We start from the raw sequence: 140,480 nt of genomic DNA, 5'->3' as shown, positions 1-140,480 counted from the left end.
TGTTCAAAAAACACTGGTGGGCAACAAACTGTTCCTCTGTCTCCAGATCTTGACATTTCGGTGCTTATTTCCTGCCAAACTGTTCCTCACACAAAAATGCAAGGCATTTTTTCGTAGTTAGGTTGCTGTCCAAGTAACATGCCTATCTCCTTATAGTCAGCACAGACCAAGTAACCATGTTGGTTATATTCAATATTTGTCAACAACTTTTTCAAGTACTCGTATGTTTTATTCCAAAAGCACAGGATGAGCCACTGAAATTGACCGATATTTACAGTATTTCCATTATAGAGCAACACACTTTCGAGACTCCTCTTTGATGAGTCAATAAAAAATCTCCACTGTATAGGACTGTAACTAATTTTTAAATAGTTCATTAAGTTATTTATATTACTGCAAAACACCATAGAATCATCCTCTGAAAAGTAGGTGAGTAGTTCTCGTTCTCTATGTCTGCACCATGATATAAACATCCGATGTGCTAAAAGATTTTTTGACTTAAATCTAGAACCAAGGATTTGTGCAGATTCCTTTGGTAAATTTAAATCATTTACCAGATCATTTATTTCATGCTGTGAAAACAGTTGAAGTAGGATTCAATGTGTTCAGGCGTGTTGACTTCAATTTCATCTTCAGAAGTGTCACTTTCATCACCCTCTGTTGCTCTTTCCAACGTAAGTGGAGGGCATGGAATCGGCAGATTATCTTCATGTGGGACTGCTTTTGACGGGATTCGAACTCAGGTCCTTTCCACCAGGGGTGGAAAAGACCTGAGTTCGAATCCCGTCAAAAGCGGGAGGATTTTTTATCAGTCTTTTTCATAGAAATTGCAAATGGCATAGCCTTATTTTTACCATTTTCCCACACCGTAATCTCAATGCTTCAACACAGGTTCAGCAAACTTTATGTGGAGTTCATTGTTTATCTTGGTCAGCGAGTTTCATTCCAAAATAAAAACAATACACATTTTTTTACCAATTCTGTACTATCTTGTCGCCCTCGTGGGTAGCACGTTTGGTAGAATCGCCGTCCTCCACACACCGGGTGGAAAAGACCTGAGTTCGAGTAGTGTCAGTAACGGGACGAATATTTTTATTGGCCTTTTTCACAATGTGGCTGAGTTAATCGATCTCAGGCGAGGAAAGCGTGGTTTTTGCTCCCAGAAGCTCCGTTTTCTTGTACAGCAAACACAAAATCGACCATAGCAATATCGCCTTAGTCGCTGATGCTCCTAAAACCCCAGAACAACAACTAGCTGCTTGACGATATCTTTTCTAAACAAGGGCGATGATGTGGTTCGTGCACGATAATAATCCTTTGTGACCCGACATATTCAAACCCATCTTGAATGACGGCAGATAGAAACGTCGGTCTCATAGCACGTCCACCTGTCTTAATCCCATTAGATGCCTTCTTATGAGGGTATTTAAAACAACTGGTATGCATCATATCCCGGTGAACAATATAGTAACCTGCTGTGGCTTGTCATATAATCTTCTGAGACAATTTAGATTCGGCCAACGATGTTTGACAGATAGAGAGAATTGATGCTGAGACTTATCCACTGCTGTATAGAAATGAACGAACAACCTTGCGAACATTTTTTGTGCCCAATAACTTATTCAATTTCAACTCTATTTGTATCTTGTCTTTAGTTATTTGTATGCTCCTCTTCTGAAATTAAAAAATATGGGCCGTTGTTCAAAACCGAATAGTTGGTGTACATTTTCGTACGTCTTGTACTATTTTGCTGTGTAGAGTCCTCGAGTCAGTTTTAGTCTTATAATCTAAGATCACCTTGAAAAAATGGGAATCTGTCTGGACCAGATGCGGATTTTGTAGATTTTTTTTTTTGCTGTTTCAGGCTTCGAGTATAATATTTATTAAATTCAAGTTAGTTAGGCGGTGGTTCTTTGTCTCCAACATTATTATTTTATTTCATATTTCTGGTCATACTTATCCTTTTTGGTTATATTTGAAAATTACATTTAGCTTACAGCTAAATTACACGTTAAAACCAATGGAGGTGAGTTGGGGAATTTGAAAATGTTCGTTGTAGAGAGATGTCCATTAACGACAGGTGTCCGTTAGGAGAAGTTTCACTGTATATATAGTGCTATAACTGCATTGGGACCAGAGCAGGAAAGCAAAATTCTCAAACTAATGGGAGCGCTCTGGCTCAGGGGAGAACTGAGGGGGGATGGTTGTCCTCTGAATCACAGCCTTTTGAAATGCACTGCTTGTTTCACGTTTGTGGATCAACAGGAACGGGACGTGATTTTGCCAAGGGGAATGCCTTTATGGGAGCGGGTTGTAAGAAGTGTGAGGAAAGCAGGCGCCAAGTCAGCATTGTTATGGGCCTATATGAGAGCTTCAAGGACAGGGTGGATGCCCTCGGAGGATTTAAAATGAGGGGCCCATCAAGCTCTCAGTTGCCGATATCAACACCAGAGCTTGCACTTGAACATCACGCAATACAGCGGCAACCCCCAAGGCAGAATGCGCTGGTCCCAAAGGAACTAGATGTTGTTGGTGACTCTATTGTAAGGGAAACGGGGAATATATTGTGCAAAAAGGATTGGTGGAACAGGATCAGAGTAGTCTGCCAGGCGCAAAGGTTGATGCCGTTGTAGAGCAGATATCATCTTTTAATGGCACAAAGGGTGATATTCTGCGACAGTGTCTGCAATTCTGCCTAGACAAGATAGGAAAGAGTATATCATGAGAGCCTTGTCGATCGATTCATGCCTGGAAAGATTGTGCAAGGCTCAAGGGGTAGAATCTTTTTCAGCCTGGTCTGTACTTGTTAACAGGGATGGGACACCCTTAAATAGAAAGGTTGCAAGAATATTTGCTGATGCTTCCAGGCAGTGTTAGGGGGGTCGGAAAACTGCTAGCTTGGGGGGGGATACAAGGACTAATAGATTAACGGTAGCCACTGGCAGAGGTGAAAGTGATTCTTTCACTGCTTCTATTGGAATGAGCAGCAGCCTGGAAAACAAGATGCAGGGTATTTCAGAGACTGCTGGGAGTCATTGCGGTACAAGTAAACACATGGGTTGTGTTAGGGTAGCTAAGAATAGGAACAGGGTGCATGTATACTTGCGTGTAGACCAATGCTAGGAGTTTAGTAAATAAATTTGATGAATTTGAGGTATTGCTAAAAACATCAAAGGCAAATATTGTTGGGCCAGCAGAGACGTGGTGTCACACAGATATAAGGAATGCCGAACTGAAATTTGGGGAGTACAATGTGTACAGAAAGGATAGACAGGATACGAAGGGAGGAGGGGTTATGCTATTAGTTAAAAAACACATAAAATCCAAGGAAGTGAAGCCAGTCGACATCGCTGGACAGTGCAGTGTCGAGTCAGTTTGGTGTCACATAAGCATAGGGAAATCAAAATTGAGTAGGAGTGTGCTATAGGCCTAATGACTCTGATGAGTATAATAAGAAACTATTTAAATTCTATACAGTGGGACCAACTGATGATGTTACCAACAGTAAATTCAAAATGGGAAGCATTCAAAGAATTAATCTTGGAAGCTACTAGGCTTTACATACCAACTAAAAAATATTGTTCAAGATTGTTCAATAAAAGTTCAATAATTGTTCAAGATTGTTCAATAAAAAATATTGTTCATTTAGGCCTAAATGGATGTCGGATGAACTAATGAGACCTGTGGCAGAGAAGAAAAATGCATTTGATACATACAAATTAATGGATGACACAGAAGCCTATGATAGATACAAGTTGGTCTGTTACCAAATCACAAAGGAGATTAGGCAGGCAAAGGCAGATTATGAGAAATCCTTGGCAAAGGATGCAAAGAAAAATAACAAAGAGTTCTTTACCTATGTAAACTGTAGCAGGAAAGGGATGAATCAGATTAGTTCACTGGATATCGATGATTCAACTGTTGCTGATCCTGCTCAGGTGACTAACAAACTAAATGAGTATTTTGCATCTATATTCGCCTTTGAGGAAGGGGAATGCAGAGGAACGTTAAACCCTGGCAGTGAGCTAGATGATTTTTAATAACTGAGAGGAAAGTGGAGGAGAAATTGTTGATTATAAACATAAAAAAGACACCCAGGGTGGAAGGGATTTATCCAGTTATATTAAAGGATGCAGCAAAGGAAGTAAGCAAACCCTTAGCCATAATTATGAGAGCTTCCTTGGACTCAGGGGAAGTACCCATGGACTGGAGATGTGCAAATGTGACCCCAATTCACAAAGGAAGATCAAAGGGCGACACAAGTAATTACAGACCTGTTAGTTTAACTTGTATTCCAGGGAAATTAATGGAGGCATTGGTTAAAGAAGCACTGCATGATCATCTAGACAAGACTTCAGTTATATCTGGGACAGAGCATTTGTTTGTTAAGGGAAAGTCTTGCCTGACCAATTTGATTGGATACTATGATGCAGTCACAAAAGACCGGATGCAGGGAATAGCTTTGATATTATATATTTGGATCTTAGAAAGGCTTTTGATACTGTTTCACATGGAAGACTGTTGAACAAATTGGAGCATTGTGGCACTAGAGGCTGACTGCTGCTGTGGATAAAGGGATGGTTTGAGTGAGAGAAGACAGAGAGTGGTAATCAATGGACACTGCTCATCGTGGAATAATGCTATTAGTGGAGTCCTTCAGGGTTCAGCGTTGGGTCCATTGTTGTTTTGTGTATTGATAAATGATATTGATGATGGTATATCAAGCTTAATGTCCAAGTTTGCAGACGAAACGATGGTTGGCAGGGTTGTTAAGTACACTAACGACAGTATGCTGCTGCAGCAGGATCTAGAAAAGTTGAGCAGATGGGCTGAGAGGTGGCAAACGAAGTTTATCATTGAGAAATGTAAAGTACTACATATAGGAAGCAGTAACCACAGAGTGACGTATCAACTCTGTGGTACTACACTGACAGTGGTAGAGAACGAAAAGGACCTGGGGATAATTGTACAGGCAGATATGAAATTTTCTGAGCAGTGCAGACCGTCTGCAAGAGTAGTTCGTAGTGTCTTGTCAATGATATACAGGAATATTTTTTAGCAGGGATGAGGATGTGATTATCCCCTTGTATAAGGGGATGGTCAGGCCACATCGTGAGTACTGTATACATCCCTGGAGGCCTCATTTTAAGAAGGATGTAGAGCTGTGGAACGAGTACAGAGAAGGGCAACAAGATTAGTGAATGGAACAAAGAGTTGCTCTTACGAAGAAAGGCTTATGTTTTGCAGACTACAATATCTGGAGACTACGCACCTGCGATGTTATCTGATTGAGGTGTATAAAGCCTTGAATGGTTTGAGCATGCTCATTGCTGATGGGATTCTTCCTCTTGCTTATAATAATCACCTTAGAGGGCATAGATTCAAATTTAGGGAAGACAGATGTAGGATAGATGTGCGGAAATTTGCCTTTAGCCAGCGGGTAGTTGGTTGGTGGAACAGACTTCCATCCTTTGTTGTGGAAGTTGATGGCCTGAATAAGTTTAAGACTGAGCTGGACAGATATTTGTAACGAATGGAGGGGTGAAATGGGAGCATTTTGTTTGTTCTTTTGGCTGATGCTGCAAAAGCTTGCTTTCTTGCATCATATGCCTCTACTAATGCTCATTGTTGTACACGTTGGCACTAATGATATTAAGAATAGGAGACCGGCTGAATTACTTAAAAAGTACAAGTAAATGTTGAAAAAAAAGTCGCGAATTAGGGTTGGATGTGAAAGTGTCTGCAATTCTGCCCAGACACGATAGGAGGGAGTATATGATGAGAGCCTTGTCGATCAATTAGGCCCTGGATAGATTGTGCAAGGCTCAAGGGGTAGAATTTTTCTCAGCCTACTCTGTGTTTGTTATCAGGAGAGTATGCTTCTACAGGGATGGAAAGAGGTATGGGAAAGAAAGAGTGCAAGAATATTTACTGATGCTATCGCAACAGAGTTAGGTGGGTCGGAAAGCTGCTAGCTTGGGAGGGATTAACTAATAGATTAAGAGAAGCCGCTGGCAAAGGTGAAAGTGTTTCTTGCATGTGCTTCTATTGAAATGCAATCGAGCACCAGCCTGGAAAGCAAGTAAATGGGGATTTCCAGGACTGCTGGGTGTCATAGTGAAACAAGTAAATACATGGGCTGTGTTAGCCTAACTAAGAGTAGAAACAGGTGCATGTATACTTGTATGTACACCGATGCTAGGAGTATAATTAATAAATTTGATGAGCTTGAAGTGCTAGTCAAGATGTCAAAGGCAGATATTGTTGGCCCATCAGAGACGTGGTGTCAAACAGACATAAGCAGTGCAAATTGGACTTTGGGGAGTACAATGTGTGCAGAAAGGATAGACAGGACAGGAACGGAGGGTACGTTATGCTGTTAGTTAAGGAACACATGAAATCTAAGGACGTGCATCCAATTGATGTTGGTCGACAATGCAATGTTGAGTCTGTTTGGTGTGGCATAAGCACTAGGAAAGTTAAAATGAGAGTAAGAGTGTGTTATAGGCCTAATGAATCTGATGAGTACAATAAGTAATTGTGCAGAGAAATAGAGTGGGCCAGTAAATCAAAGTATCTTATAATGGGGGAATTTAATTTCCCAGAGATTGACTGGAATTTGTGGTTTGGTCACTCACACACTAGCAAGGCTTTTGTGGATTTATTGGATGATTGTTTTCTACATCAGCATGTTCGGGAGGTAACTAGAGGAAGTAATACTCTTGATTTGATTATCAGTAGTGATTCTTCATGCATTAAGAATCTGCAGGTAAATGAACCACTAGGTGGCAGTGATCACAGTGTACTGAAGTGGGATTTACTCAAAGAGGTAACTACCATTAGGGGTAAAGGGAAGGGTTATTGCTTTCGTAAAGGCGACTACGATGGACTGAGACAGTATTTAAATTCTATACAGTGGGATCAACTGATGATGTTACCCACAGAAAATTCAAAATGGGAAGAATTCAAAGAATTTATCTTGGAAGCTACTAGGCTTTTCATACCAACTAAGACATATTGTTCAAGATTTAGCCTAAATGGATGTCAGATGAACTAATGAGACATATGGCAGAGAAGAAAAATTCATGGGATACATATAAATTAACATGTGACACAGAAGCCTATGATAGATATAAGCTGGTCTGCAACCAAGTCACAAGGAAGGTTAGGCAGACAATGGCAGACTACGAGTTTAGTGGAGTCCACCAGGCTTCAGTGTTGGGTCCATTGTTGTTTTATGTATTCATTAATGATATTGATGATTGTATATCAATCTTAATGTCCAAGTTTGCAGACGATACGAAGGTCGGCAGGGTTGTTAAAAACACCAATGGCAGTACTCTGCTGCAACAGCATCTAGAAAAGTTGTGCAGATGGGCTGAGAGGTGGCAACTGAAGTTTAACAGTGACAAATGTAAAATACTGCATATGGGAAGCAGTAACCCCAGAATAACTTATCAGCTGTGTGGTACTACACTGACAGTGGTAGAGAATGAAAAGGACCTGGGAGTAATTGTGCAGGCAGATATGAACTTTTCTGAGCAGTGCAGACGATCTACAAGGGTAGCTCATGGTGTCTTGTCAATGATATACAGGAATGTTTTTAGCAGGGATGAGGATGTGATTATCCCCTTGTATAAGGCTATGGTCAGGCCACATCTTGAGTACTGTATACAGGTCTGTAGGCCTCATTTTAAGAAGGATGTAGAGCTGTTGAAACGAGCACAGCAAGGGCAACAAGATTAATGAATGGAACAAAGGGTTGCTCTTACGAAGAAAGGCTTATATTTTGCAGATTACAGTGTTTGGAGACTAGGCACCAGCGAGGTGATCTGATAGAGGTGTATAAAGCCTTGAATGGTTTGAACATGTTCAGTGCTGATGGAATTCTTCCTCTTGCTCAGAATAGTCGCCTGAGAGGGCATAAATTCAAATTGAGGAAATACAGTTGTAGGAAAGATGTGCCTTTAGCCAGCGGGTGGTTTTTTGCTGGAACAAATTTCCATCTGTCGTTGTAGAGGTTGATAGCTTAAACAGATTCAAAGCAGAACTAGACAAACATTTTGGAGCGAGTGGATGGGTGAAATGAGAAGGGTGTGTGTGTGTGTGTGTGTGTGTTTTTTTGGCTGATGCTATATAAGCTTGCTTTCTTGCATCATGTGCCCTTGCTAATGCGTATGCTAATATTTATGATAGTTATTACGAGAAAGAAAAAAATTATCAGATTTTTCTTTTCTTTTTTTTTTTGGAGAAATTTAAGAAAGTGAATCAACCGCTGCATATAAATTTTTACTGAAATCTTCATCTTCTATAGTATTGGTTGTCATTAATTATTCATATCTGGAAATATCCCAAGGTCCCCTCTATTTACGTTAAACGTGTACATTTTTAGTCACGCTAGTTGACCAAGGAATGTTATTTAATATGTTTACCTTATGCTGCTTCAAGGTATACAGATTTATGAAATTATTTCCAGGGATTTTATATTCAGAGTTCTTTGAAGTTGTCTTCGTGTGTAGGAATTTCAAATGAAAAACTTAGGGTGTGTATTAAAAGAAACACTTTAATAAAAGGTCCACTTCATTAACCTGTATTCTTTCTGCCTTCGTCCTTTATTTCTGTTCTAAAATTCCACTGAGAGTATCATCTAAGCAATCGCATGCGGCTACCGTTTGGATGTCCGATCATTGGTTTACTAGCAGAGTTTTGAGGTGAAAAAAAGATATATCTGCTTTTTTAGACAATAAAAATTCCGTCCCCTCTTTCTTAATCAGTTTCAGTGAGATTTTAAGACTGGCAATATTTCAAAATTTAACTCTTTTCAAGCTGCGCGATAATTCCTTGAAGGTAGATAAAACTTCAAGTAATTACTGCGAGGAATCTTCAAGGACAAGAGATCAATCCGAGGCGTGACCAAGTTGACTTTCCACAATTCTAATACTATTCTAAACTGCCCATCGCTTTTTTCTTTTACCCTCCGCAAGGTTATTCCATTTGTTAGTGAACGCTCAATAAGGCCTTTATGATTTCAGAAATTTCATTATTTTTAATTTTTAGCAATGACTGGGGAATTCTTGTTGCAGTTGTAGGCTTTTAGTAGTATCAACGACTAAGGCCATATTGCTCCATGTGTACTGTCTGTAACTGGAGTGTGTCTAAGGTAGATTTTCTGTTTGCAGGATGAAAAATGTTTCCGAGAGAAGCCGCAAAATACATTTCGAAAAAGGCCCATAAAAATTCCTCACATCATCGACTAGAATCGAAATTGGATCTTTTCCACCCAGTGTATTGGAGGACGGCGATTCTACTAGCCGTACTACCCGCGAAGGCTGGAGAATCTTGTATTGGGTTTAAACTGAAATTACTTGTGTGACATATACTTCACGCTTAATAGGGTATATTCTACAACAACATTTCGATTAAGTTGTATTGCGTAAGTGAAGTCCGAGGAAGAATAATACACCATCTATATTCAATGTGTTATGTCATCATCCGTGTTCGTTAATTGTCGAACGCACAGGGATATATTTCTTTGAGTAATGTTTAGAGAAAACATCACCAAAATATATACTCTACTTGCATGTACTGGTTCCGTATTGTCCACAGCATAGCTGCCTGTCACCTGGATGTTTTCCACGCAGGTAACACAGTAGTTATAATCACTGTCCATCCCATTCTACACCAATATGAATTCCGTCAATGACGAGAGGAACATTTATGGGCTTTTTTTCACTCCATGGTTGTATTAGTCGGTCCATCTGCAGCAAGAAACCTCCCACGGCGGGTTTTTCATCCAAAAACAGACAAATCCACCAAAGAATACAGAATAATTCATGAAGATACTACACATAGCAGATGACTTGGTTTGAGGTGGCCCTAATATGACATTTTTTGTCACTCGGATGAATTCTGTGACCAGAGTTAGTTGGTGTCAGGCGTGGACAGTAAGGAGGATTTTTCACGTGGAAACTCCAGTTTTTCGTTTTCAGAAAAACAGGCAAATCGACCAGAGAACACATGCTTTTATGGGTATAATGAACATAGTCAGATGAGATCATCCTCGAGTGGTCCTAATATGACAGTTTTTTTGTCATCTGGGTCAAATGCATTCCTAGTCTCTACATTCAGAGGGAATGGGAAAGCCAGTGTGACCATCTTAATTTGGGAGCTATATATAGTTATTTATATATGAGGATTATACAACTGCGCTATATATGGAAGCAGTTTCAGGAGACAGGAACCATTACAAGAAGAGTTGGTCAAAGTCGCCCGAGAGCTACGTCAACCCTAACAGACCTTGATCAGCTCTTCTTGTAAAGGTTGCTCTGTTCTGAAACTGCATTCATAGTGCTGAGACATTACCGCGTGATACATTAAGCCAAAATGCCATCTCTGCCTGTTACTGTCTGACTTCAAGTCGTCCAACGGCGCGCCATCTCAAAAAATCATCTCTACGACGATGAGTTGCCATCCTGAGTACTGAAGATGTGGCTGTTCTACCCAGTAAACCGATAAAGGGGAATGAAGTGCTTTAGTTGCAACAAGTTTTTTGTTATTTTTTTATTTTTATAGGCATGAAGAATTTGCGTAATGTGCGGCCCTGTAAGGTGGTTGATGGATTTATATTGGATACTCGGAATTTTCATGCCAGGATGCCTATTATATCAATTACTCGCTTTGAGGACAATGTTCGCAATAAAATATTCGTGAAAAACATTTTATTCTGTTAATTTTGTCAGAAGTGTATTTATTGGGCGGACTTCAGAGGTAGGGCGAATACATTAAAATCGTGGAATACCATGAAAAAAATAATCACGGAAGCCATGGTTACATATTTAGCCTTAAGAAAATATAGCACGAGGATGACGAAATGGATGAACAAGGAGCTGGGAGGTCTAATAGAGCAGAAGAAGACAGCATGGGAAAGGTATTGAAGTCTGCTACTGCTACGAATTGATCTGTAATAGTACTACAGAACTAAGAGAGCAAAGAATGGGGACAAGGAGTTTTTGAGTTTTCTTGTATGAGAACACGATGAAGTAGAAAACGAATTGGATGAGAACCTTGTGTACTGGTGTGAAAAAGACTTAGATAAACTAAGTGATATTGCCGATGAATTGAATGGGTACTTGGCATCGATATTTACTGAAGAAAGACCCTTCATACCATGGAGAGGCTGTGCGAATGAAGCTGAGCCTATAGAATTAGTGATTTCGAAATTATGGATGATTGTTTATTAGAAAAACTTTCGAACTTAAAAGCAAGTAAGGCTCCAGGGGTTGATAGGATATCAACCCAGTAATTTTGAGGAAGTCGAGCAGACAGTGAACTATTGCGGTTAATTATATGTGTATCATTGGACCCAATGATACCCATATAATTAGATTCTTCTGAATTGACGAAGTGTCAACGTATCGCCAATTCATAAAGAGCGAAGTCGGTAACTACAGACCTGTTAATCTGACTTCGGTGGCAGGAAAAATCTTAGAGACAAAGATTAAGAGTGCAATCCAGGGACATTTAGATATGACATTCTGAATAGCACACAGCATAGCTTTGTTATGGGAAAATCATGTTTAACTAAGTTAGTGCATTATTTTTACGCAGTTGAGCTGAATATTGGGAACAATTTCGACATAGGTTATTTGGATTTTACCAAGGCATTCGACTCAGTCTCGAATGAGAGATTTCTGTATAAACTGGAACATGTTGGGATTACTGGAAAGATTTTAAGATGGATTGCAGGATTGAAGGCGGAGGGTTCTGATTAATGGACATTATTCAGATTGGTGTTACGTCAGGAGTAGGGTCTTCAAGGATCGATTCTCGGACAACTATTGTTTCTGATTTTCATAAACCACACCGACAAAAGGATAAAAGGCGTGATGTCAAAATTTGAAATTTTGATGATGTAAAGTTTGAGAGAGTCATTCAGGATGACTTGAAAAGGTCTCAAAAATGGTCAGAAAAGTGGCAGTTATGTTTTAATGCAGCAAAATGCATGCATGGGTTTTATACTTGGAGAGCATATAAAATCTATTAAAATGCATACAATCCAACCCTGGCAAAATCTTGTCTCCTCTAGAGAAAATAATGACCGTTGGAGTGTAATCTCTCGGCTGAACCGAACGAAAAAATCATTCTCTAATTGTATGCAATTGTCTTCCTTCAAATGACTCCGAAATCCTAACCTGGCAAGATAGAGTTAACTGCATTCTGCACTCTTGATCACTTGCGGACTCACCAGATGACGATCTACCTACCTATCAGGAAATCGAACGTGGCAAAAAAAATTTCAAACTCCACCCCCTTTTGTCTCACCTTTTTCCCAAGCTGAAGTTGACATTGCTGTATCTAAGGTCAAGGAATTAAGCTGTCCTGGAATTACTCGAGGGCATCTTCTTAAAAAAATTATTAACTTCTTCCTTCTTACTTGAATCTTTACAATAAATGTCTCAATGAAGGAGTCTTTCCTGCCACCTAGAAAAAAGCACGCCTTAAGCTGATACCCAAAACTTCAAAACTTCAATGGAAAGGTTAACTGGCATTTTCGCTGATACGTTCTTTACTTCCAAAGATCTTGGTTTCCGTGCTGGATGAGGCCCTAATTAAATTATTCTCTCGTGTTCAAGTCTGTACATCTAAATATCTTTTGGTTATTTTGGTAGGTTTTCAGGAGCTTTCCGCCTGCTCTGGTGGCCAAGTCTATTCCCACGATTCCGACTTGTAGGCTGTACTCTGTCCCCATATACCTTTATTCAGAGTTATTTCGACAATCGCACTTCTGTTGTTTTCTCCGACTCAAATTATTCTGTCACTCGAACCGTCTGTCGTGGATGTCCACCAGGATATCCACGAGAGCGATGGATGTCCCTTGTTTTAGGTCCACTCGTCTGGAACCTTGTCCTGCACAACTGCCTCCTTAAATCCTTTGCGAACTCTACACAACAGGCTCATTCCGATGAATATATCCTTCTAATTCACGGGCATGTCGTATCTATCTCTCTCTCTCTAGGGGTCTCTGAAAATCTTAGTGTTAATCTTAGGGCAAATTTTAGAGCTCAATTGATAGAATCGTTCTCCCATTATTAAAATACAAGAAAAATCTCTTCTCACGCTCACTTTACGTAAGTTCTTGGGTCTTAATTGAGTCTAAAATGATTTTACGAAACAATTTTTGATCATATTTTAGTTAAGGTCACGGCCTATATATCGTTACTTCTCCGTCCCTCCAAACAGTTCTCGGGATTAACTCATTGCATTTTACAGCTATTCTAAAATGCTGCTTCTGTCAATCTGTACTTATGGTGTTGCGCCTGGATTGGGAAAGTTAAAAAGAGCACCGTCAAACCAAACTTAAATAAATTAGCGGTCTGTGCGTCCAGAAGTGAGCCGGCCCTGCATGACTGTACCTACTTCTGCCCTGTATGTTCTAAATGGTTGCCTAACTCTTGACCTCGTTTTGTTATATAGAGGAATGTGTTATCACATTCGGCAAGGGATCCAGCCCCCTTGAATTCGTTAATATATATCCTTAAGCGTTACATCCGATCCAAAGGCAAAAAAGAGCCTCTGCTAAAACATCTTTTTGCAGCGCTGGCAAGAGAGGTAGGACGTTTCCACTAAAGTACGGGTCACGTACAAATTTATTCCACAGATATCTTTCACCACCATCCGTGAATCCACAGTGAAATGGATTCATCGTTCATCCAAGCCCATATACTCTCTACCTTCGGCTCTCTTAATGCAAAACTAGCCTCACTTTCTAATGTGGTCATCCCGAGGATGGGGAGCATGTTCTATTTCATTATGAATTACTTCTCTACTGAGCTCCAGTTAAAACTTTCAGCTCTTCCAGGATTATTCTCGCCAAGTCTTCGTTCGCCGACGACATCTTCTGGCTTCTCCAGTGACTGCTACTTTGCGTCTCCACCGAACGATTCTCTTTTTCCACCTTTCCCTTTAATTCTATCGGTCTCAGGCGTAGAGTCTGCGTGGGTAGCACAGTGGTATTGTCACCATCGTCCCCACACCGGGTGGAAAAGGCCCGGGTTCGAATCCCGTCGATGACACCAGGAACTTTAATGGGCTTTTTTCACTCCGTGGCTGAGTTAGTCGGTCTGAGGTGTTGAAAACCTGGGATTTTTAAAACTGGATTTTTCTTCCAGTAAAGCAGAAAAATCTACCAGAGAACACACGAAATTTACATATACAATACATCATGGGTGGTTGAAAGTAACTTTCCACTGCCCCCCTTAATATGATAGTTTAGTTTTATCCCTTTAACTATCCCTACAACCCCCGCCTATTTTAACATTTTATTTTGTATTTTAATTTAATTTATTTATTTTTATTATTTATTTCTTTTATTGTTTCTTTTTTGTCTTTCAGTGGAGGCGGGATTTTACTGGTGCCTGGGTTTGGGCTCCCTGGGGTACAGGATCACCGGCGTCCACTTATCTCTTTTCACCCCACCAGTTGAAGGGATTTTTTTTTTTTTTCCTGTGATGTGTCCATCGACATCTCCTCGTGGGGTCGATGGACACACGACAGGCTTTCCAAATGACCGGCTTCCTGTTGGCGAAGTGCCCAGAAACAATTAAACAACAAAACACAGAATCAACTTTTCTTCTTTCTCATTTATTCATTCAACCACCGTTTTCTGGAACAAACTTCTTCATAGAAAGTTTGATTTGACAGTATTATCTTCAGACACGAACCCCTTGTGAGAGAGAGAGAAATCTTTATTGCAACAGCGAGATAGTGATGTTCATAGTAGTGCAGTTGCAACTGCCGGTCAGGGCATAGTGGCCAGGGCAATACAATGTAAAGGCAGTTGCCTGAATAAACCAAAAAGATAAAAGAGTACAATAATAATAAAAAAGTTAAATAAAGTATTAGAAAAATTGAGAAATGAATTGGGTGAACTAAACATTAAATGAGTGTACAGAACATTAGTCACGAAATACATACCATAAGAATATACTGTACATCGAATAGCTTAATTATATACATAGTAAGAGAATATATTGATCGGGACTCAGGTTATAATATTGGTGGCCTTGGCCAGTACACCCACTACAGACTATTCTTTTTCTATAATGTTGATCCTGACTAAACTTGTTGAAATCGACATCTAGATCATGGACGCATGATAACATCTGCTGAGGAAGGAACCGGTCTGACAGGAGAAGACGTGTTTGAAGAGGGAATAGCTGGGGATTTGCTAAAGATCTTTAACAAATTTAACATGTCTGTCACGTGTTAAATTTGTCTGCTTGTATAACCATCTTAGTCTAGCGGCTTTTGCGAGAAGCATATCTACATGTTGGCTGAACAGAAGCTTTGGTTCGAATCTGATCCCTAGATCAGTGTGATTTTGAACAACCGGGATAGAAGGTCCATTGAGGGCTGGATAGATTTTTGTTATGTTTTGTTTTAGCGAGAAAACCATAGTTTTTGATTTCTCTGGGTTGATGCGTAGACCAAATTGCTTGAGGTACGTAGCTATTGCTGAGAGAGTGGATATTAGCTCTTCCGACATTTGGTGATGGTCTTGATTGGCCTTAATTGGAGTGAGGATTTTTAGGTCGTCTGCGTATATATGGATATTCATCTCTCAGATTACCATTGGAGCAATGAGAGCGGTGAAGAGGAGGTTGGACAGTGCTGTCCCTTGCGGAACTCCAACCGAGATAACTTTGCGGTATTGGGAGTTATCTGCAGACAGTTTCACTATGCAGTTATGCAGCATAGATGTCACCACCTATTTGATCGCGGTACTCTAGCAGGTTCTCTAGTAGATGGGATGTGCACGGCATCGAATGCAGATTCGATGCCTACATAGGTGGCTGCTAGTTCTCTATTCTTAACGGCTGTGATGATTCTGTTGGTAGTTTCTAGAAGGTTGGTCACAGCTGATTGTGAAAGTGGACAGTGAGTTTGTGTGGGGTTATTTAATAGGATCTCCTTGGTGAGGATTGGCAGCAGTATTTTTTCTAGCAGCTTCAACAGCAGGGTGAGTTTGAGATTGGCGTGTGCTTTTTCACCTGTGATGGAGTTAGAATTTTTGGCCTTGGCTTGACTAGTCATTTCTTCCATTGGTATGGGAAGCAGCGGTTAGAGAGTACCTAGTTAAAAATATGTAATGCAGCTTGTAGTATGTAAGGACTTAGGCTCTTAAGCATAAATTGCGGGATCCCATCAAGTCCAGTAATAGCAGTTGCTGGCAGTGAATTTATAGCAGTAATCAGCTCTTGTCTTGATATTAATATGGTGATCAGATGTTGGTAATCGCAGCTGATCATCTTGGTTGACAATGGCGCGAAACCTGGTGATGTACTTAAGTTGGAGGGGTGCGGAATCCTGGAGGAGTATACTTATAAGGCACTCTCCCGGTGCGTATGGTTCTGTCAAGGTACGTTGTCTGCGCTGTAGCAGTGGTATCGTCACTGTCTTCCCCACACCGGGTGGAAAAGGCCCGGGTTCGAACCTCGTCGGTGACGGGAGGATCTTTAATGGGCTTTTTTCACTCCGTGGCTGAGTTAGTTGGGCTCATGCGTAGATAGCAAGAAAATTTCCCCCCCCCACCAGAAACGGGTTTTTCGTCCAGAAAAACAGGCAAATTGACCCGAGAGTATACGCAATTTACAGACACAAAAACGGGTTTATGTAATCAATTATGGAGAACCGTAATATAATAATTTTTTTTTTGTCAAGGTACGATTTGATCGCTTTGGAATTCTGGCGGTTAAACTCTGCTTGAGCTCTCGAGTAGGCAGTTCTGTCTGTATCACTCTGAGACCGCTTCTACTTGTTTGTTTGTTTGTTTCGGGATTTATTGGGCGCATCGGCAACTATGACCATAGTGCGCCAACCGCTTCTACAATTTGTGCGGGTGTTGATTAAGGTCGAAGTGCTTCTTCAGGTCATGGGATCATCATGCTTTAGAGTGTGCAGAGATTGTTGCCTTCCTTGTTGCTGCATAGCTTGTCATAGAGACAATCCATTAGGTAAGCAGGGTAACAGCTAGCTTGAAAACGCATGGCTCTAGGATCGACCAAGGAACAAGCGAGGCTGCCTCGCTGCATCTTGGAATGTCCTGGAATGCTGGACTGACGGGGATATGGTTTCGGTCGCCGATTAAGAGGATGGCGATCGGTCGGGAGTTCAGATAGCAACAGGAGTGGATCATGTTCACAGTTGAGCATCGTCTTTGCGGTTTGATTGATGGTGCAGGGTGTGGTAGCCAGGATTAGGTCAAGTTGATTGGATCCACGAGTTGGGAGTTCCCTGAGAAGGCAGAGGTCTGTGGTAGAAAAGTGGGAAAGGAGCTGCTTTAGGTGGTTAAGTTGAGGAGGCGGATTGAAGTCGCCACATACAACGTTCATGTTGGTAAGTTGAAGCTGGTCCACTTTCCAATTAGCTACTTCAAGGATGAGGTCTCGACATGGTTACGGGGGCACTTAAATTACAACTACTTGAAGTATGGTAGATTGGTTCTTGAGTTTGACAGAGATGGCTTCAAAATCTTTCGATTCACTTCAAATCTAGAGATCGGTGTAAAGGAGGACCCATATCCTGCTGGGACAGTGATTGCAATACATTTCTGGCCGCCTTCCAACACGTTTCCGTGATGCAGAGAAAATCTAAGTGTGCAGGTAGAAGTAACTGCTCTAAGGTGTCAATTTTATTCCTATTGCTGTGCGCCTTTTGGTAGAGTAGCTAAAGCCTGATGGTAGCAGGTATTTTTACCAAGGTTGTTGGCCTGTTATTTTTTGTTTTTCGCCGGCTGATGGTAAGAGTGCTTCGTGATTCTCGTTGGGTTAATCATGTCCTTTTGGTACAGAGGTGGCATCAGTGCAGGAGATGGCAAAGATTGGTTACTAGGTGGTACGAGATATGTGAGACAACGTCAGGATTATTATAGTCCCCTCCTGGCATTTGGTTATCAGGGTCGTTTATGGGTCAGCTAGTTGGCATCCAGCGATTCGTTGCTGTGACTGAGTGGGCTTTATCTCTTTATCTTTTTAGCAGCCTCAAAAATGGTCGGGTTATTGCTCTAATTGACCATATAGATGGGTGGGAGATGTTATCAAAATCTTTTGGGTTGCAATCCAGTTTGAAAGCTGCGTAGTTATTACTTCTGACTGGCAGTTGCTTTACAGAAACCCATAGTCGTAGTTCTTCTTTAACGAAGGCTGCGATTTGGGTGGGGGTTGCATGGGGGTAAAATTTTGAGACGAAAATGCTTGTTCTTACATTAGTAGGCTGTCTTATTTCACGTAGCTATGATGTAGCAGAGGTACCCAGGGCTCTTTGGGTTTTAATGGCACATCAGCAACTAGGGGCCCAGGGAAATAGGGCGCTTCTGTATTGGTTGAGTGCATCGTGTAGGTTTGGGACGAATAGCTGGAGGAGTTTTCTTGCTCACGTTGTGAGACCCAGCTGCGATTTTGGTTGAAGAATTATTAGAATGGGTATGATTACCGATTAGTTGGTTGGTGTAGAAAGTGCTAGCAGAAAAACTGTGGACCTCATTATCGGGAGAGTATATGCTGATGTCTACAGGTTTTGAGTGAGTACTTGCAAATATGGGGTAGTCTGGGTTGGGAAAACTTTTTGTGTAATGTCGTGATGCAATAAGTGGTCGGGAGAATAATGGATGACGTCGGCGCTGTTGAGTTGTCATGTGATCAGTATTTTCACTTAGCTTGGTTAGCTGTTTGCTGTGTAGACTTATTGGGTCCATGGGTGCTGGCTGCCTGCTTTTGAGGACTGATCCGGTCTGACTGGTCTGCAAAGTGCTTTTTTCAGATTGCACAGTGTCACGATCTTCTGTTTGTCTAAAGGCTTATTGGGACCGCAATCTGTTTGCCCTGAAGTTCTCAATTCCGCCTGACTTACCAAACACTTCACTATATTGTGAATTTGGCATCAGGTTAAGCTGTGAGATAGGCGAGCTGGTCTGATGCCTGGTCGAATGGTTAGAGCTTGAAGAATGGGGATTGGGTGTAACTAATCAGCTAGATCTTTGTTTCCCTTTTGATTGCGTCTAGGAGGGCTTATTGTGATTTTAGGCCTTGCAACTGGTGATGCATTAGTAAGCCTTGATTAGTGATCTTGGGCTCTAGTTTGTTCTGCAAGGATGACAGCTGTTTTTGAAAGTACATAGTATTGTCACTCATCCCATTTTTGATTGTTATCTGCTCCGCATAAACTGAGTTGATGCCTCGTTTTGTGCACCACTCTACTCTGATGAACAACAGATGAACAGATGAAAGAACCCTGGCTCCTTTTCAACAAGATTGGGGAGGTTGAGGTAGATTTTCTTTCCATTTTGCTTCTGTTCTTCAGCATTATTTTCATGTGCTATTTTCGCCCAAATATTTTGCATGCTCTGTTGAAATGTAATGCACGACTCGGAACTCATGTTCAGCTCACTGCATCAATCTTAAGATCGAAATTCGATCACACTGTAAGATGTAGATCTTACAAATTTAATAGAAATATTTGTTTTGCTAAAATAAATCCAGGAAGGGCGATGGAAGGGAGTATTAAATTAAAGATTGTAAGTATTACGATTGTATATTTATTTTTAATGTAAATAAAGTTAAAGTTTGAAGAAACACTGGATTTGGGGATGGGAAAGTTATAGACGTATATGTTAAATAGCCGCTAAATGGAAACGAGCAATTTCAAGTAATATAAGAGAGCAGACAGGGACAGCGATCAGCACTACAGAAGTGGTGCCATTTGCAGCCAGGCGTGAAAGGGTTGCTGAAGGCAAGAACAATAGGACTATGAAACTGGAATACGAAGCGTCCTTCCTAACGGTGGCTAAGATAGATCTAAGCCACCGTTAGGAAGTAAACAGGAAATGAGTGGACGTCCAGTTCTCGTCAAAAGAAAACGGCGTCAGAGCGACTGGATTTTGGAAACGTTAGCTATATGTAGAGAGAAAGTGTGAGCAAATATGAAAAGGTCAAACTTCCGTGTGAAAAAATAATAAATTTCTAGAGAACGGTTGGTTTGTGCTCTAGGAAGACAGCTGGAGTGAGTTGTTTTAGCAAATAGGAAGGAATGAAAAATTAAACAGTATGGGGATTGGTTGGAGTCCTTGGGGGAGGCGTTCCAAAGCTTGAGGGAAAAAGAAAAGTTTGGGGGGAGTAATTGACCAAGTGTCAACTCTGTATCTGGCTTCTCTGTGGTCTAAGAGGAAAGAGTCGTGAGTTGCAGGTTGAAGTAGATAACATACCAGATGAGGTGTAAAGAGAAACCTCATGAGTAAAGAGGGATGACTAAGATGGTAAAATGAGGGATTTATAATGAACATTTTTGGGTCAGAGGATACCAGTTATAATACATTTCATGTGTTAAAGGTTAGAAAAAAATGTAAAAAGAGTAATAAGAGTTGAAATGAGTTTTGCTGATGTAAGTGATAAAAATTGGTAATGTAAGGGAATGAAGTAGTAATCATCGATGATTCATAATAAGTAAGATACAACTGATGTTAATAATTTGTAATTTTTGTTTCTTTTATGTAATTGCTGTATATAATGTTCATTAAAGGTTTGTAAATTTTTATTGTAAATAAATATGTCTTTAATATTCTGCTAACACCCGCTTTACACATCCTACAATCTAGAATTTTCTGTGAATTGCAGTCAGATTTGCATTTTGTAGGGGTGGGCTCGAGACTTCATTAGGGTGGAAATCCAAATAAAATCAAACGAAATTATTTTTTATTTCCTTTCCCCCGCCCACAACTCAAAATGAGAGCCCTCGTCTTATCCACATTCTCCTTTCTTGTTGCCGAGACAGGCCTCTCTGCGCGTGGCTCATCTTAGACGGTTTTTATGTACAGTACTTCCAAATAAGGTCTTGTGGCACCGGAAAAATTGGGCTTTCGTGATAAATCCGATTTGTACACGCTGTTTCTAATTTTTCGTACGTTTCTATCGAGGTTTCCTCTAGTTTGACCCAAACTTTGGTGAAGTGAGGTAACAGTGAGGTAATTTTCCTTGGTGATATTAATGTTCACAACTCCAGCTGGCTTCCGTTTTCTAGTCACACGGACCCAGCAGGGCGAGATGCTGAGGCTTTTACAATTACTAATGACCTAGCACAGATTGTTCATTTACCTACAAGAATACCGGACAATATTAATCATACAGCCAATACGCTTGATCTTTTTCTCACAAACAACCCTTCCAAGTACACGGTCGAAGTGAGAGGTCCTTTAGGCACTTCAGATCACAACTTGGTGATTGTCTCTTCTCCAATGGAACCTTTATCTCATGGCTGTTCCCAACCTTGTGTTGTTTGGCATTACAAGAATGCAAAATGGGATGACCTGCGAGACTTCTTTTCTTCTTTTCCTTGGTCGGATTACTGTTTCAAAACTTGTGATGTCAACGTTTGCTCAGATCGTGTCAGTGAAATTATTCTTGAAGGAATGGAATCCTTTATCCCACACTCCACTTTAAAATCTCGTCCTTTATCTAAACCTTGGTTTTCCAATAAATGTGCTAATGCTGTCCAAGAGAAGAACGTTGCATATCATAATTGGCTTGTTTCTAATTCTTCAGGTTCATTTTCTGCCTACACCAAAGCTCGCAACAATTGTAAAGCAGTTATTAATCAGTCCAAACTAGAGTTTGAACAGGCTAAGAGTAGAAAACTTGCTTCTTGCCCTAATGGTAGCCAAGCATTCTGGTCTCTTGCCAAAGCTATTGGCCGCAACTTTTGCCCATCTCTGTTCCCACCTCTGTCCAAACCAGATTGTTCTGTTGTCACTTCAGACAAGGATAAAGCTGACCTGCTAGCATCCCATTTTTCTTCCAGCTCATGTATTAATGATCTTGGTAAAACACCTCCCACCATTCCCAACACGCTCCATTCAATACCTCCTGTAGCCTTCCGTCAAAAGGATATTAGAAGGATTTTGATGAATCTTGATGCTAAGAAAGCTCTAGGTCCCGATGGTATTTCTCCACTTATTCTCAAAACCTGTGCTCCTGAACTTACTCCTATTCTTTGCCGCCTTTTTTCACTTTCTTATTCCAAAGGTGTTTTTCCTTCTGCTTGGAAATTTGCTCACATCCAGCAAGTTCCTAAAAAGGGTGACAAATCCCTCCCATCCAATTATCGTCCCATTGCAATTACTTCTACTCTTTCTAAAGTAATGGAGAAATCAATTAACCGCCAACTCTTAAACCACCTAGAAACCTTCCGTATGATCAACGATCGCCAGTATGGATTCCATCAGTGTCGATCCACTGGTGATATTCTGGCTTATGTTACCCATTTATGGACTAATTCAATGGAAAGGTTCGGTGAAACACAAGAAGTTCCTCTTGACATCTCAAAGGCTTTTGATCCTGTTTGGCATAAAGGTGTTCTAAACAAGTTTCCACCTTATGGTTTGCCAACTGTTTTTAGTAACTGGTTATCCAGTTTTCTCACTGGTCGCTCACTGAGGGTGATGGTAGATGGCTCTCTGTCTTCTAACTTCTCCACTAATGCCGGTGTTCCCCAAGGTTCAGTTCTTTCCCCCACTCTTTTCCTCTTGTATATCAATGACCTTCTTCCATTGACTGGAAATCCTATCCATAGTTTTGCCGATGATAGCACAACTTTCTGATAGCACGACTGATAGCATTCAACTTTCTATTTTGAGAAACCTTGTCCTGCTCAATCAGCTTTAACTTCTCGAAAATCTGCTACCAATTCCTTAAATGCGGATCTTCTGGTATTTCTCCAGTGGGGAAAAGACAACTTAGTTGATTGCAACCCTTCTAAAGCTCAGTCTTGTCTTATCTCGCAAAAAGGATTCTTCTGCTCCTATGCTTATCTTTGGTGACACTCCGATTTCTAGGCAAAATGATATATCTCTTTTGGGGATTACCCTGACTTCTAATCTCTCTTGGCACAAGCACATTACAAATGTTGCTTCCTCTGCATCTAAAAAACTTGGTTTTCTCTTTCGCTCTCGGCGTTACTTTTCTTCCAAACAGCTGCTCACTCTGTATAAATCGCAAATCTGCTCAGCCATGGTATATTTTTCCCACATCTGGGGTGGTGCCCCCAAAACCTCTCTCAGGCTTCTTGATTCCATTCAGAAGAGGGCAGTTATGTTAATTAATGATTCATCTCTAACAGAGTCTTTCCACTCGCTGTCTCATCGACGTACTGTTTCTGCTGCATGCCTCTTCTACAGATACTTCCATGGGCACTGTTCTTCTGAATTGGCTTCTATAATTACCGCTCTCTCTTTCAAAACAGTCCGAACACGTGCCGCCACCACCAGCCAACATCCATTTACTGTCCAACTTCAAACCCACAGAACCAACTTTTCATCTTTCTCATTTATTCATTCAACTGCCGTTTCCTGGAACAGCCTTCCTTCATACGTATTTCCTGAAAATTACAGTCTACAGAAGTTCAAGTCCAATGTCAACAAATATCTTCTTTCGTCTTCTCAACCTTCAACCCAAGCATGGTACTAAGTACTATAGGTTGTAATACCTCTCGTGTTTGGGGTTCACATATAGAAAAAAAAAAAAAAAAAAAAAGTAACGTTGTTCGATAATCTCCCGCTCACACGATTCACAATGACTCTGGACACGCACTGAAAGCAGCGAGACGTGACTAATCTCGTTGTGTACAGGGTTGAACTACACGCTGATATGCTGTATGCGTGCGCAATGCAACCATGTGACGTTTTATAAAATCAGTCTCATTAATTTCGAAAGGGCGTTTGTTTATCCGAAAAGATTCCGTCTTTTCTGATTTTACTGTGGGTGAGCTGTCCTTGTGGGGGTCGATATAAGTTTGCAAATAAAATCCACGAACGGTAGAAAGTGCAGTCCGAAGAATGTTAGAGGCTAGTCACACTTCTGCAACACGGTAATCTGAAGAAAGCAGAGTCGAGAATAACAGATGAGCCTGAAATATAAGAAAACAAAAAAAAAAGAACTTATTAATGTTTGTACTTATTTGGAAAAATTTATTCACTCAAGAAAATCATATTTTCAAGTTTTGTTTGAAAAATATGTACAATTAAAAATGTAATTGACGTAATCTTCAATTTTAATACATCATTTTAATCAGTATAAGTAAAATTATCTAAGTAAATAAATGAAATCTTAAATTTTAATTTAAAACTATGTGGCGCCATCCAGTGGCACATAAGCTTAATGATAAATAAATGATACTCTCGAGCAGCAGGAAAATTACTGTAGCCAATACCGCAAAGGATCACGGGAGCCAAAAATATGGGTGATGTGTTCCTATAACGACGTATATCGAAATACGTTAATCGAAACATCGTAAATCGGAGATTTTTTTTAGATTTATTTATTTAGGTCTCTTATTGAAATGTTTTAAAATATTCAGAAGTGAATGAAACTGTCTGGTTGTTGGGAAGGGGTGGATAACTAATATCATTTTATGTAAATTTAACATGTGGTGATAAAAGGTGGTCAAAATATCATCAGGCACAAAGGAGTTATATAAAATGTTATCCACTTAACCTCTCCCTTCTGATTTAGCAATACTGCTTAATTTTAGGCTCTTCTTTCTCAAAAATATTTTCCCTTTTTCATTTTAGCGAAAATATTACTGTGACATGGAGTTCTCATTCTCCATTCTTTTTTTCAATTGTCCCGGAATTTAATGTCAAGAATATACACAACGGCTTTCTGAACAAAAATAAAATCTTCATAGTTATTTATAAATTTAAAAAATATATAAACCATAAAAATATTTACGATTTATTAAACAATGGGCTTAATTAAAAAAAATATATTACCTAATTTTCTTAAGTTTAATTAAATAAATAATTTTTCTGTTTATACTCAGAGACGATCAACGAAGTTTAGAAGACATTCAAGAATCATTACTGAGTTATTATGAAAGGTATATTTATTTAGACAATTTTTACTAATACATGTATATATAATTTATGAAAATAAATAAATTAATTAAATTAATGTTGTCTGGTATTTTTGTCGATTGACATTGTTTCTAAATTATTTTAAGAGTGAATTCCTTCTGCAATATCCCCTTTCATATTTTGTTGTTTTAGTTAAGAACTGATGGAGTTTTTCCTTGGCTTGCCACACGACTGGCATAGTCTTCATTTATATTTAACTCAAATATACTTTTAAGATTGTTACACTTCTTGAAACGTTCTATCCATTTCTCAACCACACCCTTTTTTCGAGACCAATCGTTTATCGACATGCAGCTCGGAGAAACGCCTTCACTATTCTGTTATCATTCAAGGACTTAAAACATCCCCGGGACGTATTAATGACCTGCCTGGGAGTGCTCATGACCATAAGTGCATTGTATCTGAAGAAGTTTATGTTGCCGGGCCGATTTGCATGTTGGGGGTGAAAAGCTAAAATAATTGAGTAATAACTAAAATAAAAGCTAAAATAACGTATAGAGAGGTGTCTGACCGTTAGGTTTGGACCACTCAGAGTTTTAACTATCAACTGGACGGGACATAAGTTCTATGAATGCCCGCGCAGTATATGGACACACCTGGAACTCTATCTGATACTGCAACGATCTGACATTTCCAAAGGATAATGGATCTGACATCGATTATGACCAAACGGATGCCTGACCTGATACCTCCCAAGAACACTTGAAGTGACAACCGGACAAGACCACCTGAAGTGACAGCGGCAGCGGGACAAGACCACTTGAAGTGACAACCCGACAAGACAACTGCACGTTACAACCTGATATGACAAACTGATGTGACCTTAGCCGAACTGACGAACTTTTATGAATGTGACGGCAGCATATACTGCCTTCTCGCCGACTGGCGATCCGGGCTGGCTGTCTTGCCCGATCCGCTTTCTTCCCTCTTCCCTTGGCGGGGTGGGGGAGATAACCGATTCTCTGTCTCCTCCCCTCCTCGCCATCCCCACTCTTCCTCCTGGTGGGGCATGGGCATGCTCCACTGATATTAACTTCAGGTCCTCTTCCCTATTGACCTCATTCTTCTGCCTTTCAACCCCCAGTCTTCAGTCTTCCCTCTCTCTCTCTCTTATCGCAAGCGAATACCCCACACACCTAAATTTAAATGCGTTCAAATTAACTTTCGCCCATATTCTAGGCCTTTTTTTATTCAAGCGACATCACCCTTTACAATTGAAATGAAACTAATTTTTTTTTTAGGTCCTAGCCACTGAAATCTCAGGAAGTTAGGTGGCAGGACCTGCCAGAGTAAATAATTATAATACTGGTGTATCTGGTCTGCCTCCACGTTGCGAAAGTGGGGCAAAGTTGGGCCTCAGTAGGGGTCCAGCGGCTAAATGACCAGATGAACAACGGTACACATCACTACACATGTACAATATCCATACACTTTTAAATCTCTGGCATTTCCAGCAAACTGGCACACCCACCACAATGTAAACTACGCGGAGATGGGGGGAACCCCTGGTGCCGTCTGACCCTAAATACACTTTACAATTTATTCAGAGCTACAAAAGTTGGATGCTTCGTAACTTTAGATAGGATTTTATTAGTTTGTTGGAGTTGAGCCTTGGTGGCTTTCAGCTGTTCATTTTTTTAATAACTTCTTTAAGGAGCTTCAGCAGCGAGAAATTGGTATTGATGCGGCCCTTGTGACCTTGATATTTTTCCTACGGAGGCAGTATTCCATTCTGTACCTCAGTTTCTGTATAATTTTAAGATTGGGAATATCTTTTGTGAAGAAATTCGTTCCTCTTCATCCTCACAATATTTAAGGGGAGTAAACCAGACTCGTCGTCTTTTGAGAACCCTTTTCTTGAGGGGAAGGATCTTCGTGGATGCTGGGGGGGGAAGAGCACATGTAATCAAGAAATATAAATACCACCTCGATACTTATTTTTAGCTTTAAAAAATCCTGCTGCTTCTTTTATACTCACCCGCAAGCGCCATTTAAAGGAGAGTCTTTAAAGAGTTTCTGTTAAATTAAGTGTAGGCGAGACAAACTTAAAAGATTACAAAAATCATTAAAATCTTAAAGGATTTTGCACTCAGTTTGTTCCTTAATGGTCTGGTTGTAAAGTTCTCGCTCCACTTAGTAAAAAAAAAATCGACGTAGTAAACATTGCATGGTAGCTGTAGTTTATGTAAGAAAGATGGAACGGACCCATAAAAGTAATCTCGAAGAAAAGACCCTGCCTTACATCGAAAGATTCATGGTGCACAGAGTTTTACTCCAAGTGACGGATAGATTGGACGTTAGGAAAAAAATGTCAGTTCATGTATTGAGTATTAGCTTGGAGAGATAATTCGCTGATCGGACTACCTAATACCATGTTGGGCCACCGTTCCCACGGATAACATTCACTATTCTCCCAGGCCCTGACTTCACTAGATGTCTGAAGACGTAGGAGGGTAGCAGGTGAATTTGGAATCCAATCAAGATGGGCGATGTCTTCACTGCGTTCCGCGAACAACTTGTGCCCAGTGCTGGTCTAATGACAAGGTGTATCATAGTCTTGGAAGATCCCTTTTCTCTCTGGAAAAAAATTCAACATGGCAGGGATCACATGATCTCCTGAGAATTGTCGGTAGACCTCAGCAGTGAAATGGTGGTTTTTAGGCACTAGAGTTTATAGTTCTTGCCAGAACAAAATGCCCCATGTTAAGGAACAACCGCTACCTATCTAGATAGTGAGCACCATGCACGATAGCTCCATAGACTCATGTTGATTGCAACACACACACACAGGCGTCGGCTGGCGTGTTGCACCAGGTATTTGGATTCATCTGACCGGCACACTCATTTGCAGTTCCCAAGCGTCCAGCCAGTAGGTTGTTGACAGCACAGCATTCACCTTCAAGATGATCAGTGGTAGGTGTCTCTTGGGTTGTGTGCTGTGGAACTCCATGCGTCTGAGTATGTGACGCATCATCACTTGGGATATTGTTCTTGCATTCTCCAAATTGTATTGCGATGTCAACTGTCGCATAGTGACTTGCAGTTGAGCCCATACAACGCGCTGCATCCTTCGCTTATCACAAACATCCATCTTGGGTAATATTTTACAGTTCTGTCGGCGGCAAGTAGTTTTACTCATTCGAAACCATTCTTTGTGCATCATCTTTACCACAGTAGGTCATGAGAAACCGAGAAGTGACGTTTCTGATATGAAAGTTTATTTTGTTAAGTCAACACACTGCTTTGATTTTCATTCTCAATCACTTCCAGAACCGATTATATTTTCTCTCAGAAAAATTAATTGGACAAATTTTGAAGACTCCGTTAATCTGGATTTTCTTAATCCATCGGATTTATTTGAATATAAAACTGCTGCTGAACAGAAAAATTACATTCAGGAATTTTTAATAAAAGCGTCATACAAGTCAACAAACAAGAAAAGAACTGTAGATAGACCTTGTTCTTGGTGGTCTAATGAGCTGTCTAATTTAAGAAGACAAGTACATGAGGCTCGGCGAAGATACCAGCACCATCGACATTGGCTTTCTGCTGAGGTTGAGCAGTTAAATACTACATACATTGATATTAAGAATACTTATACAAAAGCAATCACAAATAGCAAGCGCACTAATTGGATGAAATTAATTCAGTCATCTGATCATAATAATCCTTGGGGACTTCTGTAAAAACTGACGAGAGATCGGCTACATTCACCTGAAATTTTTGGGACAGTACAGGCAAATGGGAATGAAACTTTGGATTGGCATGGAACAATTAATGTAATACTAGACAGACTTTTTCCTGTTGAGGATGAAGGATTGGATACAGATTTTTAATTATCTATCCGTTCATCTAATGATAACTACTTCACCAATGAAAACTCAGAGCTATTCAGTATTGATGAGATCGACTCGTTAATTAAGAAAACAAAATCTTCTAAATGTCCTGGTTTGGATCTTTTAGAAAATATCTTTATATTAAGATTTTACAAGATGAGACCAAGGATTTTGCTTGTACTATACAATAAGTGCTTGTTTATTTCGTACTAGTTGGAAAACAGCGTTAATAAAACTTATTAATAAGCCTGGAAAACCAAGAAATGATGCTAGGTCTTATAGGCCAATTGCTCTGTTGGCGAATATGGGGAAGATTCTGGAACACCTTATGAGTTCCAGAATAACTATTCTTCTTCACGAGGCTAATTTAATTTTCCCTCAGCAATGTGGATTTTGTCCTGGAAGATCCAGGGAAGAAGCGCTAGTGGACGTTTTGAGTCACATAAAAAATTCTTCTTATTAATATGTACTTGCTATTCTCGTGGATTTCCTTCGACTTCCTTTGGTGGGAGACCTTCTTCGAAGGCTACGTCAAGCTAATTTCCCTCAGCTGTTATATAATTTAGTACGAAGCTATTTTTCACAAAGGAAAATACTGGTGAAATCAGAATAGAATTTTTGTCTGTAGAACGAAAGGTTACTCGAGGGGACCGCTAATGTGAAATATGGTACTACAGGAATGGTTAGCACCAACTTTTGACAAGACTAGACTTATTGTATATGCCGATGATTTAACTATTTTAATTGAAGGTAATTCCCGAAGGGCTTTAGAGTCTTCTGCCAACCATGTATTAAAGGATCTATATACGTGGACATTCCAGAACAAGATCACCATTAGTTCTTCTAAAACTAAGATTTTTAAGACTGAATTAGATCTAAACATACCTCCTAAAATTTAAATTAATGGGACTGAACTTCCTCTTGAAACTGAAGTAAAATATTTAGGAGTGACTATTGATTCCAAGCTAAATTTCTCTGCACGTTTTTCTTATTTATCTAGTAAAGTTAAGAAGTTCACTGCAGATATTTGTAGGACATCGAGAACAGAGTGGGGATTGTCGAGAAAAACTTTGAAGTTATACTATTTTGCAGTCTTCCTCCCTGTGGTTACCTATGCTGCTGGTGCATGGTACCATAGGGCAGTAATTGTTAGATTTCGACTAAAACTCATATCATTTCAAAGGACATTGCTGTTGGTCATTCTACCGCCGGGGTGTTACAATTGGACTTTTATTTAGTATTTCGATAGCGATGCTTTGATATCCGTAAACAAATTTCAACTGCATCCAAATGCGGATTGAGATTGACACACAACAAGATGATAAGAGAGTGAAACAAAGATGTTGGAATGAGTTGGTGAACAAATGGCAGGACAGATGGGATACTTCCGAAGCTGGATTAGTGACTAAGAAATTTATTCCTTGGGTTTCTTATTTAATGGACACAAGGACAATAAGTCGTTCTCTATGAGCATGTTCAGCTCTTATATTCTTACAGGACATGGTTCATTAAATGATAAACTGTTTAAATTCGACCTGAGCAATACACCTCTCTGTTCCTGTGGAGAGGCCGAGAGTTGGAGCAATGTTTTGTATGACTGTCCACAATATTTGGACATCAGAAGAGAATTTAAAGCTACTGTGGGAACAATTTCTCCTGGTTAAGAGACTAAGCTTATTGAAAGTCCCTTTAAACTGAATGAGCTTCATGTGCTCACCACTCAAGTGTTTAAAAGCGAAATTTCTGCTGATTCGAATGGCTTTGGAGAGGTCTAGAGTTTATGAAGACAGTGCATAATAGTTCAGTGAAGGAAAGTGTTATCCAGGTAATTGCTGCTTCTGGGTAGCCAAACAACACAACACGCACTAACTACACAAACCTTACACAACACTTGTTTGGCCCAATTTTACAGAGTTTGTAAAATTACAGTGATACGAGGTGGATTTCAACTAACGTTCTAGGAGCCGCTCTTAACAACAACAGATGTCCACATGATATGGAAGTACCCGACGGACCAGTTCACACAATCGTGCCCTTTTGAAACCCCGTGATATCTTTACTACGTCCCATAACTGCTACGTTATTTGTTTCCTTTCATTTATTTATTTATACCCCTTTTACCTTGGAACCTCAATATGGTAGTTGTTCTATTATTTATAATTAAACAACTGGTTCCTCACTTCCCCCAAGGCCCACTACGACATCTAACTGCAATAATACTTTTTTTTATTCAGGGGACTCTCAGGATGTGAGGATCTTCTTATTTTACCCTATCCTGGATATATTAATATGATTCCCTAGAGTGGCTGTGTAGGTTTCTTTTTAATAATGAGACATAGTTAAACAACATACATAATGTTTAATGTATTATTATATATTTACATAAGTCATACAAAATACTAAAACCAAATATACACTAATCACATTCTTCTCCCAATTACAGGAGTACATGTACTGAAGGTTTACTCTTATTTTCTTCAACTCTATCCCTGGACTATATTATCATTTGTATCATCTATTAGGAAGAGCACTATGGCCAAGAATGTTGTAGACCGAATCGTCATCTAAGGGTCAGATGATATAGGGTTGACAGTAGACGAACTATTAACATGTTATAAGTTGGGTTATCTTTATTTCTTCTAAGAAACATCCGATTACAGCCACTGGCCAAGGGTTGAAGATACATATTCTATAATTCTACAGAATATAATATTATACAATTTTAAAATACGTGTAATACTTGTTATCTGATTTACAAATGCTTGAAATTCTTATCTGTTTTAAGACTTACAACTTAATTAATATAAACGGGTAAAAACTTAATGCTGCTACATTTAAAGCATAACTTCTGATTTCACTCACAATAGTGGGCGATACACCAAATTTACATAATCACAAATGTTTACAGCAAGATAGCACACAACAGGTAACATGAACTAACGTATTCATAGACTATCCAACTGTGTAAATGAAACAATCAGTTGCTGTTCCTTATCTGCATCTCGTCTTTATTTTTCTCCTGGTGTTATTATCTCCTGGTCATTTGCCTCCAGGGTGTGACCTCTAGATTTGAGTATAATATAGCTCTTGAGATGGTAAAACGCTTAGCTGTAATTCTGTTTAGCCTTCCCAAGAGCCAGTATTCAAGTCCTAGGAAGGCCTTGCTAACTTGTTTCAGAAGCTGAAGACCACATTTATGGCGCATATAGGGGAATAGGAATAACACATCTGTTGATATACTCCTTCATTAAACTGGGGTTTTTAATACCGATGAGCTCCTGTCTGGTAGACCAGAGCGCCTCGTATATTTTCCTACGAATGTATGCGAAATGCGGATGGGATTCAACCATTCGTCCCATTTGAGTCCAAGGTCGACACGTGACTGAACCTTTTGGACAAGGATATCATTCGCGTATATTGCTATTTTTTTATTTTTTATTTTTTTATTTGCGAAGGTCATTTGTGCAGTCTTGTTTCCTTTAAGTGTAGCCCGATACAGTCTAGGTGTTTTTCAGTTCTTTTAGTTTGGTGTTAGCCATTGGTTGAAGTAGTCAGTTGATTTCTGATCGTCTGAGGCAATAAAAAAATTTATATCGTCTGCGTATGTGATGAATTACTTCCTGTTTTGAACTAAGAAGGGCTCTAGCTCTATGGAAAAAAATGTCGCCGACAAGACACCACCTTGCAGGACTCCTTGATCAACCTGATTTTAGAGACAAAGGAAATATTTAAATACGGTGTTCATTTTTATAGTTAATCAAAGTTTTGTAGTAGTAGTAGTAGTAGCAGTAGTAGTGGCACTTGATGCAAGAAAGCAAGTGTCGGAGCTTATGCAGCATCAGCAAAAAAAAAAAAAAAAAAAAATCACACCATACCCTCCAAATGCCTGTCCAGTTCCTCCTTAAATTTATTTAACCTATCAACTTCCACAACGACAGATGGAAGTTTGTTCCAGCAATTAACCACCCGCTGGCTAAAGGCAAATTTCCGCACATCTATTCTACATCTGTCCTTTCTTAATTTGAACTTATGTCCCCGTAGGTTCGTATTCTGAACAAGTGGGAGGATCCCATCAGAATTCAGCGTGCTCAACCCATTCAAGGCCTTATAGACCTCAATCAGATCACCGCGCAGGTGCCGAGTCTCCAGCCACTGCAATTTGCAGAACTTAAGCCTCTCTTGGTAAGAGGATCCCTTCATTCCCCTCACCAATCGTGTTGCTCTTCTCTGTACACGCTCAAGCAAATCTACATCCTTCCTAAAATGAGGCCTCCAGACCTGTACGCAGTACTCAAGGCGTGGCCTGACCATTGCCTTATACAGAGGGACAATCACCTCCTTTTCCCTGCTAGCAAAATTCCTATATATCATTGACAAAACCCCATGACCTGCCCTAGCAGCCTGTCTACATTGCTCAGAAAACTTCATATCTGACTGCACAATTACTCCCAGGTCTTTTTCATTTTCTACCACCTTAAGTGTAGTACCACACAGTTGGTACGTTTCTCTGGGGTTACTTCTACCCATATGCAGTACTTTGCATTTGTCAAGGTTAAACTTCAGTTGCCACTTCTTAGCCCATCTGCCCAAATTATCTAGATCCTGTTGCAGTAGCACACTGCCATTACTGTCATTAACAACCCTGCCAACCTTCGTGTCATCTGCAAACTTCGACATTAAGCCTGATATACCTTCATCAATATCATTGATAAATATACAAAACAACAGTGGACCCAACACCGAACCCTGTGGGACTCCACTAATAACATTAGTCCACGAAGAGCAGCACCCATTGATTACCACCCTCTGTCTTCTCCCACTTAACCATCCTTTTATCCATTGTAGCAACTTACCCTTAATACCATTCTGCTCCAATTTGTACAGTAGTCTTCCATGCGCAACAGTGTCAAAAGCTTTCCTGAAATCCAAGTATATGATATCAAAATTATTTTTTGCATCCAGTTCCTTTGTGACCACATCATAATATCCTATCAAATTTGTCAGACAAGACTTTCCCTTAACAAACCCATGCTGTGTCTGAATTATTGCTGCAGTCTTGTCTAGATGATCCTGCAATTGTGATGCCATTCACTCCAGAGAGCTTTACTCCGTTAGCAACTGATTGGCACGAGTCCACGCATGTTTTGAAATCTCACCGATGCCACCATACGTGCATTCCGAGAACTGATTGCCACGTGTCTGCAAGGGCTACTCGAAGTCAATTGCGAAACGTTAATTATGGGCATTATGTCCACGGATTCGTTTGAATTATAATGTTTTGCAATGCCTGATTAAATATAGGAGAATTCACTAGAATTTGGTTTAAAATGAAACAAAAAATACAGTACACTGTATAAATTTATATAAGCGTGGAAATTTTACGTTTTTTCAGGTTCCGTACTGGTGAAAAAGTTGTGGAGAGTTTAGCATTCAGAAATGAAAACTGCGTGTTTTGAAGGTGGTTGGTTTATACCGGGACATCAATTTTATTAAGTATTATTGCTGAATTGGATGAGTTCCGTTGTATGATGCTGTGTGAGTAGACTGACTTAGTGATAACAGGCTCTGGTATTGGATATGTTTGAGACTCCATATTTAACTGTAGCGCTTCCAACATATACATACATTACGCCCTTGTTGACAGTGAATTAAATAAACTACATAACTGGTATCTGAAATATTACACTCGTGAATGTCTTATAATTATTAAAAGATGTATTTATTTTATTATACGATGAAAATACTAGAGTAGGATCTGTGCCAGAAATTACATTTATGATTTGTCTGGCTAGTTTGATACAGTGTGGAAAGATTATTTTTGGATTTGTAACAGACTGCTTTGTTACTGGGTGATTTTCTAATGCCTTTCTTACTGTAAGAGGCAATCGATTAAGGAAATGGCCTTCTATGGAAGTTAAATTCCTGAAAGTGGGGTTGAGATATCCAGACCCATTGGGAGCCAGTATTCCTTGGTAACCAATTGATAAATACGACAGCTTACTTGCAGTTGACTTTGTGGCTGGCTTCACTTGCTAAATATGCAGCTTCTAGAACGATTTAAATATCGGAACAATCGAGAGGCTGGCGGCGACTAGTCTTAAAAAGAACATTTAAAACCAGCAAGGAATAGAAAATCTGTGGCTTAGCACCAGAAAAGAGCGATAAAAAACTGCAAATACGATGGTACAAAAGATATCCGCTACCAACATCTGCGATACCAATGAATAGACCTCGACCAGCAACACTAAGTTTCAGACTAAGGTGAGTCTGAATCTGAAACTGCACCTGTCGGAGAGGATTGATCTGAACAGATGTATCAACAGATTCACTAAACTGAACTGCGCGGGATTAAAGGTACAGACAAATGATCATGGGAACGCTGATGAAATCCGAATGATACCTGTATACCTAAGAACCGCTAGAAATTAACAAAAGTACTGGTTGTGGTTTTAATATACAAGAGCACCATTCATATTTTGATACCATATTTTGCTGCAGTTTCATCTAAGTGAGACTGACGATATAAAATTAAAAGCGACTAGATTTGGGTAATGATTGAATATTAACTAAGCGAATAAGAAAATTTTATGGATTTCTCATTTGAACATTTTACAGTTTTATTACTGATTGGAGAGAGAATATTGGGATAAGTAAATTAATTTGATATTGTAGAAGGCCAGTTTGGAAGCATAAGTTTGTCATTTTGGCAAACAGTCAAATAAGAAAACATACGCAAAGGCCTTCTACAAAAAAACCAAAAAAAAAAAAAAACAAATCCTTAGCGTGAGTGAAGCGTTTAGTCCTTGAACAAAATTTATTATATATTATTTGAAAATTTTCGTAAATCGAAACGAGATTCTCGTGCAATTAAGCAAGTATACCTTGCATCTTCTGAAAAACTGAAACACCTTGAACCCAAATGTCCAAGGCGTTTCAGTTATCCCCAGGAGATAAATTCTAGAATGATTATTCATCCGGTTGTGAAGGTTAATGGCGCTCGGCCAATAATAATTTAATTACAAATTGGTATTCTTTGCGAAATGCTCTGTAAACAATAAAAAAAGTAGAGTGGTTATGAACTCTTTTCACACTTTTAAAAATTAATAATTTGAAAATCGTATCGAAAGGTATTTGGTCACGAGAGGCACATAGAGTTATCAGTTTAGAAAACTAATACACGGTACATGTATATTTTTTGCCAATTTTTATTGGCAATCTGATTCATACTTGCCCACCGCTATTTTCTGATATGTTACTAATATGCATGCTAATTCAACGTAGATATAAGTTGAAACTCTTAACGATTTTAATTTATCTTTGGTGTTCTTCCATCGTGAGAAATGACCGATTGTGAAGCTGGAGTCCAGTGAGCAGTTAAACTGGACCATTGAACGTCCATTCAAACCAAACTAGTCAGGGCCCAACGGACCTTTTTGCTAGCTCTTCTTAGAACTTATGGAACAGTTTCAACTGCATCTTTACAAGCTATTACAGTCTTATTACCTCTATATCTATATCTCACATACGAAGATCGAGCTTTGTTTACTTTACTATATTCTTAAAGGATATCTTCTAACGTTTTGTGATTTCACCTACGATGCAACTGCCGATCCAAAGAATGAAAGAGCGAAATGTTGAATTGAGCAACATAAAAGATGGCAAGTGAAATGGAATTCCTCGAACAAACGAGTAATGACCTGATATTAAATTCGCTACCTCAAAATGTAATCAGCTTTGGTTCTATCCTAGCCTTCATACACCATACATTTTTAAATGGCCATGGATCTTTGAACGCTCGTCTTCTTCAGTTCAATCTAGCCACGTAAGATATCTGTTTCTGCGGCGCCTCTGAAGACTGGAGTCATGTCTTATTCTTTTGCCTAGTTTACCAAGATTAAAGACTAACATTATCTGGTATAGTACATAATTTTTCTTCTGGTTATGAAAGATTATCTTATTGCAGATCAAAATGCCTTCTCAGCTCTATACGAATTTGCTACACAGGGTTTTAACAGATGACGCGGATTACCCAATTGACTTCTGTACTCAACAGAACTACGTTTACGACTCCGTGTTGAAGTTCAAATTTATTTAATTGTGCTTCATTATTTCCTTAGGGCAGATATAATGGTTAACTTTTATTATTATCTCTCTTTTTTTACCTTAATTATTTTATTTATTATTCTTTAATAATAATTATTATTATTTTAATATATTATTTATTTATTTTATTTTTTTAAACTTTAATTATTGTTTTATCCGTTAAATATTGTTAATTATGCTAGCAACTTCGGGGACAAGATTCACTGGTCTCCAGTTTATTAGACACGGGATTTTCACCTGCTCTCACCCAGCTTTGGCTTTCTCTTTATGGGAACTACTGGTATCCACTGGTATTACACTATCCCAGTGGATGCGTGATTCTTTTTTTTTTGGTCTTCACTACTGTACGTGAATATAGAAGACTGCTGCACTCACACGACTTGCGCTTCTTCCTATGGGTGTTGGTAATACATTCAGTATAGTATGTGTATAGTTGGGCCACCCTCCTCGTGGTCTGGACATGATTTTCTAAAAATTGCACAAAAATCCCCAAAACTGCAACGATCCCTCGTATCTGGAACAGCTACTTTGTCTAATCAATGCCAAAAATTAAAACTCCAAAGGGTCCAAAAGACTTTCGTCCCTTCTCAGGATGCTCATTACATAAAATATTTTAAAAACTCATCCACACAGCAATGACTGACACCGCTGTAACCATAGACCCCCATCTATATTCAGTAAGTAGTGGAAAATCCACTATCACTAACCTCCTAGGCACCCTATTCAGGATACAAAGTGCTTTCAACTGCAAGTCACAACTTGAGATTTTGTTTCTTGGTATAAAGCAGCATATGATCAGATATCCATTTCCGCCCTCCTGCACATTCTAGAATCCAATTTCAATATCACCGGCAATCTCTTGAAAGTCCTGGCATTTACCCTTCACCTATTTATTTGCTGATTGCACTTCGGTATTTCAGCAGAGGTTTCACCATTTCGAGGGTTTTCCCACAAGGGGCCGTCCTTTCCTCAACTCTATTTGTAGCTGCACTGGAACCCTTTCTGTCGGTTAACCAGCACTTCCTTCATATGCCGTTTATTTGAAATTATAAATCACTTCAGGAGATCCCAACTTCGCCCATTTAATCTCTAATTAAGTAACACAGAAACTCGCACTCATTGAAGAGTTCGTTCCATTGGTTTACAAATAAATAAAGACAAATCAGCGCAAGTCACGCTCACAAAAAAGAAAATGAAGAACCACATTCCTGCCATCATCAAAGAAACTGGTCTGATTAGCTCTACAAACCAGAAACCCCACGATAGCTGCTGACAGGGCCAATTCGGGATCTACTGTTTTCTACCTGGGATTTGCCAATGGTCACTTTTATGATTTAGTTGGAAATAAACCTTAGACCAAATAGATCAATGCGATAAATGGACCAAATAGATCAATGCGATTAGCAGAAAAAATTCTGCTAATCGCACTGATCTATTTGTGGTCATTTTTATATAACTAATTTGATTTAATTTACCCTTGTTGTACATTTATTTTTATTTTATTTATTCCCAGAACTTCACAAACCTCTTATTTTATTATTGTTATATACTAAATATTTATATTTTCAGTCTTATAATGATTATTGTAATTACTGACTTGTAACTAATGTAAACCACGCTAGCACCTTCTGTCCCTGGTCTAGATTATGATCTATAACTGAATAAATAAATAAATATAAATGTAAACAGCTTCATACTTTATACACGTATAAAAGTTGTATGATTGGTGCAGATATATGTATCTCGTACAAATATCTAACCATAAAGATAACGTAAAGAATACTTGAGATATTATGAAGATACCACACACACACACCCCAATGGACGCGATTTGGGTTAAAAAGACTCAACGGAATTAAAGGGGAAATTTTACAAACTGTTATTTTTTATGATAAAAATCCTTGAGCGACAACGCACACCAAATGGCGATTATTTACTGTCCTTGATAAACAGTGTCCTTGTTTCTCATTGGCAATCCTTCGCTTAGAAATCGTACCGTCTCTGATAAATAAAAAGATTAATTAAAAAAGAAAAACTATCGTCTTATTGCTGCCTTATCCACACACGTAGAGTGGTGTTCAAAATAACTGCGTCACCTCATTTTTTAGGTTGTTTGTCCTTATACTGACACCACTCTTTTAGAAATAGCTGAAAGAACATAAATAATAACAATAACGCATCTGGAACTATGAATTGAAGAAAATTTTACTTATGCCTTAGGTAAATATACAGTGAGACAAGCACTATTCTCCAAAATAATAGCATGTTATTTATGGTTGATATAATACAACAATTTTATAATTTATTTTCATTACTTTGCTAATACTAGGACAACAGGTGGCTACATACAAAAAAGAAACCAACAAAATGTACACTACTGTTTCGTTGGCCCGCCCCTTGCTTTGATGACTTCTGCACATTGTGGTGGCATCGACTAGATAAAGTTCTGAATATATTCTTGGGAAATTTCATGGTACCAAACACGGATTAATGTCTTTGGCAGCTCTTGAAGTGTTTTTGCATTACTCAAACACCCATTTGGTTGCAACAATTTTCAAATGGATGAGAGCGTCCCTGTTCTCAAGCCATGTTATTGTGCGAATTGATTTATCCTTCAACCATTTTTATACCTATGGACAGTAAAGAGAACAAAATATATTACATTTATTTATTTAGGCAAGAGCGCGACGTTTCATAAATTTCAAAATTATGCTAATTTTGTGAAGTAGTACTTACGTTTTTGGCTAGATGATATGCAGAGTCGTCCTGGAAAATGCAGTTGGCAATCCCCATAATGATCTCTAATTGTGGGAAGTAATTTTGTGTCAAGAATGTCCTTGTACACTTCCGCATTCACTGCGCCCTTCATAAATTCAAGATGACAACTCCTCTATGTGGAATACAGCCAACATCATTTGAGAAGCAGGATGAAATTCTTCTTCGTATAACAGTCTGCGGATACTGCGGACCATGAAAGTTGAAATTTGATTCATCAGAGAAAATAACACATTTCCACTGATCGTCAGACTAACTAGCATGCTCTTTTGCCCACTTTAGACGCTGGGTTTTCCTTTTTTGCTTCAAAAGTGGCGTCCTTCGTCGGTGACGTGCTACTAATCCCGATGAGAAAAGCCCTTACGTACTGTAATAGTACTTGTTCTCCCATGGTGTTTTGAGATCTGTCGATGAGGATTTTCTGTTTCGGACACACAGACCGACCAGAAGAAATCTGTCCTGAACTGTAGAAGATATTCGTGAACGTCCACTTCCTTTCTTTCTGTTTAGCCTAACAGTTTTTGATAATTTACGTAATAAATATGCCACTGCCGATTGATCAAAGTAAATCCTTTTTTTTTTTTAGCACCACTGCATATTACATCCATAAATTGCATGTGTGTTATCGGGTCAATTTTCCTGTATTGCTTGCCAAAAATTCTGAGTTTCCGGGGGAAGGAAAAACCTTGCTGTCCTCGTCCGAGACCGAATAACAGAGCCACGAAATGTAAAAGAAGAGAGATCATAATCGTTCCTCGCGTCATCCACGGAATTCGAACCTTGGCCTTTGTCACTCGGTGTGGGTTAGGTAATAATTATAACTACAAGCAAGAACGCGCTCCATCTGCTAGATAATAAAATAGAAAAAAGAAAGAAGAGAGCTTGATATTGGAACCTCATGAACTAGTATTCACACTCAAAGACACATCACAGATTAATGCTTTTAGCAGCAAAATTCAAAAGGATGTTCCAAAATTCCGGAGTTTCAGACCAAGTTCTTTACGGTTACCATTTATCATAAGTGAAGGTCTATGATGGTCAACTTGAACATCGCATCTAACAGATTAGTTAGTGAAAATTATCCCCGCACATTTGTCCTTACTACCGATCCTAGATGTGGCCATTAACAGGGTCATCTGCAACTGGGTCATGAGTGTTTTTGATACGATTTAATTGGGTATCGCTTATTGCGTCATCGATGTTTACGAGAAGTTTTTTAACGTTATGTGTGTATACCAAGAAATTGATGTGTTGATAGTAATGAGTTTAACAGAGGGAAAGAATACAGCAGAAAGTGAAGAACACTTCCCTTTGGAATATATACGTTTTAAAGAACACAAAAATATATACATTTTTGTGTTCTGTAGGTAGTTAATGTTAATGCTAATAAAATATAATAATAATTTCTTATATAAAGTATCCGAATTACGATTTCTTTTCTACCATAAACTGGTCGATAATTTCGCCGAAACCAAAATTATCATATTAGGTTCACCCGAAAACCAACTCGTCTATCATTGCATAATATGTGCATTCATTGCGCGTGTTCTGTGTTCATTTGCATCTGTTTCGATGGGCGAAAAACTCTAGTTTCCAGAGGTAAAAACCTTTGTCGTTCACACCTAAGACCGACTAATTCGGCTATAGAATGAAAAGATCCATAAAAGTTTCTCACGTCATTAAAGGGATTCCAACCCGGGCCTTTTACACCCAACAGGAAGATGGTCATAATCACCATCTTGGAAGATGGTAATTATAACTACGCTACCTGCCCAGACAACCATAATATGACATATTATTCCCCGATTTTTGAGAGCAGTCCGGGAAGATATACAAAAACTTAATTTATTGGTGACTCGATTTAAAAATCGAGACGCTAATAAATTAAGACATAAATCTAATCAAGACAACAAGATACCTTTATTACATCAATGTAACAAAGGTACAAGTATCTTGGTAAAGACGTTACTTCAGGAAGTGAAAACTCACTTGCCTTGTGCAGCATCATACACAAGCAGGTTGAAGTTTCTCTTCCGAGGACAACTGGTCTTTCAGTATTGGCAGTCCCTCCACTTTCCTGATAACGTTCTAGAATATGTCAGTTCAAATCCCAAAACAACGTCAACATAACCTTGGCAGAAGAAGACACTGATTTTTGAACTTTTGGGTTTCTGGAAATTTGCTTTCGGGCATTTAGTGATGCAGCCATGTTTCGTTAGAAGAGCTAGAAACCTTCTCATATTCTCGGAAAAGAACATCAGCACAATATGAAAATAAAATAAATCTGCGGTCATTGTCAATCCAGTGCAAGATGAAGGGCTCATAAATTCGTGTTGAGGAGTCCTCCATCCTCAACATGAATTGCTGAGAACTATAATCCTCCACGATAGACCAGTGCGTGGTTGGCACAGCAATTGTATTTAGCAGTCAGGGGCGTGAACCCCAGAACCCCAGAAAAGCATTCTGTACAATATTCTGCTTTAAAAATTCGCTGTAGGAATACTTTTCTTCTTCATCGTGATTCTGCTGAAACAAAAATGAGTGAAAATCTCCAAACGCTTTGATAAGATGTTTGAAGATTTTGCACTATGCAATATATGAGGGCGTCAGGTGTGAATGAATACGCATACCGTATCTGATGTCCCTTTCTGAAGAGCAGAAATAGTAAATTGTCTGTTTTCTTGAATGAGAGTAAAATCAGATTTGCATTGTTTACCATTGTTAAACTTGTTGGACCTGAACAATCTTCTTCAACCATAATGTATCTGCCACTTTTAAACCATTCCGCCCATTCAGCTGCCTTTCATTGACTTATATAATGTTTTATAATATGTGTCTACTACTTCTGATCTCAAAAGTTGTTAACTAAATGTCATTTAGTTAACATTTAGTTTCAACCCGATTGTACAACAGAGTTCAGGCAACTGACGACATACATACGAAGGACGATCAATAAATATTTACCCACACCTATAAATATATGATTTAGGGATTCAAAACACTCTTCTAGCAATTGCATCCTTCTCTATGTGGGTACCTTCTAGAGCTACACATTTTTCCCATCTGTGGATAAGCTCCTTCGGGATTCTTGACTAGACCTCCACACTTTAAGCAGAAAACAAGGTTCCACTTCTTTTACTTCTTCTTCTTACTTCTTCGTCATCAGTGTGAAATCTGCAGCTCCATAATAGTTTCATTTTAAGGAAGAGGGAGACGTTCGAAGGTTCCAGGCTAGGAGAATAAGGTAGGTGCTACAAATTCTCAAAGCCATACCTGATTGAAAAGCAACTTTGTGAGCAGGAGCTTTGTTGGCTAGGAAGCAGACACCTTTGGACAGCTTCCCGCGACTCTTCAGCATGATAGATAGTCTTAACGTTCTCAGAAGGTTTCAATAGTTTATTTTCCCCAGTGATACGTTGCATTTTGAGAAATAATCTGGAAACATGATACATCAGAGCCCCAGAAGCTAAAAACGTGACCTTGTTGACAAACAATTGAACCTTGGCTTTCTGGGGCATGGTGTAGACGAATATTTCCATTGTTTTTTCATCTTTGTTTGCGGCTCAAAATAATTTACCTAACATTCATCCAGCGTCATAAAAATCGTCAATAGTTTCTTCATAAAGCTCCAACTATATGCGGAACGCTCTCTCCTGTGGAGATTTTGAAGAGGTATCAACAATCCCGGAACCTATCGCGCTGCCACCTTAGACATGTACAGGAACTCATACGTTCTCGTTCAAACAGACCCATGATCAATGGTTATTACATTTGCTATAAAGTTTGTAATCACATGTCTGTCTGTCTTCAAAAATTGGCTGTTCCACTTTAGTCACAATGGCATGATCTGTGGCTTAAAAATCGGTCTGCAATCTAGTGGGTTGTCATGCGTTCTGCTTCACACACGTCTGAACTGCCTTTTCCAATTTTCATAGTGCCATATGATTAGCAATCCTTCACATATATAGCTTTCTTCTTCTCAGGAATTTCATTTGCTTCTTTGGCCTTGCAAATGAAGAAATTTTATTTATAACGGATTGAGCCTAAAATTTTTTTCCAGCATATTATCTCTCCTTATATTACTCTGTTTCAATAAGTCAGTGGCGGATCAGGCCACAAATGAACCGTTTTCGGGATAATGCACATTTTCTGTTAAGGTCCGCCACTGACTATGGGAGCACTAGTTTAGCAAAAAGCTGTGAATCCTTTGCTAAGGGTGATTTTATTAAACACCAGATAATGCATTTTTAATTTTTGGTTTCAACACCACGGGATTTTACAAATGTTACAGAATGTTACAAAAGGTGTTAAAAATGCTGTCCTTGCATCTGTACGCAGCTTTGTAGTCTTCTCTGCATTGAGACGAATCCGCTCAGGCATTCCTGGGGCATTTCTGATTTGCTGAAAGTCTCCTTCAACCCGACGCTGCAATTCCTCAACTGTGTTAATGTGAGAAGTGTACACCAAGCTTTTTACATGACCCTAGACACAAAAATCCATAGCGTTTAAGTCTGGTGATCTGGGAGGCCACATTACAGTCCCATCTCTACCTGTCCACCGTTGACCATACCTTCTAGTTAGATACTGAGTCACAACTCGAGCACAATGTGCCGGTACACCATCATGCATAAACCACATGCTCTGAAGTGGAACGTTATCATCATCAAGGAGATCTGGAAGAACATTCTGCAGGAACTAAAGGTACGGCTCTCCTGTTAGCCTATTTGGCAGAAAGCGTGGTCCAATAAATAAATAAATATATTTGTATTTTCTGTTTATACTCCGGGATGACCAAACGGTCAGAGGAGTTCACAAGATAGATAGAATACAAGAAACAGCAGCGTATTCAGTAGTCACGGGCTTGAGCCCCGGTCACTCAAGGCACGTGTACTTATGCACCCGCGCGCCTGACCACTAGGCTACGGCGGCCTCTGAATTAGACGATCTCCTAGTAGTCCTGTCCAGACATTCAAAGAGAAACGTTGCTGATGTCGTGACTCGTGAATTGCATTAGGATTTTCGTCTGACCAAACGTGACAGTTATAAAAATTAAAAATACCATCACGAGTAAACCCAGCTTCGTCTGTGGACAAAATCTTGTTTAAACACTGGGGGTTCAGGGCACACTGTTGTTGCATCCACTGGCAGAAGTTCACTCTGAGAGGGTAGTCTGTATTGCTGAGATCTTGTACACGCTGGATATGGTAGGGGTACTGTAATTGGCGATGTAAAATTCGCCTCACACTGCTGTGACTCAATACACGCTCTTGCAGAGCAACCCTCCTTGTCGAAATTCCTGGATTTTGTTCTATTCTTTCTAACAGTCTGCGCGGCTAGCACAGTGGTATCGTCACCGTCCTCCCCACACCGGGTGGAAAAGGCCTGGGTTCGAATCCCGTAGATGACGCGAGGAACTTTAATGGGCCTTTTTCATTCCGTGGCTGAGTTAGTTGGTCTCAGGCGTAGATAGCAAGGTTTTTCTCCCCAGTAACTGGGGTTTTTTCGTCCAGCAAAACAGGCAAATCAACCATAGAACATACGCAATTTACAGACACAAATACTGGTTAATGTAATCATTTACGGGTAACCCTAATATAATAATTTAATTTTTTTATTCTTTCTAACATAACATGTAAAAAGGGTAAATATTCTTCCTAACACCCGTTTCCTCAACATCAGGTGTTATGCTTCTGGGCCTACCTGCTCGTACTTCATGTGCAAAGCGCCCATGTTCTCTAAGGTGTCGATGTACCCTGATGAATGTGCGCCTGTTGGGCTGCCTTCGGCGGGGAAATGATTCTTGGTACAAACGTGCAGCCTGGAGCGCACTGCCGTTGGCATTACCATACACGAAGTGCATATCCGCATACTCTTCGTTGCTGTAACCTCCTTTCATGTTGACTATCCTTTGACAAGTATCAGTATGCCTGCTACGTCTCAGAGCATTGAGAGAAGGGAAAGGGAGAGAATGAGCATAACCTAACCTAAACAAACCAGTCAGTGGTGGATCCCAACTAGAAATGTGCAATATCTCGAAAACGATCCACTTGAGGATCAACGTTTACTAGGCTTTTTTTGCATAAAGTAGTCTGTACAGTTCACCTTTAATTTATTGAGCATCACTTTTGAAACGCCCTGTATACATATAGGTAATATCCAATCCTAATTGAAACATTTCTAGATGAGGTTAACTATTTATTGACCGTTCCGCGTATAGACTTCTCTGATAACATTAAGAGTGAGGATCTTGGGAACATGGTCAGACATGGTTGATGTTAATTTTACGTATGCACTCAGTGATCACTGAGTTATGACCCTACCAAATATGGTATCGGGCCACTGTTCGCTAGGATAACAGTCGCTATTCGCCAAGGTATTGACTCCACTAGATGTCTGACGACGTCCGTAGGGATCGGTAGACATCCGAAACATCCCACAAGTTCGGTTGAGGTCGGGCGAATTTGGAGGCCAATCAGGTAGATGATATTTCACTGTATATCTCGAATCGCTCGTGCACAGCGCAGGCCCTGCAACACGACTCATATTTCCTACTTTAAATCCTTCTTTAAAAGAACTATGGCACTCATGAACAAATATGATCTGGATATGGCTATGGACAAGAAAGAGTTTCACAGAACTATCTGGAGCAGGGTGGCTGATGTGTACAAGGTGGAAGTTGTTGTTTTAATTTTGTGTGAGTGTGTGTTGTGATATCTTCTGCTACTGCATGCTTTCTGCGGTTTTCTTCAGAATATTGGACTGAAGATGTCATGAATTCTTTTGATTTCCTTGGACCTTTTCCCGTCTGAATAGCACTATCATTGTACTTGCGTATTATTCTTCTATTTATTTATTTGTTCATGTAAAATCTTTCTATCTTCGTGTATTTTACTCCTCTGTTATACTCTTTAACTGGGCGCTTGCCTGTTGTGTATATTTTATGTTAATAATAAATTAATAAATAAATACATGTAATCGTCTTGAATGAAAACATTTCTATTCGAAAAAAATGCAAAATAGCAGCGCGTACGTGGTCTCCCAAGAGTTGCCGGTACACGTCACCAGTGAGATGTGGATTTTTACCCACTAGCGGTTATAGTTCTTGCCAGAAAAACATGCCCCATGTTAAGCAACCACCTGTCTGGACAGTGGACAACATGCATGATGGGTCGACGGACTCGTTTTGCTTGCGCCTCACATGAAGGCGTCCGTCAGGGTGTTACTTCGCAGCATAGTGTTTTGTGGAAGGCAACCCCATTGGTTCTCTACATCTGCGCCATGGTACTTTTTTGTGAAGAATTACAGAACCTTTGTAAAAGCCAGAAAAGTGTAGTATCTAGTTTGTGTCAGAATGGTGTTATGTTCTGTTGTTGGTCTCTGGCTGCTTGGCCGCAGCGCTCCTAGTGGAATCCCCCACCCACCGCTGCGAGATGAGCCAGGCTGCCCATTATACTTTGGCTGGCCTCTGCCAGGGTCTCCTGAGCTTCTGACAGAGGTCCAAAAAATGTTTGGAAGGAGTGGGTAAGGAAATAGGGCAGAACGGTGGGGTCCAAAGTAGTTAAAAAAAAAAAAAAACAGTCCACGGAGAAGGGGGCTTTGCTAGAGTTGGAAACAGGGAGTAGTGGAGAAGGGGACTAGCCCCAGGGGAAGAAAGTCATGGGATATAGATTCTTCCGTGAGAGTGCCATATGAATCCCACATGGCAAGTATGAATCCTAACCCCAGAAGGGGTTAGCATGACATCATAAAAATCCCACAACGAACAGGTCGTCGTCAGCAGATCCTACTCGGGAGAAACGGCCCGAGTTTGTATTTTGCCAAAGTTCGCACTTAAATCCCACCTGGATGAGAACGAAGTATCAAGGTCAGCACGGAGAAGAGAAGAGGATGGGAAACATCAAGTGATGACTCAGTCAAGCAGGCTGGAACTTTATACGTGACTGGGAGCTGGTTGTTGAATGGTTTTGGAGGAATTGATGCCAGGATTAGGCGTGTTCGCTTGAAGAGAGTAGTAACCTGACTACTATGCAACCTGCACTAACAGGTTGCATAGTAGTCAGGTTAAGATCTATGAATAGTTATTGCTGGAGGTCAAGATAGATGGTACCAGAAGAGATTAAGTGTTCCCAATCTTCAGTTTCTCCACAGAAATATTGACCATCTTCACAATGGCCTAGATCATGCAGTTATTTCTTGATGGAGCCATGTCCAGTTAAGAGATATGATGTCTCTAGGTTTGGTGTAAACCATTGAACGCACTTCTTATCAATCGAAGATACTAAGGGAAGAAAGCTCCTGGTAATGTATTCCTTGTTCCCAGTTGAACAACGGGCCTGCCAGATGGAGATGAGTTCAGCCCCCATACGTTTTCTCTCTGCTTTGATGTCGGTGTCAACCTGTGTTGAATACGAAGGAAGGAGGCAGCTTGATTCTTGCGAACGCAGTAAATTAAACACTGGAAAATGGTATGAAGATCTAAGGGACGGTTATCAGTGAGTACTTGGAGAGCTGCAGTAGATGTTCTTCTGCAAGCGCGGGTCATAAGGAGTAGGATGATTAGGTGATTAGGAGTAGTTCAAGATGAGCTTGGCTGAATCGTTTGTTGGTCCGGTGGTACCAAACTTCTGCACCGGAAATTAGGTGTCAGGGCCTGCCAGAGTAAAACTTCATTCTGTGTACCTGGTCTGCCTCCAGGAGGCATAGTGTGGACAACGTTGGGCCCAGCCGGGGCGTAGCAGCTAAATGGCTAGAAGAACAACGATACCCAACACTACACTTACAAAATCCATACACTTTTAAATCTCTGGCCTTCCCAGTGAACTGGTACACTTACAATGAAAGCAACGCGGAGATGGGGAAAATCCCTGGTGCCGTTAGACACGATCACACTGTACACTATATACTTCTGCACCATAGAGGATAATTGGAATGAAGATGGTGGAATACGTGAGCTCAAGGGATCTACCTTCTAACCCCCAGTCTCTCCTAGTGACATGTTATTATTTGTTATTTGGTTTTTTTAGGAGCATTAGCAACTAAAGCCATATTGCTCCGGGATATGCGGTGGTCATGCCCTGACCTTTCCGCATCCTCTGTATTTAGTGGTGACGGGCTCGAACCCCGGTCTAATCAAGAAGCGTGTGCTACGCACTGCTGCTCCTTCCCACCTGGCTACGGAGGAGTCATAGTAGTGACTTGTGCGGCATGGTGTAAACTGTTTTGTCTTGTCTCTGATGCCTTCAGGTGAGGGATAAAGGATCGGCAGTCATCGAGGGTGACTGCTCGCTGATTCTTATAGTTGGAGAGCGACGGATGTCAAGGTTGCCCTACAAAAAAAAAAAACAAAAACTATTATATTAGACCACCCGAATAATTAAATTCATCTGCCGTGCTGTGTCTTATGTCTGTTAATTACGTGTGTTCTATGGTCGATTTGTCTGTTTGCTGGACGAAAAAACCTCTTGCTATCTACGGCTGAGACCGACTCACTCAGCCACGGAAGGAAAAAAAGCCCATTAAAGTTCCTCGCTTCATCGACAGGATTCGAACCCGAGCCTTTTCCACCCGGTGTGGGAAGGACGATGACGATACCACTGTGCTACACGCGCAGACAAAGTTGCCCTACAAAAAATCAAATTACGATATTAGGGTCCCCTGTAAATGATTACATCTACCCATATTTATTCTGTCTGTAAATTGCGTGTGTTCTCTGGTCGTGCCTGTTTGCTGAACGAAAAAAACCCCAGTTTCTGAGGAAGGGGGGAAACCTTGCTATCTACGCTTGAGACAAGGTTGCCCTACACCAAGTATTTGGCCTTAACCGACCAGCAAACTAGTTTCCAGTCCTCCAGTGTCCAACCAACATGTTGTTGAAACCACAGCATTCGTTGTTGAAAATGATCAGTGATGAGGAAAAGGTATCTTTCTGGTCGTCTGCTGTGAATTCCCATACGTCTTAGTGTTCCTCGCATATTGGGGTATTGTCCTTGCATTCCGCATAACGGAAATATATTCCCCAGATGAACTATGCATTGCCAAAAACCGTGGCATCTTGGTTTGCGCCTTCTAGTATACTTCTTTTTTGTTAACAGGACATGGCTCACTTAGGGCCAAATTATATGAAAGAAGATTGGAGACAGATCCTTTTTGCACATGTGACGAACAGGAGACTTGGATGTATGTAATTTTTTATGTTGGGAATATGAAGACCACAGGCAGACTTTGATGGCACATATTCCTGGCTTATCGTGTGATACAGTATATTTACTTATTGCAAATCGTGACTGTTTTAATTAATTTCAGGATTTTTCAGCTGCTGTTTTTGCAAGAAGAAGAACTGTTCTTAGAGCCTTTCTTTGAGGGGCAAACCTAGTGACTGGATTATCTTCATGGAGCCGATTCCTTGTGTCGGTTCTGTGATTTTAGAGAACATTGCGTTCAACTATTGATTTCTACCTCTGGCTAGCAGTAGAGTTCTGGACCTGATTCATGGTTTTGGGTCTGGTGCTCTGGTTAGTTGTCTTTTGTGCTGCAATCATGAATAGGCGGATAGTTGGACATTTGCTGGACAGTATCTTTATTGGGTTTTGAGGTTCCAGTGCATGTGGAACAGCAAATGAGGAGATATTCAGCCTGCGATTGACGGAGTCCCGATCCCCTGCGTTGAAAAGCAAAGAGATCTGGGTGTAATCTTCGACAGAAAATTACGATTCCATCACCATATAGAAGAACTCTGTGCTAAATTCAACAAGAAACGGCGGGTTGCCAAGCAGCACTTGCTTCACATTCACAACAGAAACCTGATAAAAATGTATATCAGGATGATGATTTTTGGAAGTGTACTGTATGGAGTAGAGTTGTGGGGCTCAGCTGCAGACACCACAATTAAACCATTAAAAGCCGCTGAATACTGGCTCCTGAAGTGGGCAACCTGGAAGTGTCATCTCCCACCACAGCAGCGCACAACACCGATGGCCAACGCGTTAAATTTAACCAGGTTTTCAGCATTAAAGCACGAGAGAAGACTCATCTTCACCGTAAAAATGATTGCCGGGAGAGTCTGAGCACCCAACGTTTGGGACACCGTGTGCTGGCGGATTCCCCAACCAGGTCTCCGCTCCACTCCCAAGCTTCTTGCTCTTCCTTCGAGACTACATTTGATAGATCGGTTCGTCCCTTATCAGAAGCTCCATCTGGTTCAATCCCTGGATGCTGACTTATTTAAAATCATAGATGATAAAAAGTATAGACGGATCATCCTAGATCTGCACGTGGTCTCCAGAACTACCAACTGATCTCAGATCGTTATGGCGGGGCAAGAGACTCTCAGAAAAAAATGGACTTGAGGAAAAGTTTTTGTTATCACAATTTGTTATTTTTGTTATTTTGTATTAGTTTTCCTTTCAAGTCAATGTTATCTGCTATGAGTACTTTTTTTTTTTTTTTTTTTTTATTATATAATTTGCTTATAATTAATCTTTACGAGAGAAGACCTTTATTATCTCTGCCGTTTGGTAACCCCTGGCATGATGCCGTGAAGGGTATTGTATGGTCGTGGTACCTGCGTGTACTGGTGAACTGTACAATAAGGATCTTATTTATATTCAGTCGAACTGTTTTTTGAAGTTTATTGTTCTGCCATCCAGACTATTGATTATTGGTGTTTTTTTTTTTTTTTTTTCTACTGGCTCCCTGGTATGGGCAACCTTGGGACCGGGATTGCTGGCACTCACTAGTATTGCACTACCTCTAGTCTGGTCGGTGCGGGATTTAAAGCGCAAATTGCGCTACATTAAAACCAGACCCAGGTAATTCAACATACTTTTATAGGCCTGCTTTGTTGAGACTACATATTCACAAGTTCACCTGGGCTCTCTAATAACCGAAAACCTAAGTACTATTTGCCAAATTAATCACAGACTGAACATCGGATGGACAAACATGAGCAAACTCAAAAACATATGGAAGAGCAATAAAATCTCAAATAGTCTAAAAATTAAACTATATGAAACTGTCATCATACCCACAGCAACTTATGGATTAGAGAATTGGAGAATAAATAAGATAGAAAGGCAAAAAATAATGTCATTTGATATGAGATGTCTAAGGAAAATCAATAAAACAAATTGGAGAGAACATAAAACTAATGAACAAGTACGGAGAGTTCTAAATTTTGAACGCAGAATACTAGAGCAGATCTCCAAAAAAAGCCTTCAGTGGTTTGGACATGTGAACCGGATGAAACAACACAGGCTGCCTAATGTAGTATTGACAGGAAGAATTGGAGATAAGAGACCACTAGGAAGACCCAAAACAGAATGGCTCCAATGCCTAAAGAAAAACACTTGAGATTATATTGTGTGTAATTAATAAATGAATGAAAAAAACAAATTCTGCATATTGGGATATTGTCCTTGCATTCCGCATATTGTATTGCGATGTCAATTGCGCCAGTGACTTGCCATTGAACCCTTACAACGCTCAGCACCCTTCGATCACCACGAACCTTAACCACCCGGGAGCAACCGACAAGACGTGCGTCTCTGATATAGAAGTACCCCAAGCACGAGCTCCCACAATCATGCCCTTTTTAAACCTAGTGATAAGTTTACTACGTCCAACTGCTGTAACGTGAGAAGCTGTTGGGCTTTTTATACTGCAGGCTATGCAGTATAATCTTTAAACAGGGTGGTCACAATTCCGTGATCACTGAGTGTAAATTAACTCTACTTTTTTTGATTTACTCTCTTAAACAAGGTACAATATTCATTGAGCCGAGATCGGATGCTGAAATTAATTTGGAAACAAGCGGGTTAAATATGGAAGGGTACTTGAGGGAAGAAAGTTTTCGCTTCCTGAAGCATAGTCAGTTGGACGACCTGTGGAAGACCCACGCATACCTTTTCTTTTGCTTTTTTTACAGTACATGAGTGTGCTGGGAGTATATTTACAAAGTGCTACTGAACGTTTTTTTTTCTGTAGTACATAATTTAAACCTAAATTTTACGTGTTAACTTCCATAAGTACCCTACAAGTAGCCAGAAGCATTCTTTGTTTACCTACAAAGGCAAAATGAAATTTGAATTTAATATGCTGCGTGTCACTTTACTAAGAACTGTTGTCTGACCTTGATGAAAACGAGATAAAAACCTGAAGTGAAACCTGATCTTATTTTATTGGCATCGGATCGGCTAATTGAACTGCACGTCAGGCATTGGAACTCAACCATGTCAAATTGTTTTCATCAAAAATATTTTCGCAAATAATAATCCTAAAACTACGTTTTACTTAAATTCCGGTTCACCTTCAACACATTCGCTTGCTCTCTCTAGTATATGTAAAGAGGAAACAAGAGTGACCTCTTCTCGGTAGGTTAGAACTTCAGATTTGGTTGTGAAGTTCTCTGTTGTGGTTGCATTAAACCGTTTAATTGTACATTGCCTCAGTATTGGACAATGCTGGTGATAAGATTATCAAACCATTCTTTATGAGATTATCGAACCATTATTTATGAGATTATCAAACTATTATTATAAGATTATCAAACCATTCTTTATGAGATTATCAAACCCTTCTTTATGAGATTATAGAACCATTATTTATGAGATTATCGCACCATTATTTATGAGATTATAGAATCATTATTTATGAGGTTATCAAATCATTATTTATGGGATTATCGAACCGTTATTTATGATATTATCAAACCATTATTATAAGATTATCAAACCACTATTAGGAAACCATGTTTTACATCGCAATTCGAAATTTAATTCCATGGGAGACTGCTAAGAGTTGCAAAAGTATTAGGTTTGTAAGGGCCACCAGACGAAACTTCAGGGGTAGGAAGAAGGGAAAGTGAGCCATACTATTGGTTTATTTTTGGAATTAATATATTAGGGCAAGTGTGCCCTAAGTAGGAGTTTTTGGTCAAGGTGACCTCCCACACCAGCCAAACCAGCTGAAAACAGTGTCATCATCCCACGTGATGCTACCGGTAAAGGAAATAACATGGCATCGGCAAGGGCTGGAGTGTTTCCTGGCTAAGTTACTCCCACTACAATCAAGTCGCGGGAGGGCGCCTGTCAACTGACAGTTCGCAACACATTCACTCCAATTTATTTATTTATTTATTTATTTATTAAATCTGTTTATTGTTCTGCCAAAGAGCCACCCCCTGGACAGCTAGAAGCTAGGGGGGTGATATTACACACAGAGGTTAAGACAGGGACATGTGCCTGGCGGTTACATGGGGCCCATGTATGCTTAACCCGACAGGTACAGAACTTAGTGTTTATTATTTTACATAATTAAAAGAATTAAAGGATATTATTTTCTCTAAATTGCTATAAATTACATAAGCATGAGGGAAATATACAAAATATAAAGAAATGAGGCAGTCCTTCACCGGTTGTTACACGTGGTATCTCTTCAATTCTTCAATCTTGAACGTAATATTGCAGCCAGGCGTCTTTGGAGTAGTAGATTCTAAGTAAGAGAGGACCAGTGATGGCTTCACCTATCTTTAACGGGATGCATTGTGGTGGCATTTTCCTTCTGGTGGCGTCTCATAAGTGTATGTTTGCATATGTGTCCTTTAGCTTCTGACGTCTGTATGAATGCTGTTCGCAGAATCTATCCAGGTCGATGGCTAGATTGTTCATCAAATCTACCGTGTTTCCTGGGAACATGCGTCTCAATCCTTTCAGGTTGTTCAAGCTGATTGTGAGTGGGAGCCTTGGGTCCATTTGATTCCTTCCGGCAATGCGTGGAGTTTTTATTAAATCAGTGATGTCAGGGGTGTCGAGTCGTCTTGTGATTAGTCTGGCAAGTGCAAGAAGATTTGCTGCCACAATCTGTTGTTTCCATGGGGTGACTTCCAGATTTATGTAGAACTGAGCCCTAGAAATGGTGTATTGGTTGCCAGTCCGCCAGTTGAGCCATTTGAGGAGCCAGTATTCCAGGCTGAGGAACTTGTTGAAGTGTGTTGTGGGAGCAGAGGACCAAATGGTTGCGGCATAGAGAGGTATTGGATAGACACATCGGACAACATATTTCTTTACCAGGTCGGCGTCATGAATTCCCGTTAGTTCCTGGCGGATCGCCCACATAGCGGAGTACATTTTTGTTTTTGTGTTCAGGAGGTGAGCCTGGAATGTCAGCCCATCATCCCACACTAATCCGAGATCTTTGTGCGTTTTAACTTTCTGAATGGGTGATCCATTGATAGTAAGATTAATGTCATTGCGTGACTTCTTCCAGGTGAAGGACATTTGAGCTGTCTTTGTTTGGTTAATCTGTAGTCCGATGGAAACCAAATATTGTTGAAGGTTATGTATGGTTTTATTTGCCTGCAAGGTAGTGCTAAGAACCTGAGTTTGGTCAGAGGATGTAATATAAAGTTTCAGGTCATCGGCGTATGATTGGAAGTCAGTTTGGGATGCAAGGAAGGGCTCCAGCGCTGCGGCAAATAGGGTTGGTGATAGCACTCCCCCTTGCGGGACACCCCTATTAGTAATGCAAGTTGTCTGAAATCTGCGATGTGATATGATGAGATGTCTATGCTCCAGGATTGATTTAATGATACGGAGAATCCTTCCAGTGATGTTAAAGTACTGCTGGAGAATGGTGATTAGAGCTGTTATATCTATTTTGTCATAGGCCGCTTTTATGTCAAAGAAAATAACATCAAGCTGTGTCCTGTTGTTGAGGGCTTTCTGGATTCTGGTAAGGGTGTCTAGGAGGTTGCTGTTAGTAGATCTCCCCTTAATCACAGTGTGGAGGTACGGAGGCCTGTGATTGAAACAGTGGTCTGCAATGGTGGGCTGGATTGCTTTTTCAAATATTATTATTATTATTATTATTATTATTAATAGCCATATGGTGCAAGGAAGCCTGAGGCTTATGCTGCACCAGGAAAAAAAAAAAAAAATTCCCAAGTTACCCTGAGAGAGAGAGAGAGAGAGAGAGAGAGAGAGAGAGAGAGAGAGAGAGAGAGAGAGAGAGGGTCAAAAGTAGAAGGGAATCACCAAGAAAATGAAGAATGATGATATCCAGCTCAGGACCCTGGGTGTGCCAAGCCCATACTCACCAGATGTGAGCCCCCGGGGTTATCTTTAGGAACCCACAGCCGATGGCAATCGGCCTGAAATCTTGAGACCGCTTGGGGTCCCTGCATTTAGGGACTGGCCGCACAAAGTATGTGTTCCAGATATTTAGAATCTCCCCACTTTCTAAGATTTTGTTAAAAATATGGACTAGTGGGTCTATAATATATGTACTGCAGATTTTGATTAGAAACAGAGGAAACCGGTCGGGACCCACAACAGCTTTCAGTGGAAGTTTTTTGATGACCTCCATCAGATGGTTCCGGGTTATGGTTATGAGTGATATTGGAGGTTTGAAGAGAGGGCCAAAAAGTGTAACAGGGGGTGGAACATGTGACTGGTCGGTCTGTTGAAAAGTAAGCTCAGTCCATTCTTTAAATATTTCTTCCTTCATATTGATTTGCTTATGGCTCTGTTTCTGGAGTCTTTTAGATCTTTTCAGCTTATCCAGGGCAAACTGTTTGCAGACAAGTCGTTTTTGTCTTAAGAAGAGAGCCCTTGCCTTTTTATAGGCGCTGAAGTTTTCGGTGTCAGCTGATTTTCTCCATCGTCTGTAAGCCTTCTGTTTCTGGAGAAAAGTTTGTTTGATTGTTTGATTAAACCATACAGAGGTTCTGGAGGTGATGCGTATTTCTTTTGCAGCTCCCTCTTTGGCTATTCCATAAAGCTCTTCGGCTAGGTGGCTTAGGGCTACATCAGGAGGGACAGTGAATAGGTGTGTCCAGTTGAATTCTCTGAGACGTCTGAGGATGATTACTGGTTTCAGGAATTTAGTAGAAAAGGTGAGTTCTCTCTCAGGTTGGTTTTCTTTTCTGTGCAAGTGATGATTGTGATTTTTTTGTAAGACGATTTCACATGTGATAGGATTGTGGTCAGAGTAGACTTTAAAAGAAGAGGTGATCATAGATATGCTGTCAAGATTATGGAATACGAGGTCGAGTGTGCTATTACCTCTTGTTGGGCTGGTAATACTTTGTACGAGGCCCAGGGCAACAAATATGGCGTCCAGTTCTTTTTTGGCTTCTTCATGGCGTGGTGTAGGCATGTTGAAGTCACCGGTCACTATGGTTTTGAGGTTTGTTTCTAAGTTTGTAGCTATCCAGTTGTGTAGCTCCACTCTTGAATCTTCAGTATGATCTGGGGGAAAATATATTACACAGACTTGAATCTGGGTATCCTTGAACGATAACACTGTGGAAAGAGATTCAAAGTTAGATGTTTGGCTGGTTTTAGTTTTAGTGGGTTGAAAATGTTCTCTGAACACCAGTGCGACTCCACCTCCTCTTCTGTCGTCTCTGGAATTCTCTAGAGATCTGTACTTTGTTGGCTGCGTGAGGGTATCTAGGTGATTGCTCTTGGGTAACCATGTTTCTGTGATACATATAATTTCATATTCTTCCATGAGGAGCAGGGATTGAAGTGTGTTTAGTTTGTTGGTGAGACTTCTGACGTTTTGGATGAAGCAACTGAGCTGAAGGCATTTCGGATTCATATGTTCCTGATCTGTTGGTTGCTATGTCGAATGGTTGATTTCGTTGGTGGTGAAATTTTCTCTATGAACCCTGTCAATGAATGGTTTAACCAGGGTTCCTGGTGGCCAGATTTTGGGATCTAGAATTATGCTTTGTTTATCCGGAGGACAGAAAATTACAAATGAGGTATAACTTGGGCGTCTTGTTTTGACGGGTTTCACTTCTACCTGTGCTGCGAACTCGGTGTCCAACATCATCTTGATATTTTCGCCCGTTGTAGCTGAGCTCAATCTTGAGACGAAAATTTTCCCGCGAGTTGGTACAGCAGTGATATTATAAATGGAAGACAGGCGTTGTGAGTGTTGGTCTCTTCGAGGTATTAATGATCTGGTGTCTGGTAACGAGTTATTTGCGTGAGGAACATTGATGCCTGGGTCAATTGATTGAACCATATCAGCTGACTGTGGGTTTCACCGCCTGACTAGAGGAGAGGTAGGTTTAACTGCTGACCGTGAGGTTAACCTGTCGTGCTTTTCTGGGTGCATCTTTACCACCTTAGCATATGTCTGTTTGGTGGGAGGGCTTGACGGGTCACCCCGGTTTTTATTCTGGGGGTTATATGCAGGCTGGCTCTGGAAGCTTCGTGATTTTGTACTTTGACTGCTGGTAGTTGCTAGGTTGTTCTCTTGTGCCAGTTCACTGGATGCCTCCACCAGGAAATACTTCTGCCTTGGGAGTGCGGTTGACAATGAGGTGTTATTCACTGGGGTGTGTGTTTGGAGAATTGATTCTCTGGTACTCAGTGGTTGAATATCCTCAGAACAATGGTAAGAGGGGGCTGGCATTTCTCTCCTAATGGCGTCAGGTGAGTTGCTGCGTCCTACTGGCTGAAAAGGGCCCAACTTGGGGATATTCGCATTGAGATCCTGGTTCCGTTCTGTTCTATCAAAATCAAAATCAACTTGAGACGTGGTTTTGTTATGTCGACTCCTGAGGCATTCAACAGCTTTATGAGAGTTCTGAAGGTACTGAGATTCCAAAATTAAGTGGGTTTCAATGTTTACTAGCTGTGATTTTAGATGGAAGATTTCTGTTAATATCTGTTGGTTCTGCTCGCGAAGCGAGTGCATCTCTTCTATTAGTGTATCATGATTAGATTGGATGCGGTGGACGGTATTACTATCTGCAGCCCGATCCAAATTGTTCTGTCGAGTTAACTGTACGTTATATGTGTCTAAAACTTCAGTGATAAGGTTGCGAAAATCGTGGACTGTGTTGGCCTCTGAGATGGTTGTTTGAGGTGTTAAGTTTTCTTCTTGGGTGAGATGTTCAAGGCTTGACGTGGTTGATTCTGGGTCTCCTATTATTTCCTCATCAGTTGGAGTTGTCGATTCAGTAACATCCATGTTAGGCAAAGTCTTCTGTTGTGTTTCTTCGGGAGTTATCTGTGTTTCGTTGGAGTTATGCAAATTGTCTTCTTTCGTTGTATTCTCTGTAGGAAGATCTGTGTTGTGAATAGTAGAGGTATGGTTTTTACATGCTTCGCAGATCCATGCGCGTCTTCTTTGCTTATTTAATTTCTTTTGTGAGGGGGTAAGACAGGAGCTACAAATGTTCAGGTTGCATCGACAGCAAGTTAAATCAGCTTCCTTGTTTAGTTGACAGATGGCACACGTGGTTGGGTGCTGAGTGTGTTGTTCGTCCTGCATTTTCTTATTTTATTATCCTGTTAAATTTTGAGTACTAAGAATCCGATTGCGTTATGCAGCAGATACTGTTCAGCGAAAGAAATGTATTTGTTTACGCCTTGTCTTGCCGAAGGCAGTCGGGGGTGGCAGCAGACTGCTATTGTTGGGATAGGCTTCCTGAGGGGTTACGACCTTGTGCTGACCTTGATTATCTCCGTAGGCTTGGTGATTTGTTACTGTAGTATGTTCATAAAGAGGGCAAAGACAAAGCAGTGGGCGAGTGGCCAATATAAAATAATAATAAAAGTTTACCTGTTGGAAGGTCTTCTATGGAAAATTAGTAGCTGACGAGCGAGTCTTTCCTGATCAGTACAGTCTTTATCTGGCGTTCCTGCGTGAACTAGAACTACTTGAAATTATGGATTAATGGGAGCACTGAAATAATCGACCGCACCGTGGACGGCCTACAGATCCTCTGTCGTACATATATATATATATAGTGTATACAGTACTACATATATATATAGTGTATACACCGCTTAACAAAATTAACCGAACACTTAGAAAATGTGAAGTACCTCGTGCAGCTAATTCCAAGCGGGATAAAATTTGGTATAACAAATAATGCATCCTCTGCATCTAAAAAAGTTTGTTTTCTCTTTCGCTCTTGTAGTTACTTTTCTTACAAATAGCTGTTCACTCTGTACAAATCGGAAATCCGCCCTACCATGGAATATTGTTCCCACATCTGGGGTGATGCCCCGAAAATCTCTCTCAGGCTTCTTTATTCCATTCAGAAGAGGGCAGTTAGGTTAATTAATGATTCATCTCTAACAGAATCTCTCCACTCTCTCTCTCTCTCTCATAGACGTACTGTTTCTGCTGCATACCTCTTCTACAGATATTTCCATGGGCAGTGTTCTTCTGAATCGGTTTCTATAATTCCCGCTCTCTCTTTCAAAACAGTCCGAACACGGTCCGCCACCAGCCAACATCCATTTACTGTCCAACTTCAAACTGACAGAACTAACTTTTCATCTTTCTCATTTATTCATTCAACTGCCGTTTTCTGGAACAACCTTCCTTCATACGTATTTCCTGAAAATTACAGTCTACAGAAGTCAAAGTCCAATGTCAACAAATATCTTCTTTCTTCTTCTCAACCTCCATTCCAAGCACGGTACTAAGCACTATAGGTTCTAATACCTCTCGTGTTTGGGGTTTTCATAAAAAAAAATTACATAGACCACACCGATCTGGCACAACAACACAACAATGACAGTAAAGAGAAGACAACTAGACTCAATCCAAAGAACCATCCTTCTTGTCATCACCCGAGCCTGTCGTACAGTACGTATGCATACTCTACAGATCATAGCAAGGGCCCTTCCCCTGGACCTTGTGGTTATTAAGAATGCGTTCGTGTATTATTATGCCAGGGGAACTCCCATCACCTCTGCTGGATTCACCGTCAATCCTGCAAACGGCCAGAAAATAGAAAAAAAAAGAAAAAAAAAAAGTCTAACGCAATACCTGCAGCAGACATTATTATTATTATTATTATTATTATTATTATTATTATTATTATTATTATTATTATTATTAGCCATACGTTGCAAGAAGCCTGAGGCTTATGCTGCACCGGCCAAAAACAAATTCCCGAGTTACCCTGTGAATGAGAGAGAGAGAGAGAAACAGAAGGAAATCACCAAGAAAGAGAAGAGTGATGATATCCAGCTCAGGATCGTGGGTGTGCCAAGCCCATACTCACCAGATGTGAACCCCTGGGGTTCCATGGCAGGATAGGTAGGCAAACTCCATCAGAGAAGAAATTACGGAGAAATTCCTTCCATATATTGACAGGGTGTACCCGAAATCACTCGTCTGATTCTTCCCCGGACTGAACACGACATTCTGAATTAGAGAACACGGTCCATTCCAGCCAAACTTATGACTTTTGGTCTGGTGGATAGCCCACTGTGCACCTGTGAGGAAAAAGAGTCGTGGAACCACCTAATGCACCAATGCGACCACTACGACGACCTACGATGCCTACTCATAACGAAAATCTGATACTCCCCAGTTAACCAAGAGGTACACTTTCTTGAAACCGAGGAGGAATACAGAACGCCCACGAGTTTCGTCCTACAATAGTTTTCCAGGAGACGAACATTCAATGCTAACCGTAGACTAAACCGAGACTGGACCAACCCAGAACTTATCCAGATTAGGAAATGGAACACTAAATACTGGACGGGATTCATCCCATGAATCAACCCACTGCTGGCCAGATCCCTGCTGTGGTTGGACTGAGACAACCAAACCGCAGTTCCGCTGCTAAACGCCATTTGGCGATCTAAATATTATTATTATTATTATTATGGTTCCCCGTAATTTAATACATTAACCCGAACAGCAATGGGGCAGACATGGGCCTGCCTCACTGCTGTTCTGGGGCCGCCTTCCTTATTGACCTCCTACTTCTGTCTTTTCTGACCAATCTTCAGTCTCTCCCCCTCCTCTGTCTACCCTGCAATGCACAAGACCCACACACCGCTTACTAAAATTAAAAACTCCTAAATTTAAACTGAGATTATAAAAATAACTTTCGACTTTTCTACTTCTAGTGCTCCCGCACCCTTTGTTTTTTATTTTTACATATGCTCTAGCCACAAAAATCCCAGGAAACTAGGTGGCAGGGCCTGCCAGAGTAAAAATTTCAAACTACTGTGTAGCCGGTCTGCCTCCACGAAACCAAGTGTGGGCAACATTGGGCCCGAGCAGGGGTCTAGCGGCTAAATGGCCAGATAAACAACGATACATAACACTACACTTACAAAATCCATAAACTTTTAAATTTCTGGCCTTTTACATTGAACTGTTACACGCACAATGAAAGCAACGCGGAGATGGTGGAAACCCCTGGTGCCGTTTGACATCAATATACTTTACACTTTACACTTACACTTTAGTAGCAGTTTCAGGAGACAGGAACCATTACAAGAAGAGATATGGCCAAGGTTGTTCGATGGGACAACAACCAGAACAGACAGCTATATGGCTCTAACAGCAAGATGGAATCCTACGATGTCTTGTCATCAACTGTCTCTTGAGGTTGCTGAGGCCACAGTTGGAAACATTTCCAACTGGGCTGTGTTAAGAAGGTTCAATTCAAGTGCACTCTACCCAAGGAAGTCATGGTTTGTAACTCCAAACCACAACAGAGCTCATCGAAGCTTGTGCCATGAACATATGACTTGGAGTCCTCATAAATGAAGTACAGTTCTGTTCTTTGATGTTTTAGCCTGTAATCAGATTCTATATGTTATTTCATATAGAGACAAGGAGGAATGTGGTACCATCCTTCCAACTTCAGAGAAAGGGACACTTACTGTGGAGGCAGTGTTCTCATGTGGGGTGGAATATTGATCAACGGCAGCACCCCTTCATGTTTTTTGATAGGGATACCGCAACTGTGCAGAGGTACATATCGTCGAATCCTATGTGCCACTTTTTTTTAGGGGTTCGGTAGGTTTAGGTTTTTTTTTCAAGCACGACAACGCCACTGCACGCAGAGCTCAAGTGGTGGAGGAATATCTTGAAACTGAAGATATCCAGCAACTGCCGCGGCCGTTACGATCAACCGACTTTAATCCAATCAAACGTCTGTGGAATATTGGGCGTTGCGTTGCACGAAAACCAACTCCTTGGTAACTTGGTGAATTAAGGTCTACTCTGTTGGGAAAATGAGATTTGTTGGCACAAAATCTTATAGACACCCTTATATCGAGCATGGCTGACTGCTATAAGGCCTGTTTAGCCGTTGGAGGGGATTATACGACGTACTTTTTATTATTATTATTATTACGGTGATTTGATTGAGGTATATAAGGCCTTGAATGGGTTGAGCACGCTGAATTCTGATGGGATCCTTCCACTTGTTCAGATTACGAACCTAAGGGGGCATGAATTCAAATTAAGAAAAGACAGATGTAGAATAGATGTGCGGAAATTTGCCTTTAGCCAGCGGGTGGTTAATTGCTGGAACAAACTTCTATCTGTCGTTGTGGAAGTTGACAGGTTAAATAAATTTAAGGAGGAACTGGGCAAATATTTAGAGGGGATTGTTTTTTTTTTGTTTTTTTTTGGCTGATGCTGCATATGCTCATACATTTGCTTTCTTGCATCACATGCCACTACTACTACTACTACTACTACTACTACTACTACTACTAATGTCATGTGATCCTATTTTCTAGCACCTTTTATCTGCTTCTGTAATGTGACCATTTTTGGCAATTTTTATATAACCCATATAAATGTTATTTATATCTGTCCTAAGTTTCTTGTCTTCTCATTTAATCTTTATTCTATGGTACCCAACTATACGAAATCTTATCCCGCTTCGATCAAGCAGCACGAGGTACGCCACATTTTCTAAGTGTTCGGTTAATTTTGTTAAGCAGTGTATACAATATATATATATATATATATATATATGAGTTAAGTTAATAATGGTTAGAGTTTTTTTAAAAGTAAAATACGATATACTAGCTTATCAGGTAAACCATAAACCATGGCGGGTACCCAACGTGACCTGGAAAAAATCAATCTATGCCATGACATAAGCAATAAATATATATAAAAATACCATTAAAATGTTAGTTATGGCAATAAGATATATATATATATATATATATATATATATATATATATATATGTAGATATATATATATATATATATATATATATACAGTATATATTGCTCAGGGTCCTACTATAGGAACGGGTTTGCGATCCCGCGCATACCCGAGCCACAACTTATATCTTGTAATGTCTTTAAACTGTCCTACACTCTATTTTTATTTCTCCGAAATTATTAGGGCAATCCAAGGACGTAGGAGAAACTATTTCTTATCTATACCACTATTTTTCGCCTTCGTGGAGTTCAGGTTCTATTATTCCTACTCCTTTAGTTTTTCTTCTTACTATCTGCATGTTTCTCTATGCGTTAATTTAATTATTTATTTTTACCGTATCCATCACATAGGGGGCACCACATATTATTTTGACGACTATTACATTATGTCCTAGATACGGTCAATATGTAGTATGTATTATATATTTAATCTTATTTTAATCATTAAATTACGTTCTCTGTCGGGTCAACGATCATTAATACATGCTTACATTTATATTTTACTTATATTTCTTACCTTTGATTCTAATATTTCTAAATTTTCTTAACTTTTATCATCATTCGATTTATATTTGGCCTATACTGGTTTATATTTGGTTTAGATTTAAATTACTTAGCATATATTGATCATCACAGAAGCAGAGAACCTCTTGTCGTTTTTTGCCTTCATTCTGGGTGGTTGGCCCCAGTTGAAGTTATCTAGATTGTCGGTAAAAGGCGATAATAATTTTTTTTTGCGTTTTCTTAGGTCCCTGATGGTATTATTATTGGATTGATTTACTTTTTCTAATAATTTTCTATTATCCTTAATATTCTATAGACATTATGGGTGTATTGCATAATTGCTTGCAACTGCATTGACCCATAAATATTAGTTATTGTCGTTTTAACTTTCTTTCTTTCCTTTTTTATCACTAATATATATATATATATATATATATATATATTAGCAATAAAAAAGAAAATTAATAATTATATCGTGTGTAACTAATATTTATGGGTCAATGCAGTTACAGAGCAATCATGCATTACAACCATAATGTGTATAAAATATTGAGGATAATAATAGAAAAGCTAAACCCACAATAAATAATTAATCAATAAAAATAAATAATTAATTAATTATTTATTTTTATTTATTTTTACCATATCCATCACATAGGGGGCACTACATATTATCTTGACGACTGTTATCGTTACTATATTATGTCCTGGATACGGTAGATATGTAGTATGTATTCTATATTATATATTTAATCTTATTGTAATCATTAAATTACGTTCTCTGTCGGGTCAACGATCATTAATACATGCTTACATTTATAATTTATTTATATTTTCTTACTTCTGATTCTAAAATTTCTAAATTTTCCTAACCATTTTTAATTACTGTATTTGGTTTATATTTGGTTTAGATTTAAATTACTTAGCATATATTGATCATTGCAGAAAGAGAGAACTTCTTGTCGTTTTTTGCCTTCAGTCTGGGTGGTTGGCCCCAATTGAAGTCATCTGGATTGTGGGTAAAAAGCGATAATAATTTTTTTTATTTATTTTTTTTTTTATTCCTTAGCGTTTGCCGAAATTCTTGAATGGTATTATTTGATTGATTTACCTTTTCTATTATTATCCTCAATATTTTACATATATATATATATATATATTAATAAATAATAAATTTTCTGTTTATACTCCGGGACTACCAAACGGTCAGAGGAGTTTGTTCGTACCTTAAATATATGTTGGAAGAGAAAGCGTCTCGCGTACATATAAAATGTATGGTGTTTAACTGGGAGTGAATGTGTGTCGAACTGTCAGTTGACAGGCGCCCTCCCGCGAATTGAATGTAGTGAGAGTAACTTAGCCAGGAAACACCCCAGCCCTTGCCGAGGCCATGTTATTTCCCTTCCTGGTAGCATCACGTGGGATAATGACACTGTTTTCAGCTGGTTTGGCTGGTGTCGGAGGTCACCTTGACCAAAACTCCTACTTAGGGCACCGTTGCCCTAAGATATTAATTCCGAAAATAAATCTATAGTATGGGTCACTTTCCCTTGTCCCTACCCCCAAAGTTTCGTCTGGTGGCCCTTACAAACCTAATACTTTTGCAACTCTTAGCAGTCTCCCATGGAATTAAATTTGCGATATAAAACATGGTTTCCTAATGGTGGTTTGATAATCTTATAATAATGGTTTGATAATCTCATAAAGAAGGGTTTGATAATCTCATAAATAATGGTTCTATAATCTCATAAGAATGGTTTGATAATCTCATAAAGAAGGGTTTGATAATCTCATAAAGAATGGTTTGATAATCTAATAAAGAAGGGTTTGATAATCTCATAAAGAATGGTTTGATAATCTTATAATAATAGTTTGATAATCTCATAAATAATGGTTCGATAATATCATAAATAATGGTTCTATAATCTCATAAAGAATGGTTTGATAATCTAATAAAGAAGGGTTTGATAATCTCATAAAGAATGGTTTGATAATCTTATAATAATAGTTTGATAATCTCATAAAGAATGGTTTGATAATCTTATCACAAGCATTGTCCAATACTGAGGCAATGTACAATCAAACGGTTTAATGCAACCACAACAGAGAACTTCACAACCAAATCTGAAGTTCTAACCTACCGAGAAGAGGTCACTCTTGTTTCCTCTTTACATATACTAGAGAGAGCAAGCGAATGTGTTGAAGGTGAACCGGAATTTAAGTAAAACGTAGTTTTAGGATTATTATTTGCGAAAATATTTTTGATGAAAACAATTTGACATAGTTGAATTCCAATGCCTGACGTGCAGTTCAATTAGCCGATCCGATGCCAATAAAATAAGATCAGGTTTCACTTCAGGTTTTTATCTCGTTTTCATCAAGGTCAGACAACAGTTCTTAGTAAAGTGACACGCAGCATATTAAATTCAAATTTCATTTTGCCTTTGTAGGTAAACAAAGAATGCTTCTGGTTACTTGTAGGGTACTTATGGAAGTTAGCACGTAAAATTTAGGTTTAAATTATGTACTACAGAAAAAAAACGTTCAGTAGCACTTTGTAAATATACTCCCAGCACACTCATGTACTGCAAAAAAAGCAAAAGAAAAGGTATGCGTGGGTCTTCCACAGGTCGTCCAACTGACTATGCTTCAGGAAGCGAAAACTTTCTTCCCTCAAGTACCCTTCCACTTTTAACCCGCATGTTTCCAAATTAATTTCAGCATCCGATCTCGGCTCAATGAATATTGTACCTTGTTTAAGAGAGTAAATCAAAAAAAGTAGAGTTAATTTACACTCAGTGATCACGGAATTGTGACCACCCTGTTAAAGGATTATACTGCTTAGCCCGCAGAATAAAAAGCCCAACAGCTTCTCACGCTACAGCAGTGGGACGTAGGAAACGGGATCCGGAAAAGTTGCCCCCGAATTTCGCCCTCCGCATTTCGTCTCCCACATTTTGCCCCCAGTAGATAATGAATAGGCTATAGAAATATAAATAATACACCTAATTTTTTATTAATTCTAATTTATTTGTTTTAATAGAATGAATCAATCAAAGGTAAAGGTAATCAAATCAAATGTAATCAATCATAGAATAAATGCACATTATTATTGTTTAAAATTCGAAGTTGTATGGAATACCTCTAAGTTAATCAATCACATTACGATTTTGAAAATCTTGGACTATTCTTTTGATTCTAGCAGAAATTGCAGCATACTTCTTGTTCCATCAGAAAACCACTCCTAGCTACGCGCCAATAACTGAAGATTTTTACCAGTGGAAAAAAATAAGCATGTGACCCTGGAACAGTTCGTCCTGAGAATCATACATTAAAAACTGTTTAATAATTTGATAAGTTAGAGCTATTAAGTGCTCGATAATTTCTATATTCTATTATATTATAAATCAACAGGGATTACCTTTAGTTTAGATATAGGAAGCTTCTTTTCCAACTCTCCTAGTCCAATTCGCTAATAATTCTTGAGGATGGCGATATCAATTTTGCAAAACAGGTGAGACAACTTCCCCACTGTCAGAACCGTAGTGTTCAGACCGTGCGGTCTCAATAATGAGCGCTCCAGACTTCTGTCTTCAAACACCATACCTCTGGCAGCAAGGAAACCATTACATCGATTGGCATAAATTTAGATTTTTGAAGGTCTAAACTGTTTAATAAATATGGACCGATTATTTCTTTAGGCCCTGTAGCTGGACTTTAGAGTTAAATTTAGGGGTCTAATAAAATTGGATATGGGGGGGGGGGGATTATTCTCTACATTCCTTTACCGTATCCCTATCTCCTCGGGTTTGGTGGACCCGGTTCAAAGGTCAACTAATAAATTCTATAATTTTTACTCTATGGACACAGCTGAAATTCGCTATACGTGAAGCCAGAACTGTTTTCTTCGATTTTCCCACTTCAATTTTCAAAAATTTCTATTGAATTTCGCGCAAATGAGAAAAATGTGACATCAAGTGTGTATTTTTTTAGGCCTTTTTCTGTTATTTTTCTAACCCCACCCGAATTAACCTATGGCTTATGAAACCCGATATCTGATTCGTTTGTTTGTTTTGGAGCGGGAGTTTCTGTTTACAGAGCGAAATTGTTTTCGTGGCGCGAGGTGTGAGAATGAAGCTGGCGGTTACGTCACCTTTCCTCGATACAGCTACATCGAGAGAGGGTCAAACGCGTTTTATGTCTCCGCGCGGCTACCGGACGCTAAGAAAATAAACAAAACACGGGTGAGCTACTGTTAGTCGATAAAGCGAAACAGTAGCAACAACTATTTATTTATTGAAGGGCGAACAGATCGTATTTTCTTTCTTCAACGTGTATTACTCTTACGAACAGAAATTCATGTTGGAAACGGGACAAACTGGGGTAAAACTGATAAGCATTAGATAAAAAAAAAAGTTTGCTTTATTGTAACTGATTTCAGTAAACAATATCGGAACAGCAATTTCCTGGGTTTGATCTTCTAACGAAATTTCGAGAAAATATTTCTATTTATAGCTGCGTTATGAACTTCGAAAACTGGTGCATCGAAGGAAAGAAAAAAAACTCATATGCTACGAATAACGGGTTATTTCTTGAAATATGTATTCTTCACAAAAATGCAAGATTTCAAACAACACAAAACCAACAGATTGCGGCTAACGGATGCTCAAAAAGTATCGTTAGAAAATATTTGCTTGTTACGCTTTGTGATGTCATCGCAAAGGGAGAAATTCTGTTTTAGTACAGAAGCCGAATAAATCCACGGTCATCTGCTGTTCAGAGCTGTAATAAAAAGAAAAACCCCGCTGAAAAATAGATTTTCTCCGCATCACTTCTCTTGTTTTGCTATGGTTTATGGGGAGCAATTTCACACAATCAAATCCGTGACTGCTAAATGCGGTGCGGTTTCTTGTATTCTCTCTCTCTATTTCAGGATCTCTGACCAAGTGGTCATCCCGGAGTATAAACAGAAATTTGTTCATCAGAATGCTGCCCACCAATGGCACCAATTATCAACTCTTTTACTGCCCTTCTAATTTTCAATATATGCAGAAAATCGACTTGGGCAAAATTCGAAAGTGCTACTTCAATTAGGAGCAAAAACGGTTTCCCCCAACAAAACGAATTACTTTCAGAACAATAAAAGGACAGCTACTGATAAGTTCCTGACTGGAAGGAAGTGTCCACAATGAGACCTCTGTACAAGGCGGTCACTCAAAGGAAAGTAACCATAGTCATTTGTATTGAAGGACAAGCTAATACAGCGATGTTTGAAAAGTATAATGCAGTTCACTTGCCACTATTTCGAGCTCGTGACCACGGTATTTGGTGGTCACGGGCTCGAATCCCGATATAATCAAGAAGCGTGTGCTACACACTGCTCCTGCCCTGGCTATGGAGGCGACGACATATAATGTTCTGGGCTGTGTGAATATTTTGGAGGCCAGCAGTTTTTCTTCATTTGATGACTTTATTTCTTTTCGATATAGTCACGCTTTCAGTGTGTGTTGCTGTGATATGTTCACGTTCTCAAAAATCAGGGTCATCAACGGTTTTTGCCGATTTATCAGTTCCTATGCATCTAGTAACAGTCCACAGAATCTGGAATTGTAGATTTCCCTACAATCATTTCTGTTATTTTTATTCTTTCATCCGTTGATGAAGTTAGCACTTATGAGAACTTCGGCATCTTTGATGAAACATTCATTGCGACTTCAGCATCTGTGATGAAACTAATTAGAAAAGTTGCCAAAATTATTATGTTCTTGAGAATTCATAATATATTTTTTTTAAATTCAAACTATGAAAATATCATGATACAAATAAAAATAAAATATCAAAAAATTACAGCTATTATAATTTCATAAACAAGAGACAAATTGAGTACTACAATAAAAAAAGTGAACAACCATACCTGCAGAACAAGACTTTCACTTGCAATATCGAAATTCAATTGCACAGGACAAGAACCTTATTCGTGCAAGATTATTTATTGATAAATTGCTTGGATATCATAATAATATAATATATTGTTTACTTAGAAATAATAATTACACAAGATCAGGATTTCATTCATAATAACATTGCCAAGTTAGGGACTGTAACCACTTCAAAGGAGTTACAGCTCTGGACCTTTGACAATCTACCCTAAGGGATTTTTTTTCCAAAAGTGAATGAAAGGAACTGGAAATTTCAGGAAAATGAACCCTGTTTTCCTTCTTTTGGCAAACAGCTACTCTGTCAGCGCAAGAGAAGTGAAATTACATTTGCAGCTCAGAATGAAATTCAGGCATCCAAACGCATAACACTTTATGGTGAATTTTTCGAGCTTGTGTGTGATAATGAAAATTCAATTTTTCCCTCGAAATTTTTTGATGGTATTAAATGCATATCAAGGAAATATCGAAGTATTCAATAACAATTACTTACAATTTCCTAACCTTACTACGAGACGAGTAACGGATTGTGAAAACAATGCGTTATTCGTAGCGTATTTTTTTTGTTTGCAGACCAGGTGAGATGCATGCGAAGTTCCTTCGACATCAGTTTTAAAGTTTATAACGCAGCTATGAATAGAAAATTTTTTTTGAAATTTCGTAAGAAGATCAAATATACATCCATGAAATTGCTGTTCTGATTTAGTCCTCTAAAAACAAAAGTAGTTTTGTTTTATTTTTCTTATTAAAAGTAAGAAATGTCCGGGTCCGGACCACTTGGAGCCGGAAATCGTCAGGAAGGTGGTTGAGATAGCTCCCGATATGCTACTGAACCTCTTCAATCTATGTCTGCAAACTGGGACCTATCCGAAGGACTGGAAAAAAGCAAATATTAAACTCATAATTAAAAACCCGACAAAACCACCAGACCAACCGACTTCCTACAGACCAATAGCCTTACTAACAGTCTGCAGTAAACTCTTGGAACGACTCCTGTTCACCAGAATACAGGCTCACTACCTATATTTTTTTTTATTTATTAACACACAACTGTATATACATTCTCAAGATATATTAATCAATTTATATACAATATTTATATACAGATTTTATATACATACTCTTATATATACTGTAGTCTTTCTGTACATTTCATTGTGTGTGTCCTGATATGAAGGGTGGCTCCTAGACATAGTGTAGAGTGTAGAGTGTAGAGTGTGTTTAGTGTCAAACGGCACCAGGGGTTCCCCCCATCTCCGCGTGCTATACATTGAGGGTGTGAAACAGAACACTGTCAATGCCAGAGGTTTAAGAGTATATGGATTTTGTATTTGTGTAGTGTCGTGTACCGTAATTCATCTGGTCATTTAGCCGCTGGGCCCTAATGGGACCCAACGTTGCCCTACTCCGCCCCGTGGAGGCACACCAGGTACACTACTTAGTTATTTACTCTGGCAGGTCCTGCCACCTAATTTCCTGAGATTTCAGTGGCAAGGACCTAAAAAAAAAAAAAAAACCGCTATAGATAGGGATCAGCCAAAACAAAGGGAGTACTAGTTGGGCGATTTGATGTTGTTAGGTTTTTGGATGTAGTGCTCAAACAATTTGGAGTTGATTCAGACACTAGTTGTAAGTTAGAGAAGGGGAGGGAGACTGAAGACTGGGGGGAAAAGACAGAGATATGGGGTCCATAGGGAAGATGACCCCAAGTCAGTGGAGCAGGCCCATGCCCCACCAGAGTGAAAAAGAGGAGTGGCGACCGGGGAGGACACCAGGGATGAACTCTCCCTCCCGCCAGGGAGTGGAGGCAAAGGACCACACAAGGGAGCGTGGCTAGGGAGGCCTAAAGGCAGCAGCTAAGCTGTGCTGGTTGTAGGTTCTGTCACTCCTGGGACGAAGGAAGGAAGGAGTGTTTTTTTTTTTTTTTCCTTCTCCTGAGAGGACTGTCATATCCAGGAAGTTTCTTACTTTGATCTTCAATGGGTGGTGTTTGGGTGCCTAACCCGTCTAGCAGTGAAGACAGACTGCGCAAACTCTGTAAAGGCGGCGTAGCGCTGCTCGTCCATTATAATCAGGTGCTCAAATTGCTGGGGATTTTCTTGCATTTTAGTGGCAAACCTTAGCCGGAACTCGTCATATTCATGGCAATCATACATTACGTGATCCCACGTTTCTTCAGCCCCGCAGTGACACAGCGGATCTTCTTCTATGCCTAGGGATGTTAGCTTCGCTTTAAAGGGTCCGTGGCCTGTAAATAGAAATGTAGTATGGAGGCCTGGTGAGTACCAGGGAGGAGGCTTTGGACTCATGAGGTTCACAGAGGAAATGAACTTTTTGGTTATCAATCCTTTGTTGGTGGTGTCCCATGTCTCTTGCCAGGTCCTGTACATAATTTCAGAAATTCTCTTCCTTTCCTGTTTGGGGTTGTTATCAAGGTTAAGAGCGATGCCTGCTGTTTCGGTGGGAATACTCTTCTTCAATCGTTGATATAATCCTCTTCTTATTACAGGTGTAGTAATAGGGGTATACATCCAGCTTACACCTGTAGAGCTGGGGTGCTCACTGTACGGCACGCCCTTGTTATGGCAAGGAGCATAGAACGCTGTATGGAGTCTAGTTTACGGCGATTTCGGTCGAGGGAGGCCCTAGTACACCATACTGAGGCTCCATAGCAAGCTATTGGCACAAATATGGCATTATAGATGAGGGCCAGAGCCCGGCTCTTAAGACCCCAGTCTGCACGGCTTATACGGATGATCATGGCCGAGTATTTTTTTATTTTCTGTGACATATATTTCAAGTGAGGATGGAAATTTAGCTTCATATCTAAGACGATTCCTAAATACTTGATTTCTGGGTATAATTTTATGGAGGTGTTGTCAATTTTTTATAACCGGTGGTCTTCGTAGTTGGAGCGTTCCCTTGAGCAATATAGATTTGGTTTTCTCCCCCGAGATCTTTAGTCGGTGAATGGCTGTCTAATCCTGGAGCTTAGTTAGTGCAAAATTTGCTCTCTCCTCTAAATCAGCTCTTGTGTCACCCTGCACCACCAAAACCAAATCGTCAGCAAACGCAAGGGGTTGAGTCAGCCCCAAGTCCATCCCAAGGAACTCGTCCAGGACGATGAACCAAAAGAAAGGCCCCAGGACCGAGCCTTGGGGACAGCCTCGGGAGACCTGGCTAGTGACAGACTTGAACCTGGTACTAACATGGACAGTGCGGTGTCTCAGGTACTCCTTGACACAGCTATAAAGGTTGAGTGGTGCTTTGGCTTGTCGGAGTCTTCTGAGAATACTTGGCCACTACAGCCGATCAAACGCTCCAGCAAAGTCAACTGTGATGGCTAGCACATACTTGACTTGAGTGCTTGAAACAGTAGATATTAATTTAAGAAGAGCATCTTCAGTGCTGCAACCAGCTTTGAAACCGTACTGAATTTGAGAAATAAGGTTTTCTTTAGAGTAGCATTTTGACAACCTGCTGAGGAGAAGCCTTTCCAGAAGCTTGCCTAGGACTGGCAAGAGAGCAATTGGCCTGTAAGATTTTGGCTCTTCAGGTGGTTTGTCTGGGTTCTTCAATATGAGTTTAAGGCATGCCTCCTTCCAGATAGCAGGAAAGTGGCCTTCCATTAGGCATCTGTTGAAAGTGGCGAGTATGGTGTTAGGGAAGTAGGTTGCAAATTTCTTGATAACATCCACCTCGAGGAGGTCATTGCCAGGAGTTTTATTTTCTTTATTGTCCAGTGGAGCTTTTAGATCGTCATTTGTAAATGGTTCTCTCAGCATTTTCTGTTGTATAAGAATCGTTAGCGGTAACAATCTAAAATAAAATAAATAAATTTTCTGTTTATACTCCGGCACAACAACCAAGTCAGTAGAGTTTACAATAAATCGTCAGTACAAATATTTATCGTATTTAGTAGTCACGGGCTTGAACCCCGGTCCACTCAAGGAACGCGTGCTATGCACTCTCGCTCCTGACCACTGGGCTACGTCAATCTGTAGTTGCTCTTCAGTTAGCTGTGTATCATCTGTTGGAAAGAGGGCATTTAGCATGTTATGGACAGAGTCCTCCCACGTGAAGGTGAAAGAACCATCAGGCTTTACAGTTGTACTGAGGACTTCACCTCTAGGGAGTTTGTTCACAACGATACGATAGACAACTCCCCAGGGGTTATTATTTCCTGTGATCGAGACCAAATTCTGCCATGAGGCTTTTTTGCAGCGTCTAATCATGGTAGTGTAACTGTTCCTTAAGAATCAGTAACTGTCTTTTGCGGCTTCGACCTCCAAGGGTGGGAGGTGAAAACGAGCTCTCTGAAAAGTTTTACGAGCTTGGTGGACTCTCTTCCTCATATCTTGTAGTTCAGCATTCCACCAAGGGACTGCGTTTTTGAAGGGCCTTCTCTTGGGGATTGCCATAGCACAGGCCTCTTTGATGGTCTTGGAGAGGGAAACTGCACAGTCCTCAGAGGTGATGTGATTCAGTTGTGAAGAATCTTCATGAAGTCTTCTTTCAAGTTCGGCTTGCAAGCGTGGCCAGTCAGCTTTCTTTGTGCAGAATCGCACTACATCCCTTGGTATTGGGGGAATGCGATCCACGAAGCGGCCAAGAGAATAGGTGATTGCTTTGTGGTCAGAAGTGGTCCATGCTTCATTAACCTTCCACTTACTGAACTTTCCAGAAATAGTCGGCGTAGTCAGGGTGATGTCGATGGTACTTTCCCAGAGGGTGCTACTGTATGTGGGGAGATTTCCAGGCTGGTTGAGTACTTGTAGTCTGGAGGCAAGGATGAGAGACCGCTAGAGGGATTGTTGGTTGGATTAATCGTTAAAATGTGCTCCTGTTCTTAAGATTATTTAAAGTTTTTTAAGCCTCCCCCTGCTATAAAATTATGTGCTTCTTAAAGACGAAGAGTTGGTGAGTTGTTCTGTTAAATTTTGGGTGTCGGAATCGTGGGGTTGTGCTGATATCATCGAGTGAAGTATTCTCTTTCATTATTTGAATACTATACATAGGAATACATAGGTTTAACACTGGAATATATACCGTTCTGAAATTTCCCATATACTTAGCATTAGCCCATAGACTTTTCATGGGAGAAAATGGCTACCTGAGAAATTTTGTTTAAAAATATCCATGGAGATGGAAAACACTAACTAGTGCCATCTCAGTAATACATAGTACTGAATAATATTAAATATAATATAATTCAAAATATACATATTTTGAAGTTGTGTGATTATTTTCGGGATATTTTGAAGAAGAGAAATCTATCCAGCTATAAGATTATTTATTTATGGCTTTTGTTTCTTCACTAAAACATACACTCTTAAACATGGATACGGATTTAGAAAAAACTTTAACTAGACATTCTGAAGCAGAGAATTCGTCTTCCGGATCAGAGTTAGTGGATTCGGGGAGGAGAAAGAAATCTTCAGACAATGTAAAAATGTCTAGAGGTAAAAAAACACCTAAAACGCCCAGAGTGCTTGCTCCTCGGTTGGACAAAGATAAAGACAAGGAAAAAGATAAAAATCCTCAGGTGTGGGTGGAAGAGTCTACCCCATCAATAGAAACGGATGTTAATCTTATTACTACTACGATTAATACGGATAATCAAAATAGTTCTAGTGAAAATGATGTGGTTCGGGATTCGTCATTTACCGAGGGTTTGGACCTTGGTGGGTCCATAGAGGCTTCTGCTGTGTATTCAGCGGTAGCCAAAATCCGAAAGGCTTTGGGTGAGGTAATGTCAGCTGATTCAAGCAAAGTAACAAAGTTGGCCTCAAATCGCATCCATAGTTTGTGGGCAGATTTGGAGGCAGTCACAACAGCTTTATTGATTGACAATGAGCGATTAAAAGCTAAATCAGTTGAACTAGAAATTTGAGCAAATCATTTTAATCAGCTAATGGAGAAACGGGCAGCTCCTCATAGATTATTTGCTGATGCTGTTAGGCAGAATTTGGTTTGTGAGAATTTAAATGGTGATACTATTGTTAGAGAGGCTACTGTGAGGCGCGCAATGGGTGTTGCAGCTGCAGATAAGGTTGTGCATGTGTCCTCTGTTAGTCCTCGTGGTATTTCGGACCCTAAAAACATTGTTATACTTAGACCAACAGAGAATTCTGCTTTGGCTTCAAGCCAAGACGTCAGGAATGCGGTGGCAAACGCAATTAAGAAGGATTATAAGAATATGAAAATTAAAAATATTCGTCTCCTGAGGAATAAAGGGGTTTTATTAGAAACTACAAACTCAGAAGATGCAACTAGGATAGGGAATGTCTCAGCTTTAAAGGAGGTTGGTATATCGATCGAGAGGCCTAAAATGTCAGATCCAACAGTGCTTGTATACGGGGTGCCCAAGGAGTTTACAAAGGACGAAATCCTGGAGGATTTATATTATAAAAATTTTAAAGATTATGAATTTACTCAGGATGAGGTAAAAGATGAAGTAACATTCAGATTTAATTCTGGATCTGGAACTAATGCAACTAATTGGGTCATTGGTTTCAGCCCTCGATTATATAAATGCTTGTTTCATAATGAAAGAATTTTCCTTGGATTCGGTTCACATAGGTTTCGGAAATTCACGGTGGTGAACAAGTGTTTTAGATGTCTGGGTTTTGGACATGGTGCACAGTCATGTTCACACAAGACTGTTTCTTGTGGTCACTGTGCTAATGGGGGTCATGTTTTCGCTGAGTGCCCTCACAAGGAGGATCCTCCACAATGTATTAATTGTAAGAGAAGAAACAGAGATTGTAATCACTCCGTAAGGGACATTAAGTGTCCTGAGTACATGAGAGCAGTGGAATTAGCAAACATGCGCATCAATCATGGATAATAACTCCTCTGATTTTACCTCTGGAGCTTTGCAAGGACATAGAGATTTAAAAATTTTGCAAATAAATGGTCAGCGCTGTCGGGCAGTTGCTGATGAAATAAGGGTGATTGCCTTGGAGCATTGTATAGATATTGTTTGTATACAGGAGCCATTTTATTCCTCACAAGTGGGAGGGGCAGCTCATAAGATTATGGGTTTTCCTTCTTCTACTAGAATAGTAGCAGCTGTGGATGTTCCTCCAAAATCCGCTATTGTGATTTTTAAACGAGACCTTGTTGTAACGTCAATCACGGCTTTGTGCTCGGCGTGTATGACAAGCATTATTGTGTCTTCACAAGTTTCTTCTTTCTGCCTAGTGTCACTGTATTGTCCTCCATCGGAAAATATTCAGATAGCGCTTCATAATTTGGAAAATATTTGTTTAAGATATGCATCCCATAATCTCATTGTGACTGCTGATTTTAATGCAAAATCACATTTTTGGCACAGTGGATATACTGATGTGAGAGGGAAGCAATTTGAAGACCTCTTATTATCTCATAATCTTGTTGTTCAAAACCTTCCAAATAAGCCGTTCACCTTTTCAACTGTAAATGGAGAGTCTAATATTGACGTAACTGTGACATCTCTTCGTATGTGCGATTCTATTTTGAATTGGGAAGTCAATTCTGGTTTAGTAAATAGTGATCACTGTGAAATTTCATTTGATCTCTGTTTCGAAGTAAGGGAAAAGAGCTTCGCTACGAGTGATCTGTCTAGATTTTCTATGGACCGTGTTAACTGGAACAAATTTAAAAATTATTTGACTACAGTTTTCGATAGTGATAATTGTGAGATACCTGGAGAGAGTTTAAATGATATGACAGCTTATGAATATGTAAACTATGTACAGTATCATATTTTCCAGGCTTGTGTGCACTCCACGAGGAGAAAAAGGACTAAAAAGTTGTCTGTGCCGTGGTGGACTCCTGCTTTGTCTTCTCTGAGGTCTCAGGTATGCCAGGCTAGGAAAGTATACCAAAGAAATAGACATCTCTCTAGTGTTGATGTGGAATCATTTAAAAATGCCTATAAAGAGAGAAGAAAGGCCTTTCATAAGGCTATTGCTGAGAGCAAGAGAACTTGTTGGCAAAATTTGGTTAATGAAGTTGGTAACAGAGATCCCTGGGGTCTCGTGTATAAAATTTCTCGTAATAAGTTGCTTTGTGGAGAAATATACAACACTGTATTGAACAATAATGATGAGACATCGGATTGGTTTTCTACTGTGGAAACGATTGTTAGAAGACTATTTCCTCAGGATCTTCCTCAAGATGATTCGCCTGAACAAACGGAGATACGCCGGATGAACTCTGAGTTTACAGGAGCAGGTGACGCTGAAGCTGAACTCTTCAGTTTGGTGGAGTTGGGTGCAGCAGTAGCTAAATTGAACGTTAAGAAATGTCCAGGTTTGGACTTAATTGAAAATCAAGTAATCATTAAGTTTTATGATTACTTTCCTCAAATTATGTTAAATTTGTTTAATAAATGTTTCACTGAAGGTACTTTTCCAAGACCGTGGAAGATGGCACTGCTAAAGATATTGCATAAGCCTGGTAAGCCCAGGACTGATCCGAGAGCATACAGACCAATTTCTCTCTTGGCGAACATGGGTAAGGTTTATGAAAGGTTACTTGCTCCCAGAATTTCTGCGATGTTAGAGGATAAGCATCTGTGTTCTGCTGATCAGCATGGATTTAAGAAGGGGCACTCTACAGAGGACGCCATAACATCTCTTTTAAAGTACATTAAGGATTCTTCTGAGAAATATGTTCTTATGGTCTTTATAGACTTCGAAGGAGCATTTGATTCGGTATGGTGGGAAAGTGCCCTTCGATCTCTAGTGCTTGCAGAGTGTAATAGTTACATATTTAACACTATAAGGTCATACTTTCAGGACAGATTTATTACTGTGCGTGCACGTCATCTGTCATATAGTGCCAGTGTCTCGAGAGGCTGTCCTCAAGGTTCGGTTTTGGGACCTCTCTTTTGGAATGCAGTTTTAGATCAGTGGCTTGTTAAGGAGAGTACAGAGTTTGCTAAGATTGCTTATGCTGATGACCTTGTGATTGGAGTTTCTGGGCGCTCCAGACTTATATTGGAAAGAAAAATACAGTCAGTTTTAGATGATTTAATGGAGTGGGCCAATTTGAACAAATTGAAGATCTCTGCAAGTAAGACCTGTTTTATGGTTTTTAAGAAACAATTTGATTACGGCAGACCTCCAAGAGTTCTTTTAGGTGGAGTTCAAATTCCTTATGTTGCTAAAACTAAGTATTTGGGATTAATCATAGATGACAAACTTTCCTTTTTCCCACATGTTTCACACCTAAATGTAAAAGTAAGACACTTTACAGGCTCCATTGCTAGGATTTCTCGTAAGGAGTGGGGATTGAATAAGAGCGTGTTGTCATTGTATTATAAGACTATTTTTCTCCAGATAGTGGCATATGCGGCTGTTGTTTGGTTTTCTGTGGTAACTAAAACTAGGATTCGATCGAAACTTTTATCGCTTCAGCGCTCTATGTTATTAACTTTATTGAAAGTACCTAGAACAGCGTCTACAAACGCCCTACAGGTAATTGCTGGTACCATGCCATTGGATTTATTTATTGTCTACAGAGGGTTTTTGTACAAATTGAAAAAGGGTACATCAGTAACGTTTTTGGATATTACAATTGATTTGGAGAATAATATTAAAGAAGAAAAACAACGAATATGGAACAAATTAATGGATTTATGGCAGACCAAAGGCGGATTTTGATGGCGCATATTCCTGACTTATCATTTGATACAGTGCATTTGCTTATTGCAAATCATGACTGTTTTAATTTATTTCAGGAGTTTTCAGCTGCTGTTTTTGCAAGAAGAACTGTTCTCAGAGCCTTTCTTCAGAGGAAAACCTAGTGTGTTAATTGTCTTCATGGAGTTTCACTATTTGTTTCTACATCTGGCTGGCGGCTGGGGTGCTGGACCTGATTCATGGTGTTGGGTCTGGTGCTCTGGTTGGTTGTCTTTTGTGCTGCGATCATGAATACTGCATTCTGGATTCTGCCGTGCTGGATCAGATTCATTGCGTCGGGTCTGGTGGTCTAAAGGGTCTATTATCCATGGCGTACAGTTGGAGATTGCTGGATAGTACCGTTATTGGTTTTGGAGGTTCCAGTGCATGTGAAACAGCAGCTGAGGAAATATTCAGTTGAACTGTGATTTTTGAAGTTTATAGTTGTGCCATCCAGACTATTGAATATTATTGTTGTTTTATTATATATATATTTTATTATTATTTTTTTTTTTTCCCTGCTGGCTCCCTGGTATGGGCAACCCGGGGCGCGGGATTGCTGGCACTCACTGGTATTGCACTACCTCCAGTGAGTGCGGGATTTCAAGTGCGAATAGCGCTACAGTAAAATCAGACTCAGGTAATTTAACATACTTTTTAAGGACTGCTTTGTAAAGACTATATATTCCCAAGTTCTCAAGGTAGATTTGGGCTTATGCCTGGGAGCTTCCCTGAATAAGAACACACTGGCACACACACACGAGAGTTTAATGTTTGTCAGAGCATATAATTATATGTAAATATATCTTGTATATAAATCATGTATATACTTTTATGTACATAATGTTGAGACTATATTGTGTGTAATTAATAAATGAATGAAAATGAAGGCAAGGATGAAGTTTTCAAGTTCCTCCCCATTTCGAGTGACCGTACGATCAGGTGTTTGACTATGCCACAGGGGGGAGCGACAATTCGCGTCCATGGCTATGAGTAGCTTACCCGCTGGGAGAAGGTCAAGTGCTGATTATATTATGGCGATCGCAATTGAGATGTCTTCACCAGGTCTGCTATAGAGTGAGAGCAGATGTAAGGATCCCATGGCAGTAAGAACTTGAGCACAGGCACTAAAGGATGTACAAAGTGGAGCTACTTTAGTTACAGAGATTTCAGTGTTACTGACTAGGATTGCGGCCCGTGGTGCATCTGTAGTACCTTGAATGATTTTGTATGAAGCTGGATAACCTGTGACCTTACCCTTTAGGCATAAGGCTCCTGGAGCATAATTATGTCAATATTTTCTTCCTCTGTTTTTAATTTAATTTGTTCAACCACTGCTCTGGCATGCTGTGCATTAATCTGCAAGAAATTCAGCTTCTTCTGTGTTGGTGGTAGGGTGGACCGTCTATCCATAATTGGTTCTATCTTGGTATATTCCCTTAAATTTTATATATACAGGGCAGTTTGCATCCCTGACGGAGTGCAGGTGGGGTATTTTAGACCGTTTGCAGTTTGCACAAGCTGCTGGTTCCTCCCTTTTAGGGCAGTCTTTGAACTCATGTCCCTGCTGGGTACAGTGACCACACGTTGGGACCCGTTGGTTGCAGGTGTGCGATGTGTGCCCAAATTGCAGACACCTGAAACATTTGGGAACCGGAACGTTCTCCTTGAATCTGTGGCTTCCCCATCCGATGTAGATTCTCTCGTGTTGGCTAATAACCTCTGGGGGAAAGTTCGACTACCCAGTTTACTGTAGCAGCTGACTTAGACTTCGTGATATGTTTTGGTATAATGTCAGCATCAACGTCGTCCTCTGCTGTATGCGCGCTAAGTTTTTTGTAGTATATTTCCTCCTTTAGCTCTTGAGGAGTAGTACTCTTGTAGAGTAGTATTGGAGATTTCTGAACTCTTTAGTATAGTGAGTGCCTCCTCCCTAGTATCCGTTTCAATGATAACACCAGGCATCCTGGTTTTTCTTATGCTTTTGATCTTTAGGGTTTTCATGCGCTCCTTGAGATTGCTAGTTAAGACATCCTTAACTGCGTTGCTAGTTGTTAGTTGCGTATCCTGTGTGGGTTTCACCAGGATAACGTGCGATTTAGCTGTTCTTTTGTCAGATTTCCTGATAGTATTTTTTTGCACAGGGACCTCTTCGTTGAGCGATGAAGTGCCATTCCTCAACGCCTCGGCAAAAGAACGGGGGCGTTGTAGCATTTTGTTTTCCCGTTCTTGTGTGAGTAGGTCTAATTTGGCCGACATTTTCTCGTTATCTGTATGCAGATGGTAAACAATGCCCTCCATTTTCGACCATATTCTAAAAATGCCTGTGCGAGTGACAGCAGTGATTCTGTTGGTCTTCTTGGCCATATATTTCTCATGGATGTCGCGCAGTTTTAAGAATTGGTCAATTGGTCAATTGTAGTGGTTCTTCCTTGTCATCAGTGTTATCTGTATCCGATCCGCTGGATGTATCCCTACCTGAGTCCCCAGGTATATCCCTTAAATGGGGGGACTCTGTGCCAGATCTATGTCTTGTCCTTCTAGCTTTCCGCGTGCTTTTTTGCCTCTTTAGTTCTCTCATAGCTTCATCGTTCTCATGAAGGAAATTAGCATTTCTAGTGCGTCTGCCAGCGTCTGCGCGGTCTCTGTTCATATATTCAACGTCGGAATCTGACATGGCTTTAGTTCAGCGCAAAATTCCAGAAAAAAGGGCAAGATCCGTTGCACAACACCTTTCATCCTGGACAGTTAGAGAAAGCTGGACCACTTCGGACCACCGTGTAATAACTTTCCAAATGCACCGATCAGTAAGCCGACAACCAGTTATAAGGCAAACTCTACATAGATTTGCAATTGACAAGGCAAACTGGCAGGAAATTAAGGATTCACTCATCATGGCCGCCCACTCTCTCAATACAGTTAGACTGGACGCGGACCAGCACCAAAAGGCAATTGTAAGCCTTATCACTGAAAGCTCAATTAACTCTATTAAAAGGAAGAAACCTTCTCTTGGAGCCGTACCTTGATGGTGCCCAGAGCTCCAACAACTGCAACGGGAGGTTTACACCTGACGGAAATATTTTCAACGCGCAAGATGGACATGGCCGGAAGCGGAAGTACAGTATCTCAAGTAGCAGTACCGAACGGCAAGAAATGAATACACAGCCCTGATTAAACAAAGGAAGAAGCGCTTCTGGGAGCACCTAGGCTCCACAGTTGGAAATTCTGCTCCATGGGGAGTGGTCTATAGAGTAATCACAAGCAAACTCCCCAGGGGAGAAGTCATCCCAGCCACCAAGACGCTACAAGGCACGTATACAAAGACATGGTCCGAATCTGTAAATAACATCCTTGACGCCATGTTCCATCAACACACGCCACCAAGCACCCCAGAGCAAATACAACTATGTGAGGAAAACAGCACATACACCACGGCCCAAGTCGAAGACAGCTTCACTAATGAAGAACTGGACACCGCTGCAGCAAAAATAAAAAACAAGAAATCTCCAGGAGAAGATATGCTTGAGCCCGAGATCGTAAAGAAGGCTGTTGAAACCATCCCAAATGAGATCTTAAACCAATTCAACCATTGCCTTGAAACAGGCCATTTCCCAGCAGTATGGAGAACTGCAAAATTAAGTCTTATTCTCAAGAATCCGACGAAACTACAAGACCTTCTGGAGTCATACCGGCCCATCGATCTTCTATACATACTAAGCAAACTCCTAGAACATCTTCTAAGCAATAGAATAGAAATTCATTACTCCAAGGCTGGCCTTTACTCTGAAAACCAATACGGCCTTAAAAGGGGATGCTCCTCGGTGGACGCCTTAGAAAATATCGTCAAAGCAGCTACCACTACCAGCCATAAATATTTCCTTGTCATTTCAGTGGATTTTGCCGGGGCCTTTGACTCCCTCTGGTGTCCAAGCGTCCTCGGTAGACTCCGAAAAGCAAAACTACCGGATAATTTGTAAAAGTGTATAAAAACCTATCTCGCAAACAGAACAGTAACCGTCAGTGCTCCGTACTGTTCAGTCTATAGAGGATGCCCACAAGGCTCAGTACTTGGCCCACTTCTCTGGAACGTGGTGCTCGACACCTTTCTAAACCTCGATGTAAAATCACAGGCCTTGGTGATGTGAAATCACAGGCCTACGCGGATGATCTGATCCTGATGCTGGCGGCAGACTAAAGAGCTCAAATAGAGATCTCTGCAAACCGTGGTATAAATATCCTACAAGACAGGACCACCCAAAACCACTTAAAGATATCCCCAACAAAAACCTGCTCCATCCTACTTAAAGGTTCTCTCAATATCAGAAGGCCTCCCCATATAAAGATTCAGGAAACAACAATTAAGCTTTCCACCGAACTTAAATATCTTGGTATTCTGCTGGATAAAAATCTATCATTCACACCCCATCTTACTTACTTCCGAAGCAAAATCAAAAAATACTCCGCACTAATAGCTAGAGTCACTCTTCGCTACTGGGGGCTTAAGAAGAGGACCATAGCCCTCTTCTATAAGGCAGTCTTCTTACCAACAATAACATACGCATCAGGAGTCTGGTTCCACAAAGCGGTAACAGCAGTAAACAAAAGGAAGTTAGAGACAATTCAACGTTCAGTTCTACTGACAATCACGAGAGCCTGCTGTACTGTAAGCACCCGCGCCCTCCAGGTCCTCTTGGGCGCTCTCCCCCTGGGCCTGTAGATCGTCTGCTGTGGGTTGCTTTATCAACTATCCAAAGGCAGAGCAATCACCTGCATAGAATACACAACTGATCCGGCGAACGATCGTAATCTCGATAAAAAACGCCTTCTCACCCACCTACAGCAGGCCTGGAAATCCCGCTGGACGACTTCGACAAAAGGGGAAGTCACCCGAAGATTCATACCGGATAATCAACTAGTGTTTCCCAAAAAGCCCAAACTGGTTTTCACCGGGACTGCTGACATCTTACCTACTCACGGGACACGGCGCAATAAGAGCAAAACTCTCCAGTTCGGTTTGAGTGACACCCCTCTCTGCCACTGTGGACAAAAAATTATTATTATTTTAGGGTTGCCCGTAATTAAATACATTAACCCGTATTTGTGTCTGTAAATTGCATGTGTTCTATGGTCAATTTGCCTGTTTTTCTGGACGAATAAACCCCAGTTACTGGGGAGAAAAACCTTGCTATCTACGCCTGAGACCGACTATCTCAGCCACGGAGTGAAAAAAGCCCATTAAAGTTCCTCGCGTCATCGACGGGATTCGAACCCAGGCCTTTTCCACCCGGTGTGGGGAGGGCCACTGTGGACAGCCAGAGACGTGGGAGCACCTCATGTACCACTGCCAACTATACGAAGACCTCCGCTGCCTCTTAATAACCAGAATACGTTTCTCGCCAATAAACCAAGAACAATATCTCCTGGAGAGCGAGGACAACTATAAAGCCTTAACGCAGTTTGCGCAGGATCTTTTTACTAGAAGAAGAACATGCCCACAACCTTAGCAGGAATTTTCCTACAAACCAACCACTCGTCATCCAGAATAAAGATCCTTAGATGTGTGAACCAAACAAAAACCTAACAGCTACAATCTGAAGAACAACTAATCATTAGCTTAACCTGGATCTGACTACTGGCTTAAACTGGAGTCATTATCTGGACTTGACCACTCACACGGACGGGACAACATGTCCCAGGAATGGCATACGAAGACCCGACAAAGACATTGTGCAGTTTGCTGCCGAAACATCATTAGGCGATCTGAACCGGGTACCCTCACTCGGTTCACTTTCCATCCCTTCCCTTGGCAGGGGGGATGGTTACTCTGTACCCTCCCCGTGCCATCCCCTATCTTCACCTGATGAGGCATGGGCCTGCCCCACCGACGTTTGGGGTTATTTTCACTATTGACCCCATATTTCTGTCTTTCACCCCCCAGTCTTCTTTCTCCCTTCCCTCTCTAGCTATCTTGCGACTAGCGTTTGACCCTTGTCAAAACTACACAAGCCCCACACTAAAAAAAAAAAGAAAAAAAAAAAAAAACCGCATAATTTATATCTCTTTCGGCCTGACCCAATTTCTAGTGTTTCTCCCCCACACTTTTTTTTCCTAGGTCTTTGCCACTGAAATCTCAGGAAATTAGGTGGCAGGACCTGCCAGAGTAAATAGTAAATCTCTAAAATACTGGTGTACCTAGTCTGCTTCCACGAGGTTTATTGTGGGCAACGGTGGGTCTCATTTGAGACCCAACGGCTAAAAGACCAGATGAACAACGGTACAAAACTTTACACACCACGATATTCATACACTTTTAAACCTCTGGCCTCTACAGTGTTCTGTATCACACCACAAGGTATACTATGCGGAGATATATAGTGTGTTTAGGGTCTAACGGCACCAGGGGGAAACCCCTGGTGCCGTTAGACCCTAAACACACTATACACTATACAACTCCTAGAGTTGTACCTTGAGAACTGGAATCACTTGGTCTAAGACTGCCCAGAATACGAAGATCTCAGAGGCATCCTGATCACAAAGATACACTACCTTCCGAAAGGACTGGAATCCCACTTCATTGACACAGAAGAGGAATACAGAGCACTTTCTCAATATGCGCAGGACCTCTTCGAGAGGAGAAAACTGCTAATTACCATAAATCGTGTCTGACGAAAGACCACCACAAGTTAAACTGTACAAGACCATAAAATACTATCCAATGGAGTTACTACAGAGAAAAACCCTGAGACAAGATAGTGAAAAACACAAGGACACAAAAAACCCCATGAGCGACTGAACTGAAATCGACTCGACATTGAAGAAAAGAGACTTAACGCAGCACAGCTGCCAAACGCCATTTGGCGACTTGAAGAGGGCACCCTAGCCTCCTTCATCTTTAATACCCCTATCCCCGGTGGGGCGGAGGAGACGGTCTTACTGTCTCCTCCCCTCCTCGCTGTTCTCACTTTCCCTTCTGGTGGGGCATGGGCATGCCCCACTGTTACTCAGGATTGCCTCCTCTCTCGACTGCATAATTCTGTCTTTTCTCACCCTAGGCTTCAGTCTCCCCACCCACTCTACCTGCACATACGCAAGCGAATGCCCTACACGTCGGAATTGATTTAATCATCTCCAAATTACGTTTTTCGCCCATACAATCGGCCTTTCAAAAATTTAGCGTTATTCCTAATCGAATTTACCAAAAATAAATATGTATATATATATATATATTTTTTTTTTCAGGTCCTAGCCGCCGAAATCTCAGGAAATTAAGCGGCAGGACCTGCCAGAGTAAATCTTAGTCTACTGGTGTTTCCTGGTCTGCCTCCAAGCGGCAAAAGTGGGGCAACGTTGGGCCTCAGTAGGGGTCCAGCGGCTAAACGACCAGATGAACAACGGTACATGACACTGCAAATATACAATATCCACACACTTTTAAATCTCTGACATTTACCAGCGAACTGGTTCACCCACAGTGAAACCTCTGGTGCCGTTTGACCCTAAACACACTTTATACTTTACAAATCCTAGAAGTTCCTCCCCGATGTACAGAAAATATACCCAGAGTATCCGGCATGGATTTGCCCTGGATTGTACAGCACGTATCTCCTAACATGACACGGCGCGATCCGCCACAAATTACACCTTCTCGGACTCACGAGACCTGCAGACGGGTTTCGTGAGGCTTCTATATGGTGTTTTCACTGTGATTTCCCTTCCAGAGAGGTAGGACTTCATGATATTATATAGGTATGGATGCCTGTCTGAGTCTTGCGAGGATGCTTAGCCACGAGATTGTGTCGAACGCTCCCGCAAAGTCAATAGATATCACTAAGAAGTATTTCTTCTCGCACGTCAGCACAGCATTAGTGCGGCTTTTGAGGGCCTCGATTGTCAAGGTTCCAGGTTTGAAGCCATATTGATTCGGGCTTGCTAACCCAGCTGCATCGTAATGCATCTGTATTCTTTTGTCGTAGCATTCTCTCCAGAAGCTTGCTGGCCACCGTCAGAAGGGAAATTGGCCGGTAGAACTCATGTTTTTTCCGGGGGTTTTGTGGGATTTTTTAAGATTAATTTTACATTAGCAGTCTTCCACTCTTGGGGAAAGGTGCCTGTTTAGAGGAATCTGTTGAATACGTATAGGAGGAGTTTTGCTGCTATCTCTACCACCCTTCTCACGATTTCGGGGTCGAGAAGGTAAAGTCCTGGACATTTCTTATTCTTCATTTGTGCTGATGCCATTTGGAGTTCTTCTTCTGTAAAGGGCGACTCCAGTTGTACCGGGGGTATTGCTCATTTGCCTGGAGTATCATAATCTGCTGGAGAGTGTATGGTGTGACTAGTTCTTGGAAGACTGCATTCAAGATGTTATTGAATGAGTCATCCCACGTTGCGACTAATTAAACAACGATGACCTGCCATTCTGAGTACTGGAGATATGACTGTCTCACTGAGCAAGCTAAAAAACTGGAATGATGTGGTTGCAGCCCGTGTTTTATAGGCATGAATAATTCGAATAATGTGCGATTCTGTAAGGTGGTAAATCGTTTTCTATTGGATACTCAGAATTTGCATGCCAGGTTGCATATTAAGCAAATATTCGGCTTTGGCGACACTGTTCAAAACAAAATATTCATGAAAAATATTTTGTTCTGTTAATTTTTTCGAGCAGTGTATTTCATAGTGCTGGCAACTTGGGCTTACACCTTCTCTGGCTGAAGTCCAGATTGTCAGCAGCATGTTGATAAAGATATATGATATCAAAATAATTTTGATATCATATATTTGGATTTCAGGAAAGCTTTTGACACTGTTGCGCATGGAAGACTATTGACTATTGTACAAATTGGAGCAGAATGGTATTAAGGGTAAGTTGCTACAATGGATAAAAGGATGGTTAAGTGGGAAAAGACAGAGGGTGGTAATCAATGGGTGCTGCTCTTCGTGGATTAATGTTATTAGTGGAGTCCCATAGGGTTCGGTGTTAGGTCCACTGTTGTTTTGTATATTTATCAATGATATTGATGAAAGTATATCAGGATTAATGTCGAAGTTTACAGATGATATAAAGGTTGGCAAGGTTGTTAATGACAGTAATGGCAGTGTGCTACTGCAACAGGATCTAGATAAGTTGGGCAGATGGGCTAAGAAGTGGCAACTGAAGTTTAACCTTGACAAATGCAAAGTACTGCATATGGGTAGAAGTAACTGCAGTGAAACGTACCAACTGTGTGGTACTACACTTAAGGTGGTAGAAAATGAAAAAGACCTGGGAGTAATTGTGCAGTCAGATATGAAGTTTTCTGAGCAATGCAGACAGGCTGCCAGGGCAGGTCAGGGGGTTTTGTCAATGATATATAGGAATTTTGCTAGCAGGGAGAAGGAGGTGATTGTCCATCTGTATAAGGCAATGGTCAGGCCACGCCTTGAGTACTGCGTACAGGTCTGGAGGCCTCATTTTAGGAAGGATGTAGATTTACTTGAGCGTGTACAGAGAAGGGCAACAAGATTGGTGAGGGGAATGAAGGGATCCTCTTACCAAGAGAGGCTTAAGTTCTGCAAATTGCAGTGGCTGGAGACTAGGCACCTGCGCTTTGATCTGATTGAGGTGTATAAGGCCTTGAACGGGTTGAGCTAGCTCAATGCTGATGGGATTCTTCCTCTTGTTCAGATTAGGAACCTAAGGGGGCATAAATTCAAATTAAGAAAAGACAGATGTAGAATAGATGTGCGGAAATTTGCCTTTAGCCAGCGGGTGGTTAATTGCTGGAACAAACTTCCATCTGTCGTTGTGGAAGTTGACAGACGACATTTGGAGGGAATCGTGTGATTTTTTTTTTTTTTTTTTTTGGCTGATGCTGCATAAACTCAAACACTTGCTTTCTTGCACCAAATGCCACTACTACTACTACGTTCACCGAGTTCATTACCAACGTGTCTCAGGTTAGTTATCTGGAGAAAAATTCGAAATGGAAATGAAGGACTAAGAAACGGTGCTTTCGATAGTTTTGTAAAAAAAAATATTGTTGTTAGTAATAGAAACAATATTAGCAAGGTCAAATGATTCCAGGACGCGGACTTTCTTAAGGACAGTCAAAATAAATAAAAAAATAATAAATAGATAAAAAAAAGAAAGAAACGTACACACACTTTCTAGAAGGATTTGCATTCTTCCAGATCAAAAGGTTTTAACCCCCCCCCCACCACATTTGTGTCACTTTGAAGCTAAATAGCGTCTTTCTTTTAAAAAAAGTTTAGGAAACTCGAGAGACAAATTTCACTTCAAATACAATTCCTATTTAAATACGATATTTGAAAGAGCGAATTTCGAACGACCCTCTCCAATATGGAGTTTCTAGTTATGCACAGGCATAGTTTATGGTGCATTTTGAAACATGGAAACAACTGTTATTGCAATTGTGCGTGATTACGTGTTTGAAAAATTTTTCGTAATATGAATAACCGAAGATGATCACTTTGATTATCAGTCCATTTACGAACAAGGTTATGCAGTCCATCTTTTCTCTCTTTGCTTCCATGAAATTCTCCATTTGAATTTTCCAAATTGGCAGAGAGGAGAAGGTTATCTATTGCTATGGAAGGCATAACTTCACGGACTTAAGATCATTTGAATCTTTTCTCTGGTATTTCGTAATAATAAAGTTTATTAGCCACCGTTCTAAGAAATTTTCTCTAATTTGTGAAGAACCTGGGTTGGTTGATTCTTCACAAATTAGTAAAAGTTCTACTACACTTGTTCTATTTAGAACAAATGTGGTAGGACATTGCCTTTCATTGGGATATATGCCACATGAATCCATGTAATTGCATTGAATTGTGAAGAACTCTAATGGCATAATACCATAGATTATTTTGCAGTGCACAAAAATTAAAATAAAATAAAAGTTACGATGATGGGCTTTCCTCGTCGGGTTTATATGAAATAACGTCTAGAATCTTACCGATAGGTATCGGCAAGATGCCCATCTTACCACAGCGACAAGGCCTGTGGACAGAGTATTTTATCTTGGAAAACCTTCTGAAGTATCTTCAGAAGGTTTATTCCTTTATTCAGAAGGAGATGGCTCCATTTATTTTTGGAACTATTAACTTCTGTATGTCATTCTTATTTTAATTATTACCATAGCTGGTAGTGACCTAACATCACAAGCTTGGGTCCTCGTGCAGTTATGGAGGAGTAATTCCTTTTTCTCCGTCTACACTTAACACAAGGCCATTATGGAATGCGAGACAACGCCTACATTACTGGATTAAATGCAGTTGAGTGTATTTATTATTGCTTGTGGCCTTCCATTGTATCCCCTTGGTTGCTGATATCTCAATCAGTGAGAATATTCATATTTGGTGATTGTTGGTGTATTTTTCTGATGTGAAAGTTATACTTTGATTATGCAAAAATTATATAAAGTAAGATATATACACAGGAAGGAAAATCAGGGAAATGGCTGATATGAAAGTTGTAGTAGTTCTTGTAATGGCTGTATGATATACTCATGAACATGCAATGCTGATTTGTTTTGTTTCTTGCATGCAGTACTGTGAAGAAAAGACCACAAAAGCTGATGTTTATTTAGAGAGATGATATAAAAAGGTACACATGAAGAGAATGACGGAAGAGAATGTGTTGTTTGTGTTGATAGCTCAATTGATAATGATAGCTCAATTCCGCCATGGTTCTCTGTGATGATATACAGAACTCTTCTGGCCACTTTGCCACCAGTAAAGTGATCACCTGGAAAGCTTGCGCAGTGCCTGTCTACTCCACGAGGAGGTATGCCACAACTAAGCGCAAAAAAGGGTGGACCTTAGGCACTAAAATCATTGTCCTCCCTAAAGGCCGAAATCCCACACCAACTGGAGGTAATGCAATGTATTAAATGTAGAAATAATCTTTCTTGTATAACTTCTTGTAACGTGAATACAAAGTCTAGTAAATTTTTATTAAATAACTCCTCCGTAATTTCTTCCATTGAAAACGATTTTGGAATGTCATATATTAGCACTGATGGATTTGACCTTTTGAGAACTTCACAGGAAATACCTGCAGAAGAGAAGCATTAAAGTTCGCTATATTTACCAAATCAGAGTTATTCATAATCTCAAGCATAATTCCCTTGTTACGCGTGGATCGCATTCCTAAAGTCAATTTTTTGAATTCATTTGCAATCAAATTTTTAACTTTTATAGCACGAATTATTAACACATTCTGTAGTCTTTATATCTGTACAGGGTTTCTCTGGAATGGGAGAGCCATCATGAATTGTTTGTTGAGTAGGAACAGATGGAATTGAGCTTCTGCAGACAGCTTCAGCAAAAGAACGAACAGTGCCAGCTAGGGCTTAATTTTAGCTCTAGTTTTAACTTTATCAAGAGCAGCCCTAGTTTCTCATTATCTATGATAAGTGCTGTTATAATGATTTCTAAACTGGACCATTTGTCCAAAATAAAATTGCCACAAGCTTTGCTATTAGCGTCAACAATTAAGGTGGTTCATAATATACCTCCTAATGTTGGAATTTGCTTGAAGAGTTGATGAGTATTGCTAGAATTCATTGGGATCTATATTTACAATACTGCTCGTTTTATTTACGTTTTGTGACAACTCTGGAATATAATTTGGCGCAGGTGGGCTAGACGTAAGACCTGGGTCAGAGTTCTGAGTTTCTCTAGAGTTCTTTGTTAATCCGACATCTTGAGACAAGAGATTTTCGTTCAAATCAATCAAGGGTACACAAGGATTCTATAAATTTAAGTTATTTACACCGGTGATGATCTTACCACTTAGTGGAGGAAATTCCTCCAAGTTTGGAGGAATTTTCATCCAACAGTTATACATAAGGTAAAAAAAAGGTAAACTACAGCCATTATCAATCCACTGCAGGACGGAATCCTCCTCAATTTGCCACGCTGGTCCACTGCGGGTTGGCAGATCCGCCGTATTTAGCAGTTAGGGGTTCGAACCTCTACTCAAAGAGCGTGTGCTACATTCAATTTATTTCCCTAAAATAAAGTAACTTGATATTTTCTTCTTGTTGTAGTTCACAACCCATTCTCTTTCTTGAAAGTTCAGGATATATTAAGCGATAAGCAGTCGGTTCTTACCGCTGGACCGTGCGAAAAATCTAAATTTTCTTCTACACTTTAGGCATTCTAGCTGTCGAAGAAGGGCAGTTAGAGAGTCCATGGTGGTAGTAGCCCTTCTGACTGATCACCTGCGGCCTTTGTCCTTCAGCAGGCAAGAACAGAACAGCACGGCACGTAGAATCGTAGTAAGTTTCTTATTTTATTGTCCGGTGTGGAGAGGAAATGCGTTTTTTCAGCTTATTTGCACTCTAATGAACTGATAGATGGTTAAATTAATAAAATTGAAAGTATAATGTAGACTTGTGAGTTTTGAGAGCTATGGATTTCAATTTTTGCTCTATATTATGGAATAATAGGGAGTTGGGAGATAAAGATTAAAAATTTAGTGAATTCATTGGTAATCAAAGTGGATGTCTGTCTATTTAAAGTGATATTCATGGAGAGTTTAATACAGACTTGACGTTGATGATTTGTTCTTGTCTTGATTTGTTCAATTTTGTAAAAAAAAAATGAAATGTTATTGATACATTGATCATGGCTTCCATGATTCAATGGACTACTTCTGGCCACCGATGATTTCTGAGTTTGTCGATGAAATTCAAGAAAATAGAATCTTTTCGTTGGAAAACTTTCCTTTTAATTTGCAATGTAGAAATGTTTTCCAATATATTATTCCAAAATAAGTATGCGTCGTGGATAGATCTGATCGAAGAACAGTGGATAATATTGGTTATCCTGTTCTGAATAAGTCGAATAAGAATACTGTTTACTATAAATACTATTCTGGATAAAATTCCATCCGTTGAGAGGAATTATATCGTTATTCAGATGGTTTGCAGTGCTTAAGAGCCTGTCCACGAGCACCTGCTGGCGCTAGTGGAGGAAAAATAAAGGAAACAGATTTAAGGAAAAGAGTAATGAGTTTATGATGATTATTTATGGATTGCGTAGAAGGAATAGGTTGGATATATTGTATTCTAAGCGAGCTGTTATGTTAGTATAGAGAAGGCTTTCGTAAAATAGACATCCTACAGTAAGATTTCGTAGAAGGCCAATTCCTTATGTTGAATTTGATAAATATTCAAATGTGTTTATTAATGAGACACTGACATTCTTAGGTCGTGTGAAATATCTGAAACAGAAAAATAAATCAGACTTTTTAAGTTGAATACGATTGTCAAGGTCTACTGGAGAATTAAAGGAATGTCTGTAGGTTTGTTGCTGTCAGAAACTTTGATACCATAGCTTCCTGCGAAGCAGAACTTGGGGGAAAATAAAATGTGATAGTGTTTTTGCATACTTTGTTAGCTGCGTGCTATACCGTTTCTATTGATGCACTTCAAATATTAGCAGGCAGATTACCTTCTTAATTATACTTTGCCTTGAAACTTTAAGTTATAGGAAAATTAAGTAAGAGTACAATATCTTAGGAGTGTCATCTTTAACAAATGGATAAGCTGTTGGTGAAGATTTTGAATAAATTGCCACAAGGAACTTTTTTTTTAAGTATTTAGGTGTAGTTGTTTCGGACCCCAGAGTTCTACCCATTAGCGGCTTTTATACTTCTTGTGGAGAGGCTTGCACCAAATCCGGTCATGTGCGTGAAGTATTTTGTGTGTAAATTTTGTGCTTTGTTCAGATGTGTGAACAGAGAAAACAAACACGCGCCTGGCATCTCACCAAAAACCCCATCCTGGTATCAGGATCAGCAAACAAAGAAAGCTCGTCAGGAACATTCCTGTCTACTTTGAGGAAAGACTCCAAAGATCATGGACCAAATTTCACCCCATCACATTCTATTAATAGGACAAGATTCAGTATTAACAAATATATACACTATGCACAATCATTAGCAAGTCCAAGTTGAATTTAACAGTTCACCAAAGACAAGTCCAAAAGAAAAATCCACTGGAACAGCTTTCCCAAGGATCAAAAAAGAAGCATCATCAGAGGCAATAGAAATTCAAAAGTAGTTCTAATTTATAACAAAACATTGTTACCATCCTACAGAAGTAGTCACTGTGAGAAGTACAAGTTAGAAGTAACTTTTCAGTACACCAACCATGAGGTGCAAAGAGTCACAAGAACAACAGTCTATCTTGAGTTAACTTGCCACAAAGAACACAGAAATTCCAAGAATAGCATTCCGCATTCCAATAAAAGCGTGCAAAAATATAAGTGTAGCATGCCGCATTGCTCTGACTTTTTCCTCTTCTTTCTCCTACAGATTTTTCAACTCCCCCGGCAGAGTTCGATAGGAAATGTGTCTTTCTTGGCCTAAATTGAATTTGTAAGCCACGCACTGCACACTAGATCTATTCTGACGCGCAACTCGTTTTAACTTCTTGCGGGTGAGCTCAAGTAGTATCGGATTTCTGCCGCATTGATTCCTTTTAGAGCTGCATTTTCCTTTCGTCTTTTACTTGAGAGGATCGACTGAGAAGACTCAAGAAAGCGTACAGTATTTATCTGATGCCAAAGAACTTGTGATCCTATCATGTGACAACTTAAGTTTGCATATTGTACATTTAGTTATCTGTTGACGGCAGTTGCAAAGAAACGTCTAATTTTTGGCCATTGAGTCTAATTCTTCTTCTTCAAGTTCTGTGTTCAATTTGAACGTAGGAGACTTAATGTTTTCCAACGAACTCTGTGAATTGTTTTGTGAAGTAGTTCTTGTGTCATAATGCCCTGTCCATTGTTTGATGTTATCAAGCCACTTGTTTCTTTGTTTTCCATTTGGTCTTTTGCCCATAATGAGTCTATTTACAAACAACAAATCTCTTAAAACACTTCCCATAATGTATTACCAATCAAATAGCAAATCGGCTGCAGTTTAAAAGAGCTCAAGAAATAGACGAGTCCATTCTAGCCTTCTCGTCTTCCTATAATTATAGCTCTGACCCTTTCACCACGAAATATCTTTGGACATTATTCATTTTTTGATATTATTATGATTTCTCGCTATCGGTTCCTGAGTTCTGTCCTCGGCGAGATCAAGGTCAAGGGTATTTGATATCCTTGTGTTTTCTCGAAAGTGTTAAAATATCTTCGCTTGCTTGCCCCTCAATTTGCTAAAGAGATTTTTATCGTACTCTTCGGAATCTCTTGGTTTTTCGCTTACCAGTAGTTATCTTGCAGCATAAAGACTGAGTATCTGTCCTGACTTGATCGGGCGCATGCGAAGTCTAAAGGAATTCATTATGGGACTTGTTATAAATTATTTGGCGAACTACAGTTTTTTTTTTTTTTTTTAAATATTAGTAAATTACGAATAATGTTAAACAGAAGGATCGTAATGTAAATGAATAAGAATATACCACTCTTCCTTTGGCTAGGCGTTATAACGGGATATGCAAAGATCCATTCATATTTAACAAAACAGATATTTAATTCATTTATCCGATTATCCATAAACGTTCAGTAACACATATTCAACGATTGTTTAATGTTAACATTCAGAGAATATAACAGTCTAAAATATCATTTTAATGAACATAATACAGTCATTATACAGATTACATTATTAGTTTGAAGAGGACATTAAGTAATCAAGTTATTCACAATTATTTCTTTTTTTTTTAGGGAATATTGTCATAATTTGCAAAGCATAATATTTCTGCACTTAACCAATAACATCTCGATGATTTGTAAAACTAAAGTATTGTTAGTCAGAAGTTCTAGTAAATTATTTGTACCACGTTATTTTTTTAAATGTTAAAATTGCAACCAAATTAGAAAAAAATACATTTTAAATGATGAACGTTATTAGAACTTATGATAATTTTCTATTGCATTTTTAAATATTGAACTCTGCACTTGTGGCGAGCTAGTGAACTTGAATACTTTTAGTTGGGAAAGCTTAAGCATGACAACTAATCCCAGATTAACATACCAATCGTGTGACGATACACTCAGGGTAGTGGACAAAGAAAAATACCTGAAGATAGTTGTGCAGTCAGATATGATGTTCTCTGAGCAATGCAGACTGGTTGCCAGGCTCTTGTTGTTAGCTTTTAGGAGCATCAGCAACTATGACCATATTGTTCCATGTACACTTAGTGTAAATTGCAGTCGATTTTCTGTTTTATCGATGAAAATACAGGGTTTTCGGGAGAAAAAACCATGACATCCTCGCTTGAGACCGACTACCGTTTTGGAAAAGGCCGATAAAAATTCCACCCACCATCGACGGAACTCGAACTCAGGTTTTTTCCACCCGGTATGGGGACGGCGTTCCTACCAACTGTACCTCACTAGGACCGTTTCCAAGCCAGATCATTGGATTTTTGTCAATAACATACACGAATTTTTCTATCAGGGATAGGGAGGTGATTATTCCATTGTACAAGGCATGGCTAGGCTAAATCTTGAGTACTGTACACAGGTATGGACTCCTCATTTTAGGAAGAACATAGATCTGCTGGAAAGGGTGCAGAGAAGGGCAACGAGTGGTGAAGGAAGCGAAAGCACGGTCTTACCAAGAAAGGTCTCATTTCTGCAGCGTTTGAAGACTAGGCGAGGTGATATGATTGACATGTTTCAGGCTTTCAATGGATTGAGCAAATTCAGTGCAAATGGGAGATGGGTTTCTTCAACCTTCTCAGACTGTGCACACGAGGGAGCATAAATTCAAATTCAGAAAGAATGGCTGATTGTTTGAACAAACTTCTATTTTTTGTTGTTGTGGATGTGAGTAATTTGAATCAATTCAAGGAAGAAGTAGACAAACTATTGGAGGTGATGTGAGATATTTTTTTTTTCTTCGACCGATGCGTTATAAGCTTGATCTTGCTTTCCTGCATCATTTGTCACTATTAATACTAATACTAATAGTAACTAATGCTAATACTAATTAGCATTAGTATTAGCATTAGTATTAGCATTAGTAAAGTAATACTCTTTCAGTCCGGCAACCCAGAATGCTTGGGTTTATAAACCATGGAAAGGCGGATTAAAAGGCTTGATGAATATTGAACATAAATATAGAAAAAGAAATGTGGTAGAATAACACCATAAATGCTGTAACTGCGAATAAATTATAATTATTCATCGCTGAGTTGGTTTAAAGGTTTGTGCGCTTCATTTTGAACATTTGATAGCATCTTCATCTTTCTCCTGTAGTGTCATATGGTTCTCGTAAGTAGTGCGAGTCACGCCCCTTCTGTGAACCGTGCTATATCCATTTGCCAAATCATTTCCATTCGGAGATATAGATTTCATCTCTCTTTCATCCCAATCTGCCATGCATGCTGTAGTTGTAGACTTCGTGAGCGATGATAGTATTTCTGTGCTCAGGTACGTTTGAATATAAAAGTTTACGAAGAGCAGAAAGAAGGTTCCATCCGTCAGAACACAGATTAAGCTTACCGTAGCGGAATAACCACAGTTCTGGAACAGCAGCAGTTGAAGGTAGTACGCAGCCATGAGAAACAGCTGAACCTGAAATATGATACAGATATGAAGCCATGTTGATTTCTTAATCAAAAATAAAAGTTAGTAGTGTCTCAAATTACAAATTAGCAGTCAAATTTTATTAAAAATTCCATATGAACTGTTGTTGTTCTTGTTACTGTGAAGTTTTAAGTGCGTCGACGAATTATATCATACTACGCCATATATACATTAATTGTCTGTAAATTGCGTGTGTTCTGTGGTCGATTTGTACTTTTCTTAGACGAGAAACCCTAGTTTCCAGAGGGACATACCATGCAACTCTCACTTGAGAATGAATAACTGAGCCACGCAATGTAAAAAGTCCTCAAAAATTCCTTCCGTCACTGACGGGATTTGAAACCGGGTCTTATCCACCCGGTGAGGGGAGGACGGTGATTATACGAGTATGTACTTTGATACACGCGAGGGTCCACCCGAGTTAAAGAGAAAATTGTAACTCTTAAATGAATTATTGCGGTGTTCGCTCATAGAATCAGAATATGTTCCAGAAAGGTTCGTTAGACAGTACTCTCCTTTCAAACGTGCCTCCCGTGGTAGCACAGTTTCTAGGATCGCCGTCCTTCCCACACCGGGTGGAAAAAACCTAAATTTGAATAACGTCGATGATAAGAGGAATTTTTATGGGTCTTTTTCACAACGTGGCTGAGTTAATCGGTCTCAGGCGAGGGTAGCTTGGTTTTTTGTCTAGCAAAAAATCGACCTCACAACACACGCAAGTTACAGACAATGTACATGAAGCAAATGACCTTAGTCCTTGATGCTCCTAAAAACCCAATAACAACAATAACCTTTTAAACGTATTTAATTATGCGAAACAAAATTCTGACTTGCATATTTCAGATTTACCATACACTAATAAACCATAAAACCCATAAAAATTCCTCTTCCCATTGATGGGATTCGAACCCTCCTGACTTCAGAAAATTGGATGTGACTAATGTAAATATTTTTCAATAAAGATAGTCGGAGGGGGGGGGCGGTTTACCCGGAATTTATTTCAAACATGTTTGCAAAACGATGAGAAATGGGAAAAGCTAATGGTGTTTCAAGGGTAGGATGACATTTGGATGCCATGCGCGAAAAATGCCTTTGCGCTTGCTGAAGAATTCAATCTTTGCATGTTGCTAAAGATTTCAATCATTCCCAAGTCCTTTTGATACTGTGGAAGGACTCGAGGTACAGAGGTTACAAGGAATTCAAAACCGGCCATGTTGGCAAAAAATTCTGGATACGTCTTCTTGCCATCAGACCCCAGGGAGTCTGAATCAGGAGCTGGAGGCGACAACAGAAATAGGACAAAAGAAATAACTGCATACTGTCTATTAGAATGGTACAAGTGAGACCAAAGCTAGAGGATCAATAAAAATAGGTCCTGTGCAGCGATTACACTACTACTTCGTGTTTTTTCCAATATAATGAACTTGTTTGGGTATGGAGGGTGCCTGCAGAATTTTTACTATCTTAATGTTGTTCCACTTGTGCAGTTGGTAGAAGGAGACGTTATGGTTTTAGGTTGAAATGCTCAGTCCTACATTGCTGTTCTTCACAATTTCGTGAGCCTATTTTGTTACAATTTTATATAAGGGGCTTGTATACCTTCCAATCTGAAAACGTTCCGTGTCACAAGACAAGGAATGTGAACGTATGGTAGGAAAATAATAACATCACAATCTTGGAGGAGCCAGGACAAAGATGCAAAATAAACTCATTTGCATATATTTACCTTAAATTGGAATGCTGAATTAGGGCAAGGCCAATATTATGCACTCTTCGATGGAGCCATGCTGTGAAAAAAACCCCATAAAAATTCCTTTTCTCGTTGACTAGATTCGAACCTAAGCTGGCCAATGCTCCATTGATTTTTGAATAGATAGGAAGTTTATTTGTAATTAAAAGTCTTCTTTGATTTTTGATAGGGAATTTCACGCCATCAAATTTCTGTAAATGAAATATTTCACCTGCGTAGGTTTAGAGGTTTAGACTCTACCTAATACTAATAGAGTCTAATAACCAACGTTTCGCGGATGAAAAATCCAATTTTTCGGGGACTAAAAAACCCTTTCCTTCGACTGATTAAATGAGCCACGTGAAAAAATCCCAAAATTACACACGTCATTAACGGGAATCGAATTCGGGCTGTTTCTAACCGATGTGGGTCAAAACCTGCATAACATTTTGGAATCAGCATGCAGGAACCGCTATAACAAGTAAATTATTTAAGAAAATAAAACGATCACAGGCTTTGTCATTAATGAACGAAATTACAGAATTTAGGTTAATACATTTTAGATGAATACGGGCGCATAATTGTGTGCATTGAAAGACGTAGAAAATTCAGTGGGAGTACTCAACTGTTAGGGAGGGTATCTCTACAGGTTAAATGAAATAAAATCCACTGTTATGCCACGAGACTTTGTTTTAATTTCTTGTTGAAGTTTTAGAAAATCACTCTAAAGAAATCACTTACCATTTGCAGTATGGTGAGATATTTCTTCCACCAAAGATATTTCCTCATATGCGGTCCCAATAGCGCCAGTGCATAATACGCATACATGAACGTATGCACAAATGAGTTGAGAACTGCACCTATTAAGGAACTACCACCTATAGAAAATGACTTAAAGTATATATCGTTGGTTTTTTCTTCAAACTTCATGAAGTAATGCTATATCCTAAATGAAAGTTGACAAATATCAATGACTGATTATTACTATAAAAGCCCAATTCAATTTATTGCCAAAAACAGAATACAGTACAGTTCCTTATGGTAATATTTTATGAAGAATATATAGAGTACAAAAGAGAAGTCTATTTACAAAATAGCATCCTAGTAAAAGACATTCCAATTATAATTTATTCAATACAGTAATGTTTTTAATGCAGTGATCCAGCAATAAGATAACTGAATGGCTAAATTACAGCACAGTGTATCGCCAATGTCTTAAAGGCAGTAAATGTAAATGGTCGCGCAATTCGTTATCGGTTTTGGTACAGTAAAGAAAATGGGGTCCAAATGGATCACGAAAGGTCTTCTTAACATTTTCATCCAATTTGGATGAAAATGTTAAGAAGGTATGAAAACGTTGAGATACCGAGCCATTTCTACAGGCCCTGTATCACTGAACTGTATCCATGGGATATTCAGAACAACATTCCGCCCTCTCGTAGACCAACCATCCAGCCTCTTGTAGACTGACCCTCCATTCTCTCTGAAAGTCTGTTAGTTAGACATAAGGAGCAATTTGTTTTCTCGGCAGAGTCCTAGAAATACAATGAATTTTGATTAAAATTCATTTATTTCTGATCTAGAATTTGTTCACGAAGAACTCCCAATATGGAACGGTCAATATGATTATTAATTAGCACAATTTTCGTGGATCTTATCGATATGGAGCTGATTATTAAACTGCTGTAAAAAAGTAATATAGAAATATACAGAGCTTGAAGGCCACTTTAGTATCAAATAAGGGTGTCGGGTCTGTGAACCTGTTTACTTCTGCAATGAGCTAAGAAAATGATCAAGAGAAGGTTTGACTTTTGTTGGTCTTGTGATCAACAAAAGAGTGATCATAGCGAAAATAATGGTGTCCATTATCCAAATAACAACAGTGAAGTTTTGTTGAGAATGTTTAACATTGACAACGTTTAATTTTATAAAATTTATTATTCCAATTAATTTCGGTAGATTAGTTACCTACACTACTTTATAAAGATTATTTATTGGGGGATAAAAGTTGGGGGATAAAAATAGTTGTTTAAATAACTGTCACATTAACCTGTATGAAAGATATATATTTTCGTATTTTAATATGTATTTTAAGAGGTGCATTCGAGTTACAAGGTCCACAAACTGAATTTTAAAAGAAATCATAGTACATTTTTTTGGTTGCTTCAAAAATCGTTGGAAGTTAGTTTAGAATGTTGTCCAAAGATGCCAGTATGATGCTACATGGCACATAGATTGCATCGCTTCAAAATAGGCAATACTGAAAATTGCAATCTTCAGTCATCAGGAACAACGTCTAATTATCTGGAATTTACATTTAAGCAGAAAATTCCTATTGAAATTGCTCTCAAAGGTAACATAGTTGGTGGTTTTGCCGACCTTCCCACACGAAGCGTAAAAGACCTGAGTTCCAATTCCGTCAATGACGTTAGGAATTTTTATGGGCCTTTTTCACAACGTGGTTAGGTTAGTCGGTCTTAGGCGAGGGTAACATTTTTTCTCCCGGTAATTCGGCTTTTTTGTCCAGCAAACAGCAAATCGACCTTAGAACTCCCACAATTACAGACATACCAAATACAGCGAATATGGCCAGAGTTTTTAATGTGCCGAAAACTGTACAACAACTAATCCTATTGAAATTTGTCGAGAAATGTCGGAGAAAGTTTGTGCGACAGCGTTAACGGTGTGAAAAATGTGCACAAAACCAGCTCATCGCCCTAGACAAGTCGTTTTGAGACCAACATCTACTGGATGTTGTTGAACTCTAAATGAAGTTGCAAAGGCCACAGGAATTTTTTTTTACCTCAGTACATTTGGTCATTCTGAGATCTGGGAAGAAGATTCTGAAATCACTCTGAGATCTTCTTCAAGAAGATCTCAGAATGAGAAAAGTGCAGCCAGGCTGATTCCACGTCATCCGTGTCAAGTTGTGCGAAACAATGGTCACTCGAGATACTTCATCGAGTTGCTGTTTCTTGTTCTCGATTGCAACGATGGATGAGAGATGGATTTCACTGTTCAATGCTGAAACGTAGGGTCAGTCGGCCCAACGTACGTACCTTTTGTTGCTGCAAATACGCGGCAAATGATGGTTACTATTTAATGTTTTGATGGAATAATCCATAAATATTGAGTTCTCGAGGGTGCTGTAATGACAGGAAACTCATATGAAGAGAGAGATGCTGGGAGAAGAATTTCTCCCAGACTTTCAAAAGAAACATTCATAAGAACTGAATCACATTTAATCCCATCAAGGCAATTCACTGCCCCATCGTTCTGCTATGGAGAATTTTTCCTACCAGACAAGCATAATGCTTTGTTATTTGTTATGCTCACATATCACTTATGTTTTATTTCTTTCATAGTTCAACTTAAAATTTGAACGCACCTCTTACACTGTTTATATTCTTGTTTTTCAGATATTTGTGTAACAGATAGCTGATCTCTTTCTTTGATTTTGAATTCAGTCAACGTTTGCGCTGTGGGTACCGTTGAACAACCAAACATTTAAAAGAAGGCACTATTGAGGGAGAGAAGATTGAAACGACGTTTAAGAAATGTAACTGACATTTTCGACGAGTGTTCTTCATGGAAAATTTGTGAATTTTCGACGAGTGTTCTTCATGGAAAATTTGTGAATGTGATGAGAAGATTAGATTATCAGTAAAAAAATTGGACTTAATTCTTCATTTTACGAAGGAGCATTTATCAGTTGTAAAGAACACTCTCAGAAGCTTTAATGATGGTTCGGAACAATAGGTTACATTTATTTGCTAACAAGAGCTTTCAGTAATAAATGAGATCGATCGCATTTCAGTTTATTGTATAAATTTTAATCAATCAAAAGCATTTGTCTGCATATTGTATATACAAAGAAAAGCTTACCTGAAGAATATTTACTGAGAATCCAACAGACCACGAAAGTACCTGAATGATGAATGACATGCAAACTGGAGATTTGCTTGAATTTCTTTTGGAGAACAAGAAATGTCTGTAAGAAAGAGAAAAGATATTTTGATTTCTGACTTTAGATCAGTAGAATTAACAACTTCAGAAGAACAAAAAAAAAAAAAGGAAATGATTTATGAAAAAACAAACTAACCGTAACTTTCTTTATCCAGTTATCGGTACTTAAAAGTCTATGTAAAGACAAATCATGAAGGAAAACTGAAGAAACCAGAAAGAAATACAATCTGAACGAACAGAAATAAGGAGAGTTTACTTAGAACAATGATAACCAAGGGGTTGAGGAACACACGATAAAATTTGCAGATACTTATGTGGACGTGAACACAACTAAACCCATTTATGCCTAACCTCCTTTATATAGACCCCCTAAACTATTCATAGAAAATGGAAACCTACTATGCTCACATGTTCCAGGAGTCTTTGGTGAAAATATACTCAGTGTTGTTTGTGACTTTTAAGTGATAGGTGTTTGTTGCCGCTTTTCAAATAAGCTAAATTTTTGAGTTTCGATTTTCACACATATCCTGTTCACACAGATAAGTGCTTCAGTATTTGTCAGTTCTCAAATTATCATTTTTAATGTTTATTTTAATCAAAAAGGATTAACTTTTAACCAGTACTGTTATAAGTTTTAAATTAACCAACTAAAATGTGCTTGAGTTTTATGCATTTACAAATCGGTGTCCTATATTTATGACGCAAGGCATAGAAAAATGTCTGATGGAAAGGATATTACAACCATATGATTGTTTCGGTTTACACATGGATTTTTATCCTGGATCTGGGGTCCTTGTGTGGTGGAAGCTTGGGTTGATCTATGCCCATATTCTGTACTTCTGGGTTGGTGTGCAGTGTAAGGGAGCATAGGTCACCCCAGGCTTCCACTACAGAAGAACTCCGGATCCAAGATAAAAACTTGGCACTAGTAGCATGGCCTGATGATAGTGCCGGTAAGATCCTGAACCAGCTTGAACACCAACCTTGATGCGCAGAGTATAGGAGCAAGGGTCAACCGGCTTCCACTACACAAGAACCCCAGATCCAGGATAGAAACTTGGCGCTATTCTATTGGCTAATGGAGTTAATTGCTCTCCTATAAATTAACTGCTGGCAGCACCTCTTACTTGTATAAACTCTTGGGTTTCTGGGAGCATCAGCAAGAAAATCGTTTTGGAAGATTTCATTCGTGGAAAACCAATTCGTTTTGGTTACTAGATTTGATGTGGTGGTACAACGCTTGGATATTTGATGTGATTTGAACCATATCAGAGAAGGAATTCCACAACTGAAGCAGGAAAAGAAATTCGTTTTGGATTAGGAGGAGATCTTGTCATATTTTCTGAAATTCTATTGAAACACAATCCAAAACCTTTTTATTTATGCTTTGACAATTTTTTACTAGTATAAAGCTAATGGCAAAGTTAAAAGAGATGTCAGTCAAAGCTATAGGAAAACCATTTGTGATAACAGGCTCGAAAATTGTCCAGTGGAAAAGAAAAATGATTAAAAAAAGGGATAGAGGCTCTTTTGACTTTAGATCAGATGCAAATGATGATGTATTGGTGTGTAGCTGGAATGATAATAATGTTGTGAGCCTTTGTTCGAATGCAGTGGGGGTTAAACCTTTTATTCAGGCTTAACGCTATTCAACAGCAGCTAAAAGCATGTACTTATACAACAGCCATACCTTGTAAAAGTTTACATTGAGCACATGGGAAGAGTAGACCGAATGGACCTAAATATATCAAAATACAGAACTGGTATTCGAGGAATAAAATGTATTCTAGCCTTATTACATATTTGATCGATGTAGCTATGAATAACGCTTGGCAGCTACATATAATATGTAAAGGCAAATGTGCAATGGATCTATTAGGTTGAACCTATTATAGTTAGATTTTATTTAGAGTGATATTGCAATACACCACACAAAGGCCAGCGAAGAAGACCACAGCAAAACTTGAATGAAATCCGATTTGACATGCATGCACATTGGACTGTTCCCCCCCAAAAAGCAAACATGATCAAATCAAGCATGCAAAATGCTTCAAGGCTTACCATATTTAGTAACACTAAAAAAAAATAATTTGTTTATGTAAGGTATTTTCCTAGCCTCCTATACAACACGAAGAGGAGGACACCTTGTATTTTTATTGTAAATCATATTTTGATTAATAAAACTGCATTTCTCATGTCATTAGGTTCTAATTGTCCTTGTTTCTCATATGAATTTAAAATTCATAGAAAATCCTGACATTAGGCATAAATGGGTTAATGATGTTTACAGTGGATAGGTCTATATGATGTAAATCTATCCTGATCCCGCAGAATATTCGTGGTCTGTTCTGGCTGCTGTTGGCTCTCTAGATGGCATCCAACCATGGCCCACACACACTTGATGGGGGAAGGAGAGATATCTGAGGACCTGGCTGACCAAGACAGTAAATCCACACCTAATGATGTCCGCATACACTTGTTGGGACAACGTAACAAACTCAATGATCCTATAGCCAACGCTGTATACTGCACGCACTGCTGGTGTTATGATGCGAGGAGCAATCAGTTTTTATAGACGATTGTCGTTGGTGTTCCTCAGCGGCAGTCTGACTGCTCCTCGCTATGTCGCCTAGATTCTGGAACCTCTCGCTCTTCCCTTTATTATAGGGTGCTTTATGCGATTTTTCAGCAAGACAATATTCGAAAACATACCGCAGAGGTTTCCTCTGAATGCCTTCCTGTACAAATTGTGGCCATGATCTTCTTAGTAGAGGGACGAGTCTCTATTTTCGGATGGTGATGACCCATAGAGTTCTCACTGCATGCACTCTTGTTGTATTTCTGGATCCCAGTGACGAATCCATCTTTCATAACTGGAATCCAATGACCAATACATGTTTCATATCTGGAATGCAGTGATAAAACATGGATTCTTCGCTTGTTATAGTTCTTTAAGGAACCCTTGAGAATCTTCATCATGCATGGGTAAATTTTCTTCACTAATTTGAACTGTGCACTGTTTCTGAAGAGTCAATATTCTTGGTGTCCAGCGAGAACTGACTTTTAACATGGCCAATTGTTCTTGGATGGTCACTATCAGTCCCGTAGAAGTATTGCGTTTTATATACTTTAAGACGTCTATCTTGCATAACCATAATTTTTTTGCACATTTCTCACGTTCTGGATCACTTCCTTTGGTCATTTTGAGTAGGATTCATCTTCTATGGATTCTTGGCTCAATGCAAACGGCTTAGACCAAAGTTTCACCTGATATTCACAGGAGGCAGCATCACGATAGAGCTTTCATGCGTTCATGAATAACCTTTTGTCCACTCTGCTCTTCATTTAACATTTAATTGCCTGATAATCCAATTTCCTAGCATCCTTGTTTTCCTGTGGATAGCTACTTTAAGCTTCTTGTGACGTTTCATACTTCATTGTATTAAGATAGACCTGGTCAAATAAGATTGTAAATTTTTGAAAGTACGACGAAAATTGTGTTTTTTATATGTCAGGTATATTTACATGTCTGGTATACAAAACATTCTAGTTTAAAGATTGTGTTTCGAAGGAGTAACATCGTCAGATCATATACTGTTTATATCTCTGAAAAGTAGAAAATTACTGTGAGCTAAAAATTGACTGTCAGGTGTAATGTTGTGAAACCATAAATATATTTATGACAAAAATACATTTATAATCTATAGAGAGTTGAGATGATTAGCTGAATTATCTTAACTGATTAAAACGAAATGTAGTAATTTATCTTAATGTCCACATTATCGTAGTCAACTTTTTTTTCGAAACATTTGTACAGGTTTATCATATTAAAGCAGATTAATATTTTAAAAAAATCAACTATGCTACAATTGAGATTAACATCAGAATCCAGAATTGTGAAATTTGAATTCATACTGCATAATAATACTTACTGTATCAGCAAATTCAATAAATTTTGACAGAAAGTAGAGCCAAAGTGCTGCTCCCTGAAATAAAAATTCGAATCTTGCGTAAGTGTAAAATTTTATGCAAATATTATTTAGTATAATGAAGAATTAAAAAAAAATACATAAATTGCAGTCTATGGCATTATCAGATAGTACAGTCTCGAAAGCACCCTGGGAACACAATCCGTTTGAAAAGCAATCCCTTTGTCACTGGCACAACTCAACTCTGTGGTCAGTTTGTCCAGATGAGAGTAAACAAAGCAGTGGCACGTGCCAGGGAAGGAGTTGCCATTTGCGAACAGGTGAAAAAGGGGTTACTAAGGGCAAGACAATGGGACAGTCAGATCAGAAAATTAAGAAACGTTTTGATCTAAGTCGAAGCAGGATGGAAACAGCAACACGTTGGGACAGTCTGGCGTTTTCGTCAAGAAAACAGAGCCACTGTGGCGGATTTTAGATAAGTCGGCGACATTTAGCAAGGAAAGTGTAAACCCGAAAATAGGTAAATTTGGAGGCGATGGGAAGATATGAAAGATTTTCATATGGGGATGCGAAGTAAACAAGAAAATTACAAGAGGGAGGTTTGGTTTGTTCATGAGGGACATGGTTATGGTAAGTTTTTTAAGAAATAGGAAGGAGTGAAAAAATTAAGTATTGTATTGGATTGGTTGAGAGTCCTGTGTGAAGAGTTACACACTTGAGAGTTTTTGGAGTGGGTCGCTAGTGCGGGTTGGACTTGGAGTTAGGTTGTTAGAATTGTAGGAGATACAGTTTGGAGAGAGAGTTCGGAATTTGTGGAAGTGAAATGAAGAAGAAAAAATGAGTGAAGCGGAGAGGAGGCAAATACATGGAGAGTTTCTAGATTTGCAGTTTTATAGTTGAAGTTCGGGTTTGGAAACAGTAAGATATGAGAGAAAAAAAGACAAAAGAAAAAAAAAAAAGAACGAGAAAAGTATGAAAAGAACGTGGAGAGTTAGTTTTTTAGGAATTTCAGGCGAGTGGGAACATATATTCTGAAGTATAAAATAAAGGCAAAGTTGGCCATCAGTCTGGTGATCAGCGTGTCTAGCAACTAAATAATTGTATGCTGTATTTCTGAAGTATATTATGTAGGAAGCGATACTTGCGTCTAGATCTGGTCCAGTCGAGAATAAGCCAGGTATGCAGATATCTGAGTTGAGAAATCTTCAGTGTCTGTATATTAACCCACATGTATTTTGTAAATGTTCCCTTCGAATTTGAGATACCCTAGTTCCAAGGCCGTTTGTAATAATTCAGTAATTGCTATACTAGACAGTATCCTATTAGTTTGTGGAATTTTACATCCCCTCCCCCATATTTTAGATCTTACTATATTTATTTCTGTCCTCAGTGTAATTTCCATGAACATATCGTGCACAGCCATACTAGCTGTGACAGAGCTGTATTTTAGGTGATTCTTTCCGAGTGGATTAAAATTTAAATTAACCATTTGCCGATCATCTTCTGAACTATATTTACTGCTAATGATGGACCCAACTGGACAGGACTTCATCGTTGATGGGTTTGATAAAATTTTATGTCCTTTTATTAATTTTCCATTTGGGTAATATTTATTTTTTAGCCTTTCCTGTTTTGCTTCCTCTGTTCGCTGTGAGATTTTTCCCTGCACAATCAGAACATAAAGAGCAGAACTGAAAAATGATAAATAAGTATAATTTTGTGGACCCAGGCAGCCGGCATGTTTAAAACAAATCGAAATATGCAAAATAGCATTTGAACATCCATTTGCAGATGAGCGGTTAATGACCGAAATACAAATCTTTCTGGAAATTATTAATATGCAAATTACCTTAGGGACATCTACTGAAATTTTGTTGGATGACGGTTAATGATTGAAATACGAAACGTTTTGGAGTTCACAAGCGCTGGTGTCTCTGCTTGTTTCCCAGTTCCTATAGTAGATAGACAGATAATTTCTAAATTATCCATCCGATAAATACAATCCCGATAAACTATGAACAACCATTTAGAGCATGAACCAATGCCAGCATGATCTAGATGCAGCTTTTAATGATTTTTTTCTCTCTTCTTACAATCCCCCGGAAATAAAGACATTAATTTATTAATTTTAATTCTTATTGAACTTTAAAAAATACATGCATCGCTTGTTACTGAAATTGCTTCATCTAGAAAGAATGAACTGATTTGCATGCATTTCTGGGATGTCTGTGGATATGAATTCATAGTCATTATGAACAGTAATGCCACGTATCTCTCGATACAACTTTAAAGTTTAGTAAAATTCTGTGGATTACTTACCCTTCCTGCTACTGGACTAAATATCACGCCTCCTGGTGGAATACAGAAAAAGGAATGGATCTTTGTGTATTCCCTTAAAATATATATACACTATAGAAAGATAAAAAAAAAAAAGCGTTACAACTTAATAACTATTGCAGTTATTCATAATCGTCTTACAGTAAAAAATAAACAGTTTTTAAGCGGTTTATCATTATTTATTATATGTTATTATTTCTAGTTTAATAATTATTTTGTAGTTTTTGTTTATTACTATTTTATTTCTATCTTATCTTTCTTTGTTGTTGTAGGATATTTAGGTTTAATCATACAGATTATCAGCGCTTAAATAAGGGTTTTTACTCTTCTCTAGAAAATTCATTGATACCTAATACGCTTGGTTACTTTGGCGCTTAAAACGAAATTATAAAAATCTAATGATTCAAGTTAAACATGCTTGCATGCGTAATTTAACCATTTTATGAATAAAATATTTATTGTGATCTTATTTACAAACTTTATACTCACAATGAAGAAGGTACCCGTGCTTGAAAGAGACATGAAGACATTATAGAACAACATTGCACCCTTCAGCTCAAATGGTTTCTGGTTTTTCATCAGGATCGGACCAATCACTGTGACAAACAGTACATAAATGGCTCCAATTAAAAATATTATTTCTGGGTCCCTCATTAGTGGCCATTCTTCCATTTCTTTAGCTAGATAGAGAAAGAGAGAGTTGCAACGATCTTAAAAAGATAATTCTACAATACTGAGAGTGAATAAAATAATACAGAAGAAAGCTATTTCAATATCTTCAGTGTGCTGATTCAGTTCATAATGGTTTGATCACGATTCTGGTAGATTCAATCTTTATCGTCCTAGGGGAAGCAGAGCGTAAAGCCCTCGTGAGTAGCTCAGTTACTGGATTCGATCTCAGGAAACGACCTGAGATCGAATCCAGTCAGTGACGCGAGAAATTTTTGTGCATTTTTTAATATACTGTATACTGCACAATATTGCCTAGGTCCGCGATGCGCCCAAAACCTTACAACAACCAACCATCATACGTAAAACCTTTAATGGCTAACTTTGCAGTTGAGATCATTCATACCATTTACTGGAAGTTTGTCATGTGTGAAACGTTTATTGGTCACAGGATTTATTTCATGCTCGAGGCTTAACAGTACCACGTTGACGATAAAAAGTTTTATGTATGCAGAATTTCCAGAAGATTTATGATGATTAATTGCTCTCCTGACTTCATTCTGTAGAGTCATTGTCTTCTTCATTCTTCAGTCATTGCCTACATTTAGCCATTTATAGACAATAATTAGAATTGGTTCGCGCCTTTCCAGGGAGTTATCTAACTGACTTTATTATGATCCCCTGTTTGTTGCCTTAGTGGTATTCCACTTTATTATTTATGATCAACCTGTCTACATTACTTTCTATGTTTCTTTTCAAGTAAGTCGATCCAGCAGCAGATTGAAATTGAAGGATCGCCTTTATATTGGCTTCATATAGAATTTGTGTTTGTTATAAAGAATCAGATTCTCCAGCTTCCTCAAGATTTAGCTATAATTTGCAAATTTTGCAGCCAAATTAAACATTTCAGAAAATTATCAGTCTTGCAGACAAGCCAAGCTCATCTGGCGATTCTTTCCTTTGCACACGATGCAAGGGGTGTACCGATCTCAAATTAAAACTTGGTGCATTAGGAGAAGATTTTGAGCTACTGAAGAAGCATGTGCTTTCTCTATAAACAAATGTTACTGGGAGCTCATCAGGGACTGAAGAACTCGTTATCTGCTACGTGATGCACCCCCGATTCAGTACCCAGAAGAGAATAGTCAATTGCTCACTGCTCTGGTAGAAGGAGATTTAGTTGTATTAGGAGACTCTATTGTTAGCGGAACGGTAATTACAGACAAGTTAGTCTGATTTCAGTGGTAGGAAAAATCTTACAGGCAATGCCTGCATTAAGAATGCAATCCAGGTGCATTTAGATGGAAATGGCCCTGGCCCTGAAAGACATACAGCATGGTTTTCTTAAGAGAAAATCATGATTAACTAACATGGCAATCAAATGTGGCACAATTACCCATGAATTACATTTAGGGAACGATTTAGACATTGTTTATTTGGATTTTAGCAAATCATTTGACTCAGTCCCTCATGAGAGGTTACTGTATAAGCTGGATCTCGTTGGAATTACTGGAAAGACTGTATGATGGATTGCTGGGTACGATGGATTGCAGGGCAGAAGGCAGAGGTTTGTGATTAATGGATATTCTTCAGATTGGTGCAATATCAGGAGCGGGTTCTTGGGCCACAGTTGTTTCTGATTTCCATAAACACCATCGACGAAGGGATTAAGGGCATGATGTTAAAATTTGAACACCATGTACAGATTTGGACGGTCATTAAAGATCACAATTTTGAATAGTCTTCAAGAATGGTAAGAAAAGTGGCAGGTTTGTTTTTATGAAGCGAAATGCAAGGTGTTAACCGTGGATAATGGCAACTCTAAAATAACTTATACACTTCCTGGGGTTCAATTAAAAACGATCGAGAAAGAAGTAATCTGGGAGTTACGATACGGGCAGATATGAAGTTTTCTGAGCAGCTTAAAGTGGGGACTAGGAAATCCCGTGGCATCCTGTTGGTGATTTATCTAACAATATTCAATAGAGATAGGGACATCATAATCCCGCTATACAAGGCAATTATAAGACTGCATTTGGAACAGTGTGTCCAGGAATAGAGATCTGATCTGAAAAAAGACATTGAGCTTCTTGAAGGGGTCCAAAAATGGCAACTTGTATGGTCAAATTATCAAAAGGGAAATCGTACGAGGAAAGATTTCGGTTATGTGAGTCGCAGAGCTTGGTAACCAGATAAATAATTTAGGTTTATAAAGCTCTGAGGTTATTAAAATGAATGAAAGCTGAATTTTCACTATTATAAAGAATTCCATAAGCTAAAGGTTATAAATTAAAATTACAGAGGAGTTTTAAACCAAATTTTACAAAGTTTGCTTTTAGCCAGCGAATCGTTTATCACTGGAACAAGTTGCCTCCGTGAGTAGTTTAGGCTGACAGTTTGAATGAATTCAAAAATGAACTGGATAGGTACCTACTTGAGAAGTTCGCATGGGTGGCACAGTAGTATCGTCTCCGTCCTCCCGTGGAAAATGCCCGGGTTCAAATTGTGCGAGTCGGAGTCTATAGTCCAAAAATGGCAGAGAGAAATCAAATCTATATATGTCTGCCACTGCACCATGTTGTCATCAACCTGGCTACTCTATGGAATACGTTTACTAGGAACACACCAGAGTCCTTCAACATATTCAGAACAGAATCAGGAAATCTCTCTCACGAGAATATATGAACAACCCAGATCCCAAGATAACAGATAGGGCGTACTAACATTTTGTCTCTCATGTTCCTTTGCGAGTGATTGTGCATAGTCGTGACATTATGTAAGCATGGACTACGAACCTCGAATGTTTCGTAAAAAAGCTCCTAAAAATGAATTAAATTCGCGTCACACACGGACCCATTTACACTTTCACAATTATTCACACAGAATACACGATAGAAGAAACGGAAGGATAATGAAGAATAAAGGTGTGAATTAGTTAGATCCCATACTGAGGACCAGCCCAGTATCCGCAACATAACATTTAACAAGAAACGGATGCGAAAAGTTAGGTGTCAAGAGACACACACACTTAACACACAGAGAGGGAAAAAATCCTCTCTAGCAATCTTAGAACCATCACAATCACAGGCTCACACTCAGAAACACATTGTACCACACTACACCACACAACCATGTCTGCTACCAGCAGAATGATCCTGACGGGACAAGAACCCAGGCTATCAACAAATTGAGATTCCCTTGTTGAGGAAAAGTTGATCCTCAGCGGGATGATCCTCATGAAATCACTTTGAGGAGGAGTGAATCTTATGATGGGTGGTTGTCAGTTATCAGCAGAGAGGTTCGCCAGGATGGAACCAGGCCAGCAGGGAAAACGAAAGTTCCTGATGGGAAAGGAGACAGTTCCTGTCCTGTCCATTAGAGCATTGTTTCCAGTAGTGAGAATATCAGATGTAATGGAAGGTTTAATGGAATCTGTAATGGAAGAGGCCGTTGAGGTGAGTCGATTATTGTGTATTTTGCCTGGGTTGGGCTGTCTTGCTGAACGAGCTTCAAACAGCAGTCTTTTTCTGTAAACAAAGTTTAAACAAAATTGGCAAAGAAGTGGAAAGCAACATTCGTCTTAATAAATTAATGTGCTGGTTGAAGAGTTGGGTGATCTGGATCAGTGGCCAAAAATAATAAAATAAAAAAAAATAAATTGTCATGTTATGGAGACTCAAAAACTAATTCATCCGCCCATGTGCATAAATTACATGTGTTCGCTGTGCCATTTTCCTGTTGAATAAAAATCCAGAGTTTCCGGGAGAAAACCTTGCTGACCACACCTCAGATCGACTAACTCAGTCACGGAGTAAATAAAGTCTATAGAAGTTCCTCGCGTCATTGGCGAGATTCGAAACTGGGTCTTTTCCATCTGGTCTGGGGAGGACACTGATTATAACCACTATGTAACAACGCGAACTTACACTGAGTGATCACTGAATTATGACTATGACGATCTACCTAATACTTTGCAGGTCTTCCTTTTGTCCTCAATACAGCAGCTATCCAACGTGTCATTGATTCAACAAGAATGCGGTCAGCAATGCAGGTATGGAGGTGATGTGTATCCAGACGCCTGATATGCCTTTCCATAGTGTCCCACAAGTGCTCTATGGGACTGATATTGGAGGAGTTCGAGGCCAATCGATATGCTGGAAGTCAGAACTGTGTTCCTCAAACCATTCCTGCACAACAAGTACCCGATGGCTCGGGCACTTGTTGCATTGTTATCATGGAAGACACCATCGTCATTCCTGAAAAAATGTAACATAGCGGGGTGTACACAGTGAGCAAGCAGCTGACGATAGCGGAGACCACTGATACATTGTTCCACTTGCACCAGGGGTTCAAACATGGCCCACACCATACAACAGCCTGCACTTTTGATACTATGCATGAAGGATCAAGAGCCTCATGTTGTTCACGCCAAATCCGTACACGACCATCCACGGTGTGGAGTAAATAGTGACTCATCCGACCAGCACACCTTCTTCCAGTCTTCTAACGTCCAACTTGCATGCTCTTTGCACCAGGCGAGTCTTTTACGCCGATGAACCTTGGTTAGCAGAGGATGCCGTAGGGGTTATCTGCTGGTATAGCCCATACGTGCGAGCGTGCGACGCATGGTCATGCTAGATATTGTTCCGCGTTGTCCCATGTTGCATTGGGTAGTCAACTCTTCAACAGCGTTGCGCCTATACGAACGTTGGAATCGGCGCTCATCTCTAAAATCAACCTTTCGTTGACCTTTGCAGTTTTTCCGTCCAGTCGTTGTTTTACCATTTTGACGCCAGTACTGGTACACTTTAGCTACGGCGGCTCTCGAACACCCCACCAGTTCAGCAGTTTGGGAAATCGAGGCACCAGCTCGTCGAGCACGTAGGTCGACTAACTCCGCACTCCCGTATCTCAGGACTCCCGTACCTCAGGAGGGTCCCCGAAGGTGCGCGTACCGTGGTGAACATGTGCTCGAAGGTGCTCCTGAAATTTATCAGTTTTAAACGGTTTTATAAAGCTATTCAATGGTGATTTTTCGTCTACCAGGGACTAAACTCACAGAGGATCTCTAGATCTGGACACGCTGCATCAGGTCGTCAGATTCAAGGTAATTTTTGTAATTTTGATAATTTTTATTGTTGTTTCCACGTGACAAAGAAAGTCACTCTCGCCAGTTTCAGTTGCGGACAAGGTCAGCGAAATCCCCCCGTTGAATGTCTCCTGCTCCTTAATGATAGCCGCCCCAGGGCACACTTTCGAAGTGACCTTCTGTAAGTTCACTCAGTTTAACATCCTCTTGTGACAAGGAAGTCGTCGAGGACACATTCGCAGTGTGCCGTGATACTGGATGTAAACGGCTGATTTTGCCCCCACGGTTTCGGAAGAAATTAGAATTGTGCCAACACAGACTTGAAATGGTGTTGTGTTATTCCCCCTCCGTGTGCGTCTAATAACTTTTTAAATGCTACCAGCATCTTCGCCATCCCCAAACACCCCATAAGAAAGTGATCCCACTCTTCTAGAAGCATTTTAGCGCCAGGCCGTTTCCCACCCCCTAGAGCTGTGGGTGATAGCCCAAAAACTTTGCCAGCCTGCTACGAGGTGAATTTCCAACACACCAATTTGTGCGACACGACATTTTTCATCAATTTTCACCATCTATCAGAACTAATATCCATCCCATTATCCGCGATAATCTGACATGGAATGCGAATTGCTGGAAGAAACGCAGGAAAGACCTACTAAACAGCCCGAAGTGTCTCATCCCGACACAGACAATGATCAAATGTTGCAGCCTGAGGATACAAGGTCGACGCCCATGGGAAAGAAAAGAAACCGGAAAAGAACAATCCCAAATACAGACAGGGAGACAAGGAGCCAGAGTGACACACACAAGAGGGAACTGTCTCCCAACAAGAAAAACCCGAAGAGACCAAACCCAAAGACCCCCTCTGGACCCTGCACTCCCGGAGGGACCGCCTATGGACCAAGCCCGAATACTTAAGACAGCCTTGGAGGATCTATTTAAAGAACAAAGCAGCAGAGTGTCAGCTGGCCTTAGAGGCCAAATTGTCACACTTTGGAATAAGATGGAGTCTATTCTCTACAAAACTTATCTGGAGTCCGAAAGGTCCGCTGCCAAAGTCGAAGTTTACATGAAAGGAGGAGCAAAAATCATGCAACAGCGCGCTCCCTCTTATGCTGATGCGCTGAGGACACCCGCACAGAGCGGCCATACCGCCACACAGGCAACCCAGCAAAAGACAAAAGTCACCACCCAAAGACCCAACCTCGTGGTGCTCAGGACAAACTCTCTGAAGATTTAAAATCCACTAAAATAAAAGCAGTAAGAAAGACTAGGAATCCAGGTGTGATTATCGAAACTGAGACCACAGAAGAGATAAAGCAAATACTTGAAAATCCCAAAATTGCAACTCTGGGTCTTAAAGCCGAACCCCCAAAAAGAAAAGGACCCTCGATCGTAATTTACGATATAGACAAGAACACCAAACCTGATGCGATCACTAGAGAAATATATGAAAGAAACCTACGAGACCACATCCCCAACCAAGATCGGATCGACCATGTGGTGCCTAAATACACCACCAGAACCCAATCCGCAACCACTGTCAACTGGGTCGTGGAACTTAGCCCGGCGGCCTGGCAGGTACTCACAAACCAGACCAGAATATACATAAACTGGGGCAGCCACCGCTTTCGCGAACACGTGGCTGTCACCAAGTGTTACAAATGTTGCAAATTCGGCCACACCTCGCATACCTGTGCCCATGCTGCGCCGACATGTGGCCACTGCGCTAGCAAAGGCCACAACTTCAGCAACTGCCCTAACAAAAGCGCAGACCCAGTCTGCGCTAACTGCAGAAACCTAAAGCTAGATGCCTCCCACTCTCTTAGAGATGTCAACTGTCCTGTATATCAAAAGTACAAAAGCCTAAACCAAGCAAGAACCGATTATGGCAGCACACCATAAAAAATTTAATACCAGCATAGTGAAATTTTTCCAAATCAATGCACAGAGGGCTAGGGCAGTGGTTGACCAGATTAGGCTAAATGCAGAAAACGAAAATACAGATATCATTATACTTCAAGTACAACTGTACACGGTCGTTAAGCAAGTAAGGGGTTATCCCCTGCACTACAAAGTCATACAAGCCGAAGATGAAACCCCTTGGGCCGCAATAGTGATTAGAAACCCAGATCTCACAGCCACCAGAATTACACATCTCTGAACAGCCTGGGCAGCCTGTGTCCATGTTATTTCAGCACTGGGTGCATTCTATGTGATTGCACTCTATTGACGACCCGGCGAAGACATAACTTTTGCCACTAGATACCTGGAAAATGTAACCAGCATCCTCCGTGATCAAAAAATAATAATAGGAGCCGACGTGAACTGTCGATCGCAGGCTTGGTACAGCCATACTCCGGATAGACAGGGAACGAGGAATGGGCAGCGCTTGGAAGAATTCCTTGCAACATCAACCATCACTGTACTAAACAAGCCAAACCACCTATACCAACCTACTGTAACGTCAGGTGGGAAGCGACAATAGACGTCTCACTAGCAACTAGAAACATCGCAGGCAACATAACCGATTGGCAGGTGCAGGACGCCTGGACAACTCCGATCACAGGGCCCTGACCTTCCAACTAAACAGAGACCACCAGAGACCCCACCTAGCAACAAGAATGCTCCACAGATATGCACTCCACACTGCTGATTGGAATGCATTCAGAGACACTCTAGCTATGGAAAAAAATGCCAAACAATCTGAAATAGACTCGCCACTAGACCCGGACCTACTGCAAAAAACTGTCACTGCAGTTATTACCAAAGCGGCAAATGCTGCAATCAAAAGAAAAAACCCCACCCCAGGTTCAGTTCCATGGTGGAATTCTCAGCTTCAGAGCCTTCGAAAGGATGTCCAAAATAAAAGGAAGGCCTTCCAGAGGGCCAGACGCTCATGGCATGCCCCAGAGGTAAATGCGCTACGCGAAATTTACAAAGAGGCAAGGAACCTATACACCTCACTTATCTGCCATAGTAAACAGCAATCTTGGGAGAATTTTGTCACAACTACAGGGAATCTGATCCCTGGGGGGTGGTCTACAAGGTGACCACAAACAAACTCCCCAGAGGGGAGGTGTTGGCAGCTACCAGGACTTCACAAGGCAGAGTCACAAACTCATGAGAGGCCTCTGTTAACAACATCCTTGACGTAACCTTTCACCCAAATGCTGACCCGCAAACACCAGAACAATTCCAGTTGTGCCAGGAGAACAACCAATACCAAACGGATGAAAAGGAACGAGCTTTTGCTCTGGAAGAACTCCAAGCAGCCGCATACCGTATCAAAGGGAAAAAATGCCCGGGTCCGGATCTCCTGGAGCCGGATATCGTGTTGAAGGTTGTTGAGATAGCCCCAGACATACTCCTAAACCTTTACAATCTATGCCTCAGGACTGGAACTTTCCCCAAAGAGTGGAAGAGGGCCAACATAAAAATAATTATCAAAAATGCTAACAAGCCGCCGGAACTACCAAACTGCCACAGACCAATAGCCCTGCTCTCTGTTTGTAGCAAACTCCTTGAGAGACTCCTCCTGACTAGAATACAAAACCACTACCTGCAAGCAAACCTGGCATCACCAAAACAGTATGGGTTCCGTCAGGGGCTGTCAACGGTGGATGCCCTGAGAAATCTCTTGGTGCAAGCAGCAGCCACTGATTAAAAGTACTTCCTAGCTATCTCTGTTGACTTTGCCGGGGCATTTGACACCCTCTGGTGGCCAAGCGTCCTGGCCCGGCTCCGGAAGACAAGCATGCCAGAAAATTTATATAACGTAATAAACAGCTACCTGTCTGACAGACGTATCACGATAAACACCCCATATAGAACACTTACAAGGCAAATACACAGAGGCTGCCCACAGGGCTCTGTACTGGGACCAATACTGTGGAACATTACAATGGATGAACTGCTTAATACGGACATTGGTGAAGCATCCTCGCAAGCCTTCGCAGATGACCTCATCATTATGGTCGCCGGAAACAGCAGACTACAACTTGACACAAAGGCAAACCGAAGGCCCCTCTGTGGTTCTCACCGGGCCTCTATAGAACCTTTCTACTTACCGGACACGGAGCATTCAAGGCAAAACTCACAGCCCTGGGCATCACAGAGGACCCTGCCTGCTGCTGTGGAGGGTCTGAGAGCTGAAAACGCTCAAGCTCATATACAAAGCAGCCTTTATACCGATAGCAACCTATGCATCGGGAGCATGGTACTCTAATGGCAGTAAACCACAAGTTACTCTACTCCATCCACAGAGCCCTGCTATTAGCCATCACACGGGCCTGCAGCACAGTAAGCACACATGCGCTGCAGGTGCTGGCTGGAACCCTTCCACTTGACCTGAAAGTGGCCAGAATCGGAATCCTCTATGAAATTTCTAAGTGGAACGCTTGCACCTCCATGGGCTCCAATGCAGATCCCGCTGCTAACCGAGCGACCGAAAAGAAAAGACTCACTGCCCACCTCACGCAAATATGGCAATCTAGATGGGACAACTCTTCCAAGGGAGAGATCACTAGGAAATTTCTCCCCAACGTGGAGAAATTACATCCGAAGGCCCCTCTGTGGTTCTCACCGGGCCTCTATACAACCTTTCTACTTACCGGACACGGAGCATTCAAGGCAAAACTCACAGCCCTGGGCATCACAGAGGACCCTGCCTGCTGCTGTGGAGAGTCTGAGAGCTGGCAGCATCTCATGTACGATTGCCGGCTCTACGATGACCTTCGCTGCCAGCTCATCTCCAGGATCACCTTCTTGCCCAGAGACAGAGAAAAGCACCTATTCGACAGTAAAGAGCAATACATTGCATTCTCCAAATTCGCAGAAGACCTCTACAAGAGGAGACGTACCCTCATCGTACAACAACCAAACCGTGACCAACAGCAATAAAACTAATTCAAGCCGAGAACTGATAACGATGACTGCCGTATCGTGGACCCTACAAGGAAACCGATTCTACTAAGAATAAAGGACACGGCTTACAACCATTAGAATGACCACAACCCTGGACTTGTCAAAGGAACACACCGACCTGGACCGTGCAGTTCGCTGCCACCAAACCATATTGGCGAACAAAATCGAGCACCTGACTCGATTACTTTAAACCCAAGCCCAGGCGGGAAGAGGGGAGACACCCTGTCCCCCCCCTCTCTCCGCCGACCCTCCTTTTCCTTCTGGTGAGGCATGGACATGCCTACTGACCACCTGGGGACATCTACTCTGTCGCCCCCATACTTATACCTTTACCCCCCAGCCTTCTGCCTCTCCTCCCCCACTCTACCTATACACGACGCAAACGCCCTACATCCTAAATTAATCAAATCCAAAATAATTTTCGCCCAGTCTCGGCCTATCACATGCATTGCCCTGTTCCTGCCGTTTGAATGCATGGACGCTATGTGCTGTATGCAAACATTCAAAAAGAAATTACAACTGCATGTATATATATATATATATATATATACACACTTATATATCTTTAATTATTTTTTATTTTTTATTGTTATTTATTTTTATTTTATTTTATTTATTTATTTTTATTTTATTTTATTTATTTATTTTTATTTTATTTTATTTTATTTTTTAGGTAGCGGCCGAAATCTCAGGAAATTAAGCGGCAGGACCTGCCAGAGTAACTTAAGTCAAGTGAGTTCCTGGTCTGCCTCCACGGGGCGAAAGTTGGGCAACGTTGAGCCTCAGCTGGGGTCCAGCGGCTAAAAGACCAGATGAACAACGGTACACGACACCACACAAATACAATTCCCACACACTTTTAAATCTCTGGCTTTTCCAGTCAACTGGTTCATCCACAATATAAACTACGTGGAGATGGGGGAACCCCTGGTGCCGTTGGACCCTAAACACACTTTCACTTACACTTCACTTCCCGTACCTCAGGAAGCCCTACGTGCAGATGGCGGCAATCAAATGCCACAGCGTGCTCCATCATATGCTCAAGCGCTAAGGAATACACCCACAGAAACACTGAGAACGGGCAAGGCCACAGAAGCTAAAAAGAAAACACTTCTTCCAACGCCCAATATAGTCATTTTAAGACCGACAGGGTAAGAAACCAGTACAAGTGAGGAAATCAAGAAAAAAGTAATCCAAAACCTCAGAGAAGAATTCGGAACAACCAGAATAAAAGCCATAAGAAAGACCAGAAATCCAGGGACAGTAACAGAGATGAAGAGTAAGGAAGAAGCAGAAGGAATTATAACAAACCCAAAGATCCCTACACTGGGCCTCACAGCGGAGGCCCCAAAGAGAAAAAGGCCCTCAGTGGTTATCTTCAACATGGACCAGGATGTGACCCCTGAACGTCTGACGGAGGAGATCTACAGGAAGAATCTAAAAAGTGCACTCCCAGACCGGGATGGGAAAGTGCTGGTTTTCCCAAAATACAAAACCAGAGTAAATAACAGTGGAAACTGTAATTGGGTCATACAGCTTGCCCCTGAGGTTGGCGAATCCTACGAATACAGAGTACCATATATGTGGAGTGGAGCAGTCATAGGTATAGGGAGCATGTGACAGTAATAAAGTGCTATAGGTGCTGCAAGTATGGCCACACCTCCCATACCTGCAACCAGAAAGAAGCTACGTGTGGCCACTGCACAGAGAAAGGGCATGAATTTAAAAACTGCCCAAACAAGGAGAAAGATCCCATATGCGTCAATTGCAAATCCCTGAGGCTGGACCACACACACACTCCATACGGGATGCAAAATGCCCAACGTACCAAAAAGTAAAGAGTATATTCCAACAACTAATTGATTATGGGGACACACCATAAGAAATATAACTACGGAGTTTTAAAGATACACCAGATCAATGGGCAGCGTGCCAGGGCAGTGGTTGACCAGGTGCGCCAGAAAGCCGATGAAGAAAATGCCGACATCATCCTTATCCAGGAGCCCTATACACGCACAAAGCAGTTCAGGGGATTCCCAATAAGTTATAAAATTATCCAGAGTGATGAGGATACCCCATGGGCAGCAGTGGTAGTGAGGAATCCGGAAATAGCGGCAATAAAATTACCACAGCTCTGTACGCCCTGGGCCGCCTGTGCCCAAATAATCAGCTCAATTGGGAGCTTCTACGCTATTTCATTGTACTGCCGATCTAGTGTCGAAATCGACTTTGTTATCACATATCTCTAATCCGTCCAGACAACCCTAGCAGGACAAAGAATAATTGTAGGAGCAGATGTAAACTGCCGCTCCCCTGTTTGGCACAGTGCCACATCGGATCGCCGCGGAACCAGAAATGGACAAAGGCTGGAGGAATTCCTGGCAAATTTAATCCTCACAGTCAAAAACCAACCCTTTAACCTGCCAACATTCTGCAATACTTTGTGGAAGCCACGATTGATATCACTCTGACCACAAAGAATATTTAAGCCCACGTGACCGATTGGACAGTGCAAAATGCCTGGCCCACATCGGATCACCGTACAATAACATACCAAATCAGAAGATCAATGACAAAAATAAATACAAACAGACAATTGGCAAACAGATTCGCAATCCAAAAGGCAGACTGGGAACTCTTCAAAGTACAACTGACCAGCAAGGCGCAAAAAACGCTGGAAGAACTGGCCAGACAGGCGGTGGACAGTGAGATGAAAAACGCAGATACATTCCAAGAGAAAATCACCAGTATAATAATTGAAGCAGCAGAGACAGTGATGAAGAGGAAAACCCCCTCAGTCGAGGACATGCCCTGGTGGACTCCAGAATTGCAAAGATTGAGAAAACAGGTGCAGACAAAGCGGAATGAATTCCAAAGAGCACAGAGAACATGGCCACCAACAGAGGTAGCAGTACTACGGCAACAATACAAAGAGGTGCGAAACACCTATACAGAAAAAAATTAAAAAGAAAAAGCGAGCCTCTTGGGAAAACCTGGGCTCCAAGACAGGGAACGAGAACCCCTGGGGCGTGGTGTATAAAATCACCACAAAAAAAAGCTCCCCAGGGGAGAAGTATCTATTCTAACGAGGATGCCCAATGGAAGCCTGACTAAAACGTGGGAGGAATCGATCACCAATATCCTTAGTGCTATCATCCATGAACCACCAGATATCCTTAATGAACAACAAAAGGTAATATGCCAGGCAAACCAAACGTATAGAACCCAAGAAATAGAACCGCCCTTCACAGTCGATGAATTACAGAGTGCGGCCATGCAAATGCGCAACAGGAAATGTTCCGGCCCGGATCTCATAGAACCAGAGATGGTCAAAAAAGCCGTGGAATATATACCGAACCTGATACTTAATCTCCTCAACCGATGCCTAGAAACTGGGAAATTCCCGACAAGTTGGAAGATTGCACACCTAAAACTTATCTTAAAAAACCCAACAAACCCTCCGGACCAACCGGCCTCATATCGCCCCATAGCCCTACTCTCTACCCTAAGCAAATTCTATGAAAGGCTGCTCAACAAAAGAATCATGAACCATTACAAAACCGCCAACCTGGAATCACCCAGGCAATATGGATTCAAACCGTGCTTCTCGACCATTGAAGCAGTCCAAAACCTCATAACCAAAGCAACCCAAAGTAACAAGAAGTACTTTCTGGTAATAGCAGTGGATTTTGCTGGGGCCTTCGACACCGTCTGGTGGCCGAGCGTCCTTGGCAGACTCCGGAAAGCAGCACTCCCAGAAAACTAGTATAACAGTGTCCGGGCATATCTGTCGGATATGAAAATTGAGGTCGTCACAACTTTCCGAAGAGTTGTTAAAAGAGTCCGAAGGGGCTGCCCGCAGGGATCTGTCCTGGGGCCACTAATGTGGAACATGGTCTTTGATGACTTCTTGGCTCTGGACCTGGGAAATGTGGCCAGTCGGGCCTTTGCTGATGATCTCATTTTAATGGTGGAAGCGGACTCCGGAACGGGACTTGAAACACAGGCAAACCAAGCACTACAAACCCTACAGAATTGGGCGAAAACACATATGTTAATGATTTCACCAACCAAGACAAACTCAGTATTACTAAAAGGCTCTCCAAATATCAGACGACCACCACAAATAAATATAGCGGGATCCACCATTAAACTAGCAAAGCAAATAAAGTATCTAGCTATTATCCTGGATGGAAACCTGTCCTTTACACCTCTCCTCACCTACCTGAGAGAGAAACTGAGGAACCATGCAGCACTTGTAGCAAGAGTATCTCGCAGGGACTGGGGACTCAACAGGAAGACCCTGTTGAGTTTTATAATTCGCTGTATTATAAAACAATATTCATCCCACGATCACCTACGGATCGCCAATCTGGTTCAGGAAGGCCGGAACCGCGGTCAACAGACGACTGCTGGACACTATCCAAAGAAACATACTTTTTACATGTCCAAATTTAAAATACACCAAAAAAAAATTTCGCCCAACCTTTTAGGCACTTCAGAAACAGGCCTTCAGCGTCAAACCTATATTAGTGAACTAAAATCAACCGCGGTCGTTCCAATTTTATTTTAGGTCCTAGCCACTAAAATCCCAGGAAAGTAAGTGGCAGGACCTGCCAGAGTACAATTGACTCAATGGTAACACCCGGCTAACCTCCACTTGGCGAGGTATGGGCAACGTCGGGTCCCTTTAGGGGCCTGGCGGCCAATAAGCCGGATAAACAATGGGCACAACATATAACACTACTCATGACCCACACACTTCTAAATCTCTGGCTTTGACAGGGTACTGTCATCGATACATAGAACATTCGCGGAGATGGGAGAAATCCCAGGAGCCGCTAGACCCTCAATATACCTCATACCTCATTCCTCCTATTTTTAACTATAACTAGGGCCTGCAAAACTGTGAGCACCCACGCTCTGCAGGTCCTGGCAGGAGCTCTTCCGCTGGACCTCGAGGTGACTAGATGTGGACTCATGTATTTACTGTCCAAGGATATACCTGCCTCCATCTATGACTTTACTGTGGACCCAACCAACAGCCGGACGACAGAGAAACAACGAATAGTGGCTCACATGTTGAAGATTTGGCAGCACAAATGGGAGATGTCGCCAAAGGGTCAAGTTACAAGAAACTTCATACCGATAGTCGCAAAAATGTACCCAAAAGCTCCATCGTGGTTCTAAATACAACCTTCGTTCTGACGGGCCACGGCCCATTTAAAGCAAAACTGAATGCACTCGGAATAATAGAAGAGTCCACATGCACCTGTGGAGAATCTGAAACCTGGAAGCATATTATGGACGACTGCGAATGCTACGAAAAACACAGAAGTAGACTTCTAACTGAGATTCAATACTTGCCGAAAAATCAAGAGTACCATCTACTGGATTCAGAAGATGAATCATATAGAAAGCCCTCAGCCGATTTGCACTTGCGTCTTCAATAGACGACGAACAGAAATAGCCATCCACAACGAATAGATGACTACAAATAATAAATAAAGGCAAACTGATAAAACATCAACACAGAGGAAAGGATCGCAAAATACTACGGATAAACGGCGTAATATGCAGCAGAATAAATGAAACAGCATCGACCTAGGAACCAATGGGAGTGGCTCCAGCCAGGATGTCGTCACTCCCAGGATGAACCCACACACACCTAGAAAAGGATTAGGCCCCACCAACGAGTCGTCATCAGACTGCACTTGCTGGAGGGCACTGCAAATTGCCGTATGGCGAACTGGGCGGGGCTCCTTTGCCAAGCCTACTTTCTCTCCCCATCCCTGGTGGGGTGAGGGGAAGGTCTTTCTTCCCCCTCCCCATCCACCACCCCCTCTTTTCCCTCTGGGGGCAAGGGCATGCCCGACTGATATACCTGAGGTCGCCTTCCCTATTGACCCCATATTTCTGTCTTTTCCCCCCAGCCTTCCGTCTCTCCCCCTACTCTACCTATATCGCCAGCGAAAAGCGAATGCCCCACACGACGTAAAATTTTAAATGCCAAACTCGACACACTTGCAACCTCTTTCGGCCTAACTAGCTTCAAGCGTCTATTCCGCCTTCCCCCCCCCCCCCGCCTTTTTTTATATAGGTCCTAGCCACTGAAATCTCAGGAAATTAGGTGGAAGGACCTGCCAGAGTACTTATCGAAAAATACTGGTGTACCTGGTCTGCCGTCATGAGGACAAGTGTGGGCAACGTTGGGCCTCAGTAGGGGTCCAGCGGCTAAACGGCCAGATGAACAATAGACCACAACACTACACATGTACAATATCCATATACTTTTAAATCTCTGGCCTTCCCAGTGAACTGATACACCCACAATGGAAGCAACGCGGAAATGGGGGAAACTCCTGGTGCCGTTAGACACTAAATACACTTTTTTTCCCGTACCTCACGTGGACAACGGGTCGCATTCAGTTTTCAAAGGGATGAAGGATCAAGATGGGCCCCAGCAATGAATCCTGGAAGAGCTTCACTTTATAACCACTGTCTTGAACATCAGAAATCAGGGAAACCGAAATCCATCCGAAGTGTGGTAGCACAGTCTCATGAGGTTATCATCGATGACGTGTGTGTGTGGCGATTCCACACACACATGACAGTAACATGTGCAAAAGGCAGTGTAAGATATATGCTCTAGTATTACCTCCATCTTCTCCCTGATGAGCCAGTTACTATTATCTGGTTGTCAGAAAACGAAGTGCCCTTCAGGCTCAATTGAAGAAATATCCGTTTGGCAGTATTGTCAATGTGTGGTGAAGTTGTCTGTTGTTGTAGGGTTTTATTTTGCAAATTGTACTGTATAATATGCCTCTTGATGGCGCATGGCTTGTGGTCGATTTTGCTGCTTGCTGGATGAAAAATCAAGTTTCTGGAGAGAAAAAACCATGCTACCCTTGCCTGAGATCAACTAACTCAGCCAACCTGTGAAAAAGTCCATACAATTTCCTTGGGCCATTGATGGGATTCGAACTCCGGTCTTTTTTCACCCACTGTGGGGAGGATGGTGATTATACTAACTACGCTACCCATGAGGACGGGGGCAAAGAATGTACCAAACTGCATAAATATTATATTTTCATGTAAGCAGTGATTATTCATCTCGGGGTTAATTATTGTTAACAATGGGCTATGATATTTATTAAGGTATCAACTATGATGGTTGAAATAAATTGCATATTTTAATGGTTTCAAATAAAAATGGTTTCAAGCAATAAATAATAGCATGGTTCATAGTTCCACAAAACACATTGTAATCTTTAATGAGTGGTATAATTCATCATCTTGCACTTGAAGGCTTTCTCTAGGAAAATTCTGTTAGTCACAGATGCATCAAAGTGAATGAAGTGAGTTTCATTCAAGGAGGACATTTAAAAAACACGACATTCGGAATCTCCTACGCAAACTTGCGAGACATTGATTGGGTGAAATGATTACGGCTCTGATAGCCTAGTGGGCCCAATCGAGGAAGAAGTTTGATTTTTAGAGAAACAAATGGAGGCTTACCTTCACTGGTTCACGTAGTGCTCTTGGGAACAGTAGTAATACGAAATATACGGCGAGTACAAGATAATTTGAGAATTTGATCACGCTTAGTTTTGCATCCTTTTAATTCTTTGAATCTCTTCTTGTGGTGCTGACCGATGGCTGCTATTTCGAAACGCCTTAAAATATTTAAGCGTATTCTTCTAACAATGAGGATTAGAGATGCTCATGTCTTAGATACACTCTAAGAATTGCAGTCACAGTAACAGTCATTCTTGTAATAACGTTTAATTAAAATATCTTGAGCTTTAGACAATGTTTTACTCGTAGAACAACTTGACTGGACGTGGTTGCTGAAGTTAGACAGGTTTCAACCTTTTCATCTTGATGATAAAGAAAAAGACTGTGATGAGCAAATTCTCCAATGGCAGCAGTATCATTTTGATAATGAGAGGAAGCTTTTTTGATTGGAGTTAATAAATTGCTCAGCTTCTAATGAACCTCGAACTAATAACGTTGTTTAAAAATCTCACATACATTAATTGCAATACAAAAATTGTATTTTGAAACGACCTACGGACAATGACCTAATTTTTTAACTTTAAATTAAAATATGCTTATTATTTTAATTTTTAAAAGAAGGAGACTTTATAAGCACTGTCTAATAATACAGAGAGTCATATTCAGTATTAAATATATAAAGAGTTATATAAATAACTTACATGGTTTTCCAAAGAGGGACTCCAGTATATTAGGTAAATTGGACAGCATTTCGAAGGTTTTGCTAATCAGGGAAATAAGAAAATATTTATCAAAATGCTTCTGTTCAACTTTTTAATTAATTAATAATAATAACAATAATGACAAATGCAACATCGATGGATCATTAAACTATTAGCTGAAGACCGATGAAGGGATTGAAGCCATGATAGAGGGAAGGAAATAGAAATATCTGAGGATGATACAGACACACCAGTTAGAACAAAAGGAGATTAAGGCCAGCCTTACTGAGAAATACCATCAGAGACTGAGAAGCCTGCTAAAATCAAAGCTGAATGACGGGAACGTGGTCACAGCCATAAACACTTAAGCAATCCCAGCACTAACGTACTCCTTCGGGATCGTAAATTGGGCCAACATCCAGCTGGAGGAGATTATGAGATCGATCAGCATAATGATGATCAAGAGCCGCCAACACCACCCGAAGTTGGATATCGAGAGATTAACCATAGCCCGTAAAGGGAGAGGGAGGGAGGGGATTGACTGACCTCACTGAACAAGAGAAGAAAGAGATTAAGAACCGGTCCGATTACTTCCAGGAAAACACAGTACCAATCTGCAAAGCCAAAAGAAAGACAGACAAAACATAACACAACACCATACTCATATCTTGCCATTTTACAGAGTTCTGTGTTCTTCACAGTGTACTATGGCGGAGTTGAACTAACGTTTAGGTGCCGCCGTACATAAGACAGAACACAACGCATGTCCAATAACGTTTTTAATAAAAAAAAAAAAAAAAAAAAACAATGTCTAAATTCCTATTCAGTACTACAATGCAAGTTTTGTCTTCATCAGTGATCGGTTGCACAACTCAACTCTAGCTTGGATGGAATATCCAAGAATTTTACATGCATGATCAGAACAAACCTTAGCACAACAGGGCTATTCAATTGTGATTATATCGACATGATGTTCCTCGGCGGAAATCTTTATTTCTTCCACCATGGACCTTGATCTTTGGCAGTTAATTTGAATACATTTTATATAATGGTTGCAAAAAAGAAAAGTAGTAGAGTTATCATCAAGAATTTCTCTTCCTTATGTACGCTAGACACGAGACATTACGTACACTATTTGCAATTCGTCGAAAAAGGAGAAAACAACTTCGGTCCTGATTCGTAGTCGAGCGAAAGCACGTAAGTATTCAGGACAACTTGAATCCCTCACTAGTGTCGATGATCCCGCTTCCTCCCCTTACAGCTATTACAGATAGAATTCTCTTCCTTATAGGGGCATTCCTCAAAGACATGCCCTGCCCACCCCTAGCATAATGGCCACACGGAGGTGAATTGTGTGAGCATGTGAGGGTGATATGACCGTAGCCAAGGCACATAAAGCATTTCATCCCAATATAAACTGTCTAATTCTATGAGAGCTACAATCTATTCAATAGACATAAAACTCTTGTACATTTTCGAGGGAAAACTCACAACTTTATGAATGGTTGTTTAGGTTCGAGTCTTAGCGTTGAGACTGAAAGTAGTTTGATTCTTGATTTCATCCAATGAATTGCCCAGGTTCATTAGGTTCAGGGTAAAGAGGGAGCAGGATAAATAAGAGATGAATGAGAGACATGAGGTATGTACCAAAACAAAAACCCCTTAAGTTTAGGAAACTAAATCCAAGCTAGAGTGAATAAAGGTCTAAGAAATAAACGCTAGGTCTAAAAAAAAAAATAGGGTTAATAGCTAGTTAAAATAGTTAAGCTAAGTTAAGTGGAGTTAAGTTAGGTTGGGGAAGTTAAAAGAATATATTAATGTTAATACTAAGTAAATAGTGAATTAAATACTAAAATATTTTACTATATACTAAAGTACAGTGGTACTGTCAGTGGTAGAGCGCCTGGTTTTTTGATCAGTTGAGTCCTAGCTAACTCGTGGTTTATATAGTGGTACCGGACGTGCTTCCAAGTCTCCTCCTCGCTGCATAAGCAATTTGGGTGGTCAGCTAATCACAGGGAATGTAATTTGTTGTTGAACTGTCCATATTCGGTGATCGTATATGTTACTGCCAGGCCAGGGGAAAACCATGGGTATTTATTTCCAGTTTTGGTTGTCCACCTGTGAAGCGAAAGGTGGTTCGTCCAAGTGGAGAGCTCTGCTACTTCTCTTGTCATAATTCAGTAAGATGTTTCTTTTAAGCTTTGATATCATTGGTCAGATTAATTGTTTTTCCCATATGTATGGTTGAGATTTGTCTCCTTAGGCAATGTATTAATCCTGTGTATGTGACAGCTAGGTCCACTGGTAGGTTTATAGTGAGCATAATTGAGACTGTTCTACATGTTCTGGTAGTTGCTTACAGCATTACCCTCTACAAGGACTCAAGTTTTCTCTTCATGTGAGCCTTTATCCATACTCGTGAATCAAATACTCGTTCTGTATGTAGCTATGGACAAGGATATGCATTTGTACAGCATAACTAGAGTTTTGCAGCGAAGCCCCCAACCGGAGCAGGTAATCCTGCTGGTCATTCCGACAAATTTCTCAACTTTGTTTTTGATATATGCTATTTGTTGGTGGAAAGTGAGTTTATTATCCACTATGATACCTAAATAATTCATTGCTGAGTGTGTGATATTGGCTTGTTGCCTATTGCTATGGTTGGATTCCTGTTGTCACCGAGCTTCCCTCGCATGAGAATGGCCATTATTTCTGATATATTTTAAGTTTGTTAGTGGCTGCCTATCTGGAGAGTTTGTACAACTTCGTTCGATTTAATCACAATTAAGAAGCGAGACTGTGGCCACTCAGGAGAACAACATCTTCGGCGAAAGCCATAGCCTGTAGTTAGTATCGCGTCCAATTCTCTGGTCAGGAACTCAACTAAGACTATTAATCAACAAAAGGGTCCAAGACAAAACCTTGGGGTGCAGGAAAAGCTGCCAGCTTGTTAAGTATGTGGTGATTAACTTGAAAAACAACTGTGATATTCAACAATTAGAAGTGTTCGGATGGTTTAGAAGTGGTGTAAGGTGAGTAAATTCAACTTTTGTCTATCCAAAAATGTTGATGATTGAGCGAAATTTATTAAAGAGCAATCACACATCTGGCTAACAACGAATGGTTGGCATTATTTTTATAGATATTTGATATTTTTAATCAAAATACTCAAATTATCGTGGGTTTGTTGCAAAAACGTATATATTTAACATTAAATGTGGTTTTATTTTCACCTGCTTGCTCCAAACTTTGCTTTTTTCTAAGTGTGCAAGTGAAATTATTACATCCGTAAATTCTTCACTGCTTGGTGCATGAAGGGGGATTTGATTATCAGTTGAAGTAAATATCAACTGTTGATATTATTTCTTAAAGTAATGTTGCAAATGTATATGTTTGCCATTAAAAATGATCTTTTTTTAAATGTATTTGCTCGAAGAAAATAATTTTTCAGTGCCAGGGGAAAGTGCCCTGAAAACTAGAAGCTAGACTGGAAGCACTTGATGACTAAAAGGAAAAATTCACAGCTGCAGAGATTGAATGTATTTATTCCCTCAGTTTTTCATAATGTTAAAGGAAGTGTAGCTGGCCTTCAACAAGTATGTGATGTGATTCTTACCACGATTTTTTGAGACGTGCTGATGATGAATATTCCCTCGATGTCTACCTACTGCATTTGAAACCTATGCCTTCATATTAGGTGGAAAAACAGGAAATTTAAAAATATATTACTGTATGTAGTACACGTCCAGCGAATTTAAAGACTTATTTGCATTTATTTATTTTAAAAATATGACAATTATTGCGAAAGTCTCAGTTTATGTAAAACCATCAACTCAGTGATAAAAAGGAATTGAAATATGGCGTTTTTTCACTTATATTGTGAAATTATGTCAGTTCACGTGAAATTAATTTACGAAGTATTCAATAACCTATTTTTAAATGAAATATTCATGAATTATATATACAACGGGGGTGTAGTGAAGTGGGCGGAACATTCAACTGCAGAGCGAGAAGTCTTTGGTTGAATTCCGCGTGCCCACTTGGTCCGGTAGTTTTTCATTTTCTGATGGACAGGTGATGTGAGAGGAATATTTTCGTTTTGGCTGATGCTCTTTGTTTTCTTGTGTATCGTTTGCCACTACTAATACACAGCTGATATTTGTAGTATCTTTGAATATACTAATGCGAGACATTTAATTTAAATAGAAAGAAATCTTGATTGGGGTGCTACCAGACTCAACTTGAGTCTGGTAGCACCCTGATTCAGAAGTATTCTTCAAAATTGGATGAAGGAGAACAGAGTCCTCAAAAAATTGTCTTTGGTATGTGGTATCCTTGGAACGCCTTTGGGGATGTTCGAGCATGTTGAGTGAGGAGGGAAGAGGTGGGCTTGTCCAGTAGGGAAACTCGCATTGGGCGGTGGGCGTGAAATTATGTTGTCGATCTTTGCCTGGTTTAGCTATCCGGTGCGAAGTTGAGTAAGCGACAGTAAGTTCCTTGTGACAACTTGTGGTGGGCTTAATGTCGAGATTCGAGTACAGGGTGGCTCGTGAAATGGCGAAAGGATTGTCAGCCACTTTAGTGAGCCATCTGAGAAACCAGTATTCAGACCAAAAATCGGATTTAAGATGAAACCTTGGACGTTAGGACCAAACTGACGAAGCTTATAAAGGTACGGGGCAACTCATCTTATGATGTATTTATTCGTGAGCACTGTTTTTCGTATTCCTACTAGCTCCTGTCTGGTGGTCTGTACAGCAGAATATGTATTGGCTTTCATATGGATGAATTAAGGTACAAAGGTTAGGTCAATATCGCATATTACTCCTAGATCCGAAGGAGAAGTCACTTTCGAAACTTAGAATCGCTTTCCTAATGACGCAAAGAATTTTTATGGGTTAAATTTCACAAGGCAGCTGAGTTAGATGGTCGCAAAAGAGGGTAAAATTGTGTTTCTTTTTTCCAGAGACTTGAGTTATTCGTCCAGAAAAGAGCAAATCGAACAAAGAACACACGTAGTTTTAAGGCACAATATAGTCTAAGCTGGTTCTGAGGATTTTTGGCTTTGGAGAAAATAGTCTTCCATTCCAAGGATTCAGTCTTCGTTTGAAGTTAATTTACACATCCGTGATACCCCGGGGGCTCACATCTGGTGAGTATGGGCTTGGCACACCCAGCGTCCTGAGCTGGATTTCATCATTCTTCTCTTTCTTGGTGATTCCCTTCTACTTTTGACTCTCTCTCTCTCTCTCACAGGGTTACTCGGGAACTTTTCTTTTTTTTTTTTTTTTTCCTGGTGCAGCATAAGCCTCAGGCTTCCTTGCATCATATGGATAATAATAATAATAATAATAATAATAATACTCTCTCTAACTTGATGCTCTCTATGGCCATCAGCGATGCAAGATACACCTATCTGATTTATTGAGGTGCTCCATAAGAAATACCAGTTGCACCAGTTGCTTAGTGCAGAGTTAAAGGTCAATTACTTCACATCGGATCACGAACACGAGCGAATCGTCGATTTATTTGAAGCTAAAGGGCGAACAGAGCATAGATCATCTCCGAAGGACAAGCGACCCCATTTAAACATTGCAATATGAAGAAAGTCTTTGAAGTGCAGAGTCTTCTCTGAAAGTTGTTTTTAAGATTTTTGGATTTCAGTTTCAGCGTACACGAATTACAGAAATATAATTACTGAGACCCTAAATCTATTAGGTCAATGAGGGGTTTTCGCACGGTTTGATACCGAAATTATCAATAATATATCCAGAAAAGCCTAACAATCATTCGATAAACAGCCAAAATAAGCGCTAAAGTTAAATTATTTTTACTCACCACCACCACCACCGCCGCTACGTGTGAACAGTTCTGCAACTTTGCTGGAAAGCCTCTTGTATTTCTTTACGTTTTCTAGAGAATGAAGGTAAATATGTTGAAGGTGAACTGGAATTGCTGGTTAAAAGTGTTAGCAGTGCTTAAAACAATGTAACCTTGGAATATTCTTTTAACTGCGTTGACCTTCAGTTAACAAATCTGATAACGATTTCTAATATTCATTTCTATCACGTTGCTGCCAGCAAACTTTGATAAACAGATCGGACGCGTAATTGGGATACAGCGAATGTGCTTTTGGTAGGAACGTCTTCCTCCCCACACCGGGTGGGAAAGACCTGAGTTCGAATACCGTCGATGATAGGAGGAATTTTTATAGGTCTTTTTCACAACGCGGCTGAGTTAGCCCGTCAGGCGAAGGTAGGGTGGTTTTTTTCTTCCAGAAATTTGCGTTTTTGGTCCATCAATCAGAAAATCGACTACAGAACACACGCAATTTAGGAGTAGAATACTGGCTCCTGAGATGGCTAAATAAGATCGCCGGAAAACCGTTTTCCATTTCAAGAGCAGTCTTGTTTGCCAATCTGGATATCACATCCTGGAAGTATATCATCACAACCAGAAACATCTTAACTCTGGCAAAGCTACTAACGGAGAGAACAGATGCGCCGAAAGTGGGAAACGTGATCACTCGCCCTCGGATGACACGACCGAGAATAAACCGGGAAGAACCAAGTCTCGAGTGCCAATTGACTCAATTGGTCTCTCTGGGGAGATTTTTCCCAGCAAATACTGTGAATTATTTTAATAATTTAAATATAGATCCAGAGAATCTGTGTACAGACAAAATGTATAGGACAGAAATCTTTGGTAATGCGTACCGGCAGGTACAAATATAATAAGAAGACTAACTAATTAGTTAGTAATTAATTAAACCAACTTAACAATTAATTCATTAACCACATGCTCTGTGTTTTTTCATCTCCAAATTTTGTAAATATGATTGTAAATACTGAAATAATGTAACCACACTCTCTAGCCACGTGCTGTTCATGGGTGTCTCGAAAGAGAAATAAACAGATAATAATAATAATAATACAATACAATTTTATTTTATCAAGAGAATTTGTTTACAATAAATGAACTTGTTAAGAAAAGTAAATTTCTTGACAACAAGTTGTAATTCTTCATTTTCAACAGTTTTTGCATACAATTTGTTATCTCACAGAAAAGACAATGATGTCACTACACATAGTACATTCCACACTGCAAACAGAGATAGTAATTTTCTACATATCTATTTTAATCTACTGTATCATTGAGTATCAAAAACTTTCTTATTAGGAATTTTAATTTGGAGATGGGATAACTTCTCCTGAGCCTGAAATCAATACTAGCCAACATGCTGTTTATTATATTCTTTCTGGCCTTCTGTTCTCATCTATTATCTTCCCACTGGTTGCACATTCTCGATGTCTACTGAGCTATGCAAATGATATCAAGATACTCACTCCCATCATCCCTGGTTCAAGACCTTGATCTGGTAAAAACGGAAATTAACAATACTCTCATTGCAGTCACATCTTACCTCTGCCAGTTTGGGCTCGAGATCAATCCTGCTAAGTCCGAATTCATGGTGTATTCATTGAAGCGAACTCCTTCGTCTCTCCAGCCTTCGGTCGGCAACACCCTCATCCCAACTGTGTCCAGCCATCGTATCTGGGCGTTGTATTCGACTCCAAACTTCGATTTAAGGCCCACATAGACATGCTCCTCACACGTGCTTCAAGACTCCGCTGGATATCAAAACAGCATCTCCTTCATGTCAGAGATAAAAGGACAACCGTGAGGTACATAAGAACAATCATCTTTCCACCTTCAATCTATGCTGCTGACATTTGGGCGTCAGCAGCACCGTCAATAAAGAAACCACTCTTTGTCACATAATTCTGGCTCCTAAAGTGGACCAACAGGAAGCACAACCTTCCAGCTCTGATTCGTACCACGCAGCTTGCCAACTCTTTCGGGATTCCACGGCTTCCAACCTTAGTCGACGACCAACGCCTCCTAGCAACAGTCAAGATGATAACAGGCATAATTGCTACACTTTCATTCTGGGATACCTGTGGCTGGAGGATCCCCCCCCCCTGCTGCCCTTAGGGCCAATCCGGAGCTCTACTCGCATTCAGCACGACTCCATCTCTCGGACAGATTCTTCCCTCAGCAGATGTTGAAGCAAACCCAGGCACTTGATGCCGACCTGAACAAATTCGCTGTTGACCGGACTTACCGGAAAAAAATTATGACTAGTAGGACTAATCAGCAATGACTGATGTGTACTTTGCATCTGTTCCTGTCTGATTGAGCCGGTGCTCTTATCTCGATGTTGAGTGAGCTCAATCAAACTTAACTCTCGTAAGGAGTTCTCTCCTTTGTATCAAAATATGTTTTCATTTGTAAAATTACCTTTTGTTGTAAATAATTGTTAGATTTTCCCGGAAGTTTCGAGAGGCTGTAAAAATGTAAACCCCTGGTTTTTTGGCCGTGAAAGGCATTAAAGATTCTCTCTCTCTCTCTCTCTCTCTCTCTCTCTCTCTCTCATTGTGTGCTTATTTCCAAATCTATTTAGTACCCTGGGGTGTGGCAAAACAATTGCTTTTGGGTTCCTTAAATTAAGCGAGACATTCCTTTGCAGATTCGACTCTTCGAAAATAGTGTTAAGATTTTTAAAGAATAGATTTAACTTCAGTTTTTGAACTGGATAAAGTATTTTATATTTCCACAAGAATTGCCTTCTCTTATTCAGGTCATTCCAAGAGTTTGTCCCCATTAACAGTTTCAAAATCCTGTTAATTAAGTTGTTTATTACCTTTATTTCTGTTATATTTGATCCTGCCCATACATTTACTAAATAGTTGAGTTGGGAGTCCACTAATGCATAATATAAGGTGACTTTTGTTCTAAAATTTAACTTATTCTTAATGTAGTAAAAAAAGTACACATAAAATCTAATTTTTTTGTACAAGTTTGTTATATTCATTGCCCAACTTAGACTGTAGTCAATCCATAACCCAAGGTAACAATGATTTGAAACTTCTTCCACAGCTAGACATTTGCAATTCTTGAAATTCTGATCATGTAGGCATTTATGTTCATGTAATTTAATAGACGGATGAATACCCACGGTTTGATGAGGAGGTCTAATTACCAAAATTTTGTTTTTTTTAAAGCTGAGAGCTAATTTATTATCATGGAACCAAGTTTATAAATGTATTACATCGTGCTGTAAATCTTTTGCCATTTCTGTCATGTTTTTTCCTATTGTACAAAAGATTATATCATCTGCAAAACGAGTTCTTTATTTCTTCGAATATGTCATTTATGTAGATGTTGAACATGATTGGCCCTGCATGAGTGCCCTGTGGTACCCCTCTGTTTACATTATATGATTTTCCCTTTGTATTTTCTACGTCAACTGTTATTTTTCTTTTGGTTAAATAACATGCTAAGAGTTGATTGATTATTCCCCGTATTTCATACTTCAGTAATTTCTGTTTCAAGATTGAGATATCAATTAAGTCGTATGCTTTGGTCAAATCTATACATAAGATCATTATGAAGTTATTGTTGTTTAAATGTTTTATAATTGTGATAACGTTCTATCTTTGATAGACAATTTCTATACTGCGTGAAGTATTTATCCCTTTGTACCATTAATTCTTCTATTTCTCTTGTCATCCAAGGTTTCTTATGTTCAATACTGCTACTCCTAGAATTTGTGTTGCAAGCTGAGAGATTTATTTTTCTGTCCGTATTAAACCTCGAATTGTTTATCATTTTATTTGAAAAGTCATTTACATTTGTTGTGTAAGATACTTGCTCTTGTATTAACACGTTATCTGTGTTCTGTTTCAGTTTACTTGTTGATAAATAATTTTTCCTCATAACGTTCGTTAATTTTATATTGTGTAACCTCTAAGTCTTCGTTTACTGCTGTCGTTGAATGCAGCAAATCGTGAAATTCTTGCGCCGAGTAGGAAATTTCACTTCTTTCTTCCCTCTCTTCTTTCCTGCACAATATACACCTCCACTGCTGTTTCTTTCGTTTCGCCATCCCCTAAGAGGTTGCTTCTTTCAATGAGCATCGGTAATGATACTAATAATAATAATAATAATAATTATTGATAACTTCCTTCAAAACGTTCACCAACATCGTGCTTCACTGTCGAACATTTCATGTTCCATTGTAACGTTTGTATATATTAATGAATATTGTATATTTGTAAATAGCGTGGTTTAGTATTTTGTAAATATTTTATAAATAGAAAGAGGGTGGGATAAAAAGGACAGAGAACAGAGGAGGGGGAAGTAGTTAAGGTCGCCGCAAATGGGTAGGCGAGGTAAGCGTCGCTTACAGGCGGCAGTTGAAGAGGGCGCCGAAATTTTTTTCGATATTGTTTTCTGATTGGTTAACGCTTATCAGTATTTAACGTTTAGGGCTGCAAATTCAATTTTTCTTACTGGTGGCACTTAGGAACACAACGCTACTGCACTCAGAGTGGGGGCAGACACTCAACCATCCCAGGTAGTAGGAATAAAAGAACATAGGGAAAGAGAATCCTATGGTGGAACGTGCTTTTTGCAGCTCTGTCCCACACTGGCCTAGGGGTTACAGTAATGGCCAATGTCAGCATCCCACACTATTGCCAGCTAGAAAAGCTACAGCATGTTGTCAGCTTGGATAACCATGAGGCCCCTGAAGGCCTGCACAGCCATCAGTCTCTCCGGTGAAGAGGCTAAGATAGAACGTGCAATTAATAATAACTTTAATTCACTCAACATTCACACAATTTTACTCTTTATAGTTTTAGTTTTATATATTAGATTAGATATCGATCAGTGCGTTTCGACAGGTGTGTCTTTTACGTAGAAAAGATTTGACTTACTCCGTCATACCTCTACATATTATGTAGAAAAGCATGCGCGGGGGTTGGAGGGCAAAGCGAGAAGGAGGCGGAGCCCCATATTTTTTAAATTATAATATTTCGTGTTAATAAATTATTTATTTCATTAGGCAGTGACTAATGTAATAAATAAATGAAATGTTCTGTTTATAGTGCATTCCGAGATAGTCACATAGACTGAAAGGAGTTTACAAAACATATAATAATAATAATAAAATTCTTTATTAATAGCAATGTACAAGGACACGATTCCCACTGCAGGCAACCAGAGGAATCTAACAATTATTTACGCATTGCAGAGAGTACATACAAAGCTACGTTGGCACATAGCAAATACATAGAAAAAGCTAATCAGATTGAATTTCAGCTAATTACAATTTGAACTGGTCCTGAAACAGTGATTATGGAGGGCTTATATTATATTATATAGTTTATATAGTTATTATATAACGTGATGCGTTATAAAATAAGGCGGAGTTCAGCGCGCCGATGATGCTGTTCGGAAAGTGCCGCT

General features: G+C 40.0%; 1 protein-coding gene across 3 annotated transcripts; it reads right to left on the bottom strand.

The window, feature by feature from the left end:
* Positions 1–23,639: 23,639 nt before the first annotated feature.
* LOC150091694 (very long chain fatty acid elongase 7-like) lies at positions 23,640–135,074 on the bottom strand. 3 transcript variants are annotated; one of them, XM_090376446.1, is made up of 9 exons: positions 135,006–135,074; positions 129,165–129,226; positions 110,754–110,944; positions 110,247–110,336; positions 107,931–107,984; positions 103,918–104,023; positions 100,774–100,910; positions 98,220–98,291; positions 23,640–23,949 (listed from the first exon to the last, which is right to left on the bottom strand). In XM_090376446.1, the coding sequence occupies exons 2-9, from the start codon at positions 129,211–129,213 to the stop codon at positions 23,893–23,895; spliced, it is 756 nt and encodes a 251-aa protein (XP_090232572.1). In that variant the 5' UTR covers positions 129,214–129,226; positions 135,006–135,074; the 3' UTR covers positions 23,640–23,892. The 3 variants fall into 3 exon arrangements, with proteins under 3 accessions (XP_090232572.1, XP_090232576.1, XP_090232564.1); XM_090376450.1 differs by lacking the exon at positions 23,640–23,949 and adding an exon at positions 91,691–91,806; XM_090376438.1 differs by lacking the exon at positions 23,640–23,949 and having other exon boundaries at positions 96,440–98,291.
* Between the last annotated feature and the right edge of the window lie 5,406 nt (positions 135,075–140,480).

The sequence above is a fragment of the Mastigoproctus giganteus genome, chromosome 1 (assembly GCF_048544385.1).
Source record: "Mastigoproctus giganteus isolate SK-2022 chromosome 1, ASM4854438v1, whole genome shotgun sequence".
In the NCBI taxonomy this organism is placed as follows: domain Eukaryota; kingdom Metazoa; phylum Arthropoda; class Arachnida; order Uropygi; family Thelyphonidae; genus Mastigoproctus; species Mastigoproctus giganteus.
The sequence above is the reverse complement of the archived record's forward strand: the minus strand, read 5'-3'. Positions and strand labels throughout refer to the sequence as shown.

Excerpts from the sequence above, each read along its gene's own strand:
- LOC150091694 (XM_090376438.1), bottom strand. The coding sequence starts at position 129,213 with ATGCTGTCCAATTTACCTAATATACTGGAGTCCCTCTTTGGAAAACCA. Across the intron at positions 104,024-107,930 it reads TTATTGAATTTGCTGATACA|ACATTTCTTGTTCTCCAAAA; the intron begins GTAAGTATTATT and ends TCTTTCTTACAG. Across the intron at positions 98,292-100,773 it reads ATCTCACCATACTGCAAATG|GTTCAGCTGTTTCTCATGGC; the intron begins GTAAGTGATTTC and ends ATCATATTTCAG.